General features: G+C 49.3%; 1 protein-coding gene and 1 non-coding gene across 2 annotated transcripts; both read left to right on the forward strand.

Annotated features, from left to right (window-relative positions):
- Nucleotides 1-8,255: 8,255 nt before the first annotated feature.
- ampd1 lies at nt 8,256-84,477 on the forward strand. Its single transcript, XM_038820794.1, is given in 16 exon segments — nt 8,256-8,388; nt 25,372-25,546; nt 29,531-29,621; nt 29,623-29,697; nt 31,855-32,020; nt 37,954-38,173; nt 42,263-42,392; nt 46,259-46,453; nt 47,915-48,046; nt 56,278-56,441; nt 59,047-59,173; nt 68,200-68,363; nt 71,173-71,293; nt 74,620-74,793; nt 76,948-77,058; nt 82,267-84,477. Coding segments are annotated over 16 exon segments (2,226 nt in total). The 5' UTR covers nt 8,256-8,366; the 3' UTR covers nt 82,426-84,477.
- On the forward strand, nt 76,758-76,916 carry LOC119979166. The gene has a single exon (XR_005463667.1). It is a non-coding gene; the product is annotated as a U1 spliceosomal RNA (small nuclear RNA).
- Nucleotides 84,478-144,179: the final 59,702 nt, after the last annotated feature.

Consider the following 144,179-nt stretch of genomic DNA (forward strand, 5'->3'; position numbering starts at 1 on the left):
GAATATCTGTGGGAGGTACTGGGACGGTTTGGATTTGGGCGGGGCTTTATTGACTGGGTCAGGTTGCTGTATCAGGCCCCTGTGGTGAGCGTACGGATGAATAGGACAACAGCAGACAATTTTAGGCTACACCGGGGGACGAGACAGGGCTGCCCCGTCTCCCCACTGTTGTTCGCACTATCTATAGAGCTGCTGGCAATTGCACTGAGAGCGTCAAGGGGCTGGAAGAGGTTGGTCCGGGGGGGAGGGAGTGGAACACAGAGTCTCACTTTACGCAAACGTCCTGCTCCGGTATGTATCGGACCCAGTGGAGGGGATGGAAGAAATCATGAGGATTCTGGGGGAAGTTGGCCGGTTTTCGCGGTACAAACTAAATATAGGGAAAAGTGAGATGTTTGTGGTCCGGGCAAGGGGACAGGAGAGACGGCGGGGGGAACTGCCGTTTAGAGTGGTTGGGGGGGGGGGGGGGGGGGGGGGTGAACCATGTCCACATGTTCTAGACATGCCCAATGCTCAGGGGATTCTGGCAGGGGTTTGCAGACGTTATGTCCATGGTATTAAAAACAAGGGTGGCACCGAGTTCGGAGGTGGCGATTTTCGGGGTGTCGGAAGATCTGGGAATCCAGGAGGAGAAAGAGACAGACGTTCTGGGCTTTGCTTCCCTGGTGGCCCGGAGATGGATATTATTAGCTTGGAGGGACTCAAAGTCGGAGACCTGGCTATTGGACATGGCTAGCTTTCTCTGTTTGGAGAAAATCAAATTCGCCTTGAGAGGGTCACTGTTAGGGTTCGCCCGGAGGTGGCAGCCGTTCGTCGACTTCTTTGCAGAAAATTAAACGTCAGCAGAAGGGGGGGGGGGGGGGGGGGGGGGGGGGGGGGGGTGTTAGTTTAGTTTGCAGTAGGAGGTTAATAAAGGTAGGACCTGTAAGGGAGGAAGCAGGCTTGTTGCACTATGTTTATAGACTTATGTATGTTGTTTATTTTGTCGTTGCTGTAAAACCAAAACTACCTCAATAAAATGTTTATTTAAAAAAAATAAAAGTACTGCAGATTGGGGAAAAGTCAGGATGGTGTGTGACTTTCAGCTGGTGGTGTTCCCATGCATCTGCCACCCTTATCCTTCTAGGTGGTATAGATCATGGGTTTGAAAAGTGCTGCCTAAGTATCCTTGGTGAGTTCCTGCAGTGTATCTTGTAGATGGTATATATGGCTGCAACAGTTTGTCGATGGTGGAGGGAGTGAATGTTTATGGTTGGGGTAGCAGACCCCATTTTTACTGGATGATATCAAGTTTCTTGAGTGTTGCTGGAGCTGCACTCATTCAAAAAAGTGAGGCGTATTTCATCATGCTCTTGACTTGTGCCTTGTAAATGGTGGACAGACTGTAGGGAGTCAGGAGGTGAGTTATTTGCTGCAGAACTCCTAGCCTCTCATCTGCTCTTTTGCTCACAGTATTCCTGTAGCTAGTCAAGTTCAGTTTCCGATCAATAGGCTGTTGGGAGATGGTAATGCCATTGAACATTAGGGAGAGATGGTTAGGTTCTCTCTTGATGGATATGGTCATTGCCATGCAATTGTGTCGCAAGAATTGCGGGCAGCACAGTAGCACAAGTGGATAGCACTGTGGCTTCACAGCGCCAGGGTCCCAGGTTCGATTCCCCGCTGGGTCACTGTCTGTGCAGAGTCTGCACGTTCTCCCCGTGTCTGCGTGGGTTTCCTCTGGGTGCTCCGGTTTCCTCCCACAGTCCAAAGGCGTGCAGGTTAGACGGATTGGCCATGCTAAATTGCCCTTAGTAACCAAAACGGTTAGGAGGGGTTATTGGGTTACAGGGATAGAGTGGAAGTGAGGGCTTAAGTGGGTCGGTGCAGACTGATGGGCTGAATGGCCTCCTTCTGCACTGTATGTTCTATATTCTATGTTCCAAGAATAGTGGGAGACAGGGTATACAGCGGCACACAAATGTCACCACAATCCCTAATGACACTCCTCCGCTTTGAGAGCTGACTGGTGGTGATTCAACCTGAGGGCCCCCACATCTCAGGCAAGGTTGAGAAGGCAGGGCCTTTATGAATAACATCAGCGGGTACGGGAATTGAAGCTGAGCTGTTGGCATTGCTACGTATCACGAACTGGCCGTCCAGCCAACTGAGCTAACTGACACCCGATTGTGGCAATATCACTGAATTCGCTATCCAGGGCCCAGGCTAATTCTCTGGGGACACAGGTTCAAATCCCAACATGACAGCTCTTTGAATTTAAATTCAATTAACAAACCTGGGATTGAAAACTAGTCTCAGTAACGGTGACCATGACAAATATGCTCTGGTTCACTGATGCCCTTGAGGGAAGGAAATCTGCCATCCTTACCTGGCCTGGCCTACTTATGACTCCAGATCCACAGCAATGTGGTTGACTCTTATTTTTTATAAATTTAGAGTGCCCAATTCTTTTTTTCCAATTAAGGGGCAATTTAGCGTGGCCAATCCACCTGCCCTGCACATCTTTGGGTTGTGGGGGCGAAACCCATGCAAACACGGGGAGAATGTGCAAACTCCACACGGACAGTGACCCAGAGCCGGGGTCGAACCTGGGATCTCGGCGCTGTGAGGCAGCAGTGCTAACCACTGTGCCACTGTGCTGCCCCGTGGTTGACTCTTCACTGTCCCTGAAACGGTTTAGAAAGCCATTTTGTTCAAGGGCAATTAGGGATGGGCAACAAATGCTGGCTTTGCCAGCGACATCCACATCCCATGAAAGAATAGTTTAAACACTTGCCACTTACTAACCCAAGCTTGAATGTATTCCAGGTCTTGTTGCATTCCGACACGGGACTGTTTCAGTACCTGAACAATCCTAATGGCAGTAAACATGTGTAATCATCAATGAGCACCTTCACTTCTGACCTTATGATAATAAGAATTTTTATTGTCACAAGGAGGCTTACATTAACACTGCAATGAAGTTACTGTGAAAAGCCCCTAGTCGCCACATTCCAGCGCCATTCGGGTACACTGAGGGAGAATTCGGAAGGTCCAAATCACCTAACAGCACGTCTTTCGGGACTTGTGGGAGGAAACCGGAGCATCCGGAGGAAACCCACGCAGACACGAGAAGAACGTGCGACTCCACACAGACAATGACCCAAGCCGGGAATCGAACCTGTGACCCTGGAGCTCTGAAGCAACAGTGCTACCCACTGTACTACTATGCTGCCCATGAAGGGAAGGTTATTAATGAAACGTGGACACTACCCTATGGAACTCCTGCAATGACGTTCTGGAGTTAAGATGGATGACAACGGGGCAGCACGGTGGCACAGTGGTTAGCATTGCTGCCTATGGAACTGAGGACCCAGGTTCGGATCCCGGCCTTGGGTCACTGTCTGTGTGGAGTTTGCACGTTCTCCCCGTGCCTGTGTGGGTTTCGCCCCCACAACCCAAAGATGTGCAGGTTAGGTGGATTGGCCACGCTAAATTGCCCCTAAATTGGAAAAGAAAATTGGGTACTCTAAATTTATTTTTAAAAAGATGGATGACAACCACAACCATCTTCCTTTGTGCTCAGCCTGCCTTCAAACAGTGGAAAATTGTGCCTCTGAATCCACTTTTCTTCAATCTTGCGAGGGCTCCTTAATGTTCCATACAATGTGCTGCCACATGCCAAATGCTGCCTTGATGTCAATGGCAGTTCCTCTCACCTCATGAGGACAATCCACACCTGACAGTTGAAGCATCACCATTTAAAAGAACACAGACAGGGTCCCAGTGAATGGCGGCACCGTGTCACAGTGATTAACACTGCTGCCTCAATCGCCAGGGACCCGGGTTTGATTCCAGCCTTGAGTGACTGTCAGTGTGCAGGTTACATATTCTCCCCGTGCCTGCATGGGTTTCCTCCGGGTGCTCTGGTTTACTCTCGCAATCCAAAGATGTGCAGGTTAGGTGGATTGGCCATGATCAATGTGTAGGGATAGGGCAGGCGAGTGGGCCTAGGCGGAGGGTCAGTGCCAACTCAAAGGGCCAAATGGCCTCCTTCTGCACTGTAGGGATTGTAAGGATTCCATGGAATGCATACTACAAGAATCAGGACACAGGCAGTAACATCAATAGTATAGTCTCAATGTCCCCCATGATTCTCTGAGGCATCCCTGGAGGTCACGCTGTGGACTATAAAGGCACACAAGGAGATATCCTTCCTCACGGATGGGAGGAGGGGCCTTTGAAATGGAGCTGGCATGACTGGAAGTGCGGTGAGCCGCAGGTGTGTGTAACCCCTCATTCTTGGAGACAGTGCTCATAGAGGATCAATGACCCCATTGGGGCAGGAAAGGGAAGCAGATGTCACTTTCAGATGCCAACCTCTTCACTCTGATTTCATCAGCCTTCCCCTACACATTGGATTGGATTTGTTTATTCTCATGTGTACTGAAGTACAGTGGAAAGTATTGTTCTGCATACAGTCCAGGCAGATCGTACCATCCATGAAAAAAAACATAGGACTAACATAACTACACAATGTAAATACACAGTCATCAGGTGAAGCATATGGGTGTGTAGTACTAGTCAGTAGAGAAGACATGTGAAAAGATCAAATCAGTCCACAAGTGGTAATTTCGGATCAACTTGTGTCCAGAACCTCCTCCTGCTCACATATGGGGCTGGATTCTCCCCTACCCAGTGGGGCGGGCGGTCCCGGCGGGATGGAGCGGCGTGAACCACTCCGGCGTTGGGCCGCCTCAAAGGTGCAGAATCCTCCGCACCTTTTGGGGCTAAGCCCTCACCTTGAGGGGCTAGGCCCGCGCCGGAGTGGTTGCCATCCCGCCGGCTGGCGTGGAAGGCCTTTGACCACTCCAGCCGGGGCTGAAGGGACTTTGCCGGCCGGCGGAAGTCCGCACATGCGCGGGAGCGACAGCGGCTGCATGCGCAGGGGAGGGGGTCACTTCCGCGTCGGCCATCGTAAAGGCTATGGCCGACGCAGAAAGAAAAGAGTGCCCCCACGGCACAGGCCCGCCCGCGGATTGGTGGGCCCCGATCGCGGATCACGCCACCGTGGAGGCGCCCCCCCGGGGCCAGATCGCCCTGCAGGAGATTTAGAGAGGATTTGAGGATAAACGTTTTCACCCAGAGGATGGTGGGATCGCCCAGGACCCCGGAGCCCGCCCGCGCTGCCAGTCCCGCCGGTAAGCGAGGTGGTTTGATTCACGCCGGCGGGCCCGGCATTACAGCAGCGGGACTTCGGCCCAGTGCGGGCCGGAGAATCGCTGGCGGGGGCCGGCGCAATGCGATTCCCGCCCCCCCCCCCGAATCTCCGGTGCCGAAGAATTCGGTGGCCGGCGGGGGTGGGATTCACGCCGCCCCCCGGCGATTCTCCAACCCGGCAGGGTGTCGGAGAATCCAGCCTATGATGTGTGTTGGCCATTTGACAATGCAGCTACCTGTGTGTACCCAAGCTGCTATAAGTCGTATTAAAATGGCGGGTTGCGAAGTTCGGCCTGTGTGAGTCGCGAAGGTCGGTCGGTATGGGTCCCGAAGGATGGCCGGTTGGTAAAATCGGGTCCCGGGCAAAACAGGTTTGAAAAACACTGATCTAAATGCTTCTTAAATGTGTGAGGGATCCTGCCTCTAACACCCTTTCAGGCAGTAAGCTCCAGATTCCCACCATCCTCTGGGTGAAAACGTTTATCCTCAAATCCTCTCTAAATCTCCTGCCCACTACCTTAAATCTATTCCACCAGTTACTGACCCCTTGACTAAGGCAACATGTTTTGTCCTAGCTATGTCCCTCATAACTTTGTACACTTCAATCAGATCCCACCCCCTCAGCTTTCTATGCTCTGAGGAGGATAGCCCGAGCCTAACCAGCTTTGGTTTGGGGAGTGAAGGGCAGGATGTTGGTGTGTGATTGATGAGCTACATTGCTGTAGAGAGCCTCAGATCTGCTGAATTGCGCCTCTATGGAATAGAATCATATAAATTACAGTGCAGAGATTTGGCCTATTGAGTCTGCACCGGCCCTTGATAATAGCACTTTACTTAAGCCCACACCTCCATCCTATCCCCATAACCCAGTAATCCCACCTAACCTTTTTCGGACACAAAGGGACAATTTATCATGGCCAATCCATCTAACCTGCACAGCTTTTGACCGTGGGAGGAAACTGGAGCACCCAGAGGAAACTCACGCAGACACGGGAGGACCTGGGCATCTCTGGCAGCTAGGTACGAGGCTGCAGAAACACTGACATCAGGCAGCTCATCCTCTTTCTCCTATTTCTGCTGAGGTGGCACAACGTTTATCACTTTCCTCCTCCTGCAGCTCCACCCCTCTCAACTGCACCATGTTGCCCACATATCATTTTCCTTCTGGAGAGCCTCACCTATCTACATGGAAGGATTGCCTCCAGACATGAACAGGAAATCGCATTTCCATCAGTCCAAAATCTTGCGCTCATGTGTCTTCTGTTGTACTTTCCTTGCATATCATTGGTGGGTTTTCTCGAGGTGCCATCAATCACATCTTTGGAGGGTATCCAAGGAGCCATCCATTGGGTCAGCTCACAGTTTGGAAGATCTAAGTGGCACAGAATGAAGGCCTCATCACAGTTCCCTGGATATCTTGCATGGACATACATGATAATCTTCTGGTGGTTACATACCAGTTGCTCATCCCTTTCCATTGATCAATAACTCCTGGATGGTCTGATGGCACATGGGGCCAATCAATGATTCTCTGGGTTGTGGCAATCCAGTCATTTCAGGAGATCTTAGGATCCCTCTCATTCTCCCCGGCCTCCTCAGTTACAATGTGGATGTGAAATGGATAAGGCGTCATAATCTGGAAGATGCACATGTCCAGAGCAGATTGTGAAATCCACAGAATTCCTACAGTGAGGGCAGCACGGTGGCGCAGTGGTTAGCACTGCTGCCTACGGCGCTGAGGACCCGGTTCGATCCCAGCCCTGGGTCACTGTCCGTGTGGAGTTTGCGTATTCTCCCCGTGTCTGCATGGGTTTCACCCACACAACCCAAAGATGTACAGGTTAGGTGGATTGGCCACACTAAATTGCCCCTTAATTCGAAAATAAAGTGATTGGGCACTCTAAATTTAACAAAAAGGAATCCCCACAGTGGAGATGTGGGCTATTCAGCCCATAGAGTCTGCACCGACCCTCCGAAAGAGCACTCCACCCACGCACACCCAGGGCCCCTCCTCCCCATCCTCCCCCATCCCCATAACCTGCCGAACCTACACATCTTTGGACTGTGGGAGGAAACCAGAACACCCAGAGGAAACCCACGCACCCACGCAGACACAGGGAGAACATGCAAACTCCACATAGATGGTCACCCAAGGCTGGAATTGAACCCGGGCCCCTGGCTCTGTGAGGCGGCAGTGCCAATCACCTAGTCACCGTGCCACCCTGCAGGTGTCACCAGGAAGGAATCAGAGGTGAAGGAATTCAGGGCTGTGGTGACGTCAATGGCGACTGACAATTAATGTGTGGCCGCTGGTCGGCTGGACAGGGAGGCTTGATACAGGAGGTTGGAGACGTCAGTACAGAAAACCTGCGGAGAAAACCTCATCTGTTGCTGAGTCGGAAAGTTGATCTTCTGTCACCTACCCAGAGAGCAAAATCCTTTCACTTAAACAGGGATCAGCTGTCTTGGGTCACTATTTAAAGGTTTTTCAGCCTGTCAGTCATCAATCCTCTCTGCCCTTTCGCCTCGTTGTCCCTGGTGGGTTTCAAACAACTCGGGGAAAACCATATGTTGGCTGTTAAAGCTAGAATTCAGATTTGAATCCCCGCTTATTGCCTTTTTGCAGATTTTAATCACTGATATCCTGCTGTCCCCCCTCGGAGTTTCCCCAGCATCTCAAAACATACACAGGTTAAAGGCGAAAGTCGGAGAGTCCCCTGCCTGACAGCATATTTTCCTTCTTTAACCCCATCCATGTGCCAGCCCCTCCCTTTTTGCTGGTTCAGGGCATCCCCTGGAAGTGTCAGCCTGGATGAAGCGCTCAAGCCCTGGTTATGTTGAATGAGATTAAATTCCTTAACCAGCACCAATTTATATGATGTCCAGATGATGGATTAATTCTAATTGAAATATTTTCTAAGTTCAGGATGGTAACTCAGTAACCACACGGCGGTATCTATCACGCAGCATTCACACACGAAGACACTCCTCTAGAAATAGCTACATGTATAAATACTTCCAGCCTTTTATAGGAGAGGGTCAGGCGATATCAAGCAGCAATCAAAGAGAAGACCAAAGACTGTAAGAGCCTCAGTTCGAAGTTCAGTCACCCACTACTGTGTTCTACCTCGGGCAGGGAAATCACTGAGAACTGCAATTAAGCCAAGATGTCTAAAGCCAAGAAGCCAGGTACAAAAGCTTCCCAAGTACTGTGAGTTAATCTACAACAGTGTCTGATATAAGAAAATGTTTATGTTGAGCTGGGCAGCAAGTGGCACAGTGGTTGCCTCACAGCGCCAGGGACCCAGGTTCGATTTCGGCCTTGGGTGGCTGTGCGGAGTCTGCACGTTCTCCCCGTGTCTGCGTGGGTTTCCTCCGGGTGCTCCAGTTTCCTCCCACAGTCGAAAGATGTGCAGGTTAGCTGGATTGGTCATGTAAAATTGCCCCTTCCTGTCCAAGGATGTGCAGGTACGGGGACAGGGAGGGGTGAGCGGTGTTGTGTTCTCTATTTTGCTTTATCTGGATATCTTGAATGTGTAATGATGAATAAAGAAATCAAAGCTTCGTTAACGAACAAAAGTATAAATTTATTACAGTACTAACTAAAACTGAACTAACTAGAACATCGAACATACAGTGCAGAAGGAGGCCATTCGGCCCATTGAGTCTGCACCGACCCACTTAAACCCTCACTTCCACCCTATCCCCATAACCCAATAACCCCTCCTAACCTTTTTTGGACACTCAGAGCAATTTAGCATGGCCAATCCACCTAACCTGCACATCTTTGGGCTGTGGGAGGAAACTGGAGCACCTGGATGAAACCCAAGCAGGCACGGGGAGAAAGTGCAGATTCCGCACAGTCAGTGACCCAGCGGTGAATCGAACCTGGGGCCCTGGCACTGTGAAGCCACAATGCTAGCCACTAGTGCTACCGTGTTGCCCATCCCAAAGTAGAATGTTTCTCTATTAAACTATGCTATTTCTAACTAGCAATCTCTAATTGTCAAGTGCAATTGCTCTCTCTCTCCTGCCTCACTACCTTTTTTTTATTTTTCTTATTAATTTAGAGTACCCAATTATTTTTTTTCCAATTAAGGGACAATTTAGTGTGGCCAATCCACCTACCCTGCACATCTTTGGGTTGTGGGGGTGAAACCCAAGCAGACATGGCGCGAATGTACAAACTCCACACAGACAGTGACCCAGGGCTAGGATTCGAACCCATGTCCTCAGTGCCGTAGTCCCAGTGCTATCCATTGCACCACATGCCGCCCCTGCCTCACTATCTTAACCCCTTCTTCGCAGCCTTCTTCCAGAATCCCCAAGCCACATGACATATGTATGACTGTTCTGTGTTTACTCTAGTGGTAAGAAGCATTATCATTAACTTTTTAACTCTTTACATCCCAATCAATATATCATTATTGTTATATTTTAAATAATAACTTATCTAAAATATATATATTACTCTTGAATCCACCAGGATGATAAAATGACCAATAGTCTTCTTGTTGAAAGATGAACTATTTAATGAGTATAAAATAATAACCTGCGAGTCCCTTTACTCAATACTAAACTAACTATAAAGAAATAAAGTACAATACAGACAACTATATAACTATACACTATTATAACAAACTAACTCCAACTTCTCCCACTCTAGCTATTCTATGTCTTGCGTGTTCACTATTCTGGATCACACTCTAACATTATCTGACTTAGAAAAGGCGGAAATCCAGGGGGCGGGATTCTCACTTCTGATGGAAGAGTGTTGACACCGTCATAAAAACTGGAGTTTTTACGACGGCGTCATCGAACCGCTAAGTGTAGCGATCCTTTGCCGTACAGGGGACCAGCATGGCACTGGAGCGACTCCCACCGCTCCAGCTGCCAATACTGCCATCAAACGGGCACCGCGGGTCTGCGCGTGCGCGCTGCAACCAGGGCGATCTCGCACAGGGGCGGTAGCTTCCTTCTCCGCGCCGGCCTTTTCGCAACATGCATAGGGTTCCAGGGGCCAACGCGGAGGAAAAGAGGCCTCCACCAGGAGAGGCCGGCCTGCCGATTGGTAGGCCCCGATCGCAGGCTAGGCCATGGTGGAGGCCCACCCCCACCGGGTCAGGGCCCCCCTCCCCACCAGCCAGGCCGCCCCCCCGCAGGATGGACGCCGAGGTCCCGCCGGGTAAGACAACATACGAACGTCGCCGGCGGGACTCGGGCGTTCTTGGCGGCCACTCAACTTGTCCTGGGCAGAGAATCGCGGGGGGCGGCATGTAGAGTGGCGCCCGACCGACGCCAATGGCGCCGATTCTCCAGCATCGGGGCGGCGTCACATGAATCACGCCCGGTCTGGCAATTTCCGACCCGGCCCCGGGATCAGAGAATCCCGCCCCCAGTTCTTATGCTATCTGACTGTGAGACATCTAATGTTGAAATGACTGTACAACATTTGCATACATTGATCATGTATATTGATACCTGAATATCACTACAATTACATCCCCTTTTTTTCAAAGATGTTTGGAGATTTCTACAAACATGTTTATTCTAAGAAGCATTGTAAGTTCTTTACATGTAATTGATTACTGATATTGTACAGTAGCTAACAAGTTTTTACATTTTTTACAGTCCATAAATTGAGTCTGTACTCAGTCTTCACTCTGGTAGTGCGTTTCAGTACCAACAAGTCATCAGTCCAGATCGATCATGTGTTTGAATGATTGAACAATATTCGTTGTCTGACCTAATCTTTTTTCTGTGCTTGTGGTGTTGATTTTGTGTCCCCTTTGCCGATAAAACCTGATTGCTATCTGTTATTTTTAGCAAGGACCAATTCTTCTAGACTGTTGGAACATTGTTGTTTCTTTCCAAACAATGTACCATGTTGGAACTTTCTACACCTGTTCTTCCTGACATTGTTGTTGCCATTATGTGTGAATTTTGTATTCTCTACACGTGCATTTGTGCGTGCTACCTCAACCAGTAGCTGTGTTTCACAGACTGTCCTGCAGTCCCTTGCTCGGTTGTCATCTGGATTGTTTTCCACACTGTATGGTCTGCCAAGTGTGACTGCAAGTTCAAACCCTTTCTTGGCATTGCATTGGACTGTGCTGTTCAGTTGTCCTTTAGTTTCACAGCCATACCTTTGTGTACAGTCTGTTTTTCCGTAGTGACTTTTTGTGTGTTCAAGATCCATTCCTTCTGGCTTGTTTGATTCATTTTCAACCTTTATACTGTCAGTGTCCTTTGTATTATCTGATGTTTCGCGGCACTTTATGATCTCAGGTTCCTGTAGATGATCTGATGCATTGTGGAGCTTTGTGACATCAGTCCCTTTGGGATGATCTGATGTATCGTTGAGCTCTTGCTGCTTCTCATCTGGAGACAACTTCTCCAAGACGTCATTTCCTTGAAGGCTCTTCACGATTGATGTGCTCTCAATTGATCTATTCACTATTGCACTTTCATTGTTATGCTCTTGTTGGCTGTTCACCATTGATATGTTCTCAGTTGATCTGTTGCCATTATGAATGGCAGCTTTGTACAGTCCAGCCATTACCTCTCAATAATTTATCCCTGTAGGGAACAGGAATGCTGTATATTTAGGTTATACTTTAAGGAATCTCCACCTAGCTATATTATATTGAAGTGCAATTATATTTCCTGCAGAATCCATTATGGGATGTTGATTCATTTTGGAATCATAGAATATAGCAAAATAATCCTGATGAGGCACAAGGACTAATAAAATTACACATCAGCGAACAACATAGCAAGCAATCCACGTGCATAATTCTAGGGTCTATAGTCTGACAGTGAGAATTGGTTTGTTTTTGATAAATAGACTTTTCAAATTCTTGCATCTTATTGGTTCATGATTGCTGTGTATGAATTAAAGAATATGGTCCAGGACGTCTGGTCTTGATGAAGCGCAGAGAGCAGAAGAACTCCACCCTGCCACCCACCCGGCCAACTCCACCCCCCTTCCCCCCCCCCCACCCCACCCCACCCCCCACCCCACCCCCACAACTGGGAATTCAAGCTTGAAGTTATACAAGATGGTAGATTAGACTGAGGCACTAAATGAGATTCCGTGACACGATCATCAAGATTAGAATTGGAAAATAAGTCGAAAGGGCCAACTCAGTGTCACTGATGAGAAGAGAAAGTTGTGGTAAGAGGCCGTGAAGAATGGTTGGGGGAGGGACTGCTGTTAATGAGCCTTTTCAATAAATTTATGTCCAGCAGCTCCGATGGTGGATTCATGCTGGTGAAACTGCAAAGGGACAAGACAGACTGTTTCACGGGAGTAATTGAACCATGATGCATAAGGGGGGAGAGTGAGACTTGGAACTTTCCATGTAAACTAGAGTAACATCATTACCTCACTGGGACCATCCAACAGCAAAGGAAGCAGCTGAACTAAGGAAAAGCAGCAGAGAATCCTGAAAACTGTTCCACAAGGTTGATAAACCATGTCAAACAGGCTGCATCTTGATTATGAATACTAATGTTTGGATATAGGTAATGTATTTTCAACTAGTAGCTTGAAATTATTATTCCTTCCAGTGCCAAATTTAAGAAAGTGTAGCAGGTGATGGTGGGACCTTGACTATTGGCCATGCTAAAATTACCCCTTTGTGTCTGAAAATGTACAGTTTGGGTGGGGTTATGGGAATAGGGCCTGGGTAGGGAGCTCTTTCAGAGGGTCAGTGCAGACTTGATGGGCCGAATGCCTTCTGCAATTTGCGAATTCTATGGGATTCTATGGATATCGAAGTAGGAACAGATGCTGACATCTCCTGTTCCAATCTGCTTGTTGGAAAGTGATTGTGTGTTTTGTTATGGACAGGAGGTGGTGGGGAGAGGTGGGAGGGTTGATATAAACAGTCCTGCTTTCTCCTCCCACTTCCTACCTGTAAACAGAAACCCAGGGTAAGATATAACAAAGGGGGAGGTTTATTTCACACACACATTGGAGAGGGTTTTCCAACATCCACACTCACACAATAAAAGAGAGCTATGGGACAGGAAGGAGGGAGGTTCAGGGCCAGACCACAATAACATACCAGTTTGGGTGTACGTATATCCAGAGCACCAGTTGTTTCTTCAGAGGGGGGGATTGACTGTTGCAGTGCAATCTGTCCTTCCAGAAATGAGACTTCCACGATGGAGAAGTCACATAGAATTGAGTTAGTCTTGAAGGCACAAGTTCCATTATTCTTGTAGTTTGTAGTTTTGATAAAGGCTAACGTACTTTACCGCTGCCAACTGCTTGACGGTTAAATGGTAGATAGGGCAGACTGCTTGACGGTTAAATGGTAGATAGGGCAGACTGCTTGACGGTTAAATGGTAGATAGGACGGTTAAATGGTAGATAGGGCAGACTGCTTGCCTGGAGCTACTGTCTCCTTGAGATGTCAAACAGCGATTGACTATAAGATTCAAAAACTGTTTAATTAAAGGAGCTCGGACAGCACAAGTCTCGGTCATTTGATACTGGTTTCAGGTTGTGAAACGAAGCCCCCTGATATAAAACCACTGTGAGTTGAAACAGGTAATGCTTAGTAGGCCATTAGCAGCAGATTGCAGGCTAGGAGTTGCAAACCATTGCTTTTGTTCATAGCTGGCTGAGGCAGACAGCTCATCTGCTGAGCCACGGCGCTGGCTTGGCTGGAATGTTGATATGACACAAGGAGTGTTGCATATTGTGGCCTTTGTTTACTTTCAAACTGCTCAAAAACAACCAGAAGCTAAGCATGTGACAAGCTGGGACCATCTTGTCAGCCCAGCAATTGTCCATTTTGAAAAACAGAGAAAAATAGTGGGCTGGATTCTCTGTTGGCGGAATGCATCGTTTCGTCGGCATGGGGGTGCCCATAATGCCATAATGGGGTGTCCATAATGGGAAACCCCATTGGCCGGCTGCTGGCGGGGGCATACCGCACCAGAAAACAGGGATGGACAATCACGCCCAATAATTTTATAAAGTAGTCCAGCTGATGGAGGTGTATATATTTTTTTTTCTTCCTGTATCAAAAAAGAAACGCATTCCCCCTCAGCGAAATTGAAATGAATTCTATTTAACTTCATTTTTTTTCCCAATAGACCCTCCCCGCTAGAATAATATAGGAGAGACCGATCCCAGAAGTATACAGGCATTCTTTCATTGATACCAGCTGTGGTGAATTATAAATACTAATAATCCACACTGTATTGTACAACATGTGTTGAGCCTGTATATTGTATTGGATCACGTGTAGTTGCGCGGCTCTACCCATAGGGGAGATGAGGAGCTTGTACTGGGCTCCACCCTTGGCTTCGCCCATGGCTCCACCCATGGCTCCTCCCCTTAACCAGATGTATAAAGGTTGATGCTGAGAGCCTGTCTGCCAGTTCATCTGGAGTTCATCTCGTCACAGGCAGGCTCTGTTGTAAGACGATTAAAACCACTGTTCACTTCTAACCACGTGTCGCGTGAATTGATGGTCTCATCACCAGCATATCAATCGCAGTTAGCAGAGGAAATGGCAGTTCCCTGTTGCATCTTCTTTGTGAGGTTTAAACCCAAGTTAGGGCAAGAACCTGGTCCAGTCTTGGGTGACTTGGGGAGGATTTGAAATTTGTTTGCATATTTCGTGCTAAATTTCTGACTTCACTTCCTGCTGTTGGAGGTCACAACATCTGACCCTTCAAAAGTAGTAGTAATCTTTATTGTCACAAGTAGGCTTACATTAACACTGCAATGAAGTTACTGTGAAAAGCCCCTGTCGCCACATTCCGGCGCCTGTTCGAGTACACAGAGGGAGAATTCAGAATGTCCAAATTACCTAACAAGCACGTCTTTCGGGACTTGTGGGAGGAGACGGGGGCGCATGGAGGAAACCCACGCAGATACGGGGAGAACGTGCAGACTCCACACAGACAGTGACCCAAGCCGTGAATCAAACCTGGGACCCTGGAGCTGTGAAGCAACAGTGCTACCCACTGTGCTACCATGCTGCCCACACAAAAGTGTCTCTTAGTTTTACAAGGTGGTGACCATCCAAGTGTTGAGTGTGGCCTAAGCTGCTCTGTGCAATGCACAGGGTGATGCTAGACACCCCACTCTGGGGGTGCCAGGCCCTGGGATCATAAGAAGGAGGTGCTCTTGTCCAGTTTCCAAATGATAGGGACGTTTGGTGTGCGCAGCAACAGGTGGACAATTGGCCCCTGAATGCGGGCCAGCCTTTCTGAGCTGGGATGACAGGAAGAAGATCTTCTGGCCTTGGCCTCACCTAACCCACACCAGATATGGCTACCAGTGCAGCAGCCTGGTGGGATAAGCATGGGGTCCAATCTAACTGGGTTCTCTATGTTGGTGATTTGAGTGATGGGTTCTGTGTCTTTTGGGACACTAATGCCCTCTGGTGGATGGCCAGATCTTGCTGTACATCCAGGTGACTTATCAACTGAGTGAGGCATCACCCTCTCTCCCACTGGGTGAATTTAGGAATTTTTTTGGCTCCACATTGTTTCTCCTATAGATTTGTTGGCAAAATCAATCTCCAGTTTCCTGACCAGGCCTGTGGCTTTGGAGGGGCGTTCTCTACCAACAGGTTCCCTGCCCTCTGCAACACCACTGCCCTCTAGTGGAGGTACAGCTCCAGCTTCACTCTCTGATGGCTTCTTGACTGGGAGAGGCAGTTTCCTCCCTGGCTCTGGGGGCATTTGGTCCCGATGAGGTCTTCTGAATCTCGGTGCAGAAGACTCGAATTTGTCCAGTAGTAACAAAAGGTTTATTGAGTAACTATAACAATAATTGCGTGAGTTCTTTACTTTAACATTGATACTAGTGATAAGGTTAATAAGATCTAACTACAGTAACGATGCTCAACTACACTAACCATCTGAGCTAGTCCTGTCCTGGTCACAGTCCATCCAAAAGAGAGAGCGAGACACAGTGTGGTTGCCTTTATACCCGTGTTGGTCCAGCCCTCTAGTGATCATCTGGTGTACTGATTACACATTAACCCTTTATCAGTGGTGGACTGGGTCTAAAAATATTGGTTGCCAGGAGACAAAGGGGGCCCACCCACAACTACAATGCTATCATTTAATTTTCATAACGAATAAATAACATTTTCAAAAAATACATATGGAAAAAAGGGTACAATTAAAATTGTTGTGGAAAAAATGTGTATTTCTTAGTAATTACAATATACATGTACTGTACATATTACTGGAAGTAGATACCAAATGTAAATACAGAATGTTATAATTGAATTATTTATTTTTAATTTTAGGTAATTGGTTGATATTTTTAAATAGTTTACTGCACAATTTACACATTAGCAGATGTTTCAAAAGCACAATAGAGCATTGCATGCAGTCCACTATATTAAGAGCAATCGTTTGTGTTCGCTAGATGATTGTGCGAATCTGCCAATAATTGCTTCTGCATCCAATTCATCTAACAATTCCTTTTCAATGGATAGCAACATGTATGATTCCAAATTCTCCTCAGACAGCGAATTTCTTAACCTTGTCTTTATGATCTTTAGCTTTGAAAATGTCCTCTCACATTGGACTTGAGTAACTGATAGTGTGCAGATGACTTTATAAAGTTCATAAAGGTTATCATATGCCTTGTCATGAAGTCTGTTGGATGCCAGAATTTTTTTATACACAAGATGGGCAAGTGCTGCAAATTTTACAATTGTTGCAACTGGAATCCATATTCTCACCATCATTAAGCAATAGCTTTAATACATCAACGTTTGAAGCAAAAGAAAACAATTCCAATATTACTTGATCTTTGCTGATTTGTGGAAACAGCTTAATAATACCTTCCAATGCTTCATCTTCAAGGCCCTTCTCTGCAATAGTTTTAAACTTTGCTGGGTCAAGGCAGGACAAATCTTTATACAACTGTTTGTGTTGTACAAAGCGTGATTCTAGTGACTGGACAATGCGATCCATTATTAGGTTAAACACATTTACTCGAAAATCAGCTGGAGAATCAGAGGAATTTCTTTCATCATCAATAAGCTCATCTGCCATTCTTTTCTTCTTCCTCTGGCTCTTAATTGGCAATGCTGTTTCCAACGCATCAATTTCCAATGTTTGATTTTCATCCATATTCATCTGTGAAATCCTGTCATTACATTTATTTACAAATTCCAAAGCCTTGCTGTGAACGTTATCAAATATTCTTGTCTGTTCCTTCAACTTTGTTGTAGCTGAATCTACCAAACTCCATGCAGTAAACATATCTAAACCACTTGTCTGTAGATAACTTGATAACGGGGTTATAGTTTCAAATATATACAAGTAAGTAAATGCTGCCAATATGGTTTCAAACTTTAGAAGACTTTGAAGTAAAACATTTGCTTCATGTTTTGTTTTTGCATCAAACTTTTCTGAATCTTGTATCATTGATAAGCATGTCAATAGATTTACGAAAGTACTGGCAGCGGCATCATCAAAACGTCCAAATATAGTTGTTGCTGCATTGGATTTCCTGACCATCTGGTCTCACCAATTAGCTTTAATCGTTTCATTTCTTCTTGTCCTAGATGTTTTCCAACAACTTCTATCCATACAGCCATTCTCTTGTATGATGCTTTCACAAAAGTTGCTATATTCTGGAGCAAATTGAAAAAAGAAACTGCAGGCACACAACATTTGTTGTTTCAGTTATCACCAAATTCAAGACATGGGCATAGCACCATATATGAACATGTTGATCAGCCACATCAGCAATTTTACTTTGTAAACCATTATACTGGCCATGGTAGCTTGCAGCGCCATCTGTGTTATCAGATAAACGTTTTTGGGGGTCAATTTTAAGATGCTGTAATGTTTCAATCAATAGATCAAAAAGTCCCTGTCCTGTACCATCATTACTTGACACAACTGAAAGTAGTCGCTCACAGATAATACCTTTAAGCACATACCGAATAATAATGCTAAACTGATCGATGGATGAATTATCTTGTGTTGAATCAACCTGAATAGAATAATATTTTGCTTGAGAAACTTCATGACTAATTCTTTCTTGTATCATATTCTTCATAATTTTGATTAACATGTTTATAGTTATTTTACTCAGGTATGTAACAAGTCCACCACGGCCTTTACTTTGAGCCTTTCCTTGTTGCTCTAATCGTTTGATTCTTTGTTTAGGCTTGTTTTGCACTGCAGAAACGTGAGCTGCCATAATGGGGTCATATTTTGCCATCAACTGCACTGTAGCTAAAAATTACCATGATTCAGAACCTCATTATCTGGAGTGTAGGCCGATTCATTTCTGTGACCTCAAAAAGGAAGTGCTTGCTTGCCTAACATCTTTATGATGTCTATAATCCTCATGGCAATACTTCTCTGCTTCAATACTTCTTCTTTCCTTTTAATTAGTGATGCTGCAAAAAATATATCTAAGGTGCCATCATTAACCACACTGATATATTGCTGAGCATTTCTGACATGTGTTGTTGTCGATTCATGTAAAGTCAAGCTCTGGCTAATACACCTGTAGTCACTAAAGCCACGTACAAAGGGTGATGGATTACAAGTGTTGGGAAACTCAAAGGCTAAGCAGTATGAACAATATAAGCATCTATTTTCTTTGTTATATGTTAGCCATTTTCTTAGGACTGAGTCATTCATAATTTTCCTCTCATACAAACGAGCATCAAATGGCTGATCATCAAGTGGCTGAAGTGGATGTTCAGCAAAAAACTGTTTTAGCTTTGCTCGTGATGGATATTGGAAGATTCCAGTAATTGATCTTTCTTGCGTAGGTTCATTTACAGGATGTGCTTCAGAAACCAAGTAATTTATGCTTGAAGGAATATCTGATTCCCTGTCACTAGTTGAAGCTATGTGTTCAGATGTTGCAACTACAGGCAGTACAGATACCGGAACAAGGAAGCCAGAAGAAATATTGGGCCTGGGTTGATTAGTAATGGACACACTTGTATTTGCCTCTACATTCAAAGTAGCTCTTCTCTGTTCTTGTAACTCGCATGTCATTGCATCATCACCATGAGCATTGTTTCTTGCTTCTTGATTATTTGTTGCAGAACTGGATATTGATGTGGATTGTGCTTGTGGTATTATAAACTCTGTAATAGGCCTGCATCGCTTGGCTGATTCCTTCCTTTCTGCTTCTTTTTGTTCTTTGCGTTTTAGTGACCCAGATTTATGCTTTTTCTTTTCCATGCTGGTAGGGGTAATATTCCTGAAATAAAAACTTAATTGGGAGAAATGAATATTGATGATTGCAAGAATAACTTGAAGGTACGCCAGATAAACCCCTACTTGATAAAAAATATAAAATAACTTACTTACACTTCAATAGGCTATGTTCATTAGTCAATACTACTGTGGCCTATGCAGCTTCAGAAGAGGAGACAATCCACTGTCCAGTGTTCACACCAGCAAGCAACTGAGACAACTGTTGAAACTTAGAAGTTTGACCTCCCGACCCTATGTACTGCTTGATATCCTTTCAAGTTGCTGACCATCTCAAATCACGAACTGTAACTTTATCTTTAAATTCACACACTCTTGCTGAAAATGTGGATTTCCAACTATGTCCGACCCGGGTGAACCAGCCCCCCCCCTCCACTCCTTTTCACATCCGTTTAACACTGCTTCGTTCCTTCATATACTGAGTGATTATTTGTTTGTTTATTGCATTTTTATTTGGTATTGCTCTTTTTAAAAACAATTATATTTTATTAAGTTAGAATACAAATCTCAGGAAAGAAGTTGGTGATTTATTTACCTTATTAATTATAATTTTTAAGGGCCCTTCAGAGATTCACGGGCCCCTTCTTGGCTCTCCGGGCCCCGGACCGATGTACCGGCTGAACCAAGACTACTGCTTGATATCCTTTGAAGTTGCTGACCATCTCAAATCACGAATTGTAACTTTATCTTTAAATTCACACACTCTTGCTGAAAACATGGAATTTCCTTAATTATGCCCGACCCGGGCCCCCCTATTCCACATCCTTCCACTACCTCCCCTGCTTGGTTCCTTTTCATGCACTGCTTATTTGTGTCCTGTTCTCTTTTTTTTCTTATTCCTTTTTATTACTAAAACAGTTGTCTGTGTTTGTTTCTTTATTGCATTTTTATTTGATATAGGGGGCCCACTTCATCAGGGGCCCACTTGCCATCGGGCAAGCTGACACCCTGGCCAGTCCGCCACTGCCCCTTATGTACATGCACATACAGGGATCACTACAGGCTCCACTGGTAAGGTCAGATCCAGATGTTTTACCACTACCAGGATTCGATCATGTGCGATTATACTGGGCAATTTCAACTCTATCTCCCCAGCCAGAGCTTTCAATCGATCTGTGCACAGGGTCTCCAAACCTTTCTTGCTTAACGTCTCTTGCTGAACAAACATTTGGGCATCAATTATTGCCATTTTCTTCATGTTAGTGCAAAGAATTTGCTGCGATTAGTCACTTATCTCACAATCAGGTTCCGGCCACCGAGTTTGTTTCCAGTTGGTTATTTTATGTCCAATCTGGCTCATTACTAAATTTGGACTTTGGTCAAATTTAAATAGGGTAAATCCAAAGTTTCAGCTGTTTCTGTTACGGACAGGCATGGGATTAAATTAACAGCCCTGATTTCCCCTCCCACTACCGTCTGCAAATAGAAAGGTGTTTTTTGAATTCTGATTTGCCCCTATATTATCGTCGGGGTGTTTTTTTCCAACCCTTAAATTTGGAGTGTTCCAAATCCCCCGTCCATGCTCGGCAAACGTGAGGTGGCTAAAAGAAAAGGGGTTGGCTCATTTCGCACACAGTTGGGAGAGGTGTTTGCGTAAGGCCCACCCTTTTAGCACTCACACAATAAAAGTGGAATAAAGGACAGGAGAGAGGTTCAGGGCCCAACCACCATAAAATACAAACTAGGGTTTACGTCTGTCCAAAGCCGAAAATCAAATATAGAACATAGAACATAGAACATAGAACATAGAACGATACAGCGCAGTACAGGCCCTTCGGCCCTCGATGTTGCACCGACATGGAAAAAAAACTAAAGGCCATCTAACCTACACTATGCCCTTATCATCCATATACTTATCCAATAAATTTTTTAATGCCCTCAATGTTGGCGAGTTCACTACTGTTGCAGGTAGGGCATTCCACGGCCTCACCACTCTTTGCGTAAAAAACCCACCTCTGACCTCTGTCCTATATCTATTACCCCTCAATTTAAGGCTATGTCCCCTCGTGCTAGCCACCTCCATCCGCGGGAGAAGGCTCTCGCTGTCCACCCTATCTAACCCTCTGATCATTTTGTATGCCTCTATTAAGTCACCTCTTAACCTTCTTCTCTCTAACGAAAACAACCTCAAGTCCATCAGCCTTTCCTCATAAGATTTTACCTCCATACCAGGCAACATCCTGGTAAATCTCCTCTGCACCCGTTCCAAAGCTTCCACGTCCTTCCTATAATGAGGCGACCAGAACTGTACGCAATACTCCAAATGCGGCCGTACTAGAGTTTTGTACAACTGCAACATGACCTCATGGCTCCGGAACTCAATCCCTCTACCAATAAAGGCCAACACACCATAGGCCTTCTTCACAACCCTATCAACCTGGGTGGCAACTTTCAGGGATCTATGTACATGGACACCGAGATCCCTCTGCTCATCCACACTACCAAGAATTTAACCATTAGCCAAATATTCCGCAGTCCTGTTATTCTTTCCAAAGTGAATCACCTCACACTTCTCCACATTAAACTCCATTTGCCACCTCTCAGCCCAGCTCTGCAGCTTATCTATGTCCCTCTGTAACCTGCAACATCCTTCCGCACTGTCTACAACTCCACCGACTTTAGTGTCGTCTGCAAATTTACTCACCCATCCTTCTGCGCCCTCCTCTAGGTCATTTATAAAAATGACAAACAGCAACGGCCCCAGAACAGATCCTTGTGGTACGCCACTCGTAACTGAACTCCATTCTGAACATTTCCCATCAACTACCACTCTCTGTCTTCTTTCAACTAGCCAATTTCTGATCCACATCTCTAAATCACCCTCAATCCCCAGCCTCCGTATTTTCTGCAATAGCCGACCGTGGGGAACCTTATCAAACGCTTTACTGAAATCCATATACACCACATCAACTGCTCTACCCTCGTCTACCTGTTCAGTCACCTTCTCAAAGAACTCAATAAGGTTTATGAGGCATGACCTACCCTTCACAAAACCATGCTGACTATCCCTAATCATATTATTCCTATCTAGATGATTATAAATCGTATCTTTTATAATCCTCTCCAAGACCTTACCCACCACAGACGTTAGGCTCACCGGCCTATAGTTACCGGGGTTATCTCTACTCCCCTTCTTGAACAAAGGGACCACATTTGCTATCCTCCAGTCCTCTGGCACTATTCCTGTAGCCAATGATGACCTAAAAATCAAAGCCAAAGGCTCAGCAATCTCTTCCCTGGCTTCCCAGAGAATCCTAGGATAAATCCCATCCGGCCCCGGGGACTTATCTATTTTCACCTTGTCCAGAATTGCCAACACTTCTTCCCTACGCACCTCAATGCCATCTATTCTAATAGCCTGGGTCTCAGCATTCTCCTCCACAATATTATCTTTTTCTTGAGTGAATACTGACGAAAAGTATTCATTTAGTATCTCGCTTATCTCCTCAGCCTCCACACACAACTTCCCACCACTGTCCTTGACTGGCCCTACTCTTACCCTAGTCATTCTTTTATTCCTGACATACCTATAGAAAGCTTTTGGGTTTTCCTTGATCCTACCTGCCAAAGACTTCTCATGTCCCCTCCTTGCTCGTCTCAGCTCTCTCTTTAGATCCTTCCTCGCTTCCTTGTAACTATCAAGCGCCCCAACTGAAACTTCATGCCTCATCTTCACATAGGCCTCCTTCTTCCTCTTAACAAGAGATTCCACTTCTTTGGTAAACCACGGTTCCCTCGCTCGACCCCTTCCTCCCTGCCTGACTGGTACGTACTTATCAAGAACATGCAATAGCTGTTCCTTGAACAAGCTCCACATATCCAGTGTGCCCAACCCTTGCAGCCTACTTCTCCAACCAACACATCCTAAGTCATGTCTAATGGCATCATAATTGCCCTTCCCCCAGCTATAACTCTTGCCCTGCGGGGTATACTTATCCCTTTCCATCACTAACGTAAATGTCACCGAATTGTGGTCACTGTTTCCAAAGTGCTCACCTACCTCCAGATCTAACACCTGGCCTGGTTCATTACCCAAAACCAAATCCAATGTGGCCTCGCCTCTTGTTGGCCTGTCAACATATTGTGTCAGGAAACCCTCCTGCACACATTGTACAAAGAACGACCCATCTAATGTACTCGAACTATATCTTTTCCAGTCAATATTTGGAAAGTTAAAGTCTCCCATAACAACTACCCTGTTACTTTCGCTCTTTTCCAGAATCATCTTCGCCATCCTTTCCTCTACATCCCTAGAACTATTAGGTGGCCTATAGAAAACTCCCAACAGGGTGACCTCTCCTTTCCTGTTTCTAACCTCAGCCCATACTACCTCAGAAGAAGAGTCCCCATCTAGCATCCTTTCCGCCACCGTAATACTGTCCTTGACTAGCAGCGCCACACCTCCCCCTCTTTTGCCCCCTTCTCTGAGCTTACTAAAACACCTAAACCCCGGAACCTGCAACAACCATCCCTGTCCCTGCTCTATCCATGTCTCTGAAATGGCCACAACGTCAAAATCCCAGGTACCAACCCATGCTGCCAGTTCCCCTACCTTATTTCGTATACCCCTGGCATTGAAGTAGATACACTTCAAACCACCTACCTGAACACTGGCACCCTCCTGTGAAGTCAAATCTGTGCTCCTGACCTCTATACTCTCAATCTCCCGTACCCCAAAACTACAATCCAGGTTCCCATGCCCCTGCTGAATTAGTTTAAACCCCCCCAAAGAGCACTAACAAATATAATGCAAGGGTGCGACATCCAGGGCCTTTGCTTGCTTTCAAACTGCTCAGAAACGTCCAGGCGCTAACATGTGATCAGCTGGAGCCACTGTCCATTTTCAAAAGCAGAGGGAAAAAATAATTTTGTCAAGCAGTCCAGCTGATCGAGATATATGTATATTTCTTCCCTTTCAACTGGGACAGTTTCTTATTTTCAATCCACCTAACCTGCACATCTTTGGACTGTGGGAGGAAACCAGACCCTTTCAGAAGGTCGGTGTAGACTACTCTGTACTGCAGGGTGTTTATGGATTCTATAGATAAGAGTCCCCCACCAGAGAACCTCCCCATAAGAGACACCCACCAGAGACCTCCCCATTACAGAGACCCCTGCTTGGAAGCTAGAGAACAGTCCAGACAGAGAGAGTGAAAAAAAAATCACTGTTTTAAAACTCACCTATGCCCTACATCCGCTGGCTTATGCAGAGAAAACAGTGCTGTAAATTCCTAGAAAGTGAAAACCACATCAGCTGGGTTTTAACCCCCTCAGATCTTTGATCTGCAAAGCTTTCATTCACATCAATGAGAAATTGATTTTACTGGGCTGTGATTGACAGCTTTCACACAACCGTCTGTCTGGATTGTTTAATTTAATTTCTCTTCATGCTTGAATGGATCTCAAGTATCCAGCTGTGAAACTAACCACAATTTGTATAAACATCTAGCTGTGATTGACAGCTCATGGACAACAACAAAAGCAGTTAAGTGCTCTCACTTCCTCTATTTATCTGCAGAAAGCACTGAACTGCTTTTGATGTGGTCCGGCACCGATCCTTTTTTTTGATGACTCTGATTTCTCTGCCATGTTGGGAACTCAAATCTCATATCTGTAGTCACAACCCTGAATTTCTCACTTTACTCCACTTGATGTCCTATTCACCACATTGTTCAAAATGTTCCTATGTTTTGTTGCATTTAAACTACTGTATTAATTCTAAAAAATGATGTTCCAGTTCTACAAGCAGACCTGCCCTTTGTTTATAAGGTGTTCCAGTCCAGCTGTAGGTATTGCCACATAACACTGAAATATCTCTCATTTAACAGTTGCGCCTGATAATCAATCTGTGAGTTCCTGCTGCTAACATTTTAATGCTGATCGATTGACCCTTCTTGCTATTTTAAGTAACCACCTTACTATCCGTTTTAGAAATTGATGAAGAAGCACGGATCTTGGCTGAGAAAGTCTTCGCTCATGATGCTAAAAGTGAGGATGAAAGAGATGAGATCTCACCATTCGACATGGCAGACGATTGTCCAATCGGGCAGCTTGAGATGCAGCACCATTTAATTGACCGAAAATCAAAGGAATCCACCTCAAAAAGGTTCCAAAACCTTTTTGAATCAGTTGAATTATAATAACCAGCTGCATTTATATATATTGCCATTTATGTAGCAAACTGTCCCAAGATGTTTAACAAGAACAATAAGAATTTGACCAAACCACAGGGGTGATATTAGGATTGACAGTCAGAAACCTGATCACAGCTTTGAAGGAGCAACTTAAAGGGCTAGAGAGAGGTTCCAAAACTTTGGGCAAAGGCAGCTGGAAGCATGGTTGCTGATGGTGGAGTGACTAAACTTGGGGAGGATAAGGGGCGATAATTGAAGAGGCAATCTAGGAGGCTTGTAGGACTGGAGGAGGTTAAAGAGATAGGGGCTGTCATTTTCCGCCCTCCCCACCCCACGATGGATTTTCCGGTTGCCGTTGGCTGGCAGGCAGTGTAAATGGCCATTGACTCGGCGGGACGGCCAATGGCGACCCACCTCTGCTGCCAGGAAATCCTGGCTGGGGAGCAGCAAGGCCGTTGGAAAGATTTGAAAACACGGGTGAAGATTTTAAAATTGAGCTGTGGTGCCGCAGGTTTCCAGGCCTGTTGGAAAAAGGCAAATGAAGCACTCGACTTTACTTCAAGAGGGATAGAATTGAGAAGTAGGGAAGTTAAGCTAAATCTGTATTGAACCTTTGTTAGACCACATTAGGATTACGGTCTGCAGTTCTGGTCGCCAAATTATAAAAAGGAGAAAGAGGCACTGGAAAGGGTGCATAGAAGATTTACAAGGGTGATACCAGAATAGTGTAGGCTCACAGATGAAGGGTGACTTAATAGAGGTCTTTAAAACTGAAATATTTTCGTAGAGTTGACACAGAGAGAACGGGCGGGATTCTTCAATCCCGCGGCAGAGTGTCCACGCCGTCATAAACACCATCGCATTTTACGATGGTGTGAACGGGCCGCTCCCACGACTAATTTTGGCCCCGATAGGGGGTCAGCACAGTGCTGGAGTGGTTTGCACCGCTCCAGCTGCAGATCGCTTCGTGAATTGTGCGCCGCGGGATCCGCGTATGCGCAGTTACGCTGGCGCCAACAAGGACAAGCGCAGTGCCGCCGGTGCCAACACATGCATGCACAGTGGCCTCCTTCAACGCGCCGGCCCCGACGCAACATGGCGCAGGACTACAGGTGCCGGCGCATAGGAAAGGAGGCCCCCAGCCACAAAGGCCGGCCCGCCGATCTGTGGGCCCCGATCGAGGGCCAGGCCACATCCGAGGCCACCCCCCCCCCCCCCCCCCCGGGGTCAGACCCCCCTTCCCCCCCCCCCTCAAAGGTCGCCACTCGATTGTTATAGGCCAACGTCCCGCCGGCCTGGAGCAGGTTAGAACGGCGCCGACCACGCCAGCGCCAATCGTGCTGATTCTCCGCTCTGTGGAGAATCGCGTGCCGGCGTCGGGGCAGCGTGGCCATTCACAGGGATTCTCCAGCCCGGCCCAGGGCTGGGTGAATCCCGCCCAACGTGTTCTCTTCGGTGGAAGTGCACAACTTGGGGGCTTCAAGGTTAGATCATCATGAGAAACTCTGTGTTTGCATGGGTTCCTCTGGGTGCTCCGGTTTCCTCCCACAGTCAAAAGATGTGCAGGTTAGGTGAATTTGACATGATCAATTGCCCCTTAGTGCCCAGGGATGTGTAGGTTAGGTTAAGGAGTTTTTGGGATCAGGTGGAGTACTCTATCAGATGGTCAGTGCAGACTCGATGGGCCAAATGGCCTCCTTCTGCACTCTAGGGATTCTATGAAATCCAACAGGGAATTCAGAGGAAGAGTGGCAGGAATGTGGAACTCACTACCAGGGAGTGGTTGAAGTGACTAGCATTGATGTATTTCATGGGAAACTAGACAAGCGAATGTGGGAAAAAGGAATGAATTGCAATGGTAGATTTAGATGAGGAAAGCTGGGAACCATTAACACAGGAGTGGACTGGCTGGACCAGGTAGCCTATTTCTGAGCCATACATATTCTATGTAGATGGGGAGCCAGTGTAGTGCCAGAGAGCAGAGGGGTGTTGGGTGTACAGGATCTAGTGCTAGTTGCAGGGAGCAGCAATTTGGATGAGCAGATGAGCACCAATTTATGTGAGGTAGAGGATGGGAGGCTAAAGTAACAAAAATGTGGGTGTGGGTTTCAATACCAGGTGGGCAAAGGCAGGGATGGAGTTGGGCAATGTTATGAAGCTGGAACCAGGTTTGATCGTGGAGTGGATAAGTGATCAGAAGCTCACCTTGGGGTCAAACACAACACCCAAGGTTGCTGAAGGTTTGGCTCTGTTTCGGACAGTTGACGGGGTGAAGGATTGAAATGGTATTCATGGAAATGCCATTTGTGATGGGGCCGAAGGCAATGACTTTGATTTTCCCACTATTAGAGGGGTACTTTGTGGTTTGTGGAGTTGCTGGGAGTGGCGGCAGGGAGTGTGTGGGGAATTCATGGGATGGGAGGAAGTCTACCAAAGTGATACAGTGAAAAACGAGATGCCAGTAGGGGGAGGGAGAATTTGACATGCAATGGGGAACTATTACCCATATTTTATCTAGAACCTGTGCACATCTTATTTATGTGATTATTACTAATTTTGTTAATTAATCATGTGTTTCTCCTTCTCTCCAAAGTGAGATTTGATTCACTTCAAAAAGTGAAATCAAGACAATTGAGATATTGGTTATTCAGCTTCCAACATGGCCCTTCACCTGAATGCTATTAGATGATCAGACTTATCCCTTGATTATCACCTTTTCTGTAGAGCAGTGCTCAGCTCTTTCCTTTAAGGGTACCTCTCCCCATTGAGGAGGGAATCACAAGTTATCGACGTCTTACTATTGTAGGGCACAATACCTTGAAAGGTGAAGAAGAAAGATCTTCCATTCATACAGCTCGGGGTATCCCAAGGTGCTTTCACAACCAATGAATATTGCCTGAAAGAAGACGTTCCGCTGCTATGAAGGCAAATTTGGCAAATGGTTTGGACTTGAGTCCCACAAATGGCAAATGGGCAGTTTCCCTGTTTGAGTGGGATCAATGACAAACACCTGAACAGCAACATGCTACGTCATTGCACTTCCCATCGATTGGTGAGGAATAACTAATAGCACAATTATCTGGATTTCACAGTCTGAAATAGGTGAATCTTTCACCCCATTACCACACCCCTGTAAACCATGGACTGCAATATCACACTGGGGTAAAATTCGAGAATTACCAATAACCCCAAGGTAACTTAGTCCAGATACCCTTCTTCACTTCTGAGGCTACACAGGTTATTCGGTCATGGGAACGTGACTGCTAAGCAAATTCTGCCTTCATCTGAGGTCTATCCGGCATTTCCCAGCAGAGGTGACTGGATAGGGGTTTATGACCCATTGGCTCGGGCAGTGAGCCCAATTGTAATGACATGCCTCATTCCTCAAGATCCGATATTAAGCAACCCTTGTCTCATGGTCAATACTTTGGAAAGCAGTGAGAGGAGGTGATGGCGTAGTGATATTGTCACTGGATTGGTAATCCAGAGTAATCTGGGGACCTGGGTTTGAACCCCACCATGGCAGATGGTGAAATTTGAATTCAATAAAACATGTGGAATTTAAAAGTCTAATGATGACCCTGCACATTGTCATTAAAAACCCTTCTAGTTTTTTAATGCCCTTTAGGGAAGGAAACCTGTCCTACATGTGACTCCAGACCCATAGCAATGTGGTAGACTCTTAAATGTGGTTGACTCTTAAATGCCTTTGAAATGGCATAGCAAGCCATTCAGTTCAAGGTACAATTAGCGATGGGCAATAAATGCTGGCTCAGCCAGTGACTCCCACATCCCGTGTAGGAATACGTTTATAAAGATTTGTCCACAAAGCAATTCTGGGAAAGGTCTTGTCGCAAAGCAATCGCTGGTTACGATAACATATGTTTCAAAAACCAAGTTTCAGTCTTTGCATTAAATAACATTGGTATGACTCTTTGAATGTGTTCTCATGACAGGTTGAAGATGATAATGAGAGCAAAGGAAATCGGAACTTCGGTGCCGGTTATCCAGGTCCCTGAAGCGACACAGTCCCACAGTCCCAACTGTTCACATGGTGCAGCCATCGTACGCAGATGTACCAGAGTTTCAAAGAGTCACTATTACTGGAGACTATGCATCAGGGGTAAGGTGAACTCTGCTTCATCGAATTAAGCTTTTTTCTTCCTGCCATCCCTTCCCATCTGCAGGGAGGGGTCTCTCTCTCACCTGAGTCATAAAATGAGTAGAATCTGGGGAAGAATAGGTCAGGAAAACGCGGCAGCTTTGATGGGAGGAGAGTTTTTAGGCACATGGAGAGACCCAGAGGAGAATTTCAGAGAGAAACATGGGCCAGAATTGTCCGGTTGTTGCGATTCACTTTTATCGCTGGCGGTGCAACCACGGCCGTGGGTTTCCTGGCGATGCGGTGTGGTTACAATGGGAAATCCCATTGATAAGCGGCGGGAAGATAGAATCCCCCCACCAGCAAACAACGCACCACCGAGAAACACGCGGTTGGGGAGTGGAGAAACCTGCCCATAGGGTTTTGCAATGGTAATCTGTTGGATTGAGCACCCTAAATGTGCAGTATCTGATTATCGGTTCCATTGACTAGAACTCACCAGGAAGCTGTCAAACTGTTGCAAAGTGGTAGCCCAAGTGGATTCTGTGGTTTCACAGCGCCAGGGTCCCAGGTTCGATTCCCCGCTGGGCCACCGTCTGTGTGGAGTCTGCACGGTCTCCCCGTGTCTGCGTGGGTTTCCTCCGGGTGCTCCGGTTTCTTCCCGCAGTTCAAAGATGTGCAGGTTAGGTGGATTGGCCATGCTAAATTGCCCTTAGTGACCAAAAAAGGTTAAGAGGGGTTATTGGGTTACGGGGATAGGGTGGAAGTGAGGGCTCGGTGCAGACTCGATGAACCGAATGGCCTCCTTCTGCGCTGTATGTTCTATGTACACACAAACCTTCAGTGTCTATAGCCCAGTCTTAATCAGTTAATGCTACTTTCTATGGGAAAAAATGAATTCTCAAATAATTTGAATTAAGCAACTCTGAATTAACAGTAGTTGACTCAGAAATTATATTGCGCGCGATTCAACGGGGAAAAAAAGCTTTTGGGCCGACCACCCGGAGGTCTCCAATGGGCCTGGGAGGGCTCCCCCCCCCCCTCCAGGTGCCGTTACGACAGGCCAATGTTTCTGTCGCCTAATACTAAATGGCGCCTGGTCAAGGCCTTGCTGCGGAGACCGTTAGTTCTGTGCCCCCGTGGGAATATGGCGTAGATATATTTAAGTGGGCCTAATGACACAGTGAGGGCGAGATCCAGATCGCGCCATCTCATGATGTTCAGTTGAATCTCGCGAGACCTCTCACACCTGGGCCGGGATTCTCCCCTACCCGGCGGGACGGGGGGGTCCCGGTGTAGAGGAGTGGCTAGGCCCACGCCGGAGTGGTTGGCGCCACGCCGACTGGCGGCAAAACCGGCGCCAGCGGCCTTTGACGCCCACCGCCCGACGCCGGGGCTGGCCCAAAGGCCTTCGCCGGTTCGCGCATGCGCCGGTGCGTCAGCTGCCGCTGATGTCACCACCGGCGCATGCGCGCTGGGGGATTCTCTTCCGCCTCCGCCATGGTGGAGGCCGTGGCGGTGGCGGAAGAAAAAGAGTGCCCCACGACACTGGCCCGCCCGCCGATCGGTGGGCCCCGATCGTGGGCCTGGCCACCATGGGGGCACCCCCCGGGGTCCGATCGCCCCGCACCCCCCCCCCCCAGGACCCCGGGGGCCTGCTTGCGCTGCCAATCCCGCTGCCACCAGAGGTGGTTGAAACCACGGCGGCGGGATTGGCCTCTCAGCGGCGGGACTTTGGCCCATCGTGGGCCGGAGAATCGCCGCAGGGGGCTCACTGTTTGGCGCGGAGGGCACGCCGATCGGCGGGGCTTGATTGCCGCCCCCGCCAATTCCCGGGTGGCAGAGAATGTCTGCCACGGCGGGGGCGTGATTTTCGCCGGCTCGGCGGGGTTGGAGAATTTTGCCCCTAATTCCCGTTGAACTGAGCAAATTGCTAGGTTATTAGAGGGCAGTTAAGAGTTAACCACATTGCTGTGGATCTGGAGTCACATGTAGGCCAGACTGAGTAAAGACAACAGATTTCCTTCCCTGAAGGACATTAGTGAACCAGATGCCCCCCCCCCCCCCCCCCCCCCCCCCCGTCCGCCTCCCCCAGGGCCTGGAAGAATGGGGGAAATTCAGATACAGTGGAAGAGGCTGGTCCCACCGTGAGTCTGATTATTTCCTGTTTATGAACAGGTTACGGTGGAAGATTTTGAAGTCGCCTGCAGGGGCCTGTATAAAGCTCTAACCATTCGGGAGAAGTACATGCGGCTGTCATTTCAGAGATTCTGCAGAACCACTGCACACTTCCTGCGGACCATGGATTCTGAGCAATGGAGAGAGGAGAATGAAGTGCACCCAGGTAGGGATACGGAAAAGGGGGAGCAAAGATTAATCCCATCCCACTCACCCCAACAAATGGTCCTACTTCAAGGTCTGGTCCAATCATTTTCATTGTACCTTCACTCCAAAGCCAAATTACACTATTCTCAGACCTGAAATAGAATCTAGTTGCTTTCCCATGGATCATCCGTGTCAGTGTCTGCTGCATTCTTAAACTACAAAACCTGGATGAGGGACAGCACTAAGATTGAGGGTGGTGGGAGGGAGGGGGAAATCAAAATTAATAATTAATAATCAATAATTAGTGATTGTGTGCCACCCCAGGCTGAAGAAGATAAAGGTGCGATTTAGCTTTAAGAATCTGAGAAAGAATTGACTAGTGTTACATGACATTCTATTTAATAAATAATCTAAATATGGAGTCAATGAATCTTTAGATGTTTGATATAATTTGGTGCCATTTATTTAAATTAATTCAGAGTCATAGTGTCACTATGGAACAGACGGCGGCCATTCAGCCCATTGAGTCAATTCTAGCTCTCTGTAAAGCAATCCAGTCAGTCCCTTTCCACACACCCATCCTCTGCAATTGCTCCCAAGTGTCTATCCAATTACCTTCTGAAATAATTCAGAATTTCTGCTTCCACCACCCTCATCATCATCAAGTTCCAACTCATTATCACTCACTGCATAAAAGAAAGTGCCTCCTCACCTCTCCCCAACACCACCCCCATATATCTCGCCCAAAACCTTAAATCCAAGTCTTCTTGTCCTTCGGGTTTTCTATTCATCTCAAGCTGATGATACCTAGGTTGGTGGAGTGGTGGATAGTGTTAAGGATTGTCAGAGGATACAGCAGGGCATAGATAACTTGGAAACTTTGGCAGAGAAATGGCATATGGAATTTAATCTGGACAATGCGAGGTAATGCATTTTGGTAGGTCTACCATAGAGGGGAAATATGCAGTAAATGGCAGAACTCTTAGGAATATAGAAAGTCAGAGAGATCTGGGCGTACAGGTCCAGAGATCTTTGAAAGTGGCAGCACAAGTGGACATGGTAGTCAAGAAAGTATACGGAATGCTTGCCTCCATTGGACGGGACTATTTTCATTAGAACGACGGAGGTTGAGGGGCAACTTGATAGAGGTCTACAAGATTAAGAAGGGCATGGATAAATTGGATGGGCAGGCACTCTTTCTGAGGATGGAGGGGACAGTCACAAGGTTTAAGGTCAGTGGGGCAAAGTTTAAAGGAGATGTGCTGGGTAGGCTTTTTACACAGAGGGTGGTGAATGCCTGGAACACGCTGCGAAGGGAGCTTGTGGAAGCAGATACATTAACGACGTTCAAAAGGATTGCGACAAATACATGGATAGGATGGGTATAGAGAGATACGGCACTAGGAAGTATTGTTATGGGCCAGGGTTTAGAGAAACCCAAAGTGTATCATGGAGTTCACCTGACCCACAACGTTTAATAGACTGTGGTATGTGGAGCACACAGCCCACTCTACAGGTGTGGTACAGCAGAAATGGAAAAGTATTTTTTAAAAACAAAACAATGTTTATTCTATGAACTCAAGTTAACCTTTTTAAAACATACAGTGAACAACTTAGCAACCATTAATTCAAATACAACCCCAAAGAATACAACACTAAGTAATCCGTAAGCTGTCCTTTTAACATCCAGAAGACTTAAGAAACACCTTTCAACAGAAGCACATTAGGGTTACATTCACTACTGAAAACATTTATAATTCTGAATTCACTAAATGATCAAGAGAGTCTTTTGATGGCAGAGAGAACAGCAGTACACCTGCTTGATCCGGCTTCAGCTCCAACACTGAAAACAGCCTGCTCAAAAACAAAATTAAAGAGCTGACAGACAGCCCAGCTCCACCCGCTCTCTGACATCACTGCAGTAGTAAACACCCATTTCTTAAAGGTATTATCACTACAGATATTTATATACATATCCATTTATAAACACCCATTTCTTAAAGGTACTCTCACATGACAGTATCATGACCAGTACAGGCTTGGAGGGCAGAAGTTCTAACAAAGAGGGGAAATATGCAGTAAATGGCAAAACTCTTAGGAATATAGAAAGTCAGAGAGATCTGGGTGTACAGGTCCACAGACCTGTTCCTGTCTGTATTGTTCTTTGTTCTTTGTTCTGTAAGTGATCTTCTACACTTCTTATCATATCTCCCTTCAAAGAGAACAAGGCCAGTTTCCCCAACCTATCCCCATCCCTTGAACAAGTCTGGTGAATCTCCTCTGCATCCTCTCATGGACTTCACAGCCTTCCTGGAATGTTGTGACCAATTGAGTTGCAGCATAACCAGGGCTTTATGATGGTTCAGCTTACCTTTCCCACTTCTGTACTCATCTCTATCCATGAAGCCCAAGATTCCATCTGCTTTTCAACACATCCTGCCAACATCAAAGACGTCTATAAACAGCCAGATCTCCCTGATCCTGCACGCTCTTCAAAATTCTATCATCACATCCAAATTGCCTCTCCCTGTCCCTTATGCCAAAATGCAATACCTCATATTTCTTCTGTTTAATTCCAACTGCAACTTGCTCCTTCTGCTAACCTAACTATGTGTGAGGGTTATTTATATTACCAACTGGCCGGGATACAGTTAACAACTGGGAGCATGGGGGTTCAACAAAGCAAGGGTTTGATTTAGTGAGGCGAATGAATTAGTGATGTATGTAATAGCTAGAATTCTGCAAGGATTCCTTCTGTATCATATAGTCTTTAACTAATAGCCATGCTCTCCACCTTTGCTATGATGACTTTTTAAAAATGACAGCTCCAGGGTCCCAGGTTCGATTCCCGGCTGGGTCACTGTCTGTGTGGAGTCTGCACGTCCTCCCCGTGTGTGCGTGGGTTTCCTCCGGGTGCTCCGGTTTCCTCCCACAGTCCAAAGATGTGCGGGTTAGGTGGATTGGCCATGCTAAATTGCCCGTAGTGTAAGGTTAATGGGGGGATTGTTGGGTTACGGGTATACGGGTTACGTGGGTTTAAGTAGGGTGATCATTGCTCGGCACAACATCGAGGGCCGAAGGGCCTGTTCTGTGCTGTACTGTTCTATGTTCTATGTTCTATAAATGTACACACAGAAAAAAACACACAGGAAGTAAAAAAAAATTCATAACATATAGAAGAAAACTTTTTTTTACACAATACAAGCAAAACAAAACCAGGTGGAAGGGGCATCTGGGTGGTGCCCCTGATGTTACTTACATCTCTTGGTCTTTTTGTTTTGTTTTGTCCATTTGCCTCAGCTTCGGCCATCTGTCGTTCCTTCTTCCCGTTTGTTTTTTCTCTCATTCACCTTGCTCTGCTTGTTGTGGTCGTTGTCGTTTCCTGCGCTCTCCCACCAGTTTGTGTTCCCTCCTTTTTCCTCCCTTCTGTTGTTCGCCTTCCCTCGTCGGCCCTCCCTCCGTGTTCCCCCCCACCCCTTCCCTACCCCCCTTCTCCCTCCCCCTTCCCTCCTACCCCCTTCTTCTCTGCTACTCCCCTTTCTTTCCTGCTGGGTTTGGCTACTCCCTCTTGCTCCACCCCCTCCCACCCCCAGTCCTCCCTCTCTTCTATCATCTATGTCCTGGTTACTTTCCCATGGCTCTTGGCTACTTGTTTATTTGTTTGTTTGTTGGCCACAAACAGGTCCCGAAACAGTTGGGTGAATGACTCCCACGTTTTGAGGAAGCCATCTTCCGACCCTGGGATGACAAATTTGATTTTCTCCATTTGGAGAAATTCTGATAGGTCGGACAGCCAGTCTGCAGCTTTGGGTGGTGCTGCTGACCACCAGCCAGGTAGGGTTCTACGGCGGGCGGCCAGGGAGGCAAAGGCAAGGGTGTCCGCCCTCCTCCCCTTGAAGAGATCTGGCTGATCTGATACCCCGAAGACCGCCCACTTTCGGGCATGGTTGCTACAATGACTTTGTCCATTCTCTCTCCTTCCCTGTATTGAATCATCGCATTCAATTACAAATTTTGATCATTCTCTCCCGCAAATTAGTTTTCAACAGTAAGTTTAGTTTCTTCACTCTCTCTTGGTTGCACAGCAATCTAATCCACACCCTTGCCCTGACCTCAATTCTATTGCCCTATTTTGGAACTTCATGGTCACGACTGGACAGATTTTTAATAAGGGGTGCTGAGTAGGCTGAAATGGATTGGGATTTATAATGGTCTTTAAGTCAATAGAAAAAACAATGTGTAACAGTGGGACTTACAGGAATGTGTGGAATGCTGCTTAAATTGATTACTCTATTGCTCTTCAGCTGTTTGTGTTGCTTTCTGTTGGTAAGGAGCAAGACAGTCCCATGATTTCCATTGTTGTTTCAGGTGTCCAAATGTGGAACTGCTTTTTTTTAACCTCCCTTTTTAATGTCACACATCTCTCCCTTGACACAAGGGTTAGCTGATTCAACTGTCAAAAGTGACGGAGGGAATGAAGATATGTTCTGGTACATTTCTGTTAGATCTGGAGCTTAGGGCTGAGACACAAACTATCAGCGAGACAAGAATCGATCAGAGCGAAAGAGAGGGAAAAGTGATTTGGTCAAGGTTGTCTCCTACTTTGAAAATATCTTGCTGTGGGGATTAGATTAAACGGCAACTATGTTGCTCATTAATCTACCAGACTTTCCTCAGCTCTGCTCTTCTATATTACTCCTCCAGCTTTCGCCAGGTTATATAGGGTCACCACCAGAATGCTGGTCAATCACCGCTCTCCGTCTCCACTCATATTTTGAGGCAGGGATTTGGCAACTGGCTTCACAGCTGGATGGCCTCACTGCCACAACCCTTCCCCATTTCCCAGGGCTGATTCTGATACACGCTGGCTTGCCTTCCCCCCGTGGTTGGGTTCCCCTTTCCTCAGCCTAGCTTGTCTCCTTTTATTTGAAAGGCCATTCCTCTTAATCATTCAAGTGACTTGCCATTGCATTATATTTCAAAAGAACGAAAGAAACCTCCCTTTTTGCAGCAGAAATAAATACAATATTTATGTTTAAGAATACCATCCAGCTCCGCAGTGGACTGCTTCACATGGCATGTGTTTTGAAGGTATCGTCAGTCAGTGAATTGGAAAATGACGCAGCACAGAAGGATGTCATTCAGACCATCATTCTTATCCCCAGCTCTTATAAAGAGCTAATCTATTAGTTGCAATTCCTTCCTCTTTCCCCATAACTCTGAGAGTTTTCCAACAGGGGGAGATAGTCGTGCCTAATGGTCACTGATGTAGCACTTCAGAGGACCAGGCTGATGCTCTGAGATATGTACTCAAATCCTACCATGTCTGCAAGTGGAATTTAAGTTCAATTAATAAAATCTGAACTTATAAAGCTAGATGACCATGAAACTGCCAAATTGTTGTTTAAAAACCCACCCTGCTCACTAATACCAATGAGAGCTGGAATTCTGGTTCCCTTACCTGGCCTGGCCTACATGTGACTCCAGACCTGCAGCAATGGTCTTAACTATCCTCCAAAATGGCCGAAGAAGTCATCCAGTTGAAGGGAAATCAGGGATTGGCAACAAATGCTGGTCTTTTCACTGATGCTTGCATCCCATGGCTAAACAGAAAATAGGGATATAGTGAGGAAGTAAGAAGTTCTGTAGAATTGAGGTCCGGGGAAAGAAAGATTGCAAATGGCATGCTGACTCTCGATTTTGATACAGTGAGGGAGAAGACGGTGGAGGACGGTCTAGTTACAATTGTACTGTTACAGGGGAACCATTGTGTGAAAGTTTAGAGGAGCAATCACCACAGTAACATCAATAAAAGGACAAGGCAGAGGGGTTGGACTTTGGAAGCTAGCAATGAAGAAAAGATTGATTCCCTGTCATGCAACCTTGATCTTGTACCTGGTATCTGGTTTTGTTTGTTCCTGGAATAAGAAATGTAATTTTTTTAAATTTCAGTTTTTAACCAACCCACTAAGGCTGGAAAGGACCCCTTTAGCCCAAAAGATCTACCTGAAAATCTTGGCTATGTGTGCAAGATGAAAGATGGCGTGGTTTACGTTTATGCCAATGACGAATCAGTGAAGAGGAATGAACCTAAAGACCTACCATACCCATACCTGCCCACCTTCATTGATGACATGAATTTTCTAATTGCATTGATCGCCCAGGGGCCTGTGTAAGTCACCACTTCACTGATGAAGCAAAAGTTATTTTAGATTTAACTCTTTCAATTGTCAATTACAAACAATGGAAATTAGGATTTCCGAATGGTCCATTAAATCAATGCACTATACCGGATCAGGAAGCCCCAAGGTTTAATACTGATATGCATTAGTCTCTGTTAAGGCAACAGTAAGGCAATTGTTCACAAGACCATTCATCTCAGAAGGAAAAGAACTAGAGACATGTCCTGGGTAATATATGTGTATGTGTGTATATATGTACTAAGGACAGGTTCAGGCTCAGCTTTAATCCTTTCCTTGCTCATCACTCATGGATAATCTTCCCAACATCACACTTAAGGTTTGTACAGTGATGTTCATATGGGTGAGAGATTAGTCCGAAATGACATTAACTATATGGCTTTAACCAAATTATATCCAACTATAATTATATTTAGCTATACATTAATTCTATATGACATTCAGCAGATTAACACCTCACTCACCCTTTGGTTTTCTATTCTGAATATAATTTTATTTTCTAAAAATTTAGAGTACCCAATTCATTCCAATTAAGGGACAATATAGCGTGGACAATCCATCTACTCTGCACATCTTTGGGTTGTGGGGGTGAAACCCATGCAAACATCTATTCTGAATAGAATATAATTGTTAGTACATTTGCTAGTACAGAATATTTAAAGGTAGTTTGATCCATTCTGCAATCACGATGAAACAAATCTTGATTGGCGGCAATATGTATGTTTTTTTAAATTTAGAGAACCCAATTAATTCTTTCCAATTAAGGGGCAATTTAGCGCGGCCAATCCACCTATCCTGCACATCTTTGGATTGTGGGGGCAAAACCCACACAAACAAGGAGAGAATGTGCAAACTCCACACGGACAGTGACCCAAAGCCGGGATCGAACCTGCGATCTTAGCGCTTTGAGGCAGTATTGCTAGTCACTGCACCACCGTGCTGCCCAGTGGCAATATATTTTAAAATATAATGGATGAAATGGAGACTTGCCCACTCCACTGATCTCAGCAGAGCTGCTATATTCAGAACAGAGTTTTTGCAGCATGAGGTTTTAATTGACTGACTGTAATAGAGGGATAATTCATGACACCCCTGCCCTAGGAACTGTTCCTTTAGATTGGAAAATTGTGCATGTCATTCCATTATTTTAGAAAGTTGAGAGAGTGAAAGTAGGGAATGATAGACCAGCTGGCCTAACATCTATTGTTCAGAATGCGCTAGAGCTAATGATATTAAGGATAGAGTAACAGAACACTTTGAAAGGTTTCAGCTGCTCAGAGAGAGCCAGCTTAGATTGGTCAAGTTCGATTTATGAAGATGAACCTAACTTTTTTTTCGAAGAGGTGACTAATGAAATGGACAAGGGAATGTCTATGGATGTTATATATATGGACCTCCAGAAGATATTTGACAAAAAGTTATTTATAAGAGACTATTAGCTAAAGTTCTCAAAGAATTGAAAGAAAGTTATTGACCTGGTTAGGAAAAGGACTAACCAGGAGGAAACAGGTTAGTGATGATTGGCAAGTACTCTAATTGACAGGATGTGTCTCTCACGGATCAATGCTGGGGCCACAACCACACACTGTGATCTATTGGGCTAATAAACTTAATTCATAGCATAGGCAGCCACATCTCCGAAATTGCTGATGACACAATGGTTTGATTGAAGTTAGTTATCAAGATATGAACGGGAACAGGTAGTGTAGATAGAGAGCAAACATTTGTGATAGAATCTAAAAATAAGGGATAGAGCCAAAAGATTAGTGACAGATCTTTCAGGAGTGAAATTAGGTAACACTTTGACACATAAAGGATGGTCGAAATTTGGAAATCTCTTAATTCCAATTAGATCAATTGCTAATTTTGGGCGGAATTCTCCGACCCCCGCAGGGGGTCACCCGGGAATCGGCGGGAGCGGGAATCACGCCGCGCCGATCGGCGTGCCCCCCGCGGTGATTCTCCGGCCTGCGATGGGCCAAAGTCCCGCCTCTGACAGGACTCTCCCGCCGGCGGGAATTGGAGCACCTCTGGTGCCGGCGGAAGTGGCGCCGCGAGCGGGCCCCCGGGGTCCTGGGGGGGCCGCGGGGCGATCGTACCCCGGGGGGTGCCCCCACGGTGGCCTGGCCCGCGATTGGGTCCCACCGATCAGCGGGCGGGCCAGTGCCGTGGGGGCGCTCTTTTTCTTCCGCCGCTGCCACGGCCTCCACCATGGCAGAGGAGGAAGAGACCCCCCCTACCGCGCATGCGCCGGTGGTGATGTCAGTGGCCGCTGACGCACCGGCGCATGCGCAAACCGGCGAAGGCTTTTCGGCCAGCCCCAACGCCGGCCTGCGGGCGCCAAAGGCCGTTGACACCGGTTTTGGCGCCAGTCGGCATGGCACCAACCACTCCAGCGCGGGTCTAGCCCCTAAAGGTGCGGAGAATTCCGCACCTTTGGGGAGGCCCGACGCCCGAGTGGTTGGCGCCACTCCGCTACACCGGGAACCCCCGCCCCACCGGGTGGGGAGAATCCCGGCCTTTAAAACTGAAATTGATAGATTTTTGTTCACCAAAGGGATATGGGTTAAAGGCAGGTACACGGAGGTAGGTTGCAGATTAGCCATGATATCATTGAATGGAGAACAGTATTGAGGGGTGAAATGGCCTCCTCCCATTCCCATTGTTTCCAGTGGGGAGCTATGCTTTTGGGAAACACAGGTTGGAGGCTGGCTCCTTCTGTCTGTAACTGTCCACCGGTGCCACGCATTGTTGGTATCATCCCCTGTACTCGTAGCCTTTGGGGCTCCTCCAATCGGCTATGCACTCGCTCGAATGTCGCCGCCATCCCCTCCTGATACTTCTGAGTCCTGGAATCCAGCAGACCTCTGACTGATGACTCCCTTGATGTTCTTGCCTCCATCTGATGTTTATCAGCAACTGTGTGGTGCTGTCTAGATTGTGTCCCAGAAGCCTGTCCATTAATGTCGCACACTGAGGCGTGTGTCTCTGCGCTGGTGGAAGGTGGGGGTTAGCTGTGAAACTTCGCTGGTTGTCTCCTCAGAGCTCCCCCGCTGAGGTGTTCTCTTGGGTGGTGGAAGGGACCAGTGGAGGGGAGGGGGGGTGGCGGGAAGAGAGGGCTTTGTGAGCCGTGCACTAGGTGGATCAGGGAGGTCTATGGCAGGTGGCATGAGTGGCCACCGCAACTGGAAATGAAAGGGTTGTGCTGGTGGATGCCAGGGGGTGCTGAGGAACAATCACTAAGACTGTATGTGGGCAGGGTGCAGGGTGTCAGCCAGTGATTTGTGGCAGTAGAGGGCGGGTTGGAAATTCGAGGGTTGGCAAGCGGAAATTGATGCCAGAAGATAGGTGGTAACTAACTCATGCAGCTCGGTGGAGGTCGTTGGTCTTCTTCCTCCATTGTACGGCGGTCCTCCTGGTTATTCTGCCCACACTGACAGCCACTGTCACTACCTCCCAGGCGGTACTGGTGACACTGACGCTGGTCCTTCAACCCCCTTGGGGGAATAGTATGTCCCATCTCGCATCAACAGGGTTGAGAAGCCTGGCCAGGTCGGCATTCCCAAAGCGAGGAGCAGATCTGTGCGCTGCCATGCTGATGTGTTGACTGGGAGTGAGTGATGAGGGAACGTTTAAAAGCAGCTCCCACTTGTTAGTGGCGAGATGTTGAGGTGCGAGTCTGGAAAATCAGATGGCAAGGGAGCCAGTAATGGCGAGACACTCGTGGGGGCTCATTTCCGGCACTAGGTGCCATTAAATATGGGCCGCGACCTCGCCAATGCAGCCATCTGTAAACATCCCGTCAATCGCACGCAAAATGACCCTTTGAAAGTTTTCCATTAAAACGCGCCCACAATCTGATCAGTTCCCTGCCGGGCAGGACAGGATAAATTTATTCCTGTGCGCTCAATTTCAGGAATAGGATTCAGGAAGTGTTTACCTAGTTGCTGTGTGAGCCTCTCCAATTACGTGCTGTGGAATAATCAATTTTTTAAGATGAGAATAAAGTTCTGTTTTATTTTGAAATGGGATGGATTTCCTTTCTTGGTTCCTTGGTTTAGGAAAACGTATGCTCACCGACGCTTGAAGTTTCTTAACTCGAAGTTCAACCTGCACGAAATGCTGAATGAGATGGAAGAGCTGAAAGAAGTGAAGAGCAATCCTCACAGAGATTTCTACAACGTCAGAAAGGTAGAGTGCTTGCCTCTTTCCCACAGAATCCCTACAATGCAGAAAGAGGCCATTTGGCCCATCGAGTCTGCACCGACCCTCTAAAAGAGCATCCTACCCAGGCCCACTCCCCTGCAACCCCGTAGCCCCACCTAACCTGCACATCTTTGGACTATGAGAGGAAACTGGAGCACTCCGAGGAAACCCACCTAGACACGGGGAGAAGGTGCAAACTCCACACAATCACCCAGGCTGGCATGAACCTGGGTCCCTGGCGCCATGAGATGGCAGTGCCAACTACTGTGCCACCGTGCCTTCTACTTGGTGTATAATATAGCAGTGAACACATGTGCCTCACCGCACTGCTGTCTCTGAAGTACATTTACTGCATTCTCCCGAGATTCTCAACCGTCACTGATTGACGCACTCGATACTTTCTGGTCCCATTGACTAAGAAAGGGGACAAAAAGTAAATAGAAGTGCAGTGAGAGAGAAATAAACGGAATGGAAAGCTTGAGAGAGGGACCGACATGAAAGATAAAGAGGGACACAGGACATAGAGCGGGATCGACCCAAAGTAAAAGAGTGACAGAACTGGAAGTAAAGGAGCAGGACCAAGTCCAGGAGGAGAGAAGAATGAATAGACCATAATGAATTAAGTCAAAAAGTGGCAAGATAGGTAAGGAGGAGAGAGACGGGCAGAAAAAATGACATAAGAAAGAAAGGGATAAAAGTGAAGAAAGAGAGAAAGAATAGAATCTCTACACTGCAGATAGAGTCCATTCAGCCCATCAGGTCTGCACCGACCCTCTGAAAACGCACCTTACCTAGGCCTACTCCCCCACCCTATCCCCATAGCCCCACCTAACCTACAATCTGTGTACTGTGGGAGGAAACCGCAGCACCTGGAGGAAACCCACGCAGACCTGGGGAGAAAGTGCAAACTCCACGGGGGGAATTCTCCGACCCCCCACACCGGGTTGGAGGATCGCTGGGGAGCGGCATGAATCCAAACCTCGCCGGCTGCCGATTTCTCCGGCGCCGGAGATTTGGCAGGGGCTGGAATTGCTCCGTGCCGGTCGGCAGCTGCTGGCAGCAGCCCCCCCGGCGATTCTCCGGCCCGCGATGGGCCGAGTGACTGCCCATTTTTTTTTGCCGGTACCACCGGCGTAAATTAGAGTAGGTCCTTACCGGTGGGACCTGGCGACACGGGCGGCCTCCGGGGTTCTTGGGAGGGCGCGGGGGGATCTGGCCCCGGGAGTTGCCCCCACGGTGGCCTGGCCCGCGATCAGGGCCCACCAATCCGCGGGCGGGCCTGTGCCGTGGGGGCACTCTATTCTTCTGCACCGGCGGCTGTAGCGGTCCACCATGGTCAGTGTGGAGACAAAGCCCTCTGCGCATGCGTTGGGATGACGCCAGCACACGCTGGTGCTCCCGCGCATGCGCCAACTCGTGCTGGCTGGCGGAGGCCCTTCGGCGCCGGTTGGCGTGGCACCAAGCCCCTTCCCTGCCGGCCGGCGAGGCGCAAACCACTCCGGGGCCGGTCTAGCCCCTGAAGGTGCGGAGGATCCCGCACCTTTGAGGCGGCGCGACGCCGGAGTGGCTCACGCCACTCCTTCCCGCTGGAGTTGCCCGCCCCGCTGATTATGGCAGAAACCTGCCCCACAAGTCCCCCAAGGCTGGAATTGAACTGGGTCCCTGGCGCTGTGAAGCAGCAGTGCTAACTACCATGCCAACGTGCCATCCAGATAGGTGAGCCATGTTTCAGCCTCGCCCTCGAAGTGCTTCTTCAACATCGCTCTTATGGGTGTTTGGCTGGGTAATAGGATATTTTGTAAATCCCACTTTGTTTCCTCTCAGCCCCTTCTCTTCTGTCATCTCATTAGGCAATATTTCACTAGGCAATATTTCACTTCTCTCCCCTCAGGATAGCCCATCAGCGCTAATGCTATCCTAGCCCCTCATTGCAGCTCTGCCATTCTATTTTCCAGCTGTCATTCCAGGCTTGGATGTTCCTGGGAGACCCCCATAACTATTCTCCCTGCCTTTCTTGGTCGTCCCTGAAGAGCCCATCAAAGTTTCCAATGCTCCCTGTTTACAAGCAGCAATGCTAAATGCACTATCCTCCTATCTTGCTGATCCTCCCGAATAGTGCTCTAACTGGTGACTCATCTCCCCAACTGGCTTCTTCCCTATTCCTTAACTCTGTCCTGATTACGCAGTGGGTTGGCCCTGATGCCTCACGGCGCCAAGGTCCCAGGTTCGATCCCGGCTCTGGGTCACTGTCCCAAGTGGAGATTGCACATTCTCCCCATGTTTACGTGGGTTTCTCCCCTCAACCCAAAGATGTGCAGGTTTGGTGGATTGGCCACGCTAAATTGCCCCTTAATTGGAAAAAATGAATTGGGTACTCTAAATTTATGAAAAAAAAAACTGTCCTGATTAAATGGCTGATTACCCAAGCTTCCTTCCTGATCTTCATGTTAGCTGACTTTGCAAATGGGCACCTGCCACTCTCATCACCATTTCCTCAAAATATCCACCTTAGTCACTGCTCCATCATTAGTGACATTTTCCTCTTCAAAGCCTTTGAATATGTTGTCACCTCCCAAATAAGTATTAGCTTCTCTGTAATGTTTTGAATCTCTTTAATCAGGTTTCCTCCGCTGCTTCAGTAATGCAATAGTCTTAACCAAATTCACAAATTCCATCCTCTGTGATTGTGACATTAGAATTATAGAATTTACAGTGCAGAAGGAGGCCATTCAGTCCATCGTCTGCACCGGCCCTTGGAAAGAGCTCCCTACTTAAGCCCACACCTCCATCCTATCCCCGTAACCCTAACCTTTTTGGACACTAAGGGCAATGTAGCATGGCCAATCCACCTAACCTGCACATCTTTGGACTGTGGGAAGAAACTGGAGCACCCGAAGGAAACCCACTCAGATACGGGGAGAAAGTGCAGACTCCGCACAGACATTCACCCAGCGGGAATCGAACCTGGGACCCTGGAGTTGTGAAGCAACTAGTACTAACCACTGTACTAGCTTATTCCTACTCATCTTCTTCTGCTTCTCTGTGGCCTTTGATTGGCCAACCAGTCTCCTTCAGTACCTCTCCTCAATTTTAGATCCCAATAGTTCTACATTTACAAATCTAATTGTGACTCCAGCGATTATACTTGCCCCATTCTTCCATTCGTACCTCTGTAGTCCCCTAGATGCTCTGTCACCCGAACCTTGACCCCTCCTTTTCTTCATCTGCATGTTCCTGTCCCTTGGTGATGTCATCTACATGGGGTTGGTTTGCACGTGTGTACTGATAACTTCCAGCTGCACCTTGCCCCCACCTCTCACAATTCATTGAAAGCCTCTGCCTCTTACGCTGCTCATCGAGAGTTCCATGTTCTCCAAAGAGTTGCTGTTATCTCCAGCCAAACATAAGTGGCCCATTGTCATTGCCCACACCCCAAACTCCATTTCTTTGCCACCGATTGCAGCCCTTATCCCAGCCACTGTCTAAGCCTGAATCAAGCTGCCTGCAACTTCAACGCACTATTCCAGCCCCAATGCACAAGGTAGACTGGACAAAATGGGTCTACTTCGCTCAAAAACAATTCAACGATGAACAGCCTACTTGCTGTGATGTAGAAGCCAATGTTGCTACTCCAAAATATTTTCACTCATTGTCTTGACTCTCACAGTCTTTGCTTTAAAATACAAGGTGAAGTTCTGAAAGTCGAGGGTTGGTGCCGTTTAATTTCTAGATTGGCCTCACCCATTTTCTTGCTCCTTTAAATCTTGGTGATGTCCTGCACCATGAGCTTCAGACTTTAACACACGAGAAAATTTCTAAGTCATGCCCATCTGCGCTTTCTCTCTTCTCAGGTGGACACACACATCCATGCAGCAGCCTGCATGAATCAGAAACACCTCCTGCGCTTTATAAAGAATTCCTCAAAGCTGGATTCGAATCGCGTTGTCTCGATCTCCAACGACCAGAAGCTAACTCTGAAAGAACTCTTTAATACGCTGAAGCTGAATGCTTATGACCTGACGGTCGATTCCTTGGATGTGCACGCGGTAAGTGTACTCAGTTACAATTGTCTTTTAAAGAAGTGTGGTTTGGGAATAAGGCTATGGGACTGTAGCCCATATCCCTTGATCCACTCTCCTTTTGAGTGTGTATCACGTGTGGGTGCATTGGAGTGCTGAATTCACCTGATACTGGTATTATTGGGAGTGAATAGCAAGGCCGCGACACAGAACGTTAAGGTGCAGCGGATTACAGCCCTAGGAGCCATTTAAAATAATAATGATGTGGAGATGCCGGCATTGGACTGGGGTGAACACAGTAAGAAGTCTTACAACACCAGGTTAAAGTCCAACAGGTTTGTTTCAAACACGAGCTTTCGGAGCGCAGCTCCTTCCTCAGGTGAATGGCGAGGTATGTTCAAGAAACATTTATATAGGCAAAGTCAGAGATGCTGGACAATGCGTGGAATGCGAGCATTTGCAGGTAATCAAATCATTACAGATCCAGGGAGAGGGATAATCGCAGGTTAAAGAGGTGTGAATTGTGAACAATTCTGCATGGTTTTCAAATACACACCGACTTTGTGATTGATTCAGTTCTGAACACTCAATTTGTTAAATGAATTTCCAATGAGCACAGGAAATAATAGGCCATAGACTGCAAATGAGAATGATCAGAGCAGTCATTTCAGAGGGTTGAACCAAGCAAATTGAGATCTTCCCTGAGAAACAGCTACATTTTAGTTATACCACACTGATGGAACCATCAATTCACTAGACACGTGCTTTAAGACATGAACAGTGGTTTTAATCTACTTACAACAGAGCCAGTCTGTTCCGCATTGAACTCTCGATGAACTGAACGACTGGCTCTGAGCATTGGTATTTATACAGCAGTCCAGGAGGAGGCGTCGTGGGCGGAGCCAAGGGTAGAGCCCTGTACAAACTCCTATGCATTCCCAGCGCTACTCCCCCTAGAGGTCGGGCAATGCAACTGCGCTTACAAATGCATGGTCTCATGTATATACAATACAGTGTGAATTACGGAGTTACATTAACCACACACACAAAGAGACAGGAAGGAGGGGAGCTGTGCTTTAACAACTGTTAAAGGTTAGCAATTTGATTCAGAGAAATATGTTTGGGCCAGTTTTGGAACCCAGACTTAGTTGGCTGAGCTGACTGCTGCCTGAGCAACTCATCCTAAAATGTTACCAGCAGTCAAAGTGGGCATGGAGATGTAAGACTATAACAAAGACCCACTGATTCACAAATATTCTTTAGGGAAAGGGTACCCTGCCACCTTTACCTAGTCTGGCCTACATGTGACTCCAGTCTCTACACTTAACCCCACTGTAAAGTAGCTTTGTAATATATTCAGTCAGGAAAATTGGTTGATGAGTAAGGAGTGATGGTCTAGTCAACAACTGCCTCATCTTGAGAATGAATAAAAACACAAACATGGAATATAAAGTTCAGAAACTAATAAGTTTGAAATTATTTACTCAGGGTCGTCAGACTTTCCAACGCTTTGATAAATTCAATGCCAAGTACAATCCAGTGGGTGCCAGTGAACTCCGTGACCTTTATCTGAAGACAGAGAATGCCATAGATGGAGAATACTTTGCCCATATCATCAAGGTAATGTGATATCTTTACTCAATAGATTTGTTTCCACAGAAATTTCTGAATCCTATCTCACACTAAGTCCCATTTATTTCCTGGCTGCTCGGCATGGGTTTCCTGCTTCTCAAAGTATCAAATTTAAATCCCTTACCTTCAAAAGCCCCCGAGGCCTCACTAACTGACCCCGCCACACTTCCCCCATCCTTTTCTTTTTTTTGCAGCAAACAGGCTTTTTAATTACAACGGTTTGCTATATTTACCAATTAACAGGCGATGCACCTTTCATTGAAAAGTATTAAAAATACAAATAACACTAGTTTTACTTGACAAACAGGTTCAGATAAATTCATTAGCAAATCAATATTTGCTATTTTAAAAAAAGCAAGTTATTGATTCCATAGTCACGATGAACGACAACAATGTGAAATAAAAACTTCCGGTCTGCAGACAAGCACTTAAATAATGAAAGTCGTGTTTTCTACAAAATAGTGACAGTAAGGAGAAACTTCTACTTTCCTCAATGAACGATTCAGTCATGCTCTGGAGCCTTCACGTAGCCCAGCTTATATCCACTCCTTTTCACAGAATTTTTTGCAACACATTAATTAGTTACACTGATAAATACAATTATAAAGAAAACTTGAATTCTTGTAGTGCCTTATTACATTTTCTTGAATGACTCAAAGCACTTCACACTTTCAATTATTTCAAAATGCAGTGACTGGTGGTGTAGGCAAACAAAAGCAGCCATTTTGGACAAACAAGATCCAAAAGTTAAGATGATTAGTCAGTTAAACAGTTTCTGGTTGATGGAAGAACGTTGGCCAAGGCAGCACGGAATTTCTCCGCTGTCCCACGGGTTTCTGACACCACCTGCCTCAACATGTAAATAGTACCTCCATAATGCAGTGGAGGGTTAGACTAAACGACAAGCTCAAAGTCTTGAAGTGGATGTGACCTTCCGACTCAGATGAGAGTTAGCAAAGGAGCCGAGCTGATACAATTATTCCTTTTCTTTTAAAACAAAACTTTTCTTCAATGATGATTCTGAAAGATATACGCTCAGAATTAAACAACTATTTGGAATTCTAGTACCCTGCCAACATGGCATTAGATAGGAGGAGCTGTACTAAGGACCAGTCAAGTTGGCCGAATCCGATTTACAATCATCACGAGAAACCATTTGAAAATATATCCAACCCCAAAACTACCCCACTGGCTAATCACTGGTGCAGGTGACAGAGAGCTTTCATAATAGATGTGTTTATTGCTTACACGGTGCTGACGTCCCCCATCCCTTTCGGTGCAACTTCCCGTACTTATCATTCTCTGAACTATGACCCCTTGTCCATTCTCCCTCCCTCCCCCCCACCCCAACACTTGTGACAGACTCTTCAACACCATCACTCGTGAATTAATCAACTCCATGGCCTGACAATTCATCAACTCCATGCACTGTGAATTCACCAACTCCATGCACTATGAATTCATCAACTCCATGCTGTGTCAATTCATCAACTCCATGGCCTGAGAATTTATCAACTCCATCACCCGTGAATTCATCAACTCCATCACCCATGAATTCATCAACTCCATCACCCATGAATTTGTCAACTCCATCACCTGTGAATTCATCAACTCCATGGCCTGAGAATTCATCAACTCCATCACCCGTGAATTCATCAACTCCATCACCCATGAATTCATCAACTCCATCACCCATGAATTCATCAACTCCATCACCTGTGAATTCATCAACTCCATGGCCTGAGAATTCATCAACTCCATCACCCATGAATTCATCAACTCCATCACCTGTGAATTCATCAACTCCATGGGCTGAGAATTCATCAACTCCATCACCTGTGAATTCATCAACTCCATGGCCTGAGAATTCATCAACTCCATGGCCTGAGAATTTATCAACTCCATGCTGTGTGAATTCATCAACTCCATGCTGTGTCAATTCATCAACTCCATGGCCTGAGAATTCATCAACTCCATCACCCATGAATTCATCAACTCCATCACCCATGAATTCATCAACTCCATCACCCATGAATTCGTCAACTCCATCACCTGTGAATTCATCAACTCCATGGCCTGAGAATTCATCAACTCCATCACCCGTGAATTCATCAACTCCATCACCCATGAATTCATCAACTCCATCACCCATGAATTCATCAACTCCATCACCTGTGAATTCATCAACTCCATGGCCTGAGAATTCATCAACTCCATCACCCATGAATTCATCAACTCCATCACCTGTGAATTCATCAACTCCATGGCCTGAGAATTCATCAACTCCATCACCTATGAATTCATCAACTCCATGGCCTGAGAATTCATCAACTCCATGGCCTGAGAATTTATCAACTCCATGCTGTGTGAATTCATCAAATCCATGCTCTGTGAATTCATCAACTCCATGTTCTGTGAATTCATCAACTCCATCACCAATGAAGTAAGCAACTCCATGTTCTGTGAATTCATCAACTCCATCACCTATGAATTAATCAACTCCATGGCCTGAGAATTCATCAATTTATCACCCGTGAATTCATCAACTCCATCACCAAGAATTCATCAACTCCATGGCCTGAGAATTCGTCAACTCCATGGCCTGACAACTCATCAACTCCATCCTCTGTGAATTCATCAGCTCCATGCCCTGAGAGTTCATCGACTCCATGGCCTGAGAATTCGTCAACTCCATGCCCTGAGAATTCATCAACTCCATGGCCTGGCAACTCATCAACTCCATCCTCTGTGAATTCATCAGCTCCATGCCCTGAGACTTCATCGACTCCATGGCCTGAGAATTCATAAACTCCATGCTGTGTGAATTCATCAACTCCATGCTCTGTGAATTCATCAACTCCAGCACCCGTGAATTCATCAAGTCCATCACCCATGAATTCATCAACTCCATCACTCATGAATTCATCAACTCCATCACCTGTGAATTCACCAACTCCATGTCCTGTGAATTCATCAACTCCATGGCCTGAGAATTCATCAACTCCATCACCTGTGAATTCATCAACTCCATGCTGTGTGAATTCATCAACTCCATGCTCTGTGAATTCATAAACTCCATGTTCTGTGAATTCATCAACTCCATCACCTATGAAGTAATCAACTCCATGGCCTGAGAATTCATCAACTCCATCACCTATGAATTAATCAACTCCATGGCCTGAGAATTCATCAACTCCATCACCCGTGAATTCATCAACTCCATCACCAAGAATTCATCAACTCCATGGCCTGAGAATTCATCAACTCCATCTCCTGTGAATTCATCAACTCCATGGCCTGAGAATTCATCAACTCCATGCCCTGAGAATTCATCAATTCCATGGCCTGACAACTCATCAACTCCATCCTCTGTGAATTCATCAGCTCCATGCCCTGAGAGTTCATCGACTCCATGGCCTGAGAATTCATCAACTCCATGCTGTGTGAATTCATCAACTCCATGCTCCGTGAATTCATCAACTCCATGTTCTGTGAATTCATCAACTCCATCACCTATGAAGTAATCAACTCCATGGCCTGAGAATTCATCAACTCCATCACCCGTGAATTCATCAACTCCATCACCAAGAATTCATCAACTCCATGGCCTGACAACCCATCAACTCCATCCTCTGTGAATTCATCAGCTCCATGCCCTGAGAGTTCATCGACTCCATGGCTTGTGAATTCATCAGCTCCATGCCCTGAGAATTCATCAGCTCCATGCCCTGTGAATTCATCAGCTCCAAGCCCTGTGAATTCATCAGCTCCAAGCCCTGTGAATTCATCAGCTCCATGCCCTGTGAATTCATCAGCTCCATGCCCTGTGAGTTCATCAGCTCCATGGCCTGTGAATTCATCAACTCCATACCCTGAGAATTCATCAGCTCCACGCCCTGAGAATTCACTAACTCCATGCCCTGAGAATTCATCAGCTCCATGGCCTTGGGCCTGTGAATTCATCAACTCCATGGTCTGTGAATTCATCAACTCCATGGCCTGTGAATTCATCAACTCCATGGCCTGTGAATTCATCAACTCCATGCCCTGAGAATTCATCAACTCCATGGTCTGTGAATTCACCAACTCCATGCCCTGAGAATTCATCAACTTCATGGCCTATGAATTCATCAGCTCCATGCCCTGAGAATCCATCAGCTCCATGGCCTGTGAATTCACTAACTCTATGGCCTGTGAATTCATCAACTCCATGGCCTGTGAATTCATCAACTCCATGCCCTGAGAATCCATCAGCTCCATGCCCTGAGAATTCATCAACTCCATGCCCTGAGAATTCATCAACTCCATGGCCTGTGAATTCATCAACTCCATGGTCTGTGAATTCATCAGCTCCATGCCCTGTGAATTCATCAGCTCCATGCCCTGTGAGTTCATCAGCTCCATGGCCTGTGAATTCATCAACTCCATACCCTGAGAATTCATCAGCTCCACGCCCTGAGAATTCACTAACTCCATGCCCTGAGAATTCATCAGCTCCATGGCCTTGGGCCTGTGAATTCATCAACTCCATGGTCTGTGAATTCATCAACTCCATGGTCTGTGAATTCATCAACTCCATGGCCTGTGAATTCATCAACTCCATGGCCTGTGAATTCATCAACTCCATGCCCTGAGAATTCATCAACTCCATGGTCTGTGAATTCACCAACTCCATGCCCTGAGAATTCATCAACTTCATGGCCTATGAATTCATCAGCTCCATGCCCTGAGAATCCATCAGCTCCATGGCCTGTGAATTCACTAACTCTATGGCCTGTGAATTCATCAACTCCATGGCCTGTGAATTCATCAACTCCATGCCCTGAGAATCCATCAGCTCCATGCCCTGAGAATTCATCAACTCCACGCCCTGAGAATTCATCAACTCCATGGCCTGTGAATTCATCAACTCCATGGTCTGTGAATTCATCAACTCCATGCCCTGAGAATTAATCAGCTCCATGCCCTGAGAATTCATCAGCTACATGCCCTGAGAATTCATCAACTCCGTGCCCTGAGAATTCATCAACTCCATGCCCTGAGAATTCATCAACTCCATGCCCTGTGAATTCATCAACTCCATGCCCTGAGAATTCATCAACTCCATGGCCTGTGAATTCATCAACTCCATGCCCTGTGAATTCATCAACTCCATGCCCTGAGAATTCATCAACTCCATCCTCTGTGAGTTGATCAACTCCATCCTCTGTGAATTCGTCAACTCCATTCCCTATGAATTCATCAACTCCATGGCCTATGAATTCATTAACTCCATGTCCTGAGAATTCATCAACTCCATAACCTGTGAATTCATCAACTCCATGACCTGTGAATTCATCAACTTCATGGCCTGACAATTCATCAACTTCACGCGCAGTGAATTCATCAACCCCATGCTCTGTGATTTCGTCCCTAAACATGTTTTTGCTCATCTTTCTTGAAACTCACCCTTTTGACCAGTCATCACTCCTGATACCCCATAAGCCGTTGATTCTAGCTGTATGTCAGTGTTTTAAAGATAGGGGATGGGATTCTCTGATCCTGATGCTGTCGTAAATGCCGTCGCGTTTTACGACGGCGTCAACAGGCCCCCAGGATCAGCAATCCTGCGCCCTACAGGGGGCCAGCAGGGCACTGGAGTGACTCACGCAGCTCAAGCTGCTGATTCCGGCGTCAAACGGGTGCTGCGGATCTGTGCATGCGCGCTGCGACCGCTGTGAATTTGCGCATTCACGCCATTTTCCTTCTCCCCACCCGCCCCGACGCAACATGGCGAAGAGCTACAGGGGCCGGCGCGGAGTAAAAGAGGCCCCCACCAGGAGAAGCCGGCCTGCCGATCGGTAGGCCCCAATTGTGGGCCAGGTCAGAGCACCCCCTCCCCCCCCCCCCCCACCAGGCCGCCCCACACAGGATGGACGCCAAGGTCACGCCGGGTAGGACCACATGTGAACGGCGCAGGCAGGACTCGGCCTAACTCGGCGGACACTCGGACCATCCTGCGCGGAAAAGCGCCGGGGAGGCTGCATAGAGTGGCCCTCGACCGCCGCCGCTCCAACCGCTTACCGGAGAATCGCCAGACCGGCGTCGGGGCGGCGTCACATGAATCGCGCCCCACTCCGGCGATTCTCCGACCCAGCCCGAGTTCAGAGAATCCCACCCACTGCTGTTCAAACACATTGAAAGGTTCAAAGATACCCTGATCTCTATCTGTTTTCAGAAAGAATTCGCCCCCGTCTTAAATGGTTTGGCATCCAGTAACTTGCCATATCCATTTGTGAAGATTGTGTTTTATACGAAAGGCAACATAACCAGTTAAGTTATTTTCAAAGAAGTACATTGTTAAACATTGCTTTATTAGAAAATAGGAAAAGGAATAGATTATTCAGTCCTTTGAACCTGTTCCACCATTCAATTAGATCATAAATGACCCTTGTGACCTAACACCTTTGCCCCCAATGCTTTAATATTTTTGGCTACAAATATCTTAAATGTGTGAAATTAACAATTGATCAAGCATCAATTTCAGAAGAGAGTTCCAAACTTCTTCCTTTATTCCTTCATGTGATATGGACATCTAACCGGACTACACAGGGTAGATCAGGCATTGTCAAACTCAGGGACGCAACCCGCGGGTGGGTCGTGGGCATGTGTCAGGAGCCATCCGTCACAGCGCTCCCGATCGCGCAAATTTGGCCGCACTGAGCATGCGTGCCTGACCATCGGTGCGCATGCGCAAAACTATGCATATGTGCACTGATGATCGGGCATGCGTGCGCAGTGCGGCTGCATTTAAAAAATATGATCACAGCCTTTTTTTTTTACACGTTCGGGGGCCAAAGGGACCAAAGGGACCATTGGGGCCAAACATTGGGGCCAAAAGGACCCAAAAACATTCCCTCCATTTCTGTCAGCAACAAACAAGGTAAGAGATAATGTTGGGTCGCGCAGGTCGGCCGGCATGGGCCACAAAGGTCAGCCGCCGTGGGTCGCGAAGGTTGGCTGGTTGGTAAAAATGGATCCCCGGAAAAAAAGTTTGAAAAACACTGGGGTAGATGCAGGAAGAATGTTCCCGATGGTGGGGAAGACCAGATCCAGCTGTCACAGTCTGCGGATATGGGGTAGACCATTTAGAACTGAGATGAGGAGAAATCTCTTCACCCAGAGAGTTGTGAGCCTATGAAATTCACCACCACAGAAAGTAGTTGAAGCCAAAACATTGTGGACGCGATTCTCCGCTCCCCACGCCGGGTGGGAGAATCACGGGAGGGCCCCCCGACTAATTTCACAACCCCCTGGCGCCCCCTGCGATTCTCCCAGCCCCCGCTTGGAAGAATCGGCGCTCGCCATTTTTCACGGCGACCGGCGATTCTCCGACCCGGATGGGCTGAGCGGCCTGCCGTTCGCGAACGTTTCACGACGGCGGCAACCACACCTGGTCGCTGCCGTCGTGAAATCGCCGTGAGATGCCCGTTTTGGGGCTTGTAGGAGGCCTGGTGGGGAATGCGCACCACGACTGCTCGGGAGGGGACAGGCCCGTGATCGGTGCCCACCGATCATCGGGCCGGCGTCTCAATTGGACGCACTATTTCCCCTCCGCCGGCCAGCAAGATCAAGCCGCCACGTCTTGCGGGGAGGCTGAGGGGAAAGACGGCCACCGTGCATGCGCGGGTTCGAGCTGTCAGCCGTCGTGACGTCAGCTGCGCATGCGCGGGTTGGAGCCGGCCAACCTGCACATGCGCGGCTGACGTCACATAGGAGCCGCCGTTGAGTCATTCTTGGCGCTCCGCTTTAACGCAAGCGTCAAGGCCCGGCAGCTGAGAATAACGGAGCGCCGCTCCTAGCCCCAGGGTGGGGGTGAATTCGGTGAGAGGAGCGGGCTCCGAGGCCTTCGTGAACTCGGTCGAGTTCACGACGGCCTCACGATTGTTCCTGGGAGTGGAGAATCGCGCCCTGTAGGTTTTGAAGAAGCAGTTAGCGATAGCACTTGGGTCGAAGAGGATCCAAGAATATTGGGGGAAGACGGGAACAGGCTTTTGAGTTGGATGGTCAGCCATGATCACAATGAATGGCAGAACGTGCTCAAAGGGCCGAATGACCTTCTCCTGCTCCTATTCTGTATTAATCTATAAGTCCTGTAGAACTCTCTACTTTTCCAATGAACAGTTTGTGATTAGGCAATGGCTGTCAGTGATACTAATGTTATCTCTGTATTGTGGCAGGAAGTGGCGTCAGATTTGGAAGATGCAAAGTACCAACATGCGGAGCCTCGTTTGTCTATTTACGGTCGATCACCAGACGAGTGGACTAAGCTGGCATCTTGGTTCATCATGCACAGGGTCTACTCTCCCAAAATGAAATGGATGATTCAGATCCCCCGAATCTAGTAAGTCGGAAACTGCTGGAGGAATGAGGATAAAAGCAAAATACACAGATCCTGGAAATCTGAAATAAACACTGCATAAACTCAGCAGGTCTGGCAGCACCTGTGGAGAGCGAAACAGAGGTAACATTTCGAGTTTGTATCGGACTGCAAACGTTAACTCCGTTACTCTCTCTCTCCACAGATGCGGTAAGACCCGTTGAGTTTTTGCAGCATTTTATGTTTTAAACTCAGAGTTACATGGGTCTGGCTGGACCCTGTTACAGAGAGGCTACTGATATATGATTTGAAAGATGGTGGGCAAGGATTGGTCACAAGGCACCCCAAAGGGTGAAAAAGTGAGAGAGACAAAGTAAATTAAAAACTTGTGTTTAGAGAGTTATGTGCTTAGTCAGTCCCGAAGGGCGGAATGTTCCAGTCCCAACAGCAGTGGGAATCTTGGCGGACAGGGATACTTAATTTGGCGTGAGTTGAAAAATCAATTTCCCAATGGCGGGATGAACTTTAGGAATTAAATTCCAGGGACTTTAAAGACAGGTTAAAAGGTGCGTTAAAGGTGGGTTGAGCTTTCCAAACTGCGAGGTCGGGAATCCCTTTTGCCTGCATCAGCAAGTCATGCATGTTCATTAAAATGCCACCTCACTGGGACTAAGCTTCCCCCTCCAGATTAATTTTCCTGCCATTGAGAAATTAGGTTAACTTTTACAATTGTACATTCGTGGCATTTGTAATGTTCTTTACTTGGGCTGATGTTGAATCTTGATATTGTAGTGTGAACAAAGAAGATTAACACTAAATTAACAAATTACTCAAATGTCTAAGATTAATACAGTTGGAAATAATGGTCTAACACTAACTTACACTAAGATACGGCAGAGCTGCTCTAATATGCGACTGCTATCAACTCCTTACTGACACATTTCTCCTGGAACACATGGGGCTGGATTCTCCGCTCCTGCGGCTATGTCCGCAGGCTCTGACTGGTCCTACGACCAGAAAGTCGGCGCCGCCACCGCACCAATCCTCCGACTGGTTGGGGGGGGGGGGGGGGGGGGGGGGCAGCAGCCGTGCAGCGCTTGGGGCTAGTTTAGCACACTGGGCTAAATCGCTGGGTTTTAAAGCAGACCAAGGCAGGCCAGCAGCGCGGGTTCAATTCCCATACCAGCCTCCCCGAACAGGCGCTGGAATGTGGCGACTAGGGGCTTTTTCACAGTAATTTCATTTGAAGCCTACTTGTGACAATAAGCGATTTTCATTTCATAAAGCCCCCGGTTTTATCTGCGGATACAGCTGGAGAATGGCTGGGTCCCTGGCCGTGGATGCGCACGTTGGAGGCCGCGGTATGCAACATGGCGGCGGTCGCGCACGGACCTGGCCTGCCAAAAACTGACCCCCCCCTATAACCAGCCTCACCACCCCAGGACCACCCCCCACCAATCCCCCCAGTCCCCGCCGAAGACCCCGCTGCCAGCGGAACGGCTCTCCCCGACTGTGGCGGCGCTGCACTTTGTCCGCAGCCACCGTGCGAGGTCCACGAATAGTGTGAACTCAGCCCATCAGGGGCGGAGCATTGGTGGAGAGCATCAGATGAGGTCCTGAGGCCATCCATACAGCGTGCGTCGTACTCCCCAAGTATGCCGTTTTTGAGGGAGCGGAGCATCACAAAACGTCGCCGCCCCCGATTCCAGCGTAAACAGGGATTCTCCGGCCGATTGCCGAACGCAATCAGAGAATCCAGCCCACGGTTTGTCCGGGTTACGTGCCTGCATACTCGCACCACCTGCTGGTTGGATGATGGAACTACAACAGTTATTCATATGTTATTATTTACATACAGATGATAATACAGATGACAATCTACTTATCATCACCGCATTCACTTGGTAAGGTAAACATCTTCCATTACTAATGGTGTGTTGTTGACTATCCTCTTTGGGGAGCGTCTGTAAATGCCAGCCTGTGCTTCAGACCGGGCAAGGACGGTGTCTGGATCTGAGCTGTGCCTGCTGATCCCACTTTAGACCTAGTGGCTGTAATGCCCTATGCTTTGTTAACCTCCCCTTCAGCAACATCTGAGTCATCGCCACCAACTCCAGTTCAACTATGTTGCAAGACAGAATCAGGTTGCAAACGAGGAGCATACCAAAAGAGGTGCTGATTTTCTGTAACACTTCTTAAAAGCTGAAGTTTCTTCTTATTTATGTGTATTTTGATTTCATAGAATTTACAGCGCAGGAGGCCATTCAGCCCATCGGGTCTGCACCGGCCCTTGGAAAGAGCACCCTACATAAGCCCCACGCATCCATCTTATTCCCTTTATCCCCGTAACACAGCCTAACATTTTTGAACACTAAGGGCAATTTAGATTGGCCAATCCACCTGATCTGCACATCTTTGGACTGTGGGAAGAAACTGGAGCGCCCAGAGGAAACTCACGCAAACACTGGGAGAATGTGCAGACTCCACACAAACAGTGACCCAAGGCGACAATCGATCCTGGGACCCTGGAGCTGTGAAGCAACAGTGCTAACCACCGTGCTACTGTGCTGCCCGATTTCTGGTGTCTTTCTTTGTATCTGATTGTTTCTGTTTAAATCTTGTTTTTCAGTGATATTTTCAGAGCCAAAAACTTCGTCCCACACTTTGGAAAGATGCTGGAAAACATTTTCATGCCAATCTTTGAAGCGACTGTGAACCCTCAGGATAATGTCAAGCTCAGCATTTTCCTCAAACACGTGAGTTGGGAGCTTTGACAGCTGAGACTATGTAGCATATCCTGACTTGTGTTCTCAATTCTGAAACCTGCTCTGCATGACATGTCATGGGCTGTTGGTCCAGTCCATGAGTAAGGGGGCGCTGTGCTGTGACATGGCTGCTTTTCCTTCAGCTGGTGTGAAAGCTCCCACATCACCACTAGAACATACCCTGACCAATATTCATCCCCCCCAAATATCCATCTCTCCGTTCAAAATTGAGTGCATTTTAACAGGTCATTCAACTCATTGCTGGTTAAGGGATTTAGCATTTAATAGCACCACTTACTGAGTAAACAGCCGGCTTATTGGATAGCACATCATTTCTGAGTGAGAAGATCGGGGCGGGATTCTCCGGTCGCCAACGGCGATACCGCGTTCGCCGATCGACCGGAGAATCCCCGTTTCCGCCGAAATCAGGAGCGGCTCCGCTTTTGTGATGCTCCACCCACTCGAAACCCAGCGTGAAACACTTATCTTTTTTTTTATCGTGAACCAGGCGTGGCAGCTGCTGACTTGAGTCAAGCTCTGCCACAGTCGTGGGGGGGGTGGAGGGGAGCCGTTCTGCTGGCAGGGGTGCCTTCGTCAGGGGCTGGGGGGACTGGTGGGACAGGGTTGGCAGGCCGAGTCTGCGCACGGCTGGCGCCATGTTGCACACTGCGGATGCTGCAGGCCGCCGCCTGGACTTCTCCGGCCGTATCCGAAGTTAAAGCCAGGGCTTTACGCTGCACGGCTGCTAGCCCCCCCCCCCCCCACCAGACGGAGGATCGGTGCAGCTTTTGCGCCGTTTATTCTGAGGTAAAACATCACTGTTCCCATGCCGGCGTCAGCACCTAGTCTTCAAATCGGAGAATCCAGCCCCAAGAGTTTAAATCCAATCCAGAATCTTGACCACAAACCCGATGCTGACACTCAAGGTGAGATTGGGGTGGGGTGGGAGGGGGTTGCCAACTGTGAGTAAGCGTGCTGCTGGAAGTTCCATCACTTTCCCCCATGCTGCAGCCTTCAGTCGGCCAACACGTCCTTGTGACACCACAGCTTCCTACACCAATTGGAAAGCAAAAAGAATCATTACCCAATTGGATGATGCTTGATTGTCACCGTGCAGAAGGCCTATAGTGTGTTAGCGTTTATTAACAGGGGGCTTGAGTTTAAGAGCCGTGGGGTTATGCTGCAACTGTACATGACCCTGGTGAGACCATATTTGGAATATTGTGTGCAGTTCTGGTCACCTCATTATAGGAAGAAGGTGGAAGCATTGGAAAGGGTACAAAGGAGATTTACCAGGATGCTGCCTGGTTTGCAGGATAGGTCTTATGAAGAAAGGCTGAGGGAACTAGGGCTTTTCTCTTTGGAGCGGAGGACGATGAGAGGCGACTTAATAGAGGTTTATAAGATGATGAGGGGGATAAGAGTGGACGTTCAGTGATGTTTTCCTCGGGTGGATGTAGCTGTTACAAGGGGGCATAAATATAAGGTTCGGGGTGGGAGATATAGGAGGGATGTCTGAGATAGGTTCTTTACTCAGAGAGTGGTTAGGTTGTGGAATGGACTGCCTGCTGTGATTGTGGAGTCGGACACTTTAGGAACTTTCAAGCGGTTATTGGATAGGCACATGGAGCACACCAGAATGACAGGGAGTGGGATAGCTTGATCTTGGTTTCGGACAATGCTCGGCACAACATCGAGGGCCGAAGGGCCTGTTCTGTGCTGTACTGTTCTATGTTCTATGTTCAAACAGCCTTTTAACCCCATTTTCAATATTTTTTATGGGTTAAAGAGAAATGTTCAAAGAAAATGGCAGCAAAAAAAACAATGGGCTGGATTCTCCCTCAGTGGGATCCTCCGCTTCGCCCGCAGAGCACCGACGCTGGAAACTCCATTGGCTGGCTGCTGGGGCGGAGGATCCCGCTGACAGCAGAGCTGTGCCACGGGACGGAGAAGCCCTTCCAACATTTTGTAATGTCCCAATGCTTTTTCTCCAGGGTTGCACACAGCAGTGTCCTGGGGATTGATCTTCAATTCCTGAAGAGTCCAGGCCAAACATGGAGGGTTGGTAACCCGAGGTGGGAGGAGTGGGACGGGGGTAATCAGCTGTGCAGAAGGCCAAGGTCAGCCTTCCCACGCAGGGGTCCATTGAGGCCCTGAAGTAACTAATTGACTAATTAATATATTAATAACTTTTTCTGCCAGCAGGGGAGTGGAGGGGTGGGCAAGGGGACCTGCACTAGATGAGGAGACCTCCCAGCCAAATCGTGATGCTTCTTTAGGGGCTAATAGAGAGTGGGGGGAGTGGGCTAACTGGGCACCCTGTGGCGCCCACCTATACTGGGTCCTCCCTGGCTGGCCCTGATGAGCACCACACACTCTGCTCCAGGGCCTCCTCCAATGGTGTTCGTTTCAGCAGTCACAATGCTGCCCACTGCCCCTGGTAGGAGTACTGGGATGGAAGAGCTGCTGGAAATCTGATTTTTGCTCTTGGAGGTAGGATCTTCAACCCTAAAGGGACAGAAGTCCCAACTCCAGGCAGTTAACAGCCTGATGGACGTGTAACTGTGTTGGGGCTTCTAGCAATGGCCACGGCAGGTTGTCCTGTTTTCTAACCACCACCACAGTCACCAAATTCAGTGTCAAAGTTCAGTATTGAGGGAGCGCTGTTAGAGTTACTGAGTTTGGATGAGACATTCAACCAAGGCCTCCATCTGTCCTCTGAGGTGGACCAGGAAGATCCGATGTTGCCATTCTGAAGACGTGTGGGGTATGCTCCCCATGCTGTGGCCAGTCAACATCACTAAATTTGATGATCGGGTTGTTATCACTTTGCTGTTTCTGGGAGCTTGTTGTGCAAGCTCCTACAATATGTGTATTTCCTACAATACGACAATAACCACACTTCACAAAGTTTTTGATTGGTTATAAAGTGCTGAACCTGTGTCAGGTGCTATATAAATGAAAGTTTTGCTTTCTTTACTTTACATTAATGAAATGTACATAAGTGGTTAGGAAGGATGGTGATATATTGGGGCAGATCTCGCCAGGAGATGGCCCGAATTCAACAGAGCGAAAGCAGCCCTTCACAGGAACAATGTGCGCTTTTTAGGCTGTACCCAGCAAAACCCTGGGTCACATACCAAGAAAGAGGGTATTTCTTTACAGCCCCCGCCGACGCAAACAAATTTATCAAAGAACACTGGCTGGAAAACCAAGACCGAGGGTAGAAACACGGGGCCATGGGGCCCCTGGCAAGGGGCAACAACATGCCGACGGGGGGGGGGGGGGGGGGGGGGGGGGGGGGGGAAGGGGGGGAGAGGGGTGAGGCAATGCCAGGCCACCCCGTCCCCACCCCCAACATGGCGAGCGCACCCTGAACAAAAAGCAAACCGCTACCCAACGAACCGCCATCGGTAGGAAACCAGGCCCCAGCACAAGGGCACGAGAGCAGCGGAGAAGGGTGAACAAACAGAGGGAGCCATGATGTGGAGATGCCGGGCATCGTGCGACTATCAACAGGCAGGACTGTTCCCTTCCAGTTGGGGAACACTTCAGCAGTCAAGGACATTCAGCCTCTGATCTCCGGGTCAGCATTCTACAAGGGGGCCTTCAGGAGACGCGACAACGCAAAATTGCTGAGCAAAAACTTATAGCTAAGTTCCGCACGCATGAATGCGGACTCAACCGGGATCTGGGATTCATGTCGCATTACATTCGGCCCCCACTAACAAGCCTGGACTTGCAGAGGCCTACCGACTGAACTGGCTTGGGACAATTCACACCTCTTTAACCTGGAGTTACCTCTCTCTCTGCATCTTTGATGATTTGATTGCCTGCAGGTGCTCGCATTCCGGGGCATCTCTGACTGTGTCTATATAAACATTTCTGGAACAAGCCTTTCCATTCACCTGAAGAAGGAGCCGTGCTCCGAAAGCTCGTGTTTGAAACAAACCTGTTGGACTTTAACCTGGTGTTGTAAGACTTCTTACTGAACAGAGGGAGCGCAGGGTAGGGGGGAGAAGAGCGGGCATAAAAACGCAGAGGCTGGGCAGAAGCGAGACAGTAACTCCCTAGAGGGGGGGGGGTCGCCGCACTAGCAAGAAAGCTAGCACCGGGGGCATGCAAAAAAGCAGGGCCGCAGCGCGCCACCAACAGGGTCAGCGCAGGCAGAGGAGGGGGGAACCACTCAACAGAGGCAGGAAAGCAAACGGGGATAGGAGGAGGGGAAAGAGGGGCAAAGGAGGGATATAAGGGAGAGGGAGAGAAAGGGGGAGGAAAGGGAGAGACGGGGGGGCAGCACAGGGGGGGGTGGTGGAGCACAGGGACAGAGGGACAAACAAGGCTAGAAAAGGAACAGCAGTAGGGTTACAGAGTGCTGAAACCAAGGGCTCAGAACAAGGAATCGCTGCAACATCCACCCAGTATGGCCTCTGGGCGAAGGGAGACTCCAGAGTGAAGGGGGCTACCCACGTGGCGGCCGCACAGCGGGCGACCATGGCGGGCGTCCCCTGGACATAGGGAGACCCCGGAGCGCAAGGGCCCGACTGCATGGAGAGACCAGTGACAGTGGCCATCTTGGACGGCCCCCTGACAAGGGGGAACCCCGGAGGGCAGGGACGCGTCCACCAGGCGAATATGGTTAATCCCACAGGAGCGAGGGGACAGAAGCCCCCCACCAGGATAGTCACCTGGAACGTAAAGGGACTCAACGGCCCAATGAAAAGACCCAGAGTCCTCAACCACATAAGAAACATGAAGGCAGACATAATCTTCCTTCAAAAGACACACCTGAGAGAGCAGGACCGACTGCGGGTAAGAAAGGGCTGGGTGGGACAGACCTATCATTCCTGCTACGGGACGAGGGCCAGTGGGGTGGCGATAATGATCAGCAAATGGACGATGTTTAAGGCGACAAAGAAGGTTGCGGACTCAGAGGGACGGCACATCATGGTCAGCGGGGCCCTGGATGGGGCACCGGTAGTACTAGTTAACGTGTACGCGCCCAACTGGGACGACACAAGCTTCATCAAGAAGACCATGGCAGAAATCCCTGACATAGCGACGCATCGACTAATCATGGGGTGGGGGGGGGACTTCAACTGTGTACAGGACCCAACGACTGACAGATCAAACCCCAAGACGGGGAAAACCTCAAAAATGGCAAGGGAGCACGGTCACTTTATGGAACAGGTGGGAGCGGTGGACCGCTAGAAGTTCACCCACCCAGTACACAACGTATACACCAGAACTGAATTCTTTGTGGTGGGGAAAACGGTGCTTCCGGGGATAGACAAAGTGGAATACTCTGCAATTGTGATATCAGACCACACTCCACATTACATGGACATGAGGCTGGAAACGGGCAGGGCCCAACGCCCCATATGGAAATTGGATGTTGCCCTACTAGCTGACAAGGCCTTCAACAAAAAATATATCGCGGGCCATAGCAGAATACACGGAGAACAATCAGAAAGGGGAAGTCTCACCCTCCACGTTCTGGAAAGCGCTAAAGGCCATAGTACGAGGAGAAATCATCGCTTTCAAAGCACGAAGAGATAGGGCAGAAAAAGCGGCTAGACAGCAGCTGGTCGACTCCGTACTGGAGGTAGACCGTAAATACTTCAAGTCCCTGACCGTAGAGCTCCTGGCGGAGAGGAAAGAGTTACAAAGGAACTTTGATCTGCTCTCCACCAGGAAAGCAGTGCTTCAACTCCGCCAAAGACGTGGGACCCTATATGAACACGGAAACAAAGCCAGCCACCTGCTGGCACACCAGCTGAGAAAGCAGGCAGCCACCAGAGAAATTGCACAGATCAGGGATACTAGAGGCGCATTACAAACAGATCCATAAAAGATCAACAAAGCATTCAGGGCCTTTTACCTCAGAGCCCCCAATAGGGGAGTCCGGGATGAAACGGTTCCTTGATGGACTGGACGTATCAGTTGTGGGGGAGGGCAGAAACCGGGGCCTGGAAGCACCACTAGCACTGGGAGAGATCATGGACAGCATATGCTCCATGTAGGCGGGGAAGGTGCCAGGACCAGACGAGTTCCCAGCGGACTTCAACAAAAAATTTGTGACACTACTGGCCCCGCACCTGCGGGAGATGTTCACAGACTCGCTAGCTAGGGGCACACTGCCACCCACGCTAGCACAGGCGTCAATCTCGCTGATACCTAAGAAAGATAAAGACCCAACGGAATGTGGGTCATACAGACTCATCTCACTGCTGAATGCAGATGCCAAAATACTGGCCAGGATTCTAGCCAAAAGGCTAGAAGACTGCGTGCCAGAGGTGGTTGCAGAAGACCAGACAGGCTTTGTCAAAGGTAGACAGCTTACCTCCAACATCAGGCACCTGCTGAACATGATAATGACCCCCTCCGGGGAGAAAACACCAGAGGTAATCGTCTTCCTAGACGCAGAAAAGGCCTTCGACAGAGTTGACTGGAAATACTTCACAGAGGTACTGGAGCAGTTTGGGCTTGGAACAGGGTTCACCTCCTGGGTAAAACTCCTATACAACGCTCCCATGGCAAGCATACGGACAAACAACACTAACTCCCGATACTTCCAGCTGCACAGGGGCACCAGACAAGGATGCCCACTGTCCCTGCTGCTGTTTGCTCTAGCGATTGAGCCATTAGCAATTGCACTCAAAGCGGCAGAAAGCTGGAGGGGGATCCGAAGGGGCGGCAGAGAGCACAGAGTCTCACTCTTTGCAGATGACCTGCTCCTCTACATCTCGGACCCACAAAGCAGCATGGACGGAATCATTGCAAAAGCGAGATCTTCCCGGTACACCCACAAGGAGCACTAACGGGACAGCCGTTTAAACAAGCCCGACACAAATTCCGCTACCTGGGGATCCAAATAGCCCATGACTGGAAAGGAATCCACAAATGGAACCTCACCAGTCTGACGGAGGAAGTTAAAAAGGACCTGCAAAGATGGAGCACACTCCCACTGTCCCTCATGGGGAGAGTCCAGACGATCAAAATGAACGTACTGCCCAGGTACCTCTTCCTATTCATATCCATCCCGATCTACATCCCCAAGGCCTTTTTCAAAGCACTAGACAAACTAATCATGGCGTTTGTATGGGGAGGGGTGGGGGAAGAATGCTAGGATCCCAAAGAAAGTATCACAAAAAACAAAATCCGGGGGGGGGGGGGGGGGGGGCTAGCCCTCCCAAACCTACAATTCTACAACTGGGCAGCGACGGCCGCGCGAATAAGGGGATGAATCAAGGAGCCAGAAGCCGAGTGGGTGCGCGCGAAAGAGGCCTCCTGTAAGAGGACCTCCCTCCGGGCCTTCGCCACAGCAGCACTCCCATCCCCACCCAAAAAACACTCCAGCAGCCCAGTGGTGGTAGCCACCCTCCAGTCCTGGAACCAACTGCGGCAGCAATTTGGCCTGACCAAAATGTCAGACAAAGCTCCCATCTGCAACAACCATAGGTTCACACCAGCACTGACTGATGCCACCTTCAAAAGGTGGAGACAGGACAAGGGGACACTGACAGTCAGGGACCCAGACACTGAAGGCAGAGTCGCGACACTGGATGAACTAACGGAGAAATTTCAGCTGGCCAGGGGGAACGAGCTAAGGTACCTGCAGCTCAGAAACTGCCTATGAAAGGAGACAAAGACTTACCCATTACTGGAAGAGTTACTGGACGCAAACATATTAGAGAGAGGAAACTGTAGCGACATGTACGACCGACTGGTAGAGGGGGTCGAGACCGTACTGGACACAACAAGAATGAAATTGGAGGAGGACCTGGGGATTGAGATAGGGTGGGGACTCTGGCGCAAAGCACTGCATAGGGTCAACTCCACCTCCACCTGCGCAAGGCTCAGCCTGACACAACTAAAAGTGGTACATAGAGCCCACTTAACAAGAACTCGTATGAGTAGGTTCTTCCCGGAGGTGGAGGATAGATGTGAACGGTGCCAAGGAGACCCGGCCAACCACGCTCACATGTTCTGGTCATGCCCCAGACTTGTGGAGTACTGGACAGCCTTCTTCGAGGTTATGTCCAAAGTGGTGGGAGTGAGGGTGGAGCCATGCCCGATAGTGGCGGTCTTCGGGGTTTCAGACCAACCAGATCTATTCCTGGGGAGGAGGGCGGACGCCCTTGCCTTTGCCTCCCTGATTGCCCGCCGTAGAATCCTGTTCGGCTGGCGGTCAGCAGCACCACCCAAAGCTGCAGACTGGCTGTCCAACCTCTCGAAATCTGTCCAAATGGAGAAAATTAAATTCACCATCCGAGGGTCGGACGACGGCTTCAACAGAACTTGGGAGCCATTCACTTGATTTGTTCCGAGACTCCAGCCAACAAACAAGCAGAAGAATAGCCAGGAACCAGGGGGTAGCAGCCAAAGCATGAGAGGGTGGGATAGACTGGGAGGCGGGTGAGGGGGGACAATTCAACCTAAGAGGAAGGAAAGGCAAACCACCGGGGGGGGGGGGGGGGGGGGAAGACAGGGAACAGTCGAGGAGAGCCAGGGAGGTGGGGGGGCGGCAGTGTGCACGAGAAACGGTGCCGAAATCCGTCCAGGAGAAGCTAGGGGCAATACAGGCACCAGACCCATTCGAGGACTGCCCTCCGGAAGTGCTTCACCGGCACAAACTGATGCCTACATATACATATCATATCCTGTGTACATAACGTCAAAATATACTCTGTTCAAAAATCCAATAAAAAACATTTATAAAAATAAGGAAGGATGGTGAGGGGCGCTATAGAAATGTGGGGCTGGATTTTCCATCCCGCCGTGCCAGATTTCTGGTTCAGCATGCCGGCGGGCCGCTCCGTTTCGCCAGCTGGTCAATGGGGTTTCCCATTGTGGTGCAGCCCCACGCTGTAGGGAAACCCCTGGGCTGCCGACAAAACAGAGCATCCTGATGGCGGAGAATCCAGCCCGTGGGTCTTTATTGTAACAGTCGATGATTCAACATGATTAATTACTACTTTACTTTGGCTAATGAGTTTCATCTTCCCATGACCCAGATCACCGGTTTTGATAGCGTGGATGATGAGTCCAAGCACAGTGGCCACATGTTCTGCACAAAGAGCCCAACACCTGAAGAATGGAACATGCCAAAGAACCCTTCATACTCCTACTACCTCTGTTATATGTATGCTAACATCATGGTCCTCAACAACCTCCGAATGTAAGCCTATTCATCAACCAAGGCAGCACTAAGAAGTTGTGAAACTTGCTACTGCATTTGTTGACCCATTCACATGCACAGGAAGCATTGATAAATTGCTCATATCAATGCAAGATCATTGCATTGCTACCCATTTCCAGCTCTGTAGCATTGCCCATCTCCACCCCTGCCGTTGATATACCCGTCCATTTGTTACCTTCAGACTTGACTATCCGGCGCATTCACGGTAGGGGGGTTCTCATCCGCCTCCACCATGGTGGAGCCCGTGGCGGCGGCGGAAGAAAAAGAGTGCCCCCACGGCACTGGCCCGCCCGTCGATTGGTGGGCCCTGATCGCAGGCCTGGCCACCGTGGGGGCACCCCCCGGGGTCCGATCCCCCCGCGCCTCTGGCACGGTGAGGCAACAGTGCTAGCCACTGCGACACTGTGTCGCTATAGCAATGCAAGTCTTTATTGTGACAGTCGACGATCGTTCCATCATTGATTTCATTGACATCAGCTGTATAAGCTTTCCGCCCTCCTCCTCATTCATGTTGTTCCTTAAACCTACATCTGACCAAGCTTTTGGTCACTTGTCTTAATATTGCCTTATGTGGTTCATGCCATCTAAAACACTCAAAATCACCTAAAAAGAGTTTTACTCTCATTCCTTTGTCCAATCCATTAACCCTCATTTTTGACAGACCCTGAATGCCAAGAAAAAGATCCCAAAAGGTGCCATCTATAGTGAAATGATCTCGGTAGAGACCATTAACATGTTGAAATAAAAGAATGTGACTTTTAATTCATACCCCCCATCACAAATCATCTGTTATGTTAGGGATATTAAAAGTACAATGAACACAGTTACGTATTTTCTAAACCAAACTTCTTGGGCGGGAGTCTTAACTTCTTTCTACACCTATTTGCACTCTCTAAATGCAAGTCAAATATTTATCAAAAATTGGAAGATAACGACTTAGTCTGATTCATATCGGGGTTGAGATTTCTTGGGTCTTTGTAGCGCTAACAATTATACTCAAAGTCGAGAGAGTAGTACAATAGAGGCTTTATTGCTGTGCGATGCTATTCCTCCATCTGCAACTGTAGACTAGGGTCTGAGTGACTCACACGTATATTTATACACAAGCTCCCTGTGGGCGGAGCTAGCCGACAGGGGCTTACCGGAGGAACCTGTATTACAGGTACAGGCATCCGTCCCCCTACTGCAAGTACACATCACTACAGTGGTTATATCACCACAGTCTTCCATTTACTTCTGGCACAATTCTCCAAGTCAAGTTGTCTTGCGCCCCAGAAAAATCCTCATCGAGTTGTTGACTTCCCTCGCTGGGCTTTCATCTAAAGCTGTCATATTGCTGATGTGTTGGCTGAAGTTCCCTATTGGGTCCCTCGATGTTGTGGAATTTCTTGCAGTTTCTGTAATTTGATGTTGTATTACGGGATGGAGTTGAACCCCAAAGTGGAAGTGCTGTGTTAGTCTGGTCCCTCGCCAGAAACCTACCAGGGACCGAAACCCCGCCAATATAGCTCTCAGGTATAGCTCGCAAGTGTCCACACTAAGGTCACCTCACATGGTGAAGTGGGCCTTACATCCCCTATAAATCAGAACATCCCTTTGGCATCCCACTATCCAAGTAAACAAAACCCTAGGTTCAAAGAGGACAAGCCTTCCTCTGTTATTGGAATATATTAGAAAATACTTGATGACCATCTCTTTTATCTCCGCTCATCTTAATAATAATGTAAAACTTCTCCAAAGAATTCCTGCAGTGCAGAAGGAGGCCATTTGGCCCATCGAGTTTGCATCGACTCCCTAAAAGCCCACTCTCCCACCCTATCCCCCTAAACCCACCTAACATGCACATCTTTGGACACTAAGGAGCAATTTAGCATAGCCAATCCACCTATTGCTTTAAAGATAGATCAAAATAAATACCTGTAAAAGAAGACACTCAGATTAACAGCCATTTACAGGTTGACAGTTACGAAGAATGTTTTTTTGTGCCAAAGAATACGCATGGTAACATTCAACAGGGTCTACCAGGCAGCTAATTTTACTTGAGCGAAGTGTCAAGCTAAATTGAATAGAATGATATTTGGAAGGGAAATTAGACAATTTAAATTGAGCAAGAGCTTTACCCACTTACCTTCCCATTTTGATTTGGCTATGTTTTAAATTGCATGTGTTGAGGATGTTCAGCCCCGAACTGCTAGCGTCCCCTCTAAATATATAGAACACCTAATTGAGGTCTGAGCTCCCATTTTAACCTGAGATCTGAGTTGGAGAAGCACATGGGCCAAGAAGAACAGGAATATCTTTGAATTATCAATTCATAGACTCATATAATTTACAGTGCAGAAGAAGGCCATTCGGCCCATCGAGTCTGCACCGGCTCATGGAAAGAGCACCCTACCCAAGTTTAACACCTCAATCCTGTCCCCATAACCCAGTAACCCACCCAACACTAAGGGCAATTTTGGACACTAAGGGCAATTTATCATGTCCAATCCACCTAACTTGCACATCTTTGGACTGTGGGAGGAAACCGGAGTACCCGGAGGAAACCCACACATACACGGGGAGGATGTGCAGACTCCGCGCAGACAGTGACCCAAGCCGGGAATCGAACCTGGGACCCTGGAGCTGTGAAGCGATTGTGCTATCCACAATGCTACCGTTCTGCACTGCTTGGCCAAAAGAGATGTACGTTAACATCATACATTCAGACAAATGATTGGGCGAGATTTTAACACTGCAGATGGTGTATGTGAATAACCATGGTTTCATCTCTCTCTCATTCTTTCAGGGAGAGAGGGTTAAACACTTTCTTATTTCGTCCACATTGTGGTGAGGCTGGAGCTGTGACACATCTACTGACAGCATTCATGACAGCGGATAACATCTCGCATGGACTCAACCTGAAAAAGGTTGGTACACAAAGAGATAAAGGAAACAGGAAAGGAGAGTGTGGTAGCATGCCCCTTTAAGGGGACAGATAACACAGACCAAGTGGCCAGCTTGAGGCCAATCATGTGGAAGAGAATGAACGCAAGCAGGACTCTGGGAGCAGGACACCAGGCAGTGTGCACCAGGCTGAAATGTTGAGACCTGTTGTATAGTGCTCTGGGCTTGTTACTTTGCCTCAAGAACCCTTTCAGTAGCGGCCCAGATTGAGAAGGAGGTTGTAGCGGTTATATAAGGTGTGAAGAAATTCCACTAAGATGTGTACAGTCGATGGTTTGACAGAGTGACTGACCACAAGCAATTCATGGTTTTTTAAAGGAAGAATAGCCCATACCGTCCATAGCCTGGGCCTTACCTCTGGCAACCTACCACTACCAGCACCGGCCTAGGATGCAAATTACAAATGCTGATGCATTAAGTTGCCTGCCCCCACCAAAGAGCATTCCGCCTCTATGAGTACCGCAGGAGATCATTCTGGCTTTAGGGCAGCACAGTGGCACAGTAGTTAGCACTGCTGCCTCACAGCACCAAGGACCCACCCTGGGTCCCTGTCCGTGTGGAGTTTGCACATTCTCCCGTGCCTGCATGAGTCTCACCCGCACAACCCAAAGATGTACAGGGTAGGTGGATTGGTCACACTAAATTGCCCCTTAATTGGGAAAAACTCTAAAGTTATAAAAAAAGACTGACTTTAGAATTCCTAGACACTGCCAGTGTCCGCTGGGCACATCCGCAACTAGACCCAAAGAGACCCTCTTCTTTCAAAGGTTAAAAGAATGATACAGGCTGGCTGGCATTATAAGAAGTCTTAACAGCTGAGGCCCTATTTTCCTTGTCAGGATAAGTTGGCATGTGAACATGACATTATTCTCTGGGGATCACGAGTGGTCTTCCTGCCTCTGACCAGGGGCCCTCCTCCTCCTTCAAGGGCTACATAGCGCCCACCCAGGGCAGTCAATGATGAAGATGCTGATACGCATCTATGTCTGGTGGCCAGGCGTAGATAAAGCCATTGAAGAACTCGTGAAGTGGTTCCACGCTTGCCAAATGCAGCAATCCTTGTTGCTTTCTGCCACTCTTCACCCTTGGGAATTATCAGGCTGCCTGTGGACCCTTTTATGAACAAGATGCTTTTAATCCTGGTGGATGCCCACTGTAAGTGGCTATAGATTCAAGAGATGGGGGACGCTACCTCAGTGGCCACGGTGGACAATGGCAGCCATTTTGTTGGTGATGATGTCCAGATTTTTGTGCCAATAATTGACATATGACACATGAGGACAGCCCCCTACCACTCGGCGTCAAACGGTCCTGCTGAGACGGCCATTCAGATTTTCAAGACTATAATGAGAAAGCAATCTGGGAAACTACATTGAAATGGTTGGCAAATTTTTTGTTGTTGTACAACTCAACCCCTCATTCCACCATTGTGGTCACAACCGCCGAGCTACTCATGGGCCATTAGTTAAGACCACAGTTGGATCTTGTGTTCCCAAGTTGGGAGGGGAGGGTAGAGGCATGTCAGGCCTCCCAGAAGAGTCAGTGGTCAGAGCAGATGGGGCGACAGGTCATTCTAGTTGGGAGACCCGGTGTTGGCCCGTAATTTTGCTTCAGGTCGGCCTTGGTTAGCAGGACCGGTTGTGGCCCAATCAGGGCCGGTGCCATATGTGGTCAATGCTAACGATAAACCATCAGACAGCAATTGAGGGGTGGCGAGCCCGAGCTTAGAGTTGACAAGTCCCACCAGCATCATGAACACGAATGTTACTCCGCCCAGCCAGGGTCTCATGAGCTTGCTCAACCAGCTGCACCTGTCACGGTCGGTGAGGTCAGTTCGCCTGTCATTGAACTGGTGCCTCCTGAGGTGACACCAACTGTTGACAATTTGATTGCCCAGCTGGGTGCTGAGCTGGTGGCTGGGGTGCGGAGGATCGGGAGGACTCAGAGGTTTCACACCGATTGGCTTGCTGATGGATTCTCTTTTCCCTAAACACTATATTAAGTTTATTTGGGGTAGTTGTAATAAGGGACTTATGGGCGGAGGGATGTGTTAGCATGGTCCCTTTAAGGGGGGAAACTCCACAGATCACATGGTTGGCTCGGAACCAATCACACGGAAATGTGCGAACCCCAGCCAATAGGAAATTTGGACGGGACCCTGGGAGCACTGTGGACGCCGGAGCCAAAGTGTTAAGACCTGTTGTATTGTGTTCTGTGTCTGTTACTTAACTACCTTTGCCTTTATAAGTTGCCTTTAATAAACCCCTTTGTAAACTGCTGGAAGCCTCAAGTGTTTGTCTCGAGGCACCACAGAGAGAAAGAGAGGTCATATGGCTTTGAAGGGAGCCCGACAAATACATTTTTCTCAGCTGGAGCAACCCATGCAACAGATATGTACTCCATTGAAAAAAAGTAAAATGGGAACTATGAAGCAATGTGGGAACGGCTGGGAAACAGCCGGTACCCGTTCTCAGCTGGAAATCCCTCCTCAGCCAAATGAGTCTGTGTACTGCAAACAGAAGGCCAGCCTCGGCATTGTGATAGAGCTGGGGACAGACACTCTACGCTGGAAATTCCTGCTTCCCCAGCCCTAGGGTAGGCCTGATGGGAGGCAGGAGATGATCAACTGGGGTGCCATGCTCTTTTAGTTGAGCTGCAGCAGGGCGTTCCAACATGAGGACAAGGCGGGGTTCTCAGCGAGGTGGGGAGGGGGGGCGTTAGTTCCAGTAGAAAAGAGAACCCTGCATGGGTGTTCCAGCAAGGGAATTTAATCGAGGGAGGCACATTGAATATCCCCTCCAAAAAATGAGTGTTGGTGCCTTTACATGAGGGAGAGTGGCAAAATGTGCAGGACACAAGGATGCCCATGTGGGGCAGTGGGGAGTTGGCAGAATCCCTGATGCGCACTGAATGGTAACTAAAATTTAGAGTACCAATTTATGCCGTTATCTGCAGAATAACAGCATCCTGATTGCTGTGATGTTTACAAGGGATGAACTAGTGCCTGCTCTTTCAGTGAGACTCAATGGAGAGTTCAAAGATAGAGAAAGCCTGTTGAATCCTCAGTTATCACTACTCACATCCTCAGCCTCATTGGTATAATTATTAACCCATTCTTTCTAGACCATTAAGTAGCTCTGTAACTTGGATTTATCCATTGTTCCATGTTCACGAGATGGTCAGACATGTTCAGACATGTAGGAGCTGGCCGCACTGCTTCAGTCACACACTGAAGGTGTGGGGGTGAAGGTTGTAAAGTTGACATTGAGAGGTCCTCTTCTTCTTTCAGAGCCCAGTGCTGCAGTACCTATACTTTCTGACTCAGGTCCCCATCGCCATGTCTCCGCTCAGCAACAACAGCCTCTTCCTGGAGTACGCCAAGAACCCACTTCCTGAATACCTGAGGAAGGGCTTGATGATCTCTCTCTCCACTGATGATCCCATGCAATTCCACTACACCAAGGTGAGAATAACCCAGATCAATTCACTACCCTGTGTCGCACTGTAGGTATGAGGCCTTGAAGCAGCACAAGGAAACTTGTGGCCTGGGAGCCGCATATGGCCCATCTGGGTTCTGAGTGCAGCCTTTGAGACATTTTGTTGACTGTTGTCCTCACACACAGTTGCCACATTCTGTTGATTTCCATGCACGCAATCTTTTTCCTACTGGTTTAACGGAAGTGATACGGCTAAAATAAGGGTTTGTGAAGTGAGGTGTGTGGCATTGACTGTGAGAAGCATAAGTTCCCTCTACGGCCAATTAAAGCATAAAGAGCAACTGTTGGAGAAGCTGTTGGAGAAGAAGGATAGTGTGAGGTTTAGTTAGAGTGTAGGTTGTATTAAAGAGAGATAATTAATTACTGTAACATGGATTCAATACTATTGAATATTTTTTGTATGTATTTTGTTAGCTGTTACTCAGTAGAGTGCGAACAATTTCAAGTAGTGTAAAATAAACTAGCTTTGGTTTAAGCATATAACTTTATGGGGTGGGATTCTCCGGCCCCCCGCTGGGGGCACCACAGTGGCCTGGCCCGCGATTGGGGCCCACCAATCTGTGGGCGGGCCTGTACCGTGGGGGGCACTCTTTCCCTCTGCGCCGGCCGCTGTAACGGAGAGAACCCCCGTTAGCGGAGAAGAACCCCCCCCGCGCATGCTCTGGGATCATGCCAGAACACGCCGGCGCTCCCGCGCATGCGCCAACTAGCGGCAGCCGGTGGAGGCCCTTCGGCGCCGATTGCCGCCGGTCTAGCCCCTGAAGGTGCGGAGGATTCCGCACCTTCTGTCGGCCCGATGCCGGAGTGGTTCACGCCACTCCTCGGCGCCGGTACAGCCCGCCCCGCCGGATAGCGGAGAATCCCGGCCGTGTTCTTTGTAAAGCTATGGCCGGGATTCTCCGAGCCTGAGCTGGGTCGGAGAATTGCCAGTGACGCGGGGAAGCCCTGCCATGCTGCTCCGACACCGGGAAGCGATTCTCCAGAGACCGGAGAATCAACGCCAATTGCACCCGTGCGGAGCCGGTTGGGAGCCGCTGAAAGAGGTCTCGCGGCGATTCTCCGTGGTTGACCGGCCGAATTCCCACTGAGTTTCGCCAAGTCCCGCCGGCGTGGTTCCAACCTGGTACCACCTGAGGGAGCTCGTACCCGCGGCCGCGGTGGCCATCCTGGTGTGGTGGTGGGGGGAATCAGACTCCGTGGGGGGGCCTCCAAGGCGTCCAGGCCCACGATCGGGGGCTACTGATCAACAGGCCCTTGCGATCTGGAGGGGCCTACCTCCTTCCACGCGGGCCTGCTGTAGGGCTCCGCCATGTTGCGTGGCGCATGCACAGAAATGGCCACCACATGCATTCATGCGGAGACGGTCGGCGCACGCGTGCAGTGCAGGGCCGCCTTTCAGCACCGGAGCAGGTCGCAGCATTCCGGCGAAGTGCTGGCCCCCTGAGGGCCACTGAGTCGCTGGGCCAGGGGGCCTGTTGACGCCTATGTGCACCACTCCGGTATTTACACTGACGCCAACACTTGGCCGGAATTTTGGCGAATCCCAGCCTATGACTTTGGCTATCTTGAAGAACAATATAAGGAACATAACAGATCCCAGTGAGCCGAGTCAGTCACCATTGCCCAGTTCAACCAAGCTCATGAATCATCTGGTCAATACTGCGCCCTGGGTTTTTATGACAATCTGACCAATTCAAGGTTGTTTTTAGTAATACCAGCTTTTTGTTCTACATTTATCCAGTTGGCTTTTAAAGCAAGACTTAAATTCACAAATTGCCATGGTGGGATTATGAATTAATTCTCCGGATCATTACCTCTGGATTACAAGTTCAGTAACATGCCCACTGCATGAACCACAACCCTGTCTTCCACTGTGTTGCCAAATGTCAGTATAAAATAGACAATTATCATGTCATTAATTGTGTATTGCATACTTACCTGGCAGGGGTGAAACCATGATCAAGAAGGTAGTTCGCCCAGGACAAGGCTAGCCCATTGCACTTCGGGTGTGCTGACGCCTGCGATGTCCCCAAATGCGGGATACTCGACTGCAAAATTTGTGGTAGTGGGGGACTGCGTTCGCGAAAAAAAAAAAAAAATTGTGTATTGCTTGTTGGCAGGAACCGCTGATGGAGGAATATGCCATCGCTGCTCAGGTCTTCAAGCTGAGTACCTGTGACCTTTGTGAGATTGCAAGGAACAGTGTCCTGCAGAGTGGCTTCTCTGAGCAGGTAAGTGGCTACGGCTTGGGATTATATAAACCTGCATCTGGCAGCGGTCCAACACTCGTTTTTTTTAAAAAAACAATTCTTCTGCATGTTCTAGTCTGATTACACCTTTACTTTTTGTTTGTAAACCGCCTTTCTTTTCTTCAAGGTGAAATCTCAGCCTGTTCACGTAATGTAATTCTACATTAGCAGAATCCCAGCTGAGATTGATTAAACATTTTAGAATAAAGACACCTATATAGTTATAGGCATCAAATGCAAAAGCAAGAAAGTTATACAAAACTTCTATAAATCACTAGTTAGTCCTCAGCTGGGAGATTGTGATCAATTCTGGACATGACGCTTTAGGAAAGCCTTGGAGAGGTTGTGAAAGGGATTGACCAGAATGGTACCAAGGATGAGAACGCTTGGTTAAGTGAAGAGATTAGGCTGGTTGCTGTTGTTCCCCATAGAGCTTTGAATATTAAGCAGGGATTTGTTTTCTTTTTTTTTAATAAAGTTAGCGTACCCAATTCCTTTTTTTTTCAATTAAGGGACAATTTAGCGTGGCCAATCCACCTAGCCTACACATCTTTTTGGGTTGCGGGGGTGAGACACCACGCAGACACGGGGAGAATGTGCAAACGCCACCCGGACAGTGACCCAGGACCGAGATCGAACCCGGGTCCTCGGCATCCTGGTTAAGCAGGGATTTAATCCTGTTCTCTCCTGCTGTGATGGCATGCCATGCTCATCCATCTTATGTCATCCATGCATCCAGTGTAGAACGTCTGCAACCGGCCTACGACATCCGTCATTCCACTACGTCTGGGCCGACCCCTCTTTCTGCAACCCTCTACTTTACCCTCCAGAAAAGATCTCTGTAGCTCTCCAGCTCTGAACAAATGGCCAAAATACTGAAACTTCCTTTTATCAATGTGACTTTTTACAGTTCTTACTCCTGCAAATTCATTTACCTCATGGTCCGTATATGTTATTTAATGGAAATCTAATGGAGCTTTGCAAATCTATGAGGGGTTTTGATAGAGTAAATGAGAAACGTTTTTCACTGGTGGGTGGGTTGGTATCCAGAGCGCACAGATTTGCGATAACTAGCAAAAGACCTAATGGGGGGAGATGAGGAAAATATTTAAATGCAACAGGATTTTATGATCTGGAACGCAGTGCCTGAAAGGATAATGGAAGCACATTCAACAGTAACCTTCAAAAGGGAATTGGACGTCTGCACTTGTCGTGGAAAAGATTGATGGGTATGAGGAAAGAATAGAGTCATGAGACTAATTGTGTAGCTCATTCAGAGAGCCAACACATGATCAATGGCCGATTGGCCTCCTTCAGCGCTGTCAGATTCTCTGATTCTAGCAAAATCCCGGTGGCTCACTGAGAGAAAAAAAATCAAGTTGCACGCCAGGGACTAACAGGTCTCAATTAGACCTTGGGTCAAATATTCGGATGATCAGCCCAGTCTACCAGGGTGTGATGCCCAGGAGGTATTAACTTACATCTATGCCACGACACCTAATGCTATCAGAACTGGCGGGAATGATGTTGATTTGACAGTTGTCACCAGGGGTCCTTGGAACTGCTCTTGTCTAAAGTATGGAAGCATCCAGAAGGATCAGGAAGTCCTAGATTCCCCTGAGTAAAGGATAACCGTGGAAAGGGAGAACTCAGGCTCCTTGTGGGGCCAGCAAATTTCACCTACTCCTCCTGGCTTACAAGGCAGTCAAGGAACTTATTGGCCGCCAACATTTTGTGGATAGGTTTGAGGTGATATGCATCTTAAATGGACTTGGTGTTAAAATGTCTGGTGGGTCATCATGGCATCATCTTGACACAACTTTACCAATGAAAGTAGGCCCAAACTCCTCTGGAGTGGGCGCTCTTCCCAGCCCCAAATTCTAGCAAGTTATAATGATGGAGAGTGGGACCAGTTGCCAATGTGACATCACCACTTTAATGGTTAGAGATTCATTCAGATTGAAGGTTGTGGATGGACGTAAAAGACTGAGGAATCTTGGGCGGCACGGTGGCGCAGTGGTTAGCATCGAGGATGCGGGTTTGATCCCAGCTTCGGGTCAATGTCTGTGTGGAGTTTGCACGTACTTCCCGTGTCTGCATGGGTTTCACCCCCACAACCCAATGATGTGCAGGTTAAGTGGATTGGCCACGCTAAATTGTCCCTTAATTGGAAAAAAAATAATTGGATACTCTAAAATTTATTTTTAAAAAAAGACTGAGGAAACCTGGATTAAGGTTGCTTGCACGACTCAAAGTTGCACCCAAAATTGTGTGATTGCTTAAGCCATGTAATTATTTGAGATTAGATTTCCAATGGGTAAATCTGAAGGAAACTCTAGGCCCAAATCAAATGTCTCACTGACTAAGATTAGCAACGTGGCAATTACCACCAAGGAACAAGTAACCAACAAAAAGTTCCAAATGGTAAAGTACTCTGTCTTCACTGAACCAGATTGTCTGATGGTTCCAAATCAGAAAGAATATTTAGTGCAAACTCAAAATTTGTGACAATTTTTAACTCTGTACATGTCTCTCTCCTTTTTTAAAATAAATTTAGAGTACCCAATTACTTTTTTCCCAATGAAGGGGCAATTAAGAGGGGCCAATTCACCTCCCCTGCACAAATTGTTTAGGTTATGGGTGAGGCCCATGCAGACACAGGGAGAATGTGCAAACCACACACGGACATTGATCCGGGGCTGGGGCCAAACCCGGGTCCTCGGCGCCGTGAGGCAGCAGTGCTAATCAGTGCGCCACCGTGCTACCCTCACTCCTTTTCTTTAAATCTTACTTCAATAACACAGGAAAAGGAGGAGGCTATTAGGCCTTCGAATCTGTCCCTCCATTCAATTAGGTCATGGTTGTGAAGTGAAAATGCTAACAGTGCGACAGTGCGGGTGGCACAGTAGCACAGTGGTTAGCACCGTCGCTTCACCGCTCCAGCGCCCCAGGTTCGATTCCCGGCTTGGGTCACTGTCTGTGTGGAGTCTGCACGTTCTCCCCATGTCTGTGTGGGTTTCCTCCGGGTGCTCTGGATTCCTCCCACAGTCCAAAGATATGCAGGTTAGGTGAATTGGCCATGCTAAATTGCCCTCAGTGTCCAAAAAGGGTAAGTGGGGTTATTGGGTTAAGGGGATACGGTGGATGTGTGGGCTTAAGTGGCGTGCTCTTTCCAAGGGCTGGTGCAGACTCAACTGGCCGAATGGCCTCCTTCTGCACTGTAAATTCTATGGTTTTATATCTCAACTCCATCAACTTGCAGTGGTCCCATAGCCCTTAGTATCCTCACCTAACAAAAGCCTATCAATCTCAGTTTTGACATTTTCAATTGACCCCGAGAGGTAATGAATTTTTTTTTGCACAGGCAGGGGAGATCCCGTCTCAGCGTTGTCTTGAATAGCCTACCTTTGATCTGAAAGTTTTGTTCATGGGATTTGGGAGTCCCTGGCTAAGCCAGTATTTATTGCCATTCCCTAATTTCCCCTGAGAAGGTGGTGGTGAGCTGCCTCCTTGAACCGCTATAGTGCCTGTGGTGTAGGCACATGCACAGTGCTGTTATTGAAGGAGTTCCAGGATTATGACACAGCAACAGTGAAGTAACGGTGTTCCAAGTCAGGATGGTGTGTGACGTAGAGGTGAACATGTGCTCCCATGCCACTGCTGCCCTTGATGGTAGAGGTTGTTAGTTTGGAAGGTGCTGTTGAAGGAGACATGGTGAATTGCTGTAATGCATCTTGTACATGGCACACACTGTTGCCACTGTCCATCAGTGGTGGAGGGGCTGAATGTTTATTGTAGTGGATGGGGCACCAATCAAGTGGGCTGCTTTGTCCTGGATGGTGTCAAGCTATTGCATATTGTTAAAGCTGCACTCATCCAAGCAAGTGGAGAATATTCCATCACATTCCTGACTTGTGCCTTGTAGATGGTGGGCAGGCTTTGGGAAGCCAGGAAGTGAGTTACTCTCTCCCAGCCTCTTACCTGCTCTTGTGGTCACAGTATTTATATGACTGGTCCAGTTGAGTTTCTGGTCAATCGTATCCCGTAGGATGTTGATCATTTTTAAAAACTAAATTTAGAGTACCCAATTATTTTTTTCCAATTAAGGGACAATTTAGCGTGGCCAATCCATCTACTCTGCACATCTTTGGGTTGTGGGGGTGAAACCCACTCAGACACAGGAGAATGTGCAAACTCCACACGGATAGTGACCCAGGGCCAGGATTCTAACCCGGGTCCTCAGCGCCGTAGTCCCAGTTCCAACCACTGCGACATGTGCTGGCCCTCGGATGTTGATAATGAATGATTCAATGATGGTAATGCCATTGAGTGATGATTAGATCCTCTCTTGATGGAGATTCCCCCTCCACTTTTCTCTCATGGACATGGCCTCCTTCAGGCCCTAGCCCTGACTGTGGCACCCTGGCACCTGTGGACCCTAGCACTGCCACCCTGCCACCTTATCAGTGCTCCTGCTGACTTGGCAGTGACACCCAGGCACCTTGGTAGTGCCAAGGTGCCAGCCTGGCAGTGCCAAGGTGCCCATGTTCAAGGGGGAGAACCAGGGTGTCACCCTGCCCTGTCCCTGACCACCCAAGGGTCTCAAATGGCCTGGGAGACCTGGTACATATTTGTGTCGTCCAGTACTGAATGGTGCCTGGCTGGGGCCTCCCTGGGGTGGCTGGTAGATTGCGGGGGCCACCGATTAGAACCCAGGTCAGCACGCCTAAGCGACCCTTAAACCTACTTAGGCATGCAAAGCTTAATCCCGCCCATTGTGGGCGGGATCCTGATTACGTTACTGTCTGTCGGGAAGCACGCAGGAGACCTCTCCTGGCATCTACCGATCGCGACGTGCTCCGTTTGGACCCAACAGTGCCGGTAAAGCGTGCCCTATATCGCTGTTCCTTCAATGTTGCTGGGTCAAAACCTTGGAACTCCCTCCCAGGCAGTGTTGTGGATGTATCTACACCATATGGACTGCCGCAGTTCAAGCAGGCAGCTCACCCCCACCTTCTCTAGGGCAATTAGGAGGGAGCATAAAATACTGGCCGAGTCAATGACATCCAAATCCCGTGAAAGAGTAAAAATAATCTTCTTTGCCATTTGTTTTATTCTCCCCCATACCAACAAAGATTTCAGATCGATGTGATATACTGATTCAAACAATTATCTCATCTTACCCTGCAGGAAAAGGCCCATTTTCTGGGACACAACTACCGTCAGGAGGGCCCAGCTGGCAATTGCATTCACAAGACGAACGTAGCTCAGATACGAATGGCCTTTCGCTACGAAACACTCTGCTACGAACTGAACCTGATCAAGGAGGGATTGAAAGTTCTGGAATAAAGCCACTGCTGCAACTCCGGTGGAAAACTAATGATGTGGGTTAATCTGCCATTAGCTATGAAAGCTACTCCTGTAGTTTGAGTTGCTCAGGTCTCCAGAGCGACGAGGAGCATCTTAATGAGCCAATGGCAACATTTCGGGAAATTTGCTGTAAAATGTCACTCAAGACAATGGTAGACCGCTGCCATGCCTTCCAATGAAAGTGGGTAGGCTATGGGGAAGTGTGGCTTCTGCTTAAACTGGAGCAACACCTCATAGTTTCCAGTCATTTGAACACATCTACCTTTCTTCACTATACAATCATTGGATCTAAAGCAACATAATGAGTTTAAACTCTATTTATTTTCACTTCAATCTTATTGAGGATTGTTCCTGTGTGAACAAAGACTGTGGTTTGGAAACCTCTGACTGTTTCCATGTTGCCTCTCACAACCAGTTGCTGCCATTCAGAAAAAGCCAGTTGTTGCAAGGCAGCTTCATCCTTACAATGTTGTCTGGTCTTTCTGTCAATTTCCCTTCTCTGAACCCAGCCTCTCTTTCACTTACAAATGTAGTCCGGTTATAGCCAAGTTCAGACTGTGACCCTGGCTCAGCCATTTTGTTATGTTACTCTGCTGTGATCATTTCTTATTTTGATGGGGCGTTTGGAGAAAAGAGTTTTTTTTTGTTACTTCGTGAACAAGTGACCCAAACAACTGGGGGTTTCCAATCAACAAGATTTAGTAGGCCACACCATTCTTCTCTCACAAACAAAGAGTATCACCCCATTCTCCACCTACTGGTCTGCCTGTGATGGCGCTGCAGGCAACTTCTATCCTTCTGCCTGGGGGGCAATGTGGAAACTGCCACTGACCTCAGTTTTCCTGGGATGGTTTGGGGAGGGTTCCTAACTAGTAGTCAGTTACCCCCTGCGTTGAGGCTTATGCGCCTCAGGATACGGCTTGGTTGGGGCAGCATGGTGGGTTCAATCCTTGCCCTAGGCCACTGATCATGTGGATTTTGCACATTCTCCCCGTGTCTGCATGGATCTCACCCCCACAACCCACAAAGATGTGTACGGTAGGTGAATTGGCCACGATAAATTGCCCCATAATTGGGGAAAAAAGAATTGGGTGCTCTAAATTTAGATATGGCTTGGTTGTAATGCTCCCCAAGTTGGATAGCTGGCTGATAATCGCTGCCTGGGCACACGGCCAATCACCTGTTGAGATCATGGAGGTCACTGTTGAACTTTGGACCACACAACTCTGCATGTTTGGACTGGGATATGGCTCTGGTATGAATATTTAGCTCTCCATGACCAAATAAACAAAGAAAATGTACATAGGATGCCAAATCCAAGTTCGTGCTGACCCACATCTGTATGCAGCTGGCAGTCAATCTGTAATACTGGTATCAGGAACCTGAATACAGACAGGGCAGAGACAGGAAAGTAGCTGTAATTACAAGGTGATGACATCATCTATCCAGCTGATCGAAGTCCCAGCTTTAACATAACTTTAAATATATGGCAACTGTCCTACTCGGGAGCCAATGAGGCAAGAACCAAAACACTCCAGTTACTTTGCAGTTGTTCAACACTGAAGAGTGCAATTCTTGAGCAGCGGATGAAAATCAGACTGATTTCAGTTGATGAAATTTGCGGAGCATTGACTGGTGAAGCTTGATGTGTTTTCCTTATTGCTCTCCTCTCTTTAGCCCCATTGCCTCCCTAATGTAGATGTTGCAAGCTGCATCTTCCCAGCTTTTGTATTAATTTTAGAGGTTTTTAAAACCTTCTTGGAGGCATCATTATCCCTGTGCTTAAGTCAGAGCCCTCTGCAAGTTTAACATCCTCTTGGCACAGATCATCACCCATCTGATCATGACCAGGACATCAGAGGTGTCTACATTTGAAGGAAATGTAATAGATCTGACAAATTAGATCACTCAAGTATTTCAGTATCAGGAGGTTTCCCTTAAATCCCACCTAAAATATGCAGAATGCAGCAGAGACAATGGCCGGGATTCTCTGACCCCCGGTCGGGTCGGAGAATCCCCGGGGTGAGGCGCGAATCCCGCCCTGACGCCGTCTGCCCTATTCTCCGGCGCTGTTTTTTGGGAAGCGGCGGGATTCCCGCCACGCTGGTCGGAGGCCGTTGACAGCAGCACCCCGGCGATTCTCCGGGCCCCGATGGGCCGAGCGACCGTCCAGTTTTGGCCAGTCCCACCGGCGTGAATTACTCACCTCATGCATGGCGGAACCTGGCAGGTGAGTGTGCAGGGGCGGTCCTCTGGAGGGGGGGGGAGGATCCGACCGTGGTGGAGGGGGGCGGGGCTCCACGGTGGCCTGGCACGCAATCGGGGCCTACCGATCTTCCGGAGGGCTTGTTCCGTGGGGAGACTTCTTTCCTCCACGACGGTCTCCTGTGGGGCTCCGCCATATTGCCCGTGGAGAAGAGAACCCCCGTGCATGCTGGTCAGTGCATGCGCGGAAATACGCCGGCTGGTCCGCGCATGCGCAAGATCACGCTGGCCGTTCCGCGCATGCGCAAACTCACACCGGCCCTTCAACGCTGGCTGGAGCAGCGGGGACGTCTCCCGCGGAACCTAGCCCCCTGGAAAGGTGAGAATTCCTCACTTTCAGGGGCCGTTGATGCCGGAGTCGTTGGTGCCGAATTTCTCGCTGCCGTGTGGACATAGCCCTATTTTCAGAGAAACCCACCCAATGGGTGTAGTAGAATGAGTTTAGTCTTCTCGCACACTGCTGTCTGTGGTCCAGAATTTGCTGCAATTTGCCATAGTAAATTCCAAACCTGAATCATTGATCACTTCCTATTATTCCATTAATCCTTAATCAACTGTCAGAAAGTGTTTGATGCCTTTCTCTGTGAGAGTTTAGAATAATATGTCCAAAATGGTTGATCTGTGCTAGGAGAACTTGTGTACAATTTCTAGCCTGGTTTTAACAATTCATACTTCGAATGCCTTCTTGTACCCCAATCACTGTCTTTCCAAACTAATGCTTCATCCAAATTCACTGCAAGTCCGTGAAATGTTACGTTCCTCATCACTGTGTGTAGCAAACACTCGATTATTGGTGAAGAGAAATACTCTCATCAATGGATGTTTCATCTTCCTTTCTTCTCCAGAAATGTTACATTGAAAATCTGGTCTGGAATAATCCACCTTCGGGACTGGGTGGAAACAGTAGGACAAAGTATTATAGAACTCCTACAGTACAACAGGGGGCCATTTGGCCCATCGTGTTTGCACTGACCCTCCGAAAGAGCACCAAGCCCACATAACCCTACATAACCTTTGGACACTGGGGCAATTTAACATGGCCAATCCACCTCACCTGCACATCTTTGGACTGTGGGAGGAAATTGGAGCACCAGGAGGAAACCCAAACAGTTACAGGGAGAACGTACAAACTCCTCACAAACAGTTACCCAAGGCCGGGATCGAACTCGAGTCCCTGGCGCTTTGAGGCAACAGTGCTAACCACTGAGCCACCATGCCTTCCAAAAAGCATTGGTGCCAAAATACATCCCTGCTTGACATTGCTAGGGATTTTTCAGATTGATCACTGGATTGTACACTTCATGGAATGATTGAATCAGACTGAGGCACACTGCACAGTGGGATGGTGGCAGGGGTGGGGGCTGATGGCCAACCAACTCCAGCAACTGGAGAAGGCCCTTTCTGTCAACCTTTCTAGGCCTTTGCAGGATATATAGAGACCATGTGGAGAGGCTTCTCTTACTCCTGATGCAAAGAACGATTGTCCATGAGATACCCAAGACAGACTGCCACCTGTGGACATGTACCCCTCTTGAGTATCCACGACTGGGGAAGGAGTGAAGGCCGAGAGGATTGGTGAAAAAGAGGAAACAAGTAATAGGTGTGATTTTCCAGGCCCCTCCCTCCCACTCCACCCCATCTGCAACGTATTTTGAGGTGGCAGAGGCAACCTGCCATTGGCTGGTGGTGGGATCACCTAATCCTGCTCCTGTCAATGGAGTTTCCTGTTATTCTCACCCTCTGCCGCTGGGGGGGGGGGGGGGGGGGGGGGGGGACCGTTGGCAGCACCAAAAGATCCTGCCGGTGGGAATGGGCGGAAAATCCCGAACCAATATTTTTGGCATTGACTACAAGAACTGGGGAAGACCAGAAAAAGCTATCAGCACAGAGCACAATTGGATTAAAGTTGTTATTCCAAAGTTTAGATTAGTTTCCACTTGCCGGGAGCTGCTTTCTATTTATATCTAATGATTAATTTCTGCCCTTCATATTCTGTTAGCCTAATTTAAGACATCATGGTAGACAGTGTGTGTCAGTTCTTAAATGCACTGAGTACCCAATTATTTTTTTCCAATTACTGGGCAATTTAGCATGGCCAGTCCACCTTCCTGCACATCTTTTTGGGTTTTGGGGGTGAGACCCATGCAGACACGGGGAGAATGTGCAAACACCACACGGACAGTGAACCGGGGTCGGGATCGTTCCTGAGTCCTTGGTGCCCTGAGGCAGCAATGCTAACCACTGCGCCGCCTTAACGCCCCATGGTTATAAAAGAGTTTTAGTACTTTGTGATGTGGGTACAGAGGTGTTAACCATTTTCAGGCTGCAGTGCATCATGATGATTTAAATGTCAGCCCTTCATCCCTGGGCGCTGGCTTCAATGGAATGAACATCTCCTCAGATTGTAGACCCTGAGGTGTGGTGAGCTTGGGCTATTCTTTCACTCAAAGTCAGAACATTCATTTGTCACTTATTGGCTAATTGTGCTCAGAGAGTAACTGGTGTGGATTTTAGAGATTCTTGTCCAAGAGACACTTAATTGAAGAGGAGTAAAAGCGACAGAGCATCACAACACCTGTTCGGAAAATGCTGACAAGAGACAATAAAGTGTTACAGAGATCAGCACCTACATTGATTTGTACAAATTCATAACAAATTGTTTAAATGGATAGGAAATTCTTGGCCTCTGCTGATGTGAAGCTCTTGTGTGTTAACCATGGGGAAATTAATTTGAGATGGTAAATGGAACCTGTTGGCTCTCTGCCAATGATCCCTCTAAGCTGCGTGACCCAAATGCCCCCAGATAGGTTGCACACAAGTCAGCCCTATTAACTTACCATGAATATCTGGCAAGAAAAAAACAATTAAAGGGTTGTGCCTTTAAAGAAATGGTCTGTGCATTTCAGCGAGCGTTAATGTCCACCACCTTTTCTCTCTCTGAATTGCACTTTCTCCCTCCATCCAACCTCAGTGAGGGAGGGTGGGTGGGGACTTCACTGGATGGTATCACCTGGTAGAACTCACACCAGATCCTCACCCTTTGCCCCTACCTCTTTCATGGTATGTGGGCATTGCTGGCTGGGTCGGCACTTGTTGCCCATCCCTAATAGCCCTTGAACTGAGTACCTTGCTCGGCCATTTCAGAGGACAGTTCAGAGTCAACTCCATTGCTATGGATATGGAGTCACATGTAGGCCAGACTGGGTAAGGATAACAGATTTACATCCCAAAAGAACATGACTACTGTTGGAAACAACTTGCCAAAGGATGGCAGCATGCCATTCTGATTTTTCTGCCCCTCACACAGGGAGTTCTGCAAACGCCATGGGTGGGATTCTCAGACCCCCCGCTGGGGGGGATTTTTTGAATGGGGGCAGGATTCACGCCACGCTGGTCGGGGGTCATTGGCAGCGCCCGCCCCCGGCAATTCTCCGGGCCCCGATGGGCCGAGCAGCCGTCCGTCTTTGGCCAGTCCCAGTGGCGTGGGTTACACATGGTCCAACACAGCGGGACCTGGCATGTAAGTTGGCGGGGGCAGTCCTCAGGGGAGGGTGCGGGGTAATACGACCCTGGAGGGGGCCCCCACGGTGGCCTGGCCCGCAACCGGGGCCCACCGATCTGCGGGCAGGCTTGTTCCATGGGGCACTTCTTCCTTCCACGCCGGCCCCTTTAGGGCTTCGCCATGGCTGGTGCGGAGAAGAGAACCCCCTGCCAATGCGCCAAACTACGGCGGCCGGTCCGTGCATGCGCAAGATCAGGCAGGCCCTTCAGCGCATGCCCGAACTTTGGCGCAGGCTAGAGCGGCGCCAACCCCTCCGCCGTCCACCTAGCCCCCGAAAGTGCAGAGAAGTCTGCACTTTCGGTGACTGTTGACGCTGGAGTGGTTGGCGACGGTTCTCCCGCCGGTGTGGGGACTTAGTTCCCAGAGGGGAGAATCCCGCTGCATGTACCTGCAAATGATGATGCCACAGAAATTTGGTAAGAAGTCTTACAACACCAGGTTAAAGTCCAACAGGTTTGTTTCAAACACGAGCTTTCGGAGCACGGCTCCTTCTTCAGGTGAATGGAAAGGCTTGTTCCAGAAATGTTTATATAGACACAGTCAGAGATGCCCCGGCATTCCATTCACCTGAAGAAGGAGCCGTGCTCCGAAAGCTCGTGTTTGAAACAAAGCTGTTGGACTTTAACCTGGTGTTGTAAGACTTCTTACTGTGCTCACCCCAGTCCAACGCCGGCATCTCCACATCACAGAAATTTGGGATAGTGTCAATGCTGAGGGAGAATGGAAACGGAATTCCCAACGGATGTTATTGTTGGAATTTCAAGGCTAGTTGAATTTGTTTTTATTTGAAGCCTCTTCCCTCTTGAAGTTAGGAAGTCTAGAGTCTGTAAACCTAAAGCTGGTGGCCTACTGGGAGCTCACACTCATGATCATTCTTCACGTGTGAATCTAAGCAGGGAATATCAGCCAGATAATGGAGCGTGAGGCCCATTCTCATCAAAACCTAATACTGTTCCCACCAGGGGGGAGTGGCACAGCTCTCAAACATATTAGTATGTCGGTATCATTTTATCACATTTATTACCCTGTGTGCTAAAGCAGTTGTTAGAATTTCATCTTTACCTCTACATTCTGTCCAGCACGTTTTGCCTGAAAGCAGAGAGGAGTGAGTCCCACTTTTACAGTCGCTGAGACCATTAGTTCCACAGTTACCCTGACAAGGTCGATCACGCACAGAGGAGGAATTAAGCCTCAAACCTGATATCTATCAGTAGGGGCCTTGCTAGCATATTGTGACCTTCCTGTGTAAGCGATGGTACTATTACAGGCCGATTGCTCCAAGTCCTAAACTAAAGCCAATTTTAGATGTTAGTATGGTTGAGGCCACGGCACATCTTTTGCCACGGTGACTACATCGACTGGTAGCTCACTGCAGAGCACATCTTGACATCCACATTCCAGATACGTTAGTGACCAAGGGGGCCCAACTTGCTACGTCTCAGGATGGTCTTTCGCATGAATCCTTCTCTCTATAATTCCCCATTTACTGCGTTCACTATCTCAGGCAGCTTGGGTTGGGAGGTGGCAGCAAGAGGGCGGGCGGCGGGCAAGTGTAGTACTTTTGCAGAGAGGACTAGCATAAAGCGGAAACTGAGTCTCCCCATGTGGCTCTCACTACTCTCAGAGTAGAGGCTGGGGGATGGGTCACCTGACTGCCCTCTTGGTTGGGGAATGATGCAGAGTTTATTTGAATACCTAAGGCAGTAGAAGGAGGCTGGGATGAACATTTAATTGAATCTCTGGAATAGCCTATAGCCCGTTACCTTTGTGTGAAGACAAGGCTGGAGTTCTTGAAGTACAAAATTATGTCTTAAATCAATACGTCCATTGTGAATGAACACAGATAATCCAAGAGTGCTGAAGCAAACTTCATCGTGTGATTTTATTTCTTGTCTGTTCCGTTCAGAAATGTAGAATTGTTTCCAGAAAGTAATTACAGAATTGGCCATTAAATATAGATGAGAGAAAAAGGTTCCAATTATCTTTGATTTTACAATCTTTATTCTCGCTCACGTCTGGTATCCCTTAAGCCCCCCCCCCTAGGAAATATGTAGACATTAGGATTAACGTGGGCTTATGCAAATTTAAAAAGAGATAAGACCCCGGACTTCTCAAAAGGATGTACAGTTAAGTGAGGTCCCTTTTGAAGTGCGGTCACTATTGTAAATCGACAAATGCGGCAGCTGACTAACTGTACACAGCAAGACCCCCACAAACAGCAATGTGATAATGACCAGCTCATCTGTTTTTGTGATTATTAACTGAGGGATAAATCCTAACTGAGTCACCAGGGAGAACCCCCCTGCTCTTCTTCAAAATAGTGTGGTGGGATCTTTTATATCCACCTGAGACAATACAATATTGCAGAGTGCTGCACTATTGGAAGTGCTGTCTTTTTGGATGAGATATTAAAGTGGGGTCCCGTCTGCCCACTTGTGTCAATGTATCAGATCAAACGGTGCAACTTCGGAGAGGAAGGTACCCTGGATATTATCTATGCCTCAACCAGCATCATTATCTGTGCATTATTGCATTACTGTTTGCGGGATCTTGCTGTGCACAATTTGGCAGCCATGTTTCCTACATTAGGACAGTGACTCCGTTTCAAAGGTACTTCATTGGATGCAAAACGCTTTGGGATATCCTGAGGTGGTTGAAAGCACTATGTAAATGACAGTTCTTTTCTTAATTGGTCAACACCAGCAGCAGGAGCCTGTACTGAAGCAAGAACTGATTATTCACATGTGCGATTCTCTTCCACCGTAGGTTACAGAATGATGGGGACTTGTTATCTGGTGCCAATGTCATTTTTACCTGGTTTGAAATGAAAAATATTGGTAATATTTTCTAAAGTCAGTAGAAAATGAAAACTGGCATAGTTAAAAAATAAATGGCTGCCGAGTCTGTTTGACATTCCCAGTTTCCCCCCGAGATACTGAAGACTGCTGCCTGGCAACTAATGTAAAAATACATATGCATCATGAGTGGTTTGACTTTTGTTTCTTTCCCCTTTTTCATTTGGGAATGAATTCAGCTTGCTCCACAGCTGATAGATCCTCGTGTGATCCCCTCCTTCCCCCTGCCTCAGACTCAGTCTCAGGAGACAGCCCAGAAACAGTCTGTCTGATGCTAACCCAGGCCTGAATGACAGCCGAGTCCACCACGAGAGCCAAGGCCGCAGCAGGCCGAGGGGAGCAAGAGTGAGTGAGTGACAGATAAACCCTGGGGGCTTGCCCTGACCCGACCCCAGGTGAGCGAGTGGTGAACGACAGACAGCTCTGGGACATATCCTAACATGGCTGAGGTAAGTGAACTGTGTGCCAAGCAGCCTTGTCACTCGCGCTCTGCCGATCTGCTCATTAACAGGGCAGCGCTCATCCTCCAACACTGACCATCCTGCTCAAATTTCAAAATAAATGTTTGCTTTGTACTTGTGGTCATCACGAATTGGCTATTAAAAGGTTAAAGTTCTATTTTTTTTAATGACCCTTCAAACTCCACTGAGCTGCTGCAAAAGGGTTTGAGTGCCCACTCTGGTTTCCATAGCAACTGCTAATCTGGATCCACAGCAGTAGTCCGTGCTGTGATTTCTGCTGCGGCACATTCATTTAGTCCCAGTTTTATCGCACCGCAAATGTCAATTCCTTGCAGATAGGTTATAGCCTTCACATTAAGATATTACGCCTGCCAGAGAAATTGGGTGCTTTTATTGTCGGACCTGATTTACTGACGAGATCAATGATATCAGCTAAGTAATGACCCGTGGAGAAGTCTCAGAGCTTCGGAAAGGACACACTGTGGAATTTTGCCCTCGGACACAACTCAGAAATTGGGGACGAAAATGTGGCACTCATTTGAGCAATGTCAAGGTACCTCAAGTATCCTCCCAATTTCATTAATTTAATATAGGCATACATTAGAGTGAACAATCTGGGTTCTAGAAAACAGTAACATAGAACATACAGTGCAGAAGGAGGCCATTCAGCCCATCGAATCTGCACTGATCCATTTAGCCCTCACTTCCACCCTATCCCCGTAACCCAATAACCCCTCCTAACCTTTTTGGACAATAAGGGCAATTTAACATGGCCAATCCACCTAACCTGCACATCTTTGGACTGTGGGGGGGAACTGGAGCACCCGGAGGAAACCCACGCAGACACGGGGAGAACGTGCAGACTCCGCACAGACAGTGGCCCAGCAGGGAATCAAACCTGGGACCCTGTGAAGCCACAGTGCTAACCACTATGCTACCGTGCTGCCCAAACTCGCACCTGTGTATTGTTTCTTTGATTCTTCCCATCATCATTCACATACACAATTCATACCAAAATTAGGAACATGCAAACATAAGGGTTTGTCAATTTTTAATGCAGATTATACTTTGCCAGAAATATGCATTGAAACAAACAGGAAATGCAGCACAGATCTCTGAGGATAATGTGAAGCAAATAAAAACCTCCCAATAAACTAAGAGACAAGGAAAAGTAATTTTTGTTCCTGCTGTATCCAAATATATGCTTGCAGTTTTGAGACATCCCCGACCCCAGTTGGAGTACATGAATGTGACCTGTTGGTGGGCAGGAGGATTAGTCAGACTGAGGGTTTGATGGATGGGCATAAAGGATGGAGGAGTCTAGGACGTATTGTAGTCACACAGGTGAATCACCCATGTTTCTACAGTGTTTGAAGGTACATAATTGGTTTGTGCCCAGCCTGTTTGAGCATATGCTGGCTGACCACCACATTCTCAAGGCCAATGAGGGATTAGGGATGGGCCAGCAAGATGCACACCCTGTGAAAGAATGTTTTAAAACTCCTGGCCTCTATCTTTTGCAGCACTGTCATCATTGCTGTGTTCTGAGGGCAGCACGATGGCGCAGTGAGTTGGCACTGTGGCTTCACGGCGCCGAGGTTCTAGGTTCGATCCCGGCTCTGGGACACTTCTGTGTGGCGTTTGCACATTCTCCCCATGTTTGCATGGGTTTCGCCCCCACAACCCAAAAGATATGCAACAGAGAGAAACACTATTTAAATGTCCCAAAGTTTTTTTTCACTCTGTCAGTGAATGAAGACTTAACAAAATGCAATGGCACGGTGGTGCAGTGGTTAGGACTGTGGGAGGAAACTGGAGTACCCAGAGGGCACCCATGCAGATACAGGGAGCATATGCAAACTCCACACAGACAGTGACCCAAGGCTGGAATCGAACCCAGGTCCCCAGTGCTGTGACGTAGCAGTGCAAACCACCATGGCACCGTGCCACCCATTCTGGATATTTCTGATTGTCAGGAAGGGGATTGGAAGGCACAGCCACAATTATATAGCGGCTTGATCAGATCACAGGCGTCTTGCGGCCTTCGTATGAATGACTTTGAAGCGTCGCCACTGTCGCATGCTGGGAAAACCGCAGCAATCGTCCTGTGCATGTATCTACAGGTATACATACATGCATTTGTGTATATGTTTATAAGACCATAAGACCATAAGACATAGGAGTGGAAGTAAGGCCATTCGGCCCATCGAGTCCACTCCGCCATTCAATCATGGCTGATGGGCATTTCAACTCCACCTCCCAGCATTCTCCCCATAGCCCTTAATTCCTCGCGACATCAAGAATTTATCTATCTCTGCCTTGAAGCCATTTAGCGTCCCGGCCTCCACTGCACTCTGCGGCAATGAATTCCACAGGCCCACCACTCTCTGGCTGAAGAAATGTCTCCGCATTTCTGTTTTGAATTTACCCCCTCTAATTCTAAGGCTGTGCCCACGGGTCCTCGACTCCTCGCCTAACGGAAACAGTTTCTTTGCGTCCATCCTTTCTAAGCCATGTATTATCTTGTAAGTTTCTATTAGATCTCCCCTTAACCTTCTGAACTCCAATGAATACAATCCCAGGAACGCCAGCCGTTCCTCATATGCTAGACCCGCCATTCCAGGGATCATCCGTGTGAATCTCCGCTGGACACGCTCCAGTGCCAGTATGTCCTTCCTGAGATGTGGGGCCCAAAACTGGACACAGTACTCCAAATGGGGCCTAACCAGAGCCTTATAAAGGCTCAGTAGCACATCGCTGCTTTTATATTCCAACCCTCTTGAGATAAATGACAACATAGCATTCGCTTTCTTAATCACGGATTCAACCTGCATGTTTACCTTTAGGGAATCCTCGACTAGCACTCCCAGATCCCTTTGTACTTTGGCATTATGAATTTTCTCACCGTTTAGAAAGTAGTCTATGCTTGGATTCTTTTTTCCAAAGTGCAAGACCTCACATTTTCTCACGTTGAAATGCATCAGCCATTTCCTGCACCACTCTCCCAAACTGTCTAGATCCTTCTGCAGCCTCCCCACTTCCTCAGCACTACCTGCCTGACCACCTAACTTCGTATCATCAGCAAACTTCGCTAGAATGCCCCCATTATGTATGCATCATGTAAATATATATATGTTTGCATGTGTCATTGTTTTAACAAAGAACAAAAGAACAAAGAAAAGTACAGCACAGGAACAGGCCCTTCGGCCCTCCAAGCCTGCGCCGACCATGCTGCCTGTCTAAACTAAAATCGTCTAGACTTCCGGGGTCCATATCCCTCTATTCCCATCCTATTCATGTATTTGTCAAGATGCCCCTTAAATTTCACTATCGTCCCTGCTTCCACCACCTCCTCCGGCAGCGAGTTCCAGGCACCCACTACCCTCTGTGTAAAAAACTTACCTCGTACATCTCCTCTAAACCTTGCCCTTTGCACTTTAAACCTATGCCCCTTAGTAATTGACCCCTCTACCCTGGGGAAAAGTATCTGACTATCCATTCTGTTGATGCCCCTCATAAGTTTGTAGACCTCTATCAGGTCGCCCCTCAACCTCCTTCGTTCCAGTGAGAACAAATCAAGTTTATTCAACCTCTCCTCATAGCTAATGCCCTCCATACCAGGAACATCCTGGTAAATCACTTCTGCACCCTCTCTAAAGCCTCCACGTCCTACTGGTAGTTGTAGTGATCTGTACATCTGTACATACATCTGCACATACACCAGAGACTGCAGCACAGATGTAACAGCCACAGCACCACTAGAGGGCAGCATCAGAGACGGGTATAAAGGGTTGAGCCCAAGGTAGGATCCTCCTCTTTGAGAAGCACAGAGCTAGTGAGCAGCAGCACACAGAGACAGCTCAGCATTGGCAGTTTACCTTAGTTTCACTGGTCATACCTCTTGACTGTTTTACATCTAGTTGAGCTCTGGAAGCAGAACGAACCCTTTGAATAAAGTGTTTGTGTTAACTGTAAATCTACAGTCTTCATTCAGACTTAGAGTATAACATATGGTACCAGGAGTGATTTCAGCAAGCTAGCTGGACACCAGCAAGCGAAGAGGACTTAAACCAGACGTTTGACCACGGAAGGCCTCGCAGCATTCGGACCCTTCAGATACCAATCGGCACGATGGACCCAATCCAATATCCACGCCTGCTCAAGACCACTGGTAATATGCATTCCAATTGGAAACTTTTTATACAATAGTTCAAAATATATCTAGAAGCTAAGAATCTAACCTCAGCGTCTGATGCCAGGAAGATAGCCTTGCTCTTATCCCTGGCTGGGCCGCAGGCATTAGAAATATATAATTCCTTTACCTACCTGGCAGGGGAGGACAAGGGCAAGCTGGAAATAATCATCAAAAAATTTGAAACCCACTGTCAATCTGAAGTCAATGAGATATTTGAAAGATTCAAGTTCACCAGGCGCTTGCAAAAACTGGGAGTTTCTTTCAGCAGTTTTGTAACTGATTTAAAATTACTAGTTCAATCCTGAAACTTTGAAAACCTTCGTGACTCCCTCATCAGAGACCAGATAGTCAATGATATATCTGATGAGGGACTTAGAAAATCCTTATTAAAACGAAAAGACCTAACCCTAGAAACAGCCATGCAAAGATGCTCTACTTATGAAAAAAGTAAAGAAGAATATGAGGAGTTTACTTACCGGGACCAAGGCCTTCAGCACGAGGTCGAGCCCATCAAAATGGTGGACCAGACTTCCAGAAGGCGCTCCTCGAACGGCAGTCAGAGTCGATGTGGATGACATCACCGTATGGTCCACCACTGAAGAAGAACACCTCTGTCGTTTGAAGAAGGTGTTTCAGAGGATTCATAAATACGGTTTGAAACTGAACCAGGCAAAATGCACATTTGCGAAGGAGTCTGTAACCTTTTTGGGTGACACCATATCATTTCAGGGTGTCAGCCCTGATGAGTGAAAATCGCTGCAATATGGACCATGAAGACGCCACATGACAAGAAGACGGGGCTACGATTTCTGGGCTTCATCAACTTCCTCGGCAGGTTCATCCCAAACCTGTCCACACGGACGGCAGCTTTACACAATGTCCTATGAAAGACCACTGCGTTTGAGTGGACACAACGTCACCAAAATGAATGGGCGGATCTCAAACAGCAACTAACGAGTGCACCAACCCTTGCTTTCTTTGATGCAACTAGAACCACCAAGATCTCCACTGATGCCAGCCAGGACGGGATTGGTGCTGTTCTCCTCCAATAGGACGACCAGTCTGACTGGGTCCCGGTGGCATACGCGTCCAGGGCCATGACCCCGACTGAGTGCAGATATGCACAGATCGAAAAAAATGTCTCGGACTCCTCACTGGGATTCTGAAGTTCCATGACTATGTGTACGGCCTGCCCACATTCAATGTGGAAACCGACCACAGACCGTTGGTCCATATCATAGACAAGGATCTAAATGACATGTCTGCAGGCATCATGATGAAGCTGCGAAGGTATGATTTCACCCTAGTATACACCCCGGGAAGAGACCTTGCCATTGCCAATGCACTGTCCCGATCAATTGGCACTGACAACGCATCATCAGCGCTTATCAGAGAAATCGAGGCCCAAACACAGTTATGCATGGAGAATTTGTCTGCTTTGGATGAGAAGCTTTGCCTAATCCGACAGGAGACGCAGAAAGACGCAACCTTACAGAGGGTGCTGCACCTACTCCAGCACGGTTGGACGAAGGGACAATGTCCACAATTTCAGAACGTCAAGTCAGAACTGATTGAAGTTGACGGCCTGCTGCTACGCAATGCGCAGATTGTGATTCCGGCCACACTCTGCGCCGAGATGCTATGTAAGATTCATGAAGGCCACCTAGGCATTGAGAAATGTAAAAGGCGAGCACGACAGGCTGTGTACTGGCCCGGCATGAACAAGACATAACGGACATGGTCATGACATGTGACACCTGTCAAAGACATCAACCCGCACAGTGCAAAGAACCACTGCAACAACACAAACTCACAATGGCGCCATGGACAAAAGTGGGCATTGACCTATTTCATGCCACAGGGCATGATTACCTCTTGATACTCAAACTATCCAGAGGTACTGAAACTCCCTGATCTCACGTCTTCATCTGCAATCAAGGCGTTCCAGGAGACATTCACGCGACATGGAATCCCGCGTGTGGTGATGTCAGATAATGGTCCCTGCTTCGCGAGCTGGGAGTGGAAAGAGTTCTCAGACCGATACAGCTTTTGGCATGTAACATCCAGTCCGCGCTACCCACAGTGAAATGGGAAAGTGGAAAAGGGTGTCCACATCCTTAAACGACTTATTAGCAAAGCAACAGATTCACGCTCGGACATCAACCTAGCGCTGTTATCCTACCGAGCAACCCCATTGAGCTCAGGACTGTCACCAGCGCAGATGCTCTTTGGCAGGAACATCCGGACAACCCTACTGGCGATTCAATTCCGAGACCCTGATAACGCTCTGGTTCTCGACAAAATGAGGTTACTACGGTCCAAACAAAAACAATACTACGATCAACATGTGATCCCACTCAAGCCACTGAACATCGTCAGGATCAGGGACCCAGAAGGTGGATGGTCTGAGCCAGCCACGGTGATCAGGCAGGAGGCACCGCGGTCCTACATTGTCAAGTTGTCGGCGGGAGTACTCTTTCGCCGTAACCGCCAGGATCTGTTAATGCTTCGACCTACAACGCCGGTGTTTCCCACACTGGACTTGACCAAGTCCGGTAGTTCACAGGACGTTCCTCGCCAGACAACGCCGGGCAGTACTCTTGATGCCATCAAAAAGTCATCCCCACCTCCACCGCTACGATGCTCCAGCAGAAGCCGTAAGGCACCCGACCGGCTGGATTTGTAACGACACTTCAACACACCCACAAGACAAATATGAACAGTTCTAACAATGGACTCATAACACTGTTAACTATTTCTGTATTACTTTATCATTTTTGCAGTGTGCAGATTTGCTTATTCTCACCACTTGTTCTGTACAGTTTTCTTGCCGTCAGTTTAGGAAATATAGCAAATCAAGAGGTGGGGGATGTAGTGATCTGTACATCTGTACATACATCTGCACATACACCAGGGACTGCAGCACAGATGTAACAGCCACATCAGCACTAGAGGGCAGCATCAGAGACGGGTATAAAGGGTCGAGCCCAAGGGAGGATCCGCCTCTTTGAGAAGCACAGAGCTAGTGAGCAGCAGCACACAGAGACAGTTCAGCATAGGCAGCTGGCCATACCTCTTGACTGTTTTACATCTAGTTGAGCTCTGGAAGCAGAACAAACCCTTTGAAAAAAGTGTTTGTGTTAACTGTAAGTCTACAGTCTTCAGTCTTCATTCAGACTTAGAGAATAACATAGTAGTGTGGCAACCAGAATTGAACACTATACTCCAAGTGTGGCCTAACTAAGGTTCTATACAGCTGCAACATGACTTGCCAATTTTTATACTCAATGCCCCAGCCAATGAAGGCAAGCATGCCATATGTCTTCTTGACTACCTTCTCCACCTGTGTTGCCCCTTTCAATGACCTGTGGACCTGTACACCTAGATCTCTCTGACTGTCAATACTCTTGAGGGTTCTACCATTCACTGTATATTCCCGACCTGTATTAGACCTTCCAAAATGCAATACCTCCCATTTGTCCGAATTAAACTCCATCTGCCACCTCTCCGCCCAAGTCTCTAAACGATCTAAATTCTGCTGTATCCTCTGACAGTCCTCATTGCTATACGCAATTCCACCAACCTTGTGTCGTCCACAAACTTACTATTCAGACCAGTTACATTTTCCTCCAAATCATTTATTTATTTGTTAAAATAAATTTAGAGTACCCAATTCCTTTTTTCCAATTAAGGGGCAATTTAGCATGGCCAATCCACTCTGCACATCTTTGGATTGTGGGGGCGAAACCCACGCAAACACGTGGAGAATGTGCAAACCTGACATGGACAGTGACCCAGAGCTGGGATCGAACCTGGGACCTTGGCGCCATGAGGCAGCAGAGCTAACCCACTGCACCACTGTGCTGCCCCCTACAAATCATTTATATATACTCTGAGCAGCAAAGGTCCCAGCATTGAACCCTGCGGAACACTACTAGTCACAACCCTCCAATCAGAAAGGCACCCTTCCATTGCTACTCTCTGCCTTCTATGAGCCAGTTCTGTCTCCATCTTGCCAGCTCATCTCTGATCCCGTGTGACTTCACCTTTTGTACCAGTCTGCCATGAGGGACCTTACTGAAGTCCATACGGACAACATCCACTGCCCTACCTGCATCAATCATCTTTGTGACCTCCTCAAAAAACTCTATCAAGTTAGTGAGACACGACCTCTCCTTCACAAAACCGTGCAGCCTCCTGCTAATTTGATGCATATGTTTGTTTATGTGTTCGTATGATTGTGTGTAAATGCATTTTGTATATATATCGGTGTGTGTATATATGTTTATGTGTATATATGCTTGTGTGCATGTTTATGTGTGTTTGCGTGCGTATATGTGTGTACATGTTTAGTGTGTATGTTTGTGTGTGGATAATGTATGTGTGTAAATTTGTATGTGTTTGTTTGCATGTGTACATTTGCACATGTGTGCAATTGTTTCTATGTATATGTTTGTGTGATTATGCTTGTGTGTGTATAAATGTGAGTGTATATGTTTGTGTTTGTATGTTTGTGCGCGTGTTGGGTGTGCATATTTGAGTCTGTGTACGAGTATCAGATAAGGCAGAATTACCTTTGATTCTGGTGCCCTGCAATACCTGTCAGTGTGAATAATGTTCACATGGGTAAGGGACCAGAGAATGCTGTGTTATATTCCTCACAGAGGACACAGGGGTATGGACTAACCAGTTCGCTGTGACCTCAGTAGAGTATAAACTTCCCCGTTAAAGGGGCGGGGCTTCCCCTCAACAAGGGAAGTCTGGATGGGGGTAAAAACCCCGGCCTAAAAGAAGTCGGAAATATAAATTGGTGGGAAAAGAAAAAAATGTTCCCTTTGCAGTTACATTTCAGTCTTAATTTCTACTAAAGGTACAAAAGTGCTTGGGCCATCTCCCCCGTGCTCAATCTCTATTGCCTACTCCCTCCAGCCCCATAGCTCCACTCTGTCGAAACAACATCTTCCGTCCCTTCTGTTCCTCCTAGATCTCAGCAGCCTTTGTGTTTCCCACAGTCCCTTGGAGTGAGGATGCTAGGATCAGGTCCTGCCTGTGAGCTCCTCCCTCCCTTTTATTTTCCTCTGCGATGTTCTTCAGCTCTCCACCTTTCTCAAGTCATCTGGAGTAGCGTTTCAAATTTTTAATACTGAGCCTTTACACTCTCTTGAAGATCCCCCTTTTCCCCCTGCTCCAGTCCTCTGGCATCCCTCAGCACTGGCCCCTCCCGCACCACCCTCCCGCTCAACCCCAGATCTGTCACAGTCCTCAGAAATCCCCCTCCCACTCCGTCAGTCTGTCTCTGATCATTTGCACTCCGTTTCATAGAAAATACAGTGCAGAATGAGACCATTCGGCCCATCGAGTCTGCACCGACCCACTTAAGCCCTCACTTCCACCCTATCCCCGTAACCCAATAACCCCTCCTAACCTTTTTTGGGCACTAAGGGCAATTTCACTCGATTGATACCTGGAATGGGAGCGGGGGGAGGGGTGCTTTCTCTCATGAGGAAAGGTTAGACAGACTAGTCCTATATCTATTTGAGTTGCGAAGATTGAGAAGTGATCTTATTGAAACATCTAAGATCCTGGGGGGACTTGACACCGTGGGTGCTGAAAGGATGTTTTCACTTGTGAGAGACAGCAGAACTAGAGGACACAATATAAAAATGAGGGATCTCCCACTTAAGACAGAGATAAGGAGGAAGCTTTTCTGTCAGAGGATTGTGCATCTTTGGACCTCCACCCAGAGAGTGATAGGAGCAAGGTTAATAGAGATATTTAAGGCAGCGGTAGATCAATTTTTGACTAAAAAGGGAGTGAAAGGTTATTGGGGTCAGCACAAGTGTGGAGTTGAGGCCACGGTCGAATCAACCATGATCTTATTGAATAGCAAGCTGGCTCGATGGGCTGAATGGCCTACTCCTGCTCCTCATTTGTATATCTGAATAGAGAGAGCTGAGTGAATAGAATTAACAGACAGCTCTTCCATAAGCCTTTGTCGTCTTCTCCATAACCCTCAGGCCTTCTCATCCCAGAATGGCTGCTAATCTCATTAAAGGCCCAAAACGGATTTGCACTAGATCGCGACCAACGTCTGAAGCTTTACACAGACCTATCAAAGGAGCAGACAACTGAATACCCCACATGTACATATCTACAACCTCCGGGTAAATCACTCGGACATTTTGCCCCATTCACAGCAGGAATACCCTGCAGTACTGCAGCCTGACCAGCAAGGGGGGCTAATATTCCATCTCATGGAGAGAAATTGAGCTTGGCAGGAAAGACATACTGGGAAGTATTAAAAGCAAAATGAAGGGGCTGAAAGTGTGTCACACTTAAAAAATGGTAGAATAAATGATGCCAGACTGAACTGAGCCTAACTTTTGTACTGTCACTTTCAGGATTGCCATGAAGCTAAAATAATAGCAATGCTGAGTATCTGAAATAGATTTCCAGGTGTCATGGCAAAGAGACATTGAAGAATATTGAAACATTAACTCTGCTTATCTCTCCACATGGGGATGCCAGACTGCTGACACCCCACATTATGCAGCATTTTCTGTTTTTATTTCAGATTTCCAGCATCCGCAGTATTGTATTTTTATATATATATATCGAGGGCTGGTTTAGCTCATTTCGCCAGGCAGCTGGTTTGTGATGCAGAACAAGGCCAGAAATCCAGGTTTAATTCCTGTACTGACTGAAGTTCTCATGAAGGCCCACCTTCTCAAACTTATCTTTTGCCTGAGGTGTGGTGATCCTCAGGTTAAATCTCCACCAGTCAGCTCTCCCCCACAAAGGGGAGAGCAGCCTAAGGTCATCTGGGACTATGATGACTTTACCTTACTTTACAGTAATGACAAATAATAAATTACAGTAAAAAAGTATATCATCCTAGCTACTTTATTATTAAATAATTTTTTTCCGAGGGTGGCATGGTGGCGCAGTGGTTAGCACTGCTGCCTCACGATGCCGAGGACACGGGTTCGATCCCGGCACCGGATTGCTGTCTATGTCGTGTTTGCACATCCTCCCCATTTCTGTTTCCGTCTCACCCCTGCAAACCAAAGATGTGCCGGGTAGGTGGATTGGCCACGCTAAATTGCCGCTCAATTGGAAAAAAATATTTAAAATATATACTTTTTCCCTTAAAATAATATAATAGACAAAGCCATTGTGCTGACTGAAGCCATGACTGGCTATGACTCGCACAAAAGGAATTTGTAGCTTTCTGAAAACCCACAGCAACCTCGTTGCACACAAACATGCGCTAATGTCCCATGTGACTGCTGAAATACAATTCCATGGAAATGCACAAAGGGTCCTTTTTAAAGTAAATAGTGTATTAATTAACGGGCAATTTAAAGTGGCCAATCCACCTACCCTCCACATCTTTGGGTTGCTGGGGACAAAACCCACGCAAACACGGGGAGAATGTGCAAACTCCACACGGACAGTGACCCAGAGCTGGGATCGAACCTGGGACCTCGGCGCCATGAGGCTGCAGGGCTAACCACTGTGCCACTGTGCTGTGCCCACAAAGGCAGAGCCCAGGCCAGTGGAGACAGTCCCTCTGCGAAGACCAAGGGCTGGAATTGTCCGCTCGCCCTTCACCGTGTTTTCAAGCGGTGGAGGGGGCTCGCCATTGACCACTGGCGGGACCTTCCAGTCCCGCCAATGTCTATGGCATTTTGCGCTGATTGCCCAGGGAACCTGCCACAACGGGGTCACCTTCAGCGGGACCAGACATTACAGCCAACGGGAAAGGTTAGAAAATCCCGCCAAAAAGGCCTTGAGTTTTCTTGTAAACATATCAATGGGGTTAGCACAACCGCCTCACGGCGCTGAGGTCCCAGGTTCGATCCCGGCTCTGGGTCACTGTCCGTGTGGAGTTTGCACATTCTCCCCGTGTCTGCGTGGGTTTCGCCCCCACAACCCAAAAATGTGCAGAGTAGGTGGATTGGCCACGCTAAATTGCCCCTTAATTGGAAAAAATAATTGGCTAATCTAAATTTTAAAAAAACATATCAATGGGTGGAAATTAGCCATCTTAAGCATTCAGACCAGGAGCATTTATCCTTTGTCTAAACCAAGGGGAAGAAGTGGGAGTTATGTCACATGACCCTCCTCCCAAACCGCTAGAACCTGTAACATTGCTTTGTGAAACTAAAGGAGGCAGTCTGAAATCTTCAATCAATGCATACAGCAGCAGAAACAGAGTTCAGTCCTGGTTAAATTGCTTGCCTCTCATCCTCACTGTATTCTGCTGGGACATTTGAACTTTTGTACCAGTGCCTACTCCAAGACCAACTCATCTCTATGTGTTACCTCTACTGTGGAAGACAGCGCTACTGGAACAGTGGATGACTCCGTATCAGTTTCAGCTACTATCCGCTCGGACATGATACACAATTGGTTCTGAACTCTGGATTGAAATGAAACAATCATTCTTATTCTGTTTGTGGCCTTTGCCTTGTACCTCCATTTTTTTCCTTATTCCGTTTTTATTGTACATATGTAAAATCGGATGAACCCCTTCCCGCATGTGTGTAAAATAAACTAACCCTCTGATTTTGCCTTATCTCGGGTTTTCTGTAGAGTTACTAATAGAGAATTGGATCACACCAAAACTTTTTTTTAATATATGTTTTTTATTGGACTTTTCAACAAAGTATATTTGCCATTATGTACACAGAATATGATATATATATATATATATGTAGTCATCTGTTTGTGCCGGAGAGACAATTCCGGAGGGCAATCCTGGAATGGGTCTGGTGCTGGTGTTGTCCCTTGCTTCTCCCAGATGGATTTCACCGCCGTTGTCTTCTCGTGCACACTGCCACTTCAGCTGACCAGGATCACTCCAAAACTGAACAGTGGGGAGGAAATGCCACCATCAAAGGGGGCACTCAAAAATCACCAACACCTTTCTATTTACAAAGAGTGATGAGGGATGAAATCAGGGCTGTTTGCAAATAAATCCCCTTTTGTCTGTAACAAAGAACTTCCTGTTTATACTCCACTGGAGCTGTTTTATTATAAGCGTGTCTAGTGAGGGCAGCATGGTGGCACAGTGGTTAGCATTGCTGCCTACGGCGCTGAGGACCTGGGTTAGAATCCTGGCCCTGGGTCACTGTCACCCCCACAACCCAAAAAAGATGTGCAAAGTGTAGGTGGATTGGCCACGCTAAATTGCCCCTTAATTGGAAAAAAAAAATTGCCTACTGTAAATTTTTTTTAAAGTGTGTGTAGTGTATTGAAAATTGCGAGGGTAATGAAGGAATTCATCTTTTAACAGCACATGCAGTTTGATTCTGAATGTTTCTTTTCTTTTTTTTAAAAAACATTTAGAGTACCCAATCTTTTTTTTCTAATTAAGGGGCAATATTGTGTGGCCAACCCACCTACACTCTGCACATCTTTTTTGGGTCGTGGGGGTGGAAAAACAAAGGGTCAAAAGGTTATCCGGGAAGATGGAAGGTTTCAGTCAGATCAGCCATGCATGGCAGTGAAGTCTCGAGAGCCGAGTGGCCTACACCTGCTCCTAATTTGTATGTTTGTATTTCTGTTCATAAGCCTCCTACCCTGTTTCCTATTCCAAGTCCACCAGTACAGGAACATGGGCCGGGATTCTCCCACAACCGGTGGGGCGGGCCGTACCGACACCAAAGAATGCGTGAACCAATCCGGCGTCGGGTCGCCCAGACGTTGCAGAGTCCTCTGCACTTCCGGGGGCTAGGCCACGCTGGAGTGGTTGGTGCCACGCCAACTGGCACTGAAGGGCTTCCGCCAGCTGGCGGGAGTTGGCGCATGCTTGTGAGCGCCAACGCGTTCTGGCGCATGTGCAGAACCACTGGCGTGATCCCTGCGCATGCGCGGGGGGTTTCTTCTCTGCACCGGCCATTGTGGAGCCTTACAGAGGCCGGCGCGGAGGGAAAGAGTGCTCCCATGGCACGGGCCTGCCTGCTGATCAGTGGGCCCTGATCACGGGCCAGGCCACCGTGCCCCCCACCCCGGGGGCCGGATCCCCCCCCGAGGACCTGCCAACCGCGCTCAGAGCCAGGTCCCTCCGGTATGGTCCTTGGGACCTTCTCCGACGCCCCCCACTGGGTTGGAGAATTGCCGCGACGCAGCATGAATTCCGCCCCCGCCAGCTGCCGAATTCTCCGGCGCTAGAGATTTGGCGGGGGCGGGAATCGCACCGCGCCGGTTGGTGGCTGCTGGCTGCGGCCCCCACAGCGATTGTCCAGCCCACGATGGACCGAGAGGCCGCCCGTTTTCGGCCAGACCCGCCGCCGTTAGTTGCACCAGGTATTTGCCGGCGGGACCTGGCAGCGCAAGCGGCATCCGGGGTCCTCGGGGGGGCGCGAGGGGATATGGCCCCAAGGGGTGCCCCTATGGTGGCCTGGCCCACGATCGTGTCCCACCGATCCGCGGGAGGGCCTGTGCCATGGGGGGCACACTATTGTTCCGCATCGGCCGATGTGGTCCTCCACGATGGCCGACGTGGAGATGAAGCCCCTGCGCATGTGCTGGGATGACGCCAGCACACGCTGCCGCTCCCGTGCATGCGCCAACTCACGACAGCCAGCGGAGGCTTTTCGGCGCCGGTTGGCATGGTGCCAAGCCCCTTCCCTGCCGGCCGGCCTGGCGCAATCCACTCCAGGGCCAGCCTAGCCCCTGAAGGTGCGGAGGATTCCGCACCTTTGGGGCGGCCCGACGCCGGAGTGGTTCACGCCACTCCTCGGTGCCAGGACCCCCTGCTCCACTGGGTAGGGAAAAATGCCGCCCCAGGTGTATTTCACCCCGGCGGGACCAGCCGAAAACGGGCGGCCGCTCGGCCCATCGGGGCCCGGAGAATCACCAGGGGGGGCACTGCCAACGGCCCCCGACCTGCGCGGCGCAATCCCCGCCCCTGGTAAAACAGCGGCGCCGGAGAATTTGGCATCGGAGCGGCAGGGCGGTCGGAGAATCCCGCCCATGACCGCCTGATAGAAAAACCATAAATAACCAATTCCATGGTCTGCTGGAAAGCCATCGCTAGGATAGAATAAAGGGGGGGGAAAACACTCAAGCTGTCGACTTTTTTAACGCACTCACTTAACATGTCGATATCCTTTTGCAGCCACCCGTCAACTGGAGAATCGGCAGCAATGGCGCTGGCGATTCTCCTCACGCGATGGGCCAAGTGCCCGCTGAGTTTGGCCGAGTCCCGCCAGGGTCGTTCTCATGTGCGGGACCACTGCACACTGGCTGCGGGGGGCAGCTTAGTGTGGGGGAGGGGGGATCCGACTCCGGGGGGGGGGGGGGGGTAGTGCCTCCACGGTGGCCTGGCCCACGATCGGGGCCTTCCGATCGGCGGCCGGGCTTATCCCGGTGGGGACCTATGTTCCTCCCCGCCGGGCCCCTGTAGGTCTCTGCCATGTTGCATCGGGGGAGAAGGCAACCCACGCGCATACACAAATCCGCGCCGACCGTGCTGACGCCCTTATCGCCGGCTGGAGCAGCGCAAGGCTCTCCAGTGCCATGCTGGCCCCCTGTGCGGCGCAGGATCGCTGATCCTAGGGGCCGGATGACACCGTTGTAAAGCGCTCCAGAGCTTACGACGCCGTCAACACTTAGCCCCAGGATCGGAGAATCCTGCCTCTTATATTTTCCTCACAACAAGCAAGAGAAATGAGGAGAATAATTTCTCTGCAGTAAGCTATGATTAGGAACGCATTGGCTGTGAGGGCGGTGGAAGCAGGTTCAATAGTACCTGTTAAATGGGGAAATGGATCATTACTTGGAAAGGAACATCTTGGAGGACTATGGGGGAAAGGCGAATTGGAACTAATTTGACAGCTCTCTAAAAGGAGCAGCACGTACACAATGAATCAAACAGCCTCTGTGTGCTGTCAATTGAGTGAACGTATTGACTCAGCAAGAAGGTCTTACTTAGTGATTAGTGATGGAGATCAGCAGAATGCTTGTGCTGCTCTGAATGTTAAGTATTCTGGCTGATCCCATCAGAACACCAAAAACAAAAATCATCTTAATGCCAGTAGATCATGTTTTATATTCAAAATGGTGTTGCGCTGCCACTTAACAGTCAGTCCACCATCGCCACATTACTGATCTCAATTAAAATAGTTAACTTCGTTTAATCCGAGTTTATTACATAGGCAAAATACCACATGCACCCGAAACCTGAAACATAAATAGAAATGCTGGAATGGGGGCAGCACGGTGGCCTAGTGGTTAGCACAACCGCCTCACGGCACTGAGGTCCCAGGTTCGATCCCGGCTCTGGGTCACTGTCCGTGTGGAGTTTGCACATTCTCCCCGTGTCTGCGTGGGTTTCGCCCCCACAACCCAAAGATGTGCAGAGTAGGTGGATTGGCCACGCTAAATTGCCCCTTAATAGAAAAAATAATTGGGTAATCTAAATTTAAAAAAAAAAAAGAAATGCTGGAATGTGGAGAGACAAACAGAATTAACGCCTCAAACCAATGGCCTTTCATCTAATGAAGGGCCGATTATCAACCGAATGTTAACTCTGCTACTCTCTCCCCAGATTCTGCCTGACCTGTTGAGTAATTCCAGCAGCTTCCATTTATATAATCAGAGTTTATATTGGTGGCAGATTCTCACTGCTGCTGAGGCTTCCTGACTCTCTAAATGGAAAGAGGACATTATCTCCTTGGCGCACTGTATAAATGCACAAAGCGCTGAACCTTCCGAGGAGTGGTAATCACCGTCAGATTGTCACACTGCTCCTATTTACTCACCTTTCACTGGGGCTCTGCATTTCTTGCTCAGAATTCTGAATTGGACCACCTCAGAAATACAGAGCACACTTGCACTGGGAGTTGTTCTGCACAGCGCAGGATTGCTGGGAGTTTAAATATCCCAAAGCCACTTTGTGAAGCTACGGAAGGAAGGTAAAGGCCTACGGTAAGTGGGTGAAGGGGTAGGGTGGCAGATGGGTGGGTAAGACGGAGGATAGTCAGGCAGTTGGGGAGGGGGTAGTCAGCCCACAGGTAGTTGTGGCGCCAGAAGGGTAGTGTGGTCAGGGAGGTAGTCAGGGATCAGTGGGTAGTTGGGAGTAGTAAGCAGGAGGGTTTGGAGGTAGTCGGAGGTATCTTGGGGTGAGTGGTGTCAAGGTGTTGGGGTGGTAGTCAGGGGAGCTTCACAGGGGTAGTCGAGTGGGTGGGTGGTTGAGGGGAGGTTGCTGGGGTGATGGGTGGTGGAGGGTACTCAGGGAGCCGGGTGGATGGTCGGTTGGTTGGGGCGTAGTGGGCAGTCGATAGGTTAGGGGGTGCTTGTCAGGAATTCCAATGGGGTGTTAAGGGATCAGCAGCAGAGTTACCCTGGAGTTAGAACTGGTTTTAATCCTAACTTTTCCTGGTTAGCTATTCTGGTAAATGAGTCAGAACCACCCAAATTCTCCAACCATAACTGAGTCTCGGCAAGTTCCTGGCACAGGGGAATTAATCAGAAGTCCAAACTTACCAGGCAATTCCCGTGTAGTCAGTATGTGGGAATTTCCGAGAGTCTTCCAGCACATCTTGGGGTATTCCCAGAGTACAACTATCTGGAGTTTGGAATTTCTGGGCCTGCAATTCAGACACAAAGGTCATCTCCAATCAAATGACTGGATCCCTTCTCCCACCACTGAGTGGGTTTCCTCACACCAACTGACTGGACCTCCTCTAAACCACTGGCTGCATCTCCTTACCCAATGACTATGTTTCCTCTGAACCACTAACCAAATTTCCTTATCTGCTGACTGTATCTCCTCTAAACCGCTGACAGGATCTCCTCGCCTGAGTTCTCTTCGCTCACTGACTGGATCTATTTACCCACTGTATCGAACTCTTCATCTACTGATTAGATCTCCTCTAAATCACTGACTCGATCTCCTCATCTACTGGTTGAATCTCCTCGTCCATTTACTGGATCCCCTCTCACCCACTGACTGGGGCCTCCTCACCCCAGATCTCTTCACCCACCGACTGGATCTCTTCGCCCACTGTCTGGAACACTTCTACTGACTGTATCTCCTCTGAACCAGTGACTAGATCTCCTAACCCTCTAACTGAATCTCCTCATCCACTGACTGGATCTCCTCATTCACTGTCTCAAACTCTTATATCGACTGTATCTCTTCTAAACCAGTGTCTTGATCTCATCACCCACTGACTGGATCTCCTCATCCACTGACTGAATCTCGTCTCACCCAGTAACAGGAGCTCCTCTAAGCCACTGTTTTCAAACTTTCTTTCCTGGACCCACTTTGGCCAACTGGCCAATCTTCGGGACCCACATCAGCCAATAGGACGTACCTGGAGGGCGCTGGATGTCAAATGTTTGTGCAGTGCATGTGACCTGCTCACTGCTACTGCTTCTGACCGGAAAACTCCACATAGCCTCATTTATTTTCATTTAAAAGGTGGTAGCAGCCACCATTCCCAATGTAAAAACCAATAGTGGCCATTGTGCGCTTCTCCCACGATCGGGATCATCACGACAATGGCGCAACTGATCACTCTCCGACCCTCTGTTATGGGCCAGAGTTTAGAGAACCCCAAAGTGTATCATAGAGTTCACCTGATCCACAACTTTTAACAGATTGTGGTATGGGGAGCACATGGCTCACTCTACAGGTGTGGCACAGCAGAAATGTAAAAAGTATTTTTTAAAGCAAAACAATGTTTATTCTATGAACTCAAGTTAACCTTTTTAAAACATACAGTGAACATCTTAGCAACCATTAATTCAATTACAACCCCCAAAGAATACAAAGCTAAGTAATCCTTTAAACTTTCCTTTTAACATCCGTACGGCTTAAAATGCCTTTTACCAGAAGCACATCAGGTTAAAGTCACTACTGTTATTAGTTTTAAATCACCAGGATTGATTTACAGTCTTTAGATTACAGAGAGACTCTAATACACCTTCTGGCTGTGACTACAGCTATCCAGCTCTGAAAATTAAACTAAAACACACCCTGCAGCAAACAGCCTAAAACGAAAGTAAAAAGCTGACAGGACAGCCCAGCTCCACCCACAATCTGACATCACTGCAGTAATAAACACCCATTTCTGAAAGGTACTCTCACCACAGATATTTATATACACACCCATTTAGAAACATCCATTTCTTAAAGGTACTCTCACATGACACCTCCCAACACCTGTCCACGACCCACCCGCAGGTCGCAACCCAAAGTTTGAAAACCCTCCTCTAAACCACTGACCGAGTTTCCCCTCATTCCCCAACACTTGATCCCCTCTCACCCACTGTCCAGATCTTCTCTCACCTATGACTGGATCTCATCTCCATATTGGATCTCCTTCCATCACTGACACTTGACTTTGCACTCGTCAACTCTGGGTTGCCTCACCCCCTCAAACTGGATCTCCCCCTACCATTAGCTGGATCTCCTCTCACTTTGTGACACTGAATATACTCTTCCTGCAAAGCACTGGATCCACTCCCACCTGATGACACTGGATCCCTTCCTACCTACGTCTGAATCTCCACTTACCCACAATATTTCCATAATGCACATTGACTGGATTTCTTATCATGCATTGAGTGGGTCTCCTTTCACCCACAGTCACTAGATTCCATCTCAATCATTGACTGGATCCCCTCTCACTGACACGAGGTCCTCTCTCATTGACACTTCACTCACAATATCCTCTACCTGCAAAGCATTCCATCCCCTCATACCACTGACACTGGCTTTCCTCACGCCAATTGGTACAGACCCTTCACCAGGCTGATTCCTGGCATGGAGGTATTTTCATATGATGAGAGACTAAGTCGCGTAGGATAAGATTCATTGGGGTTTAAAAGAGTGAGAGGGGGTCTCATAGAAACATATAAAAGTCTGACAGGGTTAGACAGGGTGGAATCAGAAAGAATGTTCCTGATGGTGGGGGAGTCCAGAACTAGGGGGTCACAATTTGAGGATATGGGGTAAACCTTTCAGAACTGAGGTGAGGAGAAATTTCTTCACCCAGAGAGAATATTCACTTCCACAGAAAGTAGTTGAGGGCAAAACATTGTGTAATTTCAATAAGGAATTAGCTACAGCTCTTGGGGCTAAAGGGACAAGGGATATGGGGGAACGGCAGGATCAGGGGGCGGGATTCTCTCAGACCCCGCCGCCCCGGAGAATCGCTGGGCTGGGTACGATTCGCGTGACGCCGCCCCGACGTCGGTCCGCCGATTTTCCACCCGGGATGGGCCGAGTGGCCGCCCAAAAAAGCCCGAGTCCCGCAGGTGCCGTTCACATCTGGTCTTACCTGGCGGGGCCTCGGTGTCCATCCTGTCCTGAGTGGCCAGGTGGGGGGGAGGGGGTGTCTGACCCCAGGAGGGGGCCTCCACCGTGGCCTGGCCCGCAATCTGGGCCTACCGATCGGCGGGCCGGCCTCTCCTGGTGGGGGCCTCTTTTGTTCCGCGCCGGTTGCTGTAGCCTACGCCATGCTGCGTTGAGACCGGCGCGGAGAAGGAAACTACCGCGCATGCGCACATTCGCGTCGGTCGCAGTGAGCATGCGCAGACACGCGGCGTCCATTTGACGCTGGTATCGGCAGCTGGAGCGGCGTGGGTCGCTCCAGTGCCATGTTGGCCTCCTGTAATGCAGACGATCGCTACACATAGCGGTCCGATGAAGCCGCCGTTAAACTCTCCAGTTTTTACGACGGCATCACCACTCTGCCGTCAGATGGGAGAATCCCACCCAGGGTTCTGGGGCGGAATTCTCTGACCCCCCTGCCGGGTCGGAGAATTGCAGGCGGGCCACGCGAATCGCGCCACGTCGCCCCGATGCTGCCCCAGTCAGGGTATGCGACGACTCTCTGGCCCAGGCCTGCATGTGCCGGCACGGGCCGGTGCGCCGATTCTCTGGCCCAGATGGGCCGAGTGGCCGTCAACAAAAAGCCGAGTCCCGCCGGTGACGTTCTAACATCCTCTGAGCCGGCGGGACCTCGGCGTTGATGGGTCCGGGGTCGTCCTGTGGGGGGTGGAGGGAGGGGTCCGACCACAAGGCCATTTGGCATCGGGGCAAATGCGGGGAAGATGGCCATTGCGTATGCGTTAGTTGACACCGGGCCAACTATGCATGCACCGGGTTCAGGCCGGGATCGGCAGCTGGAGTGACGTGGGCCGCTCCAGTGTGCCTCAAAATGGGGTCCCGGAATGGGCGCCGAATAGGTGCCGGCGTCGGCACTTAGCCGCCCGATGGGAGAATCCCGCTCCTGACCTGGCTACCATTCCAGGCTGGAGTATCTGACCTGGCTACCATTCCAGACTGCATTCTCTGACCTGGCTACCATTCCAGGCTGCATTCTCTGAACCTGGCTACCATTCCAGGCTGGATTATCTGACCTGTCTACCATTCCAGGCTGCATTCTCTGACCTGTCTACCATTGCAGACTGCATGCTCTGATCTGTCTACCATTCCAGGCTGCATTCTCTGACCTGTCTACCATTCCAGGCTGCATTCTTTGACCTGTCTACCATTCCAGGCTGCATTCTCTGACCTGGCTACCATTCCAGGCTGGATTATCTGACCTGGCTACCATTCCAGGCTGGATTATCTGACCTGGCTACCATTCCAGGCTGGAGTCTCTGACCTGGCTACCATTCCAGGCTGCATTCTCTGACCTGGCTACCATTCCAGGCTGGAGTCTCTGACCTGGCTACCATTCCAGACTGGATTCTCTGACCTGGCTACCATTCCAGGCTGCATTCTCTGACCTGTCTACCATTCCAGGCTGGATTCTCTGACCTGGCTACCATTCCAGGCTGGATTATCTGACCTGGCTACCATTCCAGGCTGGATTCTCTGACCTGGCTACCATTCCAGGCTGCATTCTCTGACCTGTCTACCATTCCAGGCTGCATTCTCTGACCTGTCTACCATTCCAGGCTGCATTCTCTGACCTGGCTACCATTCCAGGCTGGATTATCTGACCTGTCTACCATTCCAGGCTGCATTCTCTGACCTGTCTACCATTGCAGACTGCATGCTCTGATCTGTCTACCATTCCAGGCTGCATTCTCTGACCTGTCTACCATTCCAGGCTGCATTCTTTGACCTGTCTACCATTCCAGGCTGCATTCTCTGACCTGGCTACCATTCCAGGCTGGATTATCTGACCTGTCTACCATTCCAGGCTGGATTATCTGACCTGGCTACCATTCCAGGCTGGAGTCTCTGACCTGGCTACCATTCCAGGCTGCATTCTCTGACCTGGCTACCATTCCAGGCTGGAGTCTCTGACCTGGCTACCATTCCAGACTGGATTCTCTGACCTGGCTACCATTCCAGGCTGCATTCTCTGACCTGTCTACCATTCCAGGCTGGATTCTCTGACCTGGCTACCATTCCAGGCTGGATTATCTGACCTGGCTACCATTCCAGGCTGGATTCTCTGACCTGGCTACCATTCCAGGCTGCATTCTCTGACCTGTCTACCATTCCAGGCTGCATTCTCTGACCTGTCTACCATTCCAGGCTGCATTCTCTGACCTGGCTACCATTCCAGGCTGCATTCTCTGACCTGGCTACCATTCCAGGCTGGATTCTCTGACCTGGCTACCATTCCAGGCTGCATTCTCTGACCTGTCTACCATTCCAGGCTGCATTCTCTGACCTGTCTACCATTCCAGGCTGCATTCTCTGACCTGTCTACCATTCCAGGCTGCATTCTCTGACCTGTCTACCATTCCAGGCTGCATTCTCTGACCTGGCTACCATTCCAGGCTGGATTATCTGACCTGGCTACCATTCCAGGCTGCATTCTCTGACCTGGCTACCATTCCAGGCTGGATTCTCTGACCTGTCTACCATTCCAGGCTGCATGCTCTGATCTGTCTACCATTCCAGGCTGCATTCTCTGCACGTGTCTACCATTCCAGGCTGCATTCTCTGCACGTGTCTACCATTCCAGGCTGGATTCTCTGACCTGTCTACCATTCCAGGCTGCATGCTCTGATCTGTCTACCATTCCAGACTGGATTCTCTGACCTGTGTACAATTCCAGGCTGCATTCTCTGACCTGTCTACCATTCCAGGCTGCATTCTCTGACCTGGCTACCATTCCAGGCTGGAGTCTCTGACCTGGCTACCATTCCAGACTGGATTATCTGACCTGGCTACCATTCCAGGCTGCATTCTCTGACCTGGCTACCATTCCAGGCTGGAGTCTCTGACCTGGCTACCATTCCAGGCTGCATTCTCTGACCTGTCTACCATTCCAGGCTGCATTCTCTGACCTGGCTACCATTCCAGGCTGGATTATCTGACCTGGCTACCATTCCAGGCTGCATTCTCTGACCTGGCTACCATTCCAGGCTGGATTCTCTGACCTGTCTACCATTCCAGGCTGCATGCTCTGATCTGTCTACCATTCCAGGCTGCATTCTCTGCACGTGTCTACCATTCCAGGCTGCATTCTCTGCACGTGTCTACCATTCCAGGCTGGATTCTCTGACCTGTCTACCATTCCAGGCTGCATGCTCTGATCTGTCTACCATTCCAGACTGGATTCTCTGACCTGTGTACAATTCTAGACTGGATTCTCTGACCTGTCTACCATTCCAGGCTGCATTCTCTGACCTGTCTACCATTCCAGACTGGATTCTCTGATCTGTCTACCATTCCAGGCTGCATGCTCTGATCTGTCTACCATTCCAGACTGGATTCTCTGACCTGTGTACAATTCCAGGCTGCATTCTCTGACCTGTCTACCATTCCAGGCTGCATTCTCTGACCTGGCTACCATTCCAGGCTGGAGTCTCTGACCTGGCTACCATTCCAGACTGGATTATCTGACCTGGCTACCATTCCAGGCTGCATTCTCTGACCTGGCTACCATTCCAGGCTGGAGTCTCTGACCTGGCTACCATTCCAGGCTGCATTCTCTGACCTGTCTACCATTCCAGGCTGCATTCTCTGACCTGGCTACCATTCCAGGGTGGATTATCTGACCTGGCTACCATTCCAGGCTGCATTCTCTGACCTGGCTACCATTCCAGGCTGGATTCTCTGACCTGTCTACCATTCCAGGTTGCATGCTCTGATCTGTCTACCATTCCAGGCTGCATTCTCTGCACGTGTCTACCATTCCAGGCTGCATTCTCTGCACGTGTCTACCATTCCAGGCTGGATTCTCTGACCTGTCTACCATTCCAGGCTGCATGCTCTGATCTGTCTACCATTCCAGACTGGATTCTCTGACCTGTGTACAATTCTAGACTGGATTCTCTGACCTGTCTACCATTCCAGGCTGCATTCTATGACCTGTCTACCATTCCAGACTGGATTCTCTGATCTGTCTACCATTCCAGACTGGATTCTCTGACCTGTCTACCATTCCAGGCTGCATTCTCTGACCTGGCTACCATTCCAGACTGGATTCTCTGACCTGTCTACAATTCTAGACTGGATTCTCTGACCTGTCTACCATTCCAGGCTGCATTCTCTGACCTGTCTACCATTCCAGACTGGATTTTTATTTATATTTACTTACTTTTGGATCAATTCTTGCTTCTAATCCATAGGGCAGCACCGTAGCACATGTGGATAGCTATGTGGCTTCACAGTGCCAGGGCCCCACGTTCAATTCCCGGCTTGGGTCACTGTCTGTGCGGAGCCTGCATGTTCTCCCCGTGTCTGCGTGGGTTTCCTCCGGGTGCTCCGGTTTCCTCCCACAGTCCAAAGATGTGCAGGTTAGGTGGATTGGCCATGATAAATTGCATTTGGTGACCAAAAAGGTTAGGAGGGGTTATTGGGTTACAGGGATAGGGTGGAAGTGAGGGCTTAAGTGGGTCGGTGCAGACTCGATGGACCGAATGCCCTCCTTCTGCTGTGTTCTATGTTCTAAATTGCCCCTTAATTGGAAAAAATGAACTGGGTACTCTAAATTTATTTTAAAAAATAGATGAGACATCAATTGAACATTAGGAAGACTGAAACCATTGTTTTCCCCTTGGACAAATCTTGCCATCAACTCCACCCCTCTCCCGGGTCCTTTGCTCAGACAACTCCACCCCTCTCCCTGGTCCTTTGCTCAGACAACTCCACCCCTCTCCCTGGTCCTTTGCTCAGACAACTCCACCCCTCTCCCTGGTCCTTTGCTCAGACTGGACTAAAGTTTCAACTCTGTTGTCTGTACACTTCAGGCACTTCAGCCAGTCATCTTTAAACTCATTTACCCAGGTGCCCTTACTCATGAGACAAACAAAGGACAAGAGTGGATTTGTGGTTCAACCCAATTTTATTATTGAATCTTATGATTCAAACTCTATTCACACAACAAACTCTAAATCCTGAAATTAAAAATACTTTGGTCTATCTGAGACTCAGATACAACCCATGCAGTTGAATTTGGTCAAGCTGCTCCGCTGGGTAAGACTCTTCGCTGAGCTCTGCTGATTTCGATGATCTTGCTTCTTGAACTCAGGGCCTTCTTCGTAAGGGTGGGACTTGCACAACCTCTTCTGTTGCTGTATCACCTCTTCACTGGGATGGAGTCTTCACTCAGAGTGGAGTCTTCACTTAGAGTGGAGTCTTCACTCGGGGTGGAGTCTTCACTTAGAATGGAGTCTTCACTCGGGGTGGAGTCTTCACTTGGGGTGGAGTCTTTTCAGGGGGTAGCTTCCAGGTGCCTCTTCTTATATCCCCTCTCTTCTCCCTTTTGCGTCTTACTGGAATGTTCCAGCCATCCCAATGGGACTGTTAATTCCATATATGGAAGATGGCAGGACCCCCCCTAGGGATCTATTCTCAGATGTACAGAGTGCACGTAACCCTTTCCAGATAAGGTGTTGAGGAACCGTTGATACTGGAACTGAGGTGCCTGTGAGTCTGGCCGTTACTGGCCAATATACAAAACACTGACCTTATTTGGCCAAGGTCGATCACCTCCGGTCCCAACTTCCAGTATAAGTTCAGGCTTGAACTTCACTTGCAAAGTTCATTGCGATGCTGAGGGAGAATGAAGGGAAAATACACAGAAAATATTCCTTACAGCTCTTCAATTTCCCCTCCTCCACCCTTAATCCGTTGCCAGGCAGCAACGTGTCTGTGCTGACAGAGACAGCGAGGGGAGTGGGAGTTTCTCAATCAGAAATCTGTTGCATTCAGGGTCCCAAATGTATAAAGCTGACATTTGGTGATAACATGACAGAATGGGTGGAGGAGGGGTGAGCCGGCTCCTGCTGTTCCCTTCACTATCAATATAGATCAGGACCTTGATGGATGAATCTGCTGCTTTTGTTTCTATGGCAACAGGCCGCAATGCATTCCATATCTCGCCTACCCTCTCACAGAACTAGATCCTGCTTGCAGGGTTTGTTTGGACCAATGCCTTGTTGCCCAGTTTCTGGCTTTTTTCCCCCACCATGTTTTAACACAAAGTGGTTATATTTTTGTTCCTTCCCTCCTCACATATCTTGAGAAGCCTAATAGGTGTAGGGTCCGCTGCCTCCCCTCTACCGGTATCACTCTGCTAGCTAACTGCTGAGGGCAGGGGAAAGCATAAAGCTGGGTTATTCAAATATGCCATCACACTTCTTCACACACAAGGACAGTGGATATCAGGGTGGCCCAAAGCACTTCACATCCAGCAAAGGATCTGAGGTGCAGCCACTGTTTCAAACTCCCATGAGCAGCAAATATACTGGTGGCCAGTTAATCTTTTTTTTTGTCATGATGTGGAGATGCCGGCGTTGGACTGGGGTGAGAACAGTAAGAAGTCTTACAACACCAGGTTAAAGTCCACGAGGTTTGATTCAAATCACTAGCTTTCGGAGCACTTCCTCAGGTGAATGAAGAGGTAGATTCCAGAAACATATATATAGACAAAGTCAAAAATGCAAGACAATGCTTTGAATGCAAGCATATGCAGGTAATTAAGTCTTTACAGATCCAGAGATAGGGGTAACCCCAGGTTAATGAGGTGTGAATTGTCTCAAGCCAGGACAGTTGATTGTTTTTCGCAAGCCCAGGCCAGATGGTGGGGGATGAATGTAATGCGACATGAATCCAAGATCCCGGTTGAGGCTGTACTCATGTGTGCGGACCTTGGCTATAAGTTTCTGCTCGGCGATTCTGCATTGCCGCCCGTCCTGAAGTCTGCCATGGAGAGCGCTTACCCGGAGATCAGAGGCTGAATGCCCTTGACTGCTGAAGTGTTCCCCGACTGGAAGGGAACATTCCTGCCTGACGATTGTCGCGCGATGTCCGTTCATCCGTTGTCGCATTGTCTGCATGGTCTTCCCAATGTACCACACTTCGGGACATCCTTTCCTGCAGCGTATGAGGTAGACAACGTTGACCGAGGCACACGAGTACGTACCGCGTACCTGGTGGGTGGTGTTTTCACACGTAAAGATGGTACCCATGTCGATGATCTGGCACGTCTTGCACAGATTGCCATGGCAGGGTTGTGTGTGTCGTGGTCACTGTTCTGAAGGCTGGGTAGTTTGCTGCAAACAATGGTTTGTTTGAGGTTGCGCGATTGTTTGAAGGCAAGTAGTGGGGGTGTGGGGATGACCTTTGCAAGATGTTCATCTTCATCGATGATGTGTTGAAGGCTGCGAAGAAGATGTCGTAGTTTCTCCGCTTCAAAAAATCTTTTAAAAATTGAAGGTTGGCCTGTTGGAGTTCCACAGGCTTGGTATTGGGGCTGGACTCTGCTATTCATGTTTTTTAGTGACCTTCAGGAGACAGAATCTATTGATCTATATTAACTGTGTGTTTGAGAGAGAGAGTGTGTGACTGAGTGCTGAGTAACATTAATGAGCACTTAGGGCGGTACGTGACGCAATGGTTAGCACTGCTGCCTCGCTGCGCCGAGGCCTGAGTTCAATCACGGCCCCGGGTCACTACCTGTGTGAAGTTTGCACATTCTCCCTGTGTCACCCCCACAACCCAATGATGTGCAGGGTAGGTGGATTGGCCACATTAAATTGGGGAAAAAACATTTTTAAAAAAGAGAAAATTTGTGATTGTTAAGGGCATATAACGTTTCCAAGTATCTGTTTGTTCTAGTATTAGGTGTTGCTTGCAACATGTCTGTTGTGTTACAAAGCGATCGATGAGGCATTGTTCAAACACCACAGAGGTTTATTGAACTAAGAAGAACTATGTGGACACCATAGCACAAGACCGACACAGGCCTTATTCCCATGACTGGCAGACTAACTCTGACCAAGTCCCCACAGCCAGAACTGTGCCTAAACCCCTAATAGGCTGAACCCATAGGCTCTCCGTCCAACATGTGGCCATCAAAGTATGACCCCTTAAACGGGCCCATGCCAGCACAATGTATATGACTTCTAGCTTGACCCCTCCTGGACCATGTAACAGGGTTTCAGCTGCCCTCAGCTATTGGGTTAATATCTATGGCTCTTTGCCTGATTAGACTATTACACTTGCCCTGGTATCCAACTTGAAATTAACGATATATAGGGTGGCATGGTGACACAGTGGTTAGCAGCGCTGCCTCATGGCACCAAGGACCCGGGTTCGCTCCCGACTCTGGGTCATTGTCCGTGTGGAGTTTGCACATTCTCCCCGTGTCTGCGTGGGTCTCACTCCCACAACCCAAGGATGTGCAGGGTAGGTGCATTGATTATGCTGAATTGACCCTTATTTAAAATAAACAAATTGGAGACTCTAAATTTTGTGGGGGGGGGGGGGGGAAATAAAGAAATTAGCAAGATAGGAGATTTTGTGGGAGCGAGAGAGACTCACGTTTGGTATGTTGCCTCCCAGGTGCAAGGGTACGTGATGTCTCGGATCGTGTTTTCCGGGTCCTTAAGGGGGAGGGGGAGCAGCCCCAAGTCGTAGTCCACATTGGCACTAACGACATAGGTAGGAAAGGGGACAAAGATGTCAGGCAGGCCTTTAGGGAGCTAGGATGGAAGCTCAGAGTGAGAACAAACAGAGTTGTTATCTCTGGGTTGTTGTCCGTGCCACGTGATAGTGAGATGAGGAATAGGGAGAGAGAGCAATTAAACACGTGGCTACAGGAATGGTGCAGGCGGGAGGGATTCAGATTTCTGGATAACTGGGGCTCTTTCTGGGGAAGGTGGGACCTCTATAGACAGGATGGTCTACATCTGAACCTGAGGGGCACCAATATCCTGGGGGGGGAGATTTGTTAGTGTTCTTTGGGGGGGTTTAAACTAATTCAGCAGGGGCATGGGAACCTGGATTGTAGTTTTGGGGTACGGGAGATTGAGAGTATAGAGGTCAGGAGCACAGATTTGACTTCGCAGGAGGGTGCCAGTGTTCAGGTAGGTGGTTTGAAGTGTGTCTACTTCAATGCCAGGGGTATACGAAATAAGGTAGGGGAACTGGCAGCATGGGTTGGTACCTGGGACTTCGATGTTGTGGCCATTTCAGAGACATGGATAGAGCAGGGACAGGAATGGTTGTTGCAGGTTCCGGGGTTTAGGTGTTTTAGTAAGGTCAGAGAAGGGGGCAAAAGAGGGGGAGGTGTGGCGCTGCTAGTCAAGGACAGTATTACGGTGGCGGAAAGGATGCAAGATGGGGACACTTCTTCTGAGGTAGTATGGGCTGAGGTTAGAAACAGGAAAGGAGAGGTCACCCTGTTGGGAGTTTTCTATAGGCCACCTAATAGTTCTAGGGATGTAGAGGAAAGGATGGCGAAGATGATTCTGGAAAAGAGCGAAAGTAACAGGGTAGTTGTTATGGGAGACTTTAACTTTCCAAATATTGACTGGAAAAGATATAGTTTGAGTACATTAGATGGGTCGTTCTTTGTACAATGTGTGCAGGAGGGTTTCCTGACACAATATGTTGACAGGCCAACAAGAGGCGAGGCCACATTGGATTTGGTTTTGGGTAATGAACCAGGCCAGGTGTTAGATCTGGAGGTAGGTGAGCACTTTGGAAACAGTGACCACAATTTGGTGACCTTTACGTTAGTGATGGAAAGGGATAAGTATACCCCGCAGGGCAAGAGTTATAGCTGGAGGAAGGGCAATTATGATGCCATTAGACATGACTTAGGATGTGTAGGTTGGAGAAGTAGGCTGCAAGGGTTGGGAACACTGGATATGTGGAGCTTGTTCAAGGAACAGCTATTGCACGTTCTTGATAAGTACGTACCAGTCAGGCAGGGAGGAAGGGGTCGAGCGAGGGAACCGTGGTTTACCAAAGAAGTGGAATATCTTGTTAAGAGGAAGAAGGAGGTCTATGTGAAGATGAGGCGTGAAGTTTCAGTTGGGGCGCTTGATAGTTACAAGGAAGCGAGGAAGGATCTAAAGAGAGAGCTAAGACGAGCAAGGAGGGGACATGAGAAGTCTTTGGCAGGTAGGATCAAGGAAAACCCAAAAGCTTTCTATAGGTATGTCAGGAATAAAAGAATGACTAGGGTAAGAGTAGGGCCAGTCAAGGACAGTGGTGGGAAGTTGTGTGTGGAGGCTGAGGAGATAAGCGAGATACTAAATGAATACTTTTCGTCAGTATTCACTCAGGAAAAAGATAATATTGTGGAGGAGAATGCTGAGACCCAGGCTATTAGAATAGATGGCATTGAGGTGCGTAGGGAAGAAGTGTTGGCAATTCTGGACAAGGTGAAAATAGATAAGTCCCCGGGGCCTGATGGGATTTATCCTAGGACTCTCTGGGAAGCCAGGGAAGAGATTGCTGAGCCTTTGGCTTTGATTTTTAGGTCATCATTGGCTACAGGAATAGTGCCAGAGGACTGGAGGATAGCAAATGTGGTCCCTTTGTTCAAGAAGGGGAGTAGAGATAACCCCGGTAACTATAGGCCGGTGAGCCTAACGTCTGTGGTGGGTAAAGTCTTGGAGAGGATTATAAAAGATACGATTTATAATCATCTAGATAGGAATAATATGATTAGGGATAGTCAGCATGGTTTTGTGAAGGGTAGGTCATGCCTCAAAAACCTTATCGAGTTCTTTGAGAAGGTGACTGAACAGGTAGACGAGGGTAGAGCAGTTGATGTGGTGTATATGGATTTCAGTAAAGCGTTTGATAAGGTTCCCCACGGTCGGCTATTGCAGAAAATACGGAGGCTGGGGATTGAGGGTGATTTAGAGATGTGGATCAGAAATTGGCTAGTTGAAAGAAGACAGAGAATGGTAGTTGATGGGAAATGTTCAGAATGGAGTTCAGTTACGAGTGGCGTACCACAAGGATCTGTTCTGGGGCCGTTGCTGTTTGTCATTTTTATAAATGACCTAGAGGAGGGCGCAGAAGGATGGGTGAGTAAATTTGCAGACGACACTAAAGTCGGTGGAGTTGTAGACAGTGCGGAAGGATGTTGCAGGTTACAGAGGGACATAGATAAACTGCAGAGCTGGGCTGAGAGGTGGCAAATGGAGTTTAATGTGGAGAAGTGTGAGGTGATTCACTTTGGAAAGAATAACAGGAATGCGGAATATTTGGCTAATGGTAAAATTCTTGGTAGTGTGGATGAGCAGAGGGATCTCGGTGTCCATGTACATAGATCCCTGAAAGTTGCCACCCAGGTTGATAGGGTTGTGAAGAAGGCCTATGGTGTGTTGGCCTTTATTGGTAGAGGGATTGAGTTCCAGAGCCATGAGGTCATGTTGCAGTTGTACAAAACTCTAGTACGGCCGCATTTGGAGTATTGCGTACAGTTCTGGTCACCTCATTATAGGAAGGACGTGGAAGCTTTGGAACGGGTGCAGAGGAGATTTACCAGGATGTTGCCTGGTATGGAGGGAAAATCTTATGAGGAAAGGCTGATGGACTTGAGGTTGTTTTTATTAGAGAGAAGAAGGTTAAGAGGTGACTTAATAGAGGCATACAAAATGATCAGAGGGTTAGATAGGGTGGACAGGGAGAGCCTTCTCCCGTGGATATGAGGTGGCTAGCACGAGGGGACATAGCCTTAAATTGAGGGGTAATAGATATAGGACAGAGGTCAGAGGTGGGTTTTTTACGCAAAGAGCGGTGAGGCCGTGGAATGCCCTACCTGCAACAGTAGTGAACTCGCCAACATTGAGGGCATTTAAAAGTTTATTGGATAAGCATATGGATGATAAGGGCATAGTGTAGGTTAGATGGCCTTTAGTTTTTTTCCATGTCGGTGCAACATCGAGGGCCGAAGGGCCTGTACTGCGCTGTATCGTTCTATGTTCTATGTTCTATGTCTACTGACACAAATATCTGCATTCCAGAATGCGCAGCCAGGGTCTTTAATCTCACCCAGAAAATAAAAAAAATAAATGATAAATAACCTTTATTATCGTCACAAGTAAGCTTACAGTAACACTGCAATGAAGTTACTGTGAAAAGCCCCGAGTCGCCACACTCCAGCGCCTGTTCGGTTACACAGAGGGAGAATTCAGAATGTCCAAATTACGTAACAAGCACATCTATCGGGACTTGTGGGAGGAAACAGGAGCACCTGGAGGAAACCCACGCCGACACAGGCCGAACGTGCAGATTCTGCACAGACAGTGACCCCAGCCAGGAATTGAACCTGGGACCCTGGCGCTGTGAAGCCATAGTGCTAACCACTGTGCTACCGTGCTGCCCTAAATGACTAGTGTTAGGTTCTCGGGAAGGCCCAGGTCGTCTCTTGGCACAGCTGGATTTGGACTCTCCGTCCGGTCTGCCTCTGCCGGATTGGTTCCTGTCACCAAACGCTGATCTGCATGCCTTCTGCATATTACATTGTCTCAGGTTTGTATGGTGTAGGAGACCAGCCCTGTCTGTGCTGAGATAGCGACACAAATCCACTTTCCACTTGCGGTAAAGTTTCTTGCCAGAACTTCATGGCCCCGGCGGAAAACGCACGGTTTCACCTTGTTCTCCGACCGTATAACCTGATCCTGCTGCTTTTCCCCGACCATTTCTTTTGTCTTCGGTGTTTGAGCAAATCGAATACTGTGCATAGTTGACATCTAACCATTAGTAACACTGGAGAAATTGGGTTGTTGAGGGCGCGGTGTTCCTGTACTTGAGCAGGAATTGACTCAAACGTTTAGACAATGAACCTTGTTCTCTGCTCACCTTTAACGAATGTTTCATTTTCTGTATAAGGTGTTCTGCCTGTGAGTGGCAGGGTGATGCAATGGTTAGCACTGCTGCCTCACGGCCAGGAACCTGGGTTCAATCCCGGCCCTGGGTCACTGTCCATGTGGAGTTAACACATTCTCCTGGTATATGTGTGGGTCTCACCCCCACAACCCAAAGATGTGCTGGGCAGATGGATCAACCACGCTAAATTTCACCTTAATTGGAAACATTTAAAAAGATAAATAAATAAAATGGTCTGCCAGCCCATTTGTGGCAGGGTGATAAGGAGAGGACCAGATGTGTTGAATTCTCTTCTTCTTCAAGTAGTTTATTAACTCTTGTGATATGGGGCGGGATTCTCTCAGCCTGCGCCGGTTTGGAGAATCTCCGTTCCCGACGGTATTTCGCGCGATGCCAGTCCGACGGCGTTTCGCGATTCTGCCAACACGGCGTGGTCATGATCAGCGCCGAGCGGCCCGGAGATTCGCCAGAGGGGGTCCGTTTAGCGATTCTCCATGGCCCCGGCGATTCTGCGGCCCAAATGGGCCAAAGTCCCGACCGCATGACCCCCAGGTCACGCCAGAGCCGTTCTAACCGGCTTTAGAAATCGTGAGCCAGTTCTGCTGGCTCATGATCCGGACGGAAGCAGGAGGTGAGGGCTCGGCGTGGGGGGGGGGGGGGGAATCTACGGGGACGGGCACGGCCATGGCTGGGGGCGAGGGGGTGAAGGCCGGAGGGCCTCCAGGTTCCGGAGGGGGGGGGGGGGTGGCGTGGAGAGGTCAACCCTGCCGGCGGGGAACAGCCCGCCATTGCAGGGCGGTGCCTAAGCCATGGCTGCCATTACGGCGGCCAGGCTAATGGTCACCGACCCTGGATGCTGGCTGCCCCCGGAGGGCAGGCCACCCAGCCAGTGGCACCCACCAGCAGATAGGTCGAGGGCTGCACCCATGGCATCATCCTGTGAGGGCACTGCCATGCAATGGTGGCGCCCTCATGAGGGACGGGCAACAGGAGTCAGGGCACAGAGGGTGTGGGCAGGGGTGGGTGTGCATGCGTGTGTGTGGCGCAAGCGTGTCGCAACCGGCCAACCAGGGAGGCAATGTAGCCCATGGCATATGGTTGTGGAGGAGGCCATGCACCATGGTTAAACCTGTTGTCTACCCCCCCACCCCCTGCAGATCATAATGTTTGGGCACCAGCCAGTGATATTGGCTGCCGTGGCGGGAGCCTCTGCCCTGCATGTAGCCCTGTGGCAGCGTCGGCGCAGGCGGCTCAGGGAGACGGCAGGAAGCGGTGGCTACAGCATAGGGACGGGCTGCAGAGGGCCAGGTGGCACCTACTCAGGCTGCAGGGCTGTCCGCCCGACAGACGCAGGTGGAGGAGGACAATGCCGGGGTCGAGGATGGGGATACCGATGTGGATGAGGAGGTGGACGGGGAGATGAGGAGGACGAGGTGGAGGAGGTGGTGCCAAATGAGGCCTCGTGTATACTGGCGCCGAATGTCCTTCGAGGACCTGCCGGACAGGGCACGCAGGAGGAGACTCCGGATGAGCCAGGAGACCATTGCCCATATCTGCCATCTGATGGCACACCTGGCACCCCATGGAACTGGGGGAGGACATGCTATCCTGGAGACTGTCAAGGTTACGGTGCCCCTGAACCTTTATACCACGGAGTCGGTCCAGTCACTGAGTGGGGACCTGTCCAGCATCTCCCAGGCATCGGCGCACCGGTGCATTTGTGCAGTGGCGACGGGCCTGGACGGGGTCCCTGGTCATGCACTCAGAGCCTGCGCAGACCAGCTGGCAGAGGTATTCACAGACATCTTTAACCTGTCCCTACTCCACTCCGAGGTCCCCACCTGCTTCAAGAAGACCACCATCATACCGGTACCTAAGAAGAACCAGGCAACATGCCTCAATGACTACCGTCCGGTGGCCCTGACGTCAGTTGTAATGAAGTGCTTCGAGAGGCTGATCATGAGGCCCATCACCTCCATACTCCCGGAACGCCTTGACCCACTTCAAGGAGCAATACCGTCACAACCGGTCCACATCAGACGCCATTTCCATGGCCCTACACTCATCCCTAGAGCATCTCGAAAACAAGGACTCCTACATCAGACTCCTATTTATTGACTACAGCTCCGCCTTCAACACCATAATCCCAGCCAAACTCATATCAAAGCTCCAAAACCTAGGACTTGGCTCCCCACTCTGCAACTGGATCCTCGGTTTTCTGACCAACAGACCACAATCAGTAAGAATGAACAAAAACACCTCCTCCACAATAGTCCTCAATACCGGTGCCCCGCAAGGCTGCGTACTTAGCCCCCTACTCTACTCCCTGTACACACACGACTGCGTGGCAAAACTTGGTTCCAACTCCATCTACAAGTTTGCTGACGATACGACCATAGTGGGCCGGATCTCGAATAACGACGGGTCTGAATACAGGAGGGAGATAGAGAACCTAGTGGAGTGGTGCAGCGACAACAAACTCTCCCTTAATGCCAACAAAACTAAAGAGCTGGTTATTGACTTCAGGAAGCAAAGTACTGTACACACCCCTGTCAGCATCAACGGGGCCGAGGTGGAGATGGTTAGCAGTTTCAAATTCCTAGGGGTGCACATCACCAAAAATCTGTCCTGGTTCACTCACGTCGATGCTATCACCGAGAAAGCACAACAGCGCCTATACTTCCTCATGAAACTAAGGAAATTCGGCATGTCCACATTAACCCTGACCAACTTTTACAGATGCACCATAGAAAGCATCCTATCGGGCTGAATCACAGCCTGGTATGGCAACTGCTCGGCCCAGGACCGCAAGGAACTTCAGAGAGTCGTGAATACCGCCCAGTCCATCACACGAAACTGCCTCCCATCCATGGACTCCATCTACACCTCCCGCTGCCTGAGGAAAGCGGGCAGCATAATCAGGGATCTCTCCCACCCGGCTTACTCACTTTTCCAACTTCTTCCATCGGGCAGGAGATACAGAAGTCTGAGAACACGCACGAACAGACTCAAAAACAGCTTCTTCCCCACTGTCACCAGACTCCTAAATGACCCTCTTATCGGCTGACCTCATTAACACTACACCCTGTATGAAATGAAATGAAATGAAAATCACTTATTGTCACAAGTAGGCTTCAATGAAGTTACTGTGAAAAGCCCCTAGTCGCCACATTCCGGCGCCTGTCCGGGGAGGCTGGTACGGGAATCGAACGGTGCTGCTGGCCTGCTTGGTCTGCTTTAAAAGCCAGCGATTTAGCCCAGTGAGCTAAACCAGCCCAGTATGCTTCATCCGATGCCAATGCTTATGTAGTGTTGCATATCTTGTGTTGCCTATTATGTATTTTCTTGAATTTTCTTGAATTTTGTTTAATTCACTTTTCTTCCATGTACTGAATGATCTGTTGAGCTGCTTGCAGAAAAATACTTTTCACTGTACCTCGGTACACGTGACAATAAACAAATCCAATCCAGTGACGGACGCCCTGTATGACATCGCGGAGCGCTACATCCAGTTCCCTGTGGACCGCGCCCACCAGAGCGCCTGAGCAGTGGGCTTCGCTGCCGTGGCCAGGATTGCCATGGTCCAGGGGGCGATCAATGGGGTGCACGTCGCCATGCGGCCTCCAGTGGATAACAGGGCCGTGTTCATGAACAGGCATGCTCCATGAACATTCAGGTGGTCTGTGACCAGCAGATGAAGATCATGCACGTCTGCGCCCGGTACCCGGGTAGTGTGCATAATGCATTTATCTTGGCACAATCGTTCTTCCCCACAATGTTCAAGGACACCCCCCGGCTGAGGGGCTGGTTGCTGGGCAACAGGGGTTACCCATTGCGGTCGTGGCTGATGACTCCTATATGGAGACCACAGACCGACGCAGAGACCCGATACAATGAGGCCCATGCAGCAACCAGGTGTGTGGTCGAGAGGTGCTTGGGCTGCTGAAAATGTGCTTCAGGTGCTTGGACCGCTCTGGACAGGCTCTCCAGTGCCCGTCGGAGCAGGTTGGCTGCATCGTTGTGGTCTGCTGCGCCTGCACAATATAGCCCAGCAGTGCTGGTGGAGGAGGAGGAGGCAGAGTGGGAGCCCAGGGAAGGGCACGGCTCTCCAGATGAGGAGGATGAGGGGGGGAAATCGACGGGACATAGGGGCTGGATATGGACGGGAAGCTGCACGACGCCACTTGCTTGGCCAGCGAGCACAGGAGGGCTTGATCGGCGCACGTTTCACCAACTAGGTGGTAGGGGCTCGCTGAGCACGGGCACTGACCCCACTGTACGGCACCACCTCACCACCCCGCACCCCCACCTCTTACAACACCCATGAAACCCACCTCCCACATCACCCACCATCCTTAGCTCCCACACAACCTCATACACACCACCCCTCCATTGCACATCCACCTGCGGCTCAACGGGCTGGGCTCACATGGTTGCTTGTGGAAGCGGGTGTGCTCGATGCCATGGAGGATGATGTCAGCTCCAAATTGTTAGACAATGTCTGACTCATGGGTGGTCCCTGTCTGCGTGCTGGACACTCCGTCACATGGCCCTGTAGAATCGATGGGGGCGGGGTGGCATGGACGTCCGGTGGGGGGGGGGGCACACATTACACCCACCGGGGCTCAAGTTCGTGGCACTCAGTCCTCTACCCGACCCCGCAGGTATCGGACATAGCAAAGAGGCAGCTTGCATTGGTGTAACAATTAGTTTAATTAGAAATGTTACATACACTTGCCCTAGACCCTATAACTAAACTGTGCCCTGCACCCGTGCCAACTTACTAGGTGTCTAACTTCCTGGCCTTACGGGCCCTACCACTATGTCTCTATGCCTCCCCAGAAGGTACAGCAGGAGTGGAGGCGGACTGCTGGGACTCCTGCCCTGCGACCTGGCTCCCCATTGGAGCTTGTTTCCTGGGGCGGCCCAGCTTGGATGGGCCAGGCTGCTCTGCGGGCCTGCTGGATGGCGTGGTGCCACCCTGTTCTGCCCGCTGTTCACCAGATGCACCAGGAACGGAACGGGAGGAGTCCGAGGTGCTGTGGTGTTCCGGGACCTCCCTGCAGGACTCACCGGCACAGGCTCCAGCCCCTCTTTCTCCCTCGGGGTGCCCGGTGGCCCCCAGGCCTCTCTATGGGATGGGGGTGCGAGCGGAGATAGCCCCGAGGCATCGCCGACACCTGGCGTTGCCAGTCCTGGAGGCCCACTGTGGTATCGATCAGGGTCCTTATGTCAGCAGCGATGGAGCTCAGGGAGTGGGCCATCCCCGTCTGGGACTGCGCCACCTCCCTCTGGGCCTGTGCGACGCCATCCTGCACGTGGGCAATGCTGTCGATGTTCCCAGCCATGGCCTGCTGAGAGTCGGACAGATTGCGGAGCGCGGCTGCAATGTCCAGCTGGCTCTGGCACATGGCTGCCTGTGAGAGGGCAGCCCTGTCCTGGGCCATGGATGACACGTGCAATGAAGTCCAACGCCTTGCATGACCTGACCGATGGCCGACACCGTTGCCCCCATTGTCTCCACCGCAGACGCCACCCGTGAGGTGTCGGCCTGGGTGACAGCCATGACCAGCACCACTCCCTGCTCCTGGACGTGGATGGACTCCTCCACCTGTGCCTGCAGCTGCTGAAGCTGGCCGTCATCCCGTTGTCTAGTCCCTGGGTGTCTAACAGCATCTGGTCTATGGGTGGGTCTGGTAAGTCCAGGAATCCGGGAGCCGTCTGGGCGGCAGCTGGTTGCTGGGGCTGGGCTGCCCTTCGAATGCCCAGCCCCTCGGCTGCTCCTACCTCCACCTGCTGAACCGGTTCGGCTGTGTGATGCGCACCAGTCAGTGTCCCAGATGCCTCATCACTAAAGTGCCCAACCGTGGTGAGAGTCTCTGCGATGGTGGAGGGTGTAGGAGATAGCAGTGCTGAGAAGTCAAGGTCATCGTCGGAGCCAAAGTCCGTGGTCTCCTGCGTCGACCCCTGGCCCGATGGTCCCTAAGTCGCCCCCTTCTGCGTGTCACTGATAGGTCTGTCAGACCTCTGTGTGCCTGTCCTCTGGGTTACCGTGCTCTGTGTGTCAGTCCTCTGCGTGTCAGTGTCCTGGGTGTCAGTTCTCTGCGTGTCAGTGTCCTGGGTGTCAGTTCTCTGTGTGTCAGTGTCCTGGGTGTCGTGTACACCTGGGTCCTTGGTATCTGTGTCCAGGCTTTCGGTGCCCTGGGTATCCATCCTCTGGGTTTCAGTGTCCTGGGTCTGTGTGTCAATGGAAGGGCTTCCATGGCATCTGGCCTCCCCGCCGTGGCCTGCGTCCCTGGGGTCCACTGGGCCTGGCACTGGCCATGGACGTGCAAAGCCAGACAGGCCGGGACCACCGGCGGCTGGTCCTGTAAGATAGAAGACAGGCGTCCGACCGTGAGGGGGTGCAGTGGGGCATGGGGTGAGGGGTGCATTGGGGCATGGGGGGGATGTGGTGAGGGTGGTAGAGTCAGGCGGGGGAGTCTCACTTGCTGATTCGCCTCCGACCTGCCAACCGGCAACCTCCCAGTCTTAGGCTCCGCCTGTGAGGTCCAATGCCCTACGCTCATCGACGGTGAGGGGGTGCAGTACTCGTGGACCCTCTCCGGTTCTTTCCCGCTCCCTGTGGTTGTGGGCAATCTTCTCCTGGTTGGGGCGGGGGGAAGAAAACAAACATCAGTGTAAGGCGGCCTGACACAGTCAGCGCAGATGTTGGGTAAATGATGGCATGGCAGCACGGGGCAGCCGGCGAAAGCGCCTTGCATGGGTGGGTGCAGCCCATGTGGGTCAGGTAGGGGGTTGTGCCGTCCTACCTGACCTACGGGGGGGGGGGGGGGGGCCTCTCACATGTGTGGGTGGTATGGAGGGGGTGGGTGGTGCCAGGCGCATGTCACTGTGTACTCACCCTGGCTGCCCTGTGGAGTTTGCCCCACAGTGCTGACGGCATTGCCCACTCCCTGCACATATGCCGGACACTGCTGTGTGGGTGGTGGTGTCCACGTCTGGGGCACAGGGCCGCCCTCTTCGCCTCCACCGCGTCCAGCAGCGTATCCAGGTCATGGTCCTTGAACCTCGGGGCGGCACGGTAGGCAGCGGCCATTTTGCAGGTCTCGGGACTGAGCGGCGCTCGCGCACCTTAAGCGACGCGGGCCGGCGTCATTGACGGGTCCCGCCTATCCGTGCTGATCTGGGGCCACTTTCCCCTGGTTCTCGCGCCGCCCGTGCTAGCCCCTTTTGCAGGCCAGAATCGCTACGGCCCTCATTTCCCAAATGGGACAACCTGCCCATACGGATAACTCAAGTCTTCAGGTGGACTATAATAATAATAACCTTTATTAGTGTCGCTAGGAGGCTTACATTAACACAGCAATGAAGTTACTGTGAAAATCCCCTAGTCGCCGCACTACAGACATGTTTGGGTACACTGAGGGAGATTCAGAATGTCCAGGTCACCTAACAAGCAAGTCTTTTGGGACATGTGGGAGGAAACAGGAGCACCCAGAGGCATCCCACGCAGACACAGACAGAATGTGCAGACTCCGCACAGACAGTGACCCAAGCTGGGAATCTGAAGCAACAGTGCTAACCACTGTGTTACTCAAGGTTTGCTCCTGAAGTCTTGTCTTGAAGCACCATATCCATAACCTATGACAGTGCTGAATCACTTCTGGTCTGCTTCTTCACCTGCCCTGCGGTTACATTGGTGTTATCTACTTTCTCAAAGTAGAAAATGTTTCTGCACAAACTGCTTATCGACAAACTATGTGGTAAGTGTAGTCGGGGGAAACCATTTGCATTCCCATAACATTTTGACTGATGATTTTGTTTTTTAAATTATTTTTCATATATTTAGAGTACCCAATAATTTTTTTCCAATTAAGGGGCAATTTAGCGTGTTCAATCCACCTAGTCTGCACATCTTTGGGATGTGGGGGCAGCACGGTGGTGCAGTGAGTTAGCCCTGCTGCCTCACGGCGCCGAGGTCCCAGGTTCGATCCTGACTCTGGGTCACTCTCCGTGGAGTTTGCACATTCTCCCTGTGTTTGTGTGAGTTTCGCCCCACAACCCAAAGGTGTGCAGGCTAGGTGGATTGGCCACGCTAAATTGCCCCTTAATTGAAAAAACATAAATTGGGTACTCTAAATTTTTTTTTTAATCTGTGGGATGTGGGGGTGAGACCCATGCAGACACGGTTTGACTGACGATGCGTGATTCTGTATGTGTGTGCTGACAAGATCAATGCCCACCTCTTCACTCTGCTCGTTGCCAGTGAAGAAATCCTGGTATAAACATTTTATTGAGGTATTTTTGGTTTTACAACAACAACAAAATAAACAATGTACATGAATTTATAAACATAGTGCAAAAGCCATCTTCCTACCTTTATTAACCCCCTATTCTAAACTAAGCTAACCTCGCTGACGATTAATTTTCCGCAAAGAAGTCGACGAATGGTTGCCACCTCCAGGTGAACTCCAATAGTGACGCCCCTCAAAGCAAACTTGATTTTCTCCAAACAGAGAAAGCTAGCCATGCCAGATAGCCAGGTCTCCAACTTCGGGAGCTTTGAGTCTCTCCAAGCTAATAGTATCCGTCTCCGGGCTACCAGGGAAGCAAAGGCCAGAACGTCTGCCTCTTTCTCCTCCTGGGTTCCTGGGTCTTCCGACACTATGAAAATCGCCAACTCTGGACTCGGTGCCACCCTTGTTTCCAACACCGTGGACATGATGTCTACAAACCCCTGCCAAAATCCCCTAAGCTTTGGACGTGACCAGAACATGTGGACATGGTTCGCTGCCCCACCCACACACCTCGCACACCAAAAAACCTGTTCATCCGGGCCACTGTCATGTGAGCCCGGTGAACAACCTTAAACTGTATCAGCTGACCTGGCACATGTTGTGGATGTGTTGACTCTACTCAGCGTGTCTGCCCATAGATCATCCTCTATCTCTCCGCCCAACTCCTCTTCCCACTTGCGTTTCAGCTCCTCCCTCTGCGTCCCCTCTGACCCCATGAGTTCCTTGTAGATGTCGGAGACGTTACCTACTCCCACCCACACTCTGGAAACCACCCTGTCCTGTAGACCCCTTGGTGGTCGGAGAGGGAAGGTTGAAACCTGCCTCCGTAGGAAGTCCCGCACCTGCAGGTACCTAAATTTGTTTCCCCTCGCCAATCCAAATTTCTCCTCCAGCTCCCTCAGGCTAGGGAAGCTCTCCTCTATAAATATATCCAGGGCAGCATGCAGACGCAGTGGTAGCACTGCTGACTCATGGCGCCGAGGTCCCAGGTTCGATCCCAGCTCTGGGTCACTGTCCGTGTGGAGTTTGCACATTCTCCCCGTGTTTGCGTGGGTTTCGCCCCCAAAATCCAAAGATGTGCAGGCTAGGTGGATTGAACATGCTAAATTGCCCCTTAATTGGAAAAAACGAATTGGGTACTCCAAATTTATTAATAAATAAATAATTAAATCCCCCATCCTCTCAATCCCTGCTCTCTGCCATCTCCGAACCCCCCCCCATCCATCCTTCCCAGGGCAAACCGGTGATTATTACAGATTGGAGACCAGACCGATGCGCCCTCCGCTCCCACATGTCTCCTCCATTGCCCCCAGACTCTCAAGGCCGCCACCACCACGGGGCTGGTGGAGTACTGTGCCGGAGGGAACGGCAGAGGTGCCGTTATCAACGCCCCCAAACTGGTGCCCTTGCATGAGGCCGCCTCCAGACGCTCCTATGCCGACCCTCCCCCCACCACCCACTTCCTGATCATGGCGATATTCGCCGCCCAATAGTAATTACTGAAGTTCGTCAGCGCCAGCCTGCCCTCTCCCGGGCTCCGCTCAAGCATTACCTTCCTTACTCGTGGGGTCTTACTCGGCCACACAAAGCCAGTGATCACTTTGTTGGCCCGTTTAAAAAAGAATAAATATGGGGAGACACTGAAACACAAACAGGAATCTCGGGAGGTCCATTTGCCCCTGGAGCTCGAGGGAGCGCACAGAGTGATGGCCAGGAGGCCCAAGGCAGATGAGCCCCCGAGGGCGGTGCTGGTGCGGTTCCACCGATTCAGTGACCGGGAGTGTGTGCTGCGCTGGGCCAAGAAAGAGAGGAGCAGTAAATGGGAGAATTCGGTAGTGAGGATCTACCAGGACTGGAGTGCGGAAGTGGCTAAGCGGCGGGCCAGGTTCAACCGGACGAAGGCGGTGCTTCATGCTAAGCAGGTCAGGTTTGGAATGCTGCAGCCTGCGCGCCTGTGGGTGACATACAAGGACCGGCACCACTACTTCGAGTCCCCGGAGGAGGCGTGGGCCTTTGTACAGGCGGAGAAGCTGGACTTGAACTAGGGCCTGGGAACATACTTTGGCCGGCGTTGTTTCCGCTGTGGCTGTTTTGTTCCAACTGTTTCAACTTTTCAACTTCGAAATGTGTGTTATGTATGCTGGTTTTCTTTTTGCTCTGTTTACGGGTGGGTTTGTCTGTTGGGTATGGTTGTGGGGTAGGTGGGGAGTGTTGGGGGTTTGTGTTCTATATGTTCTCTTCTGTACGGGGCTGGGGATTGAGGGGAAACTGGATTTTGGGGAACTGCGTCAGAAGGATGGGGTGTGGCATTGTGAAAGCGCGGGCTTTCCTCTGGTTTCCCGCGCTGCGGGGCAGGGGGGTGGAGCTTGCGATGGGGGAAGGGCCTCTACGGGTCTTTTTTCCCGCGCTGCAATAATGCCAAGGAGGTGTGGCAAGAGGGGGATGACCCCAAGCCGGGAGGGGATAGGTTTTGGCGGGAGCTGCCGGGGTCAGCAGAAGTCAGCTGACTCACGGAAGTACCATGGAGGGTGCGTCGCGGCTAGGAGGGGTCCTAGCCTGGGGGGGGGAGGGGGGGTGGGGGGGGATACCGGGTTGCTGCTGGAACGACTAGGAAGGAGCCGATGAGGGCCGGGGGGGAAGAGGAGAGGCGCTATCGCCATGGGGAACGGGTCGAGCGGGGTATGCTGGCCTGGGGCGAACATCTGCCAAGCTATGGCTAGTCGGCAGGGGAGGGGGGGCGGGTTGCCCTCTGATCCGGCTGATTACCTGGAACGTGAGGGGGCTGAACGGGCCGGTTAAGAGAACCAGGGTGGTCTCCCATCTAAGGGGGTTGAAGGCGGACGTGGCTATGCTCCAGGAGACCCACCTGAAGGTGGCGGACCAGGTCCGTCTGAGGAAGGGGTGGGTGGGGCAGGTTTATCATTCAGGATTGGACGCAAAGAACCGGGGGGTGGCGATTCTAGTGGGGAAGAGGGTGGCGTTTGAGGCGGCTGAGGTGGTGTCGGACAAGGAGGGCAGATATATCATGGTGAGGGGTAGGCTGCAGGGAGAGAAGGTGGTGCTGGTGAACGTATATGCCCCGAATTGGGATGATGCTGGCTTCATGAGGCGCTTGTTGGGCCGCGTCCCGGACCTGGAGGCAGGGGGCCTGATCATGGGGGGAGATTTTAACACAGTGCTGGATCCCACACTGGACCGGTCCAGTTCAAGGACGGGTAGGAGACCGGCGGCGGCCAAAGTGCTGAGGGGATACATGGACCAGATGGGAGGGGTGGATCCCTGGAGGTTTGGGAGACCGAGAGCGCGGGAGTATTCCTTTTTCTCTCACGTCCATAGGGTTTATTCCCGGATAGACTTTTTTGTCCTGAGCAGGGGGTTGATCCCGAGGGTGCAGGATGCCGAGTATTCGGCCATAGCGATTTCGGACCATGCCCCGCACTGGATTGATCTGGAGATGGGGGAGGCGCGGGACCAGCGCCCGCTCTGGCGCCTGGATGTGGGGATGCTGGCGGAGGAGGAGGTGTGTAAGAGGGTTCGGAGAAGCATTGAGGGGTATCTGGTTACCAATGATACGGGGGAGGTCCAGGTGGGGATGGTCTGGGAGGCTCTGAAAGCAGTGATCCGGGGGGAGCTGATCTCCATCCGGGCCCACAGGGAAAGGAAGGAGAGGAAGGAGAGGGAGAGACTGGTGGGAGAGCTTCTGGAGGTGGACAGGAGATATGCGGAGGCACCGGAGGAAGGGTTGCTGGGAGAACGGCGCAGGTTGCAGGCCAATTTTGACTTGCTGACCACCAGAAAGGCGGAGACACAGTGGAGGAGGGCGGTATATGAGTATGGAGAGAAGGCGAGCAGGATGTTGGCGCATCAGCTCCGTAGGCGAGATGCGGCTAGGGAAATTGGGGGAGTGAAGGATGGGGGTGGAAATGTAGTGCAGAAGGGGACAGAAGTAAACGGGGTCTTTAGGGACTTTTACGAGGGATTGTACCGGTCGGAACCTCCGAGGGGGAGAGAGGGGATGGAGAGCTTCATGAACAGGCTATGTTTCCCAAGGGTTCAAGAGAGGCTGGTTGAGGGGCTGGGGGCGCCGATAGAGTTGGAGGAGCTAGTCAGGGGGATCGGGCAAATGCAGTCAGGTAAGGCCCCGGGGCCGGACGGGTTCCCGGCAGAATTTTACAAAAAATATGCGGACCTGGTGGGTCCCCTGCTGGTGCGAACTTTCAATGAGGCGTGGGAGGGGGGGGGCTTTGCCCCCGACGATGTCGCGGGCACTGATCTCTTTGATCCTAAAACGGGATAAGGACCCCTTGCAGTGCGGATCATATAGGCCTATTTCACTCCTTAACGTAGACGCTAAGTTGCTGGCGAAGATCCTGGCTACCAGGATAGAGGATTGTGTGCCAGAGGTAATTCATGAAGATCAGACAGGGTTTGTCAAGGGGCGGCAGCTCAACACGAATGTGCGGAGACTGCTCAATGTTATCATGATGCCGGCAGTGGAGGGGGAGGCGGAGATAGTGGTGGCGCTGGATGCAGAGAAGGCGTTTGATAGAGTTGAATGGGGGTACCTATGGGAGGTGCTGGAGAGGTTTGGATTTGGGGAGGGATTCATCAAATGGGTGAGGCTGCTTTACGCGGCGCCGATGGCGAGTGTAGTCACAAATGGAAGGAGATCGGAGTATTTTAGGCTTTATCGTGGGACCAGGCAGGGGTGTCCCCTGTCCCCCCTGCTCTTTGCACTGGCGATTGAACCGCTGGCCATGGCGTTGAGGGAGTCAGGGAAGTGGAGGGGTCTGGTGCGGGGGGGGGGAGGAGCACCGGGTATCGCTGTATGCAGACGACCTGCTGTTATATGTGGCGGACCCAGAGGGGGGAATGCCGGGGGTGATGGAACTGTTAGCGGAATTTGGGGGCTTCTCGGGCTATAAGCTGAACTTAGGAAAGAGCGAGGTATTTGTAGTGCACCCGGGAGATCAGGAGGAGGGAATTGGGAGGCTCCCCTTCAGGAGGGCAGTGAAGAGTTTCAGGTACCTGGGGGTGCAGGTGGCCAGGAGTTGGGGGGCTCTTCATAAGCTTAACTTCACCAGACTAGTGGAACAGATGGAGGAGGAATTTAAAAGGTGGGACATGGTGCCGCTATCGCTGGCGGGCAGAGTGCAATCCGTCAAAATGACGGTTCTCCCGAGGTTCTTGTTCCTCTTCCAGTGCTTGCCCATCTTTATCCCTAGGGCCTTTTTTAAAAGAGTGACCAGCAGCATCATGGGATTTGTTTGGGCGCATGGCACCCCAAGGGTGAAGAGGGTCTTCTTGGAGCGGAGTAGGGATGGGGGGGGGCTGGCGTTGCCCAACCTCTCGGGGTATTACTGGGGCGGCCAACGTGTCGATGGTGCGTAAGTGGGTGATGGAGGGGGAGGGGGCAGCATGGAAACGGATGGAGAGAGCGTCCTGTGGGGATACAAGCCTGGGGGCCCTGGTAACGGCGCCGTGGCCGCTCCCTCCCACGAGGTATACCACGAGTCCGGTGGTGGCGGCTACCCTCAAGATTTGGGGGCAGTGGAGGCGACATAGGGGAGAAGTGGGGGGCTCGATGGAGGCTCCGTTAAGGGGGAACCATAGGTTCGTCCCGGGGAACATGGATGGGGGATTTCGGGGATGGTATAGAGCGGGCATTAGACAGCTGAAGGACCTGTTTATCGACGGAAGGTTTGCGAGCCTGGGGGAGTTGGAAGAGAAATTTGGGCTCCCGCCGGGAAACATGTTTAGATATCTGCAGGTAAAGGCATCTGCTAGACGGCAGGTGGAGGGATTCCCTGCGCTCCCCGCGAAGGGGGTGAGTGACAGGGTGCTCTCGGGGGTCTGGGTCGGGGAGGGGAAGATATCCGATATCTACAAGCTTATGCAGGAGAAGGAAGAGGCGTCAGTAGAGGAGCTGAAAACGAAGTGGGAGGGGGAACTGGGGGAACAGATCGAAGACGGGACATGGGCTGATGCCCTGGAGAGGGTAAATTCTTCCTCCTCGTGTGCGCGGCTTAGCCTCATCCAATTCAAGGTGCTGCATAGGGCCCACATGACTGGGACGAGGATGAATAGGTTCTTTGGGGGTGAAGATAGGTGTGCCAGGTGCTCGGGGAGTCCAGCGAACCATGCCCATATGTTCTGGGCATGCCCGGCATTGGAGGAGTTCTGGAAGGGGGTGGCGAGGACGGTGTCAAGGGTGGTGGGATCCAGGGTCAAGCCAGGATGGGGACTCGCGATCTTTGGGGTTGGGGTAGAGCCGGGAGTGCAGGAGGCGAAAGAGGCCGGTGTGCTGGCCTTTGCGTCCCTAGTAGCCCGGCGAAGGATTTTGCTACAGTGGAAGGACGCGAGGCCCCCAAGCGTGGAGACCTGGATCAATGACATGGCGGGCTTTATTAAGCTTGAGAAGGTTAAATTCGCCCTGAGAGGATCGGTGCAAGGGTTCTTTAAACGGTGGCAACCTTTCCTCGACTTTCTGGCTCAACGATAGGGTACTGGGACAGTAGCAGCAGCAACCCTGGGGGGGGGGGGGGGGGGGGGGGGGGGGGGGGGGGGGGGGGGGGGGGGGGGGGGGTGGGGTGTGGGGAGGGGTGGGGGGGGGGGGGGGGGGGGGGGGGGAGGGGGGGGGGGGGGGGGGCGTTGATTATGTTAGCTTATTTTATTTAATTTGATTTATCTAATTTTAATTTATGGTTAAGTTCTCTTGTTGGGGGGGGGGGGTGGGGGAAATGTGATACATGTGATTGGTACGGTATGGGGGGAATTGTGGGTGTTATGGGGCTGTTAGTTGCATATTACTGCTTTTTGCTATACTTTTTGTTATATTTTCTGCAAAAAATTCCAATAAAAAAATTTAAAAAAAAAAAGGAATCTCGGGAGGACCGTCATCTTCACTGTCTGCCGCCACCCCCCCCCCCCCCCCCCCCCCCCAGCTATGACAACGGGAGCGCGTCCCACCTCCGAAAATCGTCCTTCACTTGGTCCACTAGTCGGGCCAGATTTAGTTTTTGCAGTTGTTCCCATTCCCGCGCCACTTTGCTGCCCAGATATCGAAAGCTTCCCCCCATTACTCTAAACGGCAGTTCCCCCCGTTGCCTCTCCTGTCCCCTCGCCTGGACTGCAAATATCTCACTCTTCCACATATTTAGTTTACACCCCGAAAACCAGCCAAATTCCCCCAAAATCCTCATGATTTCTTCCATCCCCTCTTTTTTTTAAATAATTTTTATTCAAATTTTTCAACAAATTTTCTCCCAACAGTTAAAGTAAACAAGGTGTAAAACTAAACAGAAACAGACAAAGTAATAAATTAATGACTAATAACAATACAAGAAAGAAGAAAATAGCAAACACACCGTCGTAAAAACAAAACCCCTTAACAAGCCCCAAACCCATCCCCCCTTACCCTCCCCCCCGGGTTGCTGCTGAGATTGGCCACCCTCTAACCCTCTGCCAGGAAGTCGAGAAAAGGCTGCCACCGCCAGAAGAACCCTTGTACCGACCCTCTCAGGGCAAACCTTTTTTTAAATAAATTTAGATTACTCAATTATTTTTTCCAATTTAGGGGCAAATTAGCGTGGCCAATCCACCTAACCTGCTCATCTTTTGGGTTGTGAGGGCGAAACCCACACAGACACGGGGAGAATGTGCAAACTCCACACGGACAGTGACCCAGGGCCGGGATTCGAACCCGGGTCCTCAGCGCCGCAAGCAGCAATGCTAACCACTGTGCCACCGTGCTGCCCCCCCCCCCCCCCAGGGCAAACTTAACCTTTCCAGACCGATGAACCCGGCCATGTCATTGATCCAGGCCTCCGGGCTCGGAGGCTTCGCGTCCCTCCACTGTGAGAGAATCCTACGCCGGGCTACTAGAGACGCAAAGGCCAGGGTACCAGCCTCTCTCTCCTCCTGCACTCCTGGCTCCGATGCTACCCCAAAGATCGCGAGCCCCCAGCCCGGCTCCACCCTGGAACCGACCGCCTTGGACAAAGTCCCCGCCACCCCCTTCCAAAACCCCTCCAACGCCGGACATGCCCAAAACATGTGGGTGTGGTTCGCCGGGCCTCCCGAACACCTCCCACACCTGTCCTCACCCCCAAAGAACCGGCTTATCCTGGCCCCAGTCATGTGCGCCCTATGCAGCACCTTCAGCTGAATTAAGCTGAGCCGTGCGCAAGAAGAGGACGAGTTCACCCTCCCCAGGGCGTCCGCCCACGTCCCATCGTCAATCTCTTCCCCTAGCTCCTCCTCCCACTTCGCTTTGAGCTCCTCTACCGAGGCCTCCTCCCCCTCCTGCAGCACCTGATAAATTGCCGAGATCCTACCCTCACCGACCCACGTCCCCGAGAGCACCCTATCCTGCACCCCCCTAGGCAGCAGCAGCGGGAACTCCGCCACCTGCCGCTTAACAAATGCCCTAATCTGCATATACCTGAAAGCATTCCCGGGGGGAGGCCCCACTTCCCCTCCAACCCCTCCAAAGTCGCAAACTTCCCATCGAGGAAAAGGTCCCCCATCCGCCTGATGCCTGCCCTGTGCCAACTCAAAAACCCACCATCCATTCTCCCTGGTGCAAACCGGTCATTGCCCCGTATTGGGGCCCACACTGAGGCCTTCACTTCCCCCCATGCCGCCTCCACTGCCCCCAAATTTTGAGGGACGCCACCACTACCGGACTCGTGGAATATCTTGCCGGGGGGAGTGGGAGCGAGGCTGTCACCAAAGCCTCCAAACCCGTACCTACACAGGACGCCACCTCCAACCTCTTCCATGCGGCACCATCCCCCTCCATCACCCACCTACGAATCATTGCCACATTCGCCGCCCAGTAATACCCACACAGGTTGGGCAACGCCAAACCGCCCGCCTCCCTTCTTCGCTCCAGGAATACCCTCCTCACTCTCGGGGTCTTCCGCGCCCATACGAACCCCAGAATACTCTTTTTTTTTTTTTAAATAATTTTTATTGAAAGAGTTTTTCCATACAGACATTTACCCCTACTAATTTTTAAATTATTTACAACACAATCCCTCTAGGCAAATATCCCTCCCTCGCCCGCCCTCTCGCGCGCACCAGTCCTCCCCCCCCCCCCCCCCCCCCCCCCCCCCCCCCAAGCCCCAGAATACTCTTATTCACCCTCTTGAAAAAAGCCTTCAGAATCAATATGGGGAGGCACTGGAAAAGAAACAAAAACCTCGGGAGCACCGTCATCTTAACCGACTGGACCCTGCCCACCAAAGAGAGTGGCAACGCGTCCCACCTCCTGAACTCCTCCTCCATCTGTTCCACCAGCCTCGAAAAGTTTAGCCTGTGCAGGGCCCCCCAGCTCCTAGCTATCTGGACCCCAAGATATCTAAAGCTCCTCTCCGCCCTCTTCAACGGGAGCTCCCCTATCTCCCTCTCCTGGTCCCCCAGGTGCAGCACAAACAGCTCACTTTTCCCCACGTTGAGCTTGTAGGCCAAAAAGTCCCCAAACTCCCCAAGTATCTTCAACACCTCTGGCATCCCCCCCGCCAGATCCGCGATGTACAACAGTAAATCATCTGCGTACAACGACAACCGGTGCTTCCCACCCCCTCCCCGCACAATCCCCCTCCAGTTCTTCGAATCCCTCAGCGCCATGGCCAAGGGCTCAATCGCTAACGTGAAGAGCAGGGGAGACAAGGGGTACCCCGGCCTCGTCCCCCGGGAAAGCCGAAAGTCCTCCGACCTCCCCCCATTCGTCACCACACTCGCCACCGGGGAGCTGTACAGCAACCTCACCCAGCTGATGAATCCCTCACCAAACCCGAACCTCCTCAGCACTTCCCACAGGTAGCTCCACTCCACCCTGTCAAAATCTTTCCCCGCATCCATCGATGCTACTATTTCCGCCTCCCCAGCCACCGACGCCATCATCATAACATTAAGGAGCCGCCGTACATTGACTTTCAGCTGCCTCCCCTTCACAAACCCCGTTTGGTCCTCATGGATAACCATCGGGACCACATTTTCCACCCTTCTGGACAGTACCTTCGCCAACAACTTTGCGTCCACGTTGAGGACCGAAATCGGCCTGTAAGACCCACACTAGAGGGGGTCCTTATCCCGCTTCAGGATCAGTGAGATTATTGCTCTAGACATCGTCGGGGGCAGAGCCCCCCTTTCCCTCGCCTCATTCAGGGTCCTCACAAGCAGCAGGCCCAGCAGATCTGAAAACTTCTTATAAAACTCCACCGGGAACCTGTCAGGTCCCGGTGCTTTCCCTGTCTGCATGCTCCCAGCGCCTCCATCAGCTCCTCCAACTCGATTGGGGTCCCCAGACCCTCCACCCGCTCATCCGCTACTCTTGGGAACTCCAGCCCATCCAGAAAGCGGTCCATCCCGCCCACCTCCCTAGGGGGCACCGCCCTGTACAGCCCCTCTTAAAAGGATCTGAACACCCCATTAATGTCCCTGCCACCCCGCACCAAGTTCCCTCCTGCATCTGTGACTCCCCCTATCTCTCTCGCTGCCTCCCGCTTCCGGAGCTGGTGGGCCAGCATCCGACTTGCCTTCTCCCCATACTCATACACCGCCCCCTGCGCCCTCCTCCACTGCGCCTCCGCCTTCCGGGTGGTCAGTATATCAAACTCCGCTTGGAGACTGCAACGCTTCCTCAAAAGCCCCTCCTCCGGAACTTCCGCATACCTCCTGTCCACTCTTACCATTTCTTCCACCAGCCTCTCCCTCTCAACCCTCTCCCCCCTCTCCCTGTGCGCCCGAATGGATATCAGCTCCCCTCTAACCACTGCCTTCAGCGCTTCCCAAACCACCCCAACTTGCACCGTTATCGTTGGCTTCCAAATACCCCTCTATACCCCTACGGACCCGCCCACATACTTCCTCCTCTTCCAGAAGCCCCACATCTAACCTCCACAGCGGGCGCTGATCCTTCCCCTCCCCCAGCTCCAGGTCCACCGAATGTGGAGCATGGTCAGATATGGCTATCGCCGAATACTCCGTCCCCACCACTCTCGGGATTAGCGCCC

This window comes from Scyliorhinus canicula, chromosome 15, assembly GCF_902713615.1.
Source record: "Scyliorhinus canicula chromosome 15, sScyCan1.1, whole genome shotgun sequence".
Taxonomy (NCBI): Eukaryota; Metazoa; Chordata; class Chondrichthyes; order Carcharhiniformes; family Scyliorhinidae; genus Scyliorhinus; species Scyliorhinus canicula.